At 40.8% G+C, this 144,179-nt stretch overlaps 1 protein-coding gene across 1 annotated transcript; it reads left to right on the top strand.

The window, feature by feature from the left end:
* The first annotated feature begins 23,608 nt into the window (after positions 1-23,608).
* Sptlc3 (serine palmitoyltransferase long chain base subunit 3) lies at positions 23,609-134,562 on the top strand. The gene is made up of 12 exons (XM_021642551.2): positions 23,609-23,790; positions 51,258-51,443; positions 62,779-62,933; positions 63,544-63,692; positions 76,636-76,760; positions 78,632-78,725; positions 90,475-90,580; positions 96,496-96,715; positions 101,044-101,170; positions 119,954-120,089; positions 125,286-125,415; positions 130,359-134,562. Exons 1-12 carry the CDS (start codon positions 23,674-23,676, stop codon positions 130,503-130,505), a joined length of 1,692 nt encoding a protein of 563 aa, XP_021498226.1. The 5' UTR covers positions 23,609-23,673; the 3' UTR covers positions 130,506-134,562.
* The last annotated feature ends 9,617 nt before the right edge of the window (positions 134,563-144,179 follow it).

Here is a 144,179-nt window from a genome sequence, read left to right as displayed (position 1 = left end):
ACAGTGAAGTGTCTAGAATAGCCTTATTGCAGTATGATGAGGTCTCATGAAGAGGTGTCAAAGATTTCACGGTTCTTCAGTGGCTTCATTCTCAAGATAAGTTTTACATAAACTTCCAATATGTCTGAGTTACTTTTTGATTCATGTGATACAATACTATGATCGAGGCAACTTACCGAGGAGATACAGTCTCAGAGGGGCCGTCTGTGACTACCATGGTGGGAACCTGCCAGCAGACAGGCAGGCATAGGCTGGAGCAACAGCTGGAGCCTAAATCCTTGTCTATAAGTAGTAGGCAGAGAACCACATGCTGCCAGGTCTGGCTGCTTTCTTGGGAGGAGGCAGACAGAGTGGGGAGTGGGAGAGCTGGGAATGACATGGGCTTTTAAAATCTCAAAGCCTGTTCCTAAAGACATGCCTCTTCCAGCAAGGTCATGCCTCCCAGTCTTTCCAAGTAGTCCTACCTGTTGGTGACCAAGTATTCAAGTGTATTTATTTGTGAACGTTATTCTTATTCCAACCGTCACATTATATCCCTGTCCCACATGGGCCTGTGCTATATCATAATACAAAATACGCTTAGTCCTTCTTCAGTAGTCTCCATAGTCTTTCACAGTCTTAACAGTTTAAAAGTTCAACATCTCTTCTAAGGGTCAAAACAATCTCTTAATTTTAACCCCCTATAAAATAAAAAATCAAATTACATCCTTCCAACATACAACAGCACAGGATATATGTTACCATTCCATAAGGCAGGAATAAGGATATAGTGAGGAAATACTATGCCAAAGTAAGATGAAAACTCTGCAGGTTGACCTGCTTCAAACCCTGTAACCCACTTCACCCTGTAACTGCTGTCAAAGAACTTAGCTGGCTTTGCCCTTCCAGCTTTGCTGACTGTCATGTATTTCTCAGTTTCTGCTGGACTAGCTCCATAGCCTGTGTGCTGTTTGTCAGATTTCCATGGCTCTTTCATCTCCATCACCTTGGGACCTCTAACACAATCCAAGCTTCACCTTCACAACTTTACACAATGGCCTCTCTAGGCTTTTATGCAAGAACTCCCCTACCAAGCTCCTGGCCTTGGGGAATTTCCTTCAACATGAAGAAAGTTTGACCATCTCTTTCCTTATGTGTTCCTCATAACTCAAAACCCAGAACCAAACATCACTGCTGCCAAGTTTGCCTTCTGGCTTGAGAAAGAACCTGTTCCTATCCTTGAATTATATTTGCATAAGCTTAGACTTGTTGAGGCCAGTTTCCTTTCACAAATTGCAAGATTAGCTAGGTGAGGTCTTGTCCTTAGGAGGCCCTTTATTCCATTCCTCCTTAACTATTTCCAAACAAGCCTTTGCACAAACATTAATTTTCTGCTAACCCTTCTCCCCTCAAACTGTACATCTTGTATTTCTTTTGCCCTTCATGCTCTTTTTCACTATAGAGGGACATAATGAAGTAAAAGAGTCAATATTAGTGGTCTTAAAATCTCCTTTGCCATGCCAGTTGATGGCAATGCACACCTTTAATCCCAGCACCCAGACAGAGGTAAGAGGATCTCTGTGCTATTAAGGCCAGCCTGGTCTACAGAGTGAGTTCCAGGAGCCAAGGCTACACAGGGAAATCCTGTCTTGCAAAACAAAACTGTACACACATACACACGAAACAAACAAACAAACAAAACAACAAAAACTTCTTTGCCAAGGAAAGTAGTCCAAAACTTTTTAATTAAGCCCCAGCCATAGTACTAGGATAGGAACAAAGGCAACAAATTCTTTGCCAAAATATCACAAGAATGTTCTTTTGCCAGTTACTAACATAGTTGTCCTCTGAAACCTTTTGGGTTGAGCTTCCATAGTTCATATGACTCTCAGCACTATTATCTTCAAAGTTCCTATTATGATGACTTAATATACCTCACTTATAGCATTCAACTGCTTTCCTAACCCGAAGACTTCCATTTTCCTTCAAGAAATAGCATGGTCAGGCCTAGGACAGCATTAGCCAACTTCCTAGTAGCAACTTTTGTCTTATTTACATTTAAATTTTGGTGATGGGACACAATGATCAAGGTCCCTGGCCCGCAGGGCTTCAATGGGGTTCCTAAGGTGGAGAGATTGGAAGAAATGGGGGGAAAGGAACAAGAGACACAAGAAATGAAAGCCAAGTCTATTCATCTGATCAAGGCTTCCATTTATTAGAAATTTTTACCCAACTTATATAGGCAGAAGGCAGGAAAGGGGGAAGGTTAATCTACTGCTGCAAGAGATAGGAAGAATGCTTCCATGGGTTAAATATTGTACCTGCAAGATACCATAAGGATGGTTTCTAAAGATATCTTATGGATGCTCTAACAAATGGATGTCCTCCAATCTATCATCCAAGATTTAGGGTCTCAGATAACTCTTTCACTAAATAGCTTTAGGTCTCTACTAAATGACCTTTGCTCTCTACTTGGCTTTGGCTTCAGTAACTACCTTTGTCTCCACTAGATAGCTTTGACTTTGGCTTCCGTAGATAGCCTTGGCTCACTAATTGACTTTGGCTTCCGTAGACACCTTTGTCTTCACTAGATAGCTTTGGCTCCCGGCACAAGGCAACTTACAGAATCAAGAGTTTATTGGGGAAAACAGTTACAGAGGGTTAGAGTCCATGACTATCATGATGGCACAGCTAAATAAATATTAATTTGTGTTGTCTTTATAAGAACCATAAGTATTGTTTAACAGTTTCTTTTCACATTCAGTTTTTTTCCAACAGAGCTGGAGAATAATCAACAGTGAATCAATAAAATGAAACAGACTCTAAGCCTATCAAATGAACCCCCACCCAGAGTTCACTAGACTATTGTCTACGATTCACTGAAAGACACTTTATCATTGCATTCACAAATTTTCAAGTATTAGATGATTCTTCTCAGGAAAATGTTAATTATGTATCTCAATGCATGTATATATGCAACTGACTGGAACTATTTGAAATATCTAAAATCACATTCGTCCCATTCAAATGTAGTAGTGAGAGATGATATATTTGTTATCATGTGTTCTCTCTCTCTCTCTCTCTCTCTCTCTCTCTCTCTCTCTCTCTCTCCCTGAGACTCCCACTAGACTAGGAATGAAAGTCATGCCTACAGTGTCCTCTGCCCAGTCATGGGCTCTTCAGCTTCTTTATTAACCAATCAGAGATAAGTGGAGAACAAATTTTACACAACTTTGAATCAGGAGATTCCTCAGTAGCAATGACAATACCAGAAACTGTTAGCATTTCTCACTGCTGGTTCAGCAACCTATGGAACCAATCAAATATTCAGAGACGCATCTTAATACAATGTGAATAAAGGTCACCTCTATAGGAGTCTATAATACGGAAATTGGTTGGTTGCAAATGGATCATGTCAGGTCATTGTGTTCTATCCTTTGTGTTTCTCTGTCAAGTTTTATGTATCTGTTGAAGTAGGTTTATCTTTCAGGTTTTTACTTCCTCTTCCTGTGAGCCTCTTTGGATGTTTCATTTTCTGTGACTTTTCCTGAGGAATATCTTTATAAAGGTCAGTTATGGGGACTGATGAAACTTGGTGTCAAATGGTAATACAGTCAGTGAGATACACTGTGTACTCAATTATGTACCAACAGGACCAAGGGGGAAGTTACACAAGCCCCAAGGAAACCAAAAAGAGTCAAATCCTCAGTCATCTCCTGGCTTCTGTGAATCAGCTGCTAGAAAGATACCAAGCAGCAGTTACACCACTGTCTATATACTATTTGGGTGTTGTGATTAAAGCCAGAGATCAAGAATAACCTCTGAGATCACAGAAATGTAGACTTCCAGTCTTTCATTGAACCCTGGAGCCTCAGAAGTCAGAACTGCACACCCAAAATGATCTGAGAACACAAGAGAAAAGTCCCAGACTTTCAGGTGACCCTGTACACAGCAGAGCTGAAGCTCCGCTCCTGCACTGAGGCCCACTTCCATCTGTTAGTATTTATTTTAAAAATGATGCCATGCATACACAAATATTATACAAAAGAATTTATTGGATGGAAGTGGAGAAAGAGAGAGGGGGAAGGAGAAAGAGAGACATTGTGGGGCCCTAGGAAAGAAAGAAAGAAAGAAAGAAAGAAAGAAAGAAAGAAAGAAAGAAAGAAAGAAAGAAAGAAAGAAAGAAAGAGAGAACAAGAGAAAAGAAAGAGAGAGAGAGGCAGTCCTTTTATCCCAGGTCCCTGGTGGTGGCGGCGACCAATAATGACATCACAGGTGCCTAAGCAACCTGGAAATGGGCCAATCTCCCAGAGGCTCTGAGTTCAGTTCCTAGCACTTATATCAGGGGGCTTACAACCACCTGTAACTCCAGCTTCAAGAAATCCAATACCCTCTTCTCACCTCAATGGGCAGCCACACCTGTAGCATTTCACACCTGTAGCAATCATTCACAAAGACACACATAAGTAACTTTTAAAATCTTTTTTAAAAAAATCAAAAGATTAAAACATCTAGGAAAATTGTTCAATTCAAAATAACACTCCCCCAAATTAACTATAGAAATATATCTGACCAAAAAAGTGAAAGACTTCTATAATGAAATTTCCAAATATTGAAAAAGGATATCACAGAAGATATAATAAGACAAGCAGAAAACATTCCATTTTCATGGATAGACAAAATTAATACTGTTAAAATTTCTACACTACCAAAATCAATTTGAAGAATTAATGCAATATCTGTCAAGTTTTTCCATGTCATACTTCACAGGTTTAGGAAAAAATACAAGATTCATACAGAACCACAAAGACCATGAACAATCAACTCAATCTTAAGGAATGAGAATGTTGGAGGTATCCTAATGTTTGACCTCAAATTACACTATAGAGCTATAAAGATAAAGACAACTTGTCATTGGCATTAGAGAAAGATAGGTAGGCCTGTCGAATAGAATAAAGGACACAGAAATAAAATGATAAGCCTTGTCCACTTAATTTTTAGCAAAGGAAAGGAAAACGTGTTGAGGGGTTCTGATGCTGGCCCTCAAGCTCTGATTACACCTATCCTTGTTTTGTAAACCGGCCTAAAACATTATAGTTGATTGGTTGATTACAGGCCTAAGACCTGGGCAAGGCAGAATGGAGTAGTTGTGGCTAAGTTTCCCAGGCTTTAGAGGACAAGAGAATCACAGGAATAGACAGATGGAAAGAGAGGAGGAGGCTAACAGCACAATGAGTTAGCATGGAGAAGGAGTCTCGTGAGCCTGGAGAAAGGACTCCAATAATAGTGTGGGAAGGTCCAGATAAAGAATAAAAGCAAGTATTTATAAGATTATGGATGGACGATAGCTCAAATGAAGATGGTTAAAGAGGATGACACTGGATGGGGGCTGGGAGGTGGATGGTGCGGTTATTAAGACAGTGTAGGTGAAATATCTGCCTGGCCCAAGGTAAATAAGGCAATTATAAAATCTAACGAGTGTCTGTGTGGTTATTATTTGCGATAACAGGTTAAATAACACTGCCACAATAATTATGCGGCTAACAATAAGTAATATATAGCCCAGTACTCATTTTTTTTTATTTACCACAATAAACATGCTTTGTGATAAAGATAGCATATTCAACAGACAGTGCAGGTAAAACTGAATTTCTACTTGCAGAATAATAGAATTCAATACATATTCTTCAGCTTGAACAAAAATCAAAATGGATCAAAAAACATTAATTTAAACCCTGAATCACTGACACATTTAGAAGAAACACAGGAGGCACTGATCAAGGAACTGGGAGAGGCAAGAACCTTAAAGACAACAGCCTTACAGGAGGAAGCCCACAGTGAGACCACAAGAAAACAAAAAGTTTCAACCCAGACAAGGACAGTTCAGCGTCATTAGTAGCCCACAAGACAGTAGAAGATCTTCACCAGCTACACTTCAGACAGGGATTCGAGAACTATACAATGGGGGAAAGTCGGCATCTTTAACAAACGGTGCTGGTTTAACTGGATGTCCACATGTGGAAAAATTTATGGAGAATTTAACAAAGAACCACCAAATTCAAATGACCAGGGAATAAACCTGCCAGTCAAGACATGGGTAGATGAACTGAACAGACAGTTTTTCAAAAATACAACTGGCCAGTAGTTATTTTAAAAAGTGTTCATTATCCCTTGCCATCAGGAAAATGGAAATTAAAATTCTACTTTAAATAAAGAGACTGGGAAAAGCTAAATAAAAGGGAGGTGAGGAAGGACCGAGGAGCTCTGTCCCCTGCTGACCCAGTCTCTCAGTTTCACTCCAAGCACTGCAGCAGAACAGCTGCAGCTCCCTTCTCCCGGGCCCACTTCTTCTGCGGATCCCATGGACCATTTTTTCCCTGGTCATCCTAGTCACCCTATCCTAGCCTCCAACACCAGCAAGTATTTCACAACAGCTGAGCAGGCCAGGAAAATAGGCAACACATGGCCATTGGGCTCTCTGAAAATGAAACAACATTTTTAGGTTAGAAAACATGATAGGCCAGCACCCAGAGCTGTCATATTCCAAACACAGATATCTGTATGCCAGCATAAGAACCCAATCACAGCCAGGGATGGGTGTCCTCAGTGGAACCTAGCTATTTCACCACTGCAGTCACTAAATACTCCAAGATACCTGAAACACACAAAAAAAAGACCTTAAAACCAACTATATGAAGATGATAAAGGCCGTTATGAAAGAAGTGAATAAATCTCTTAAAGAAATCCAGGAAAACACAAAGAAACAATTGGAGGACATGAATAAACCCTTGAAAGAAAGCCAAGAAAACAAACAATTGAAGGAAACCAATATAACTGCTCAAGACCTTAAAAATGGAAATAGAAAAATAAAATAAAGAAAACCCAAACTGAGGAAATTCTGGAAATAAAAATTTTAGATATTCAAACAGGAACAACAGAGGTGAGCTTCACCAATAGAATGCAAGATATAGAAGAGAGAATATCAGATATTGAAGAGACGATAGAGGAAATGAACACAGTCATCAAAGAAAATGCTAAATCAAAAAATTCTTGACACAAAACATCCAGGAAACATGTGACACTAAGAAAAGACCAAACCTAAGAATAACAGTAATAGATAATAGGAATAGAAAAAAAAAAAAAAGAATCCCAGCTCAAAGGCTCAGAAAATATTTTCAACAAAATCATAGAAGAAATTTTCCTAACCTACAGGACATGCTTGTAATAGTGAAAGAAGCATACAGAACACAAAATAAATTGAACTAGAAAACAAAGTCAATAATAAAACACTAAACATAAAGAACAAAAAAAATTATCAAAAGCTGAAAGGTTAAAAACAAAAGACTGAGTAAAATATAAAGACAGACCCAGTAGAATTATACCTGTCTTCTCAATGGAGACACTAAAAGCCTAAGAGCCTGGAGAGACGTGCTGCAGACCCTAAGAGAACACAGATGCCAGCCCGGACTACTATACCCAGCAAAACTTTCAATAAACATAGACAGAAAAAATAAGATATTCCATGTTAAAATTACATTTAAACAAAATTTCCCTGCAAATCCAGCCCTACAAAAAGTGCTAGAAGGTAAATTCCAACATATGGAGGTTAACTATACCCATGAAAACACAGAAAATAAATAATCTCACACCATCAAAAACAAAACCAAAAAAACAGAAGCACACACAAACACACACACACACACACACACACACACAACCACCATCACCATCATAAATATCAACAAAATGACAGCAATCAACAATCATTGGTCTTTGATATCTCTCAATATCAATGGTCTCAAAACCCCAATATACAGACATAGACGAAGAGAATGGATGTGAAAACAGAATCCAGCCTTGTGCTGCATCCAAGAAACATACGTGAACATCAAGGATAAACATTACCTCAGCGTAAAAGGGTTGGAAAAAAGTATTTCAAGCAAATGGACCTAAGAAGTAAACTGGTGCAGTGATTTTAATGTCCAGGAAAATAGATTTCAAACCAAAACTAATAAAAAAAAAAAGTGGGGGTGGGGGAGAAAACTATATACTCATCAAAGGAAAATCCACCAAGATGACATTTCAATCTTAACATCTATGCTCTAAACCACCCTGATTTGTAAAGGAAACACTGCTACAACTTAAATCATGTATTGGCCTCACACACTGATAGTGGGAGACTTCAGTACCCAATACTCATCAATGGACAGATTATCCAGACAAAAGTTAAACAGAGAAATAAATACTAACAGACCATATAAAACAAATGGACCTAACAGATATTTACAAAATATTTCACCCAAACACAAAAGAATATACCTTCTTGTCTGTACCTCATGGAACTTTCATCAAAATTTACCATATTTTCAGACATAAAACAAATCTCAACAGATAAAGGAAAACTGAAATAACTCTCTGCTGTCTATGACAACACCATGGACAAAAGCTAGATATCAACAACATCAGAAATAACAGAAAGCTTACAAACTAATGGAAACTGAACAACTCTCTACAAAACGAAAAATGAGTCAAGACAAATAAAGAAATGAAAGATTTCTAGCAGTGAAAAGAAATACACAGCTTATCCAAACTTGTGGAACACAATGAAAATGGTTCTAAGAGCAAAGTTTATAGCACTAAATGCCTACACACACACAAAAAAAAAAAAACAAACAAACAAACAAAAAAAAAAACTCAAGGACAAAAAGAAGTAATTACACCAAAGAAGAGTAGAAAGCAATAAATAATCATATTGAAATCAATAAAAATAGATACAAAAGAATAATACAAAGAATCAATGAAACAAAGAATTGATTTTTGAGAAAAATCAACAAGATCACAAACCCTTATCCAAACTAACTAAAAGACAGAGAGTGAATATCCAATAACAAAATCAGAAAAGAGTACCATAACAGACACCAAGGAAATTCAGAGAATCCTAAGGATGTACTCCACAAAACAAAATTAGAAAATCTAAAAGAAATAATTTCCTTGATAATTATCACTTACTAAAGTTAAATCAAAACCAGATAAACAAATAAACCAATAACCCCTGGGGAAATAGAAGCAGCCATTAACACCTTCCCAACCAAGAAGGAAGAAAGCTCAGAGCGAGATGGTTTTAGTGTATAATTCTATCAGACTTTCAAAGAAGAGTTAATCCCAATACTCTCCAAATTATTTTACAAGATAGAAAGAGAAAGAACATTGTTCACTTCTTTTTATGAAGCCACAGTTACCCTGATACCCAAACTATGTAAAGAGAAAGAAAGACTTTCAGACAAATTTCCTTTATGAAGATAGATGCAAAAATACTCAATAAAATACTTACAGACTGAATCCAAGACTACATCAAAAAGATAATTGACCATCATAAAGTAGACTTCATCTTAAATATGCAGGAATGGTCCAATACGTGAAAATCAATAAGTGTAATCTACCATATAAACAAACTGAAACACAAAAACAAAGGATCCTCTCATTACATGCAGAAAGGGGCTTTGGCAAAATGAAACACCCCTTCCTAATAAAAAAAATCATGGAAATATTAGGGATACAAAGGAGCTACCTAAACATAATAAAGGCAATTTGTAACAAACCTGAAGCCAATATTAAATTAAATGCAGAGAAACTCAACGCAATAAAATCAGGAGTGAGATGAGGTTTTCCACTCTCTTCATATCTGATCAATATAGCACTTGAAGTTTTATCTGACCAGTAGGTCAACTGAAGGAGATCAACAGGATACAAACTGGAAAGGAAGAAGTAAACTTACTGCTCTTCACAGATGATCTGATACTACACATAAGTGACCCTAAAATTACACTTGTGAATTCCTACAGCTGATAAACACTTTCAGAGAAGTGGCTGATTAGAAGATGAACTCAGAAAAATTAATCACCCTTTTCATTAAAATTGACAAATAGACTGAGAAAGAAATCAGGAAAACAAACCCTTCACAATAACCTCAAATAATATAAAATCTCTTGGGGTAACTCTGAACAAGCAAGGGAAAGACTTACATGGTAAGTTTGAAAAAGATATAAGAAGATAGATCTCCCATGCTCATGGATAGGAGGGATCAACATAATAAAAATAGCCATCTTGCCAAAAGTAATCTACAGATTCAACAAAATCCCCATCAAAATTTCAACATAATACTTTACAGATCTGGAAAGACCAATACTCAACTTCATATGGGAAAAAAAAAAAAAAACAAAAACAAAAAACAGGATAGTTAAAACAATCCTGAACAATAAAAAAAAAAAAGGTGCTAAAAGCCCCACTATTCCTGATTTCAAGTTGTGATACAGAGTGAAAGTTAAAAAACAAAACATAGTATTGGCATAAAAACAGACAAATGATCAATGGTATTAAACTGAAGACCAAGACACAAATCCACACACAGATGGACACCTGATTTTTGGTAAATAAGCCAGAAAACTGGAAATAAAAATATCTTAAACAAATGGTGCTGGTCAAACTGGATGTCTGCATGTAGAAGAATACAAATAGATCCATGAGTATTATGCTGTACAAAACTCAACTCCAAGTGAATCAAAGACTTCAACACAAAACCAGACACACTGAATCTGATAAAAAGAAATCAGGAAATAACCTCAAATTCATTGGTACAGGAGGCAGCTTCTGAACAGAACACTGACAGCACAGGGATTAAGACCAACAATCAATACATGAGAACTCACGACACTAAAAAGTTTCTGCAAGGCAAAGGACACCATCAGTCAGACAAAGAAAGAGCCAAACCAAATGGGAAAAGATTTTTTTTTTTTACCAACTCTGCATCTAATAGAGAACTAATATTCAAAATCTATGAAGAATTCAAAAATCTAGATATCAAAAAAGCAAATAATCTAATTTTAAAATGAGGTAGAGATCTAAACAGAAAATTCTCAATAGAGTAATCTCAAATGTCTGAGAAACATTTAAAGAAACACTCAACATCCTTAGTCATCAGGGACATACGGATCAAAATGACTGAGATTCCATCTTACGTTTGTGAGAATGGCTAAGATCAGTAACACAAATAAGTGACAGCTCATGCTGAAAGAACTGGAGCACAGGGGAACACTCTTCCACGCTGCTGGTTGTGAAAACATCGATAGCCACTTTGGAAATTAATATGACAAAAAATAAATGATCAACCTAAAGATTCAGCCACACTATCCTTAAGCATATATTCAAAGGACACACCATTCTACCACGAGAATACTTGCTCAGACATGTTCATTGTGGCTTTATTCATAATAACTAGAAACTGGAAACAACCTAGATGTCCCTCAACCGAAGAATAGATAAAGGAAATGTGGCACATTTACACAACGGAGTATTACTTGGCTGTTAAAAGAAAAACGACATCGTGAAATTTGCAGGCAAATGTTGACACTAGAAAAAATTTACCCTGAGTCAGGTAACCCAGGCTCAGAAAGACAACTATGGTACGTATTCACTTATGAGTGGATATTAGCCATTAAGAAGTTGATAATCAAGCTACAGTCCATAAACCCAGAAAGGTTAGATAAAGAGGAAGGGGGGGGACATGAATCTCCCTGGAAAGGGGAAATAGAAGCGATATTTCATGTGGACTCGGGCTGATGGAGACAGTAGCGGAAGGGACCAGGTGTGTGGGTAGGAAGGGATGGAGAGAAAAATGGCAGCGATTGATGAGTAAAGCTGGGGGCAAAAGGCATTTGGGGTGGCAGTGTAGAAACGCAGTGCAGTGAAAACTTTCTGGAGTCTATGACAGTGATCCCAGTGAGAATTCCCAGTAATGGGGAGTTTGGACTCTTGACTAGCCTACTCTTATAGTGGGCTGTGGCTTCCAGCAGAGAGACTGGGTTGCATCCAATTGAGTTGTTGCCCAAAAGTTCCCATGGAAATCAACAAACAACCAGGCTTATGCTAAGACAAAGAGTTTCTCTCCGAAAACTGACAGCAGGGCCCACCTGCCAAAGATACTATCCACACAGATCACTGAACATAGAGAAGACAAGCCGCGCCCACATGGTGCCTTCACCCCTATGTTCTAGTCTTGGTGTAGGAAGGTGCTCTGTCAGCTATCAAAGAAAAATGTGGACTCTGACCAAGCCACAGAACCTTTGGCTTGCAATCTGCCTGAAAAATGTGCTAGAGCAATGTTGGCACAGAACTGATATCTGATCTGACTTGAGGCCCATGGAAAGGAGAGCACACTCAACATTGCTTAAGGGAACAAGAACCAAAGAGCAGACAGCTCAGAGGCCCAGGCTAAAACCAAGCACAGTTTGTTTTAAAAAATAGTAACAGCCAATAAAATGATCCCTATTGATACTCTGCTATACTCAGGTCAGTGCTTCATTCAGTCATCGTCAGAAAGGCTTCCCCGCATCCGATGGAGACAGGTGCAGAGACCCAGCCAGACATTGTGCAGAGAGAGTATAAACTGAGGTTTCTCTCAAACCCCTCCTTCCAGAGCTCGGGCAATTCTGCAGAAGAGGAGCAGGAAAACTGTAAGGGTCGCAGGGGGTGGAGAACACCAGAAGAACAACTAAGCAAGGTGTCCGTGTCCATGAGTTCACAGAGGCGGAAGCCCCAAGCACTGGCCTGTGTGGATCTATACCAGGTCCTCTGCACACATGTTATGGATGTTAGTTTGCTATTTTTATGGGATCCCTGACTATAAGAACAAGGGGGTTTTGACTTTTTGCCTGCTCTTGGGACTCCTTCCTTCCTGTGGGGTTGCCATGTCCAACTTCGATATGAAGGCCTTTGCTTCACCTTATTTTATTTTGTTTTGTCATGTTTGGTTGTTATCTCCTAGAAACCTGATCTTTCCTAATGAAAGACAAAGAAGGAATGGATCCTGGGAGTGGGGAGAGTAACTGGGGGGAGGAAAGGAAGGGGAACTATAATCCAGATACATCGTATGAAAAAAGAATTATTCTTCAATTAAAAGAAGAGAGGACAGAATGCAAGTAAAAGACACAGGTTATGAACGAGTATATAATACTAAGCGCTTTCCTAGTTCTAATTCTCCCATGGAATTTTTTGGTTTTGGTGGTGAATAAATGCACAAAATATTTAACAATGAAGTGTAAAATTTAATGTGAAGCTCCAAAGCTTTGAATCTGAACGCCTGTTCTACTATATAGAAGTTAATTGAGTTGTATAGGCTTTGGTTTACTTAATTTTGGTGTATATTTTTTTATTTGCAATGATTTTTATAATGAAGTTTATTTTAAAATGAATTTAAAGAAGTAAAGAAAAAGTATGCATTTTCAAACACCCATAATAAAGATGATAGACCCTTTGTTACTCTCCTCATATCGAAAATTAATCGAAATAATAACGTGCTCAGCAGTGTAACTGTTCCCACAGTTTTCTACACTCCAATAACTGGGTTTTGTGAATATATTACCTTAAATGACAAAGCAGGTTTTAAAGTGTGAAATAAATGACACAAAAATTGTTAGATTGGAACATTTCCTAGATCTAATTCAACATGATGCTTTAGTTAGAAACAATGAACAACACACTTGCCAATGACTAAACAATTAGCTGTTAAGTGTTGTCCAACACACAATGAAGTGTGGTGAGTTCATACATCAATTACCTTGTCTATGCCACTCCACAGTGTATAAGCATGTTACAAGACCCATCATGATACACACTATGAATAGTTGTTAATTTACATTTTATTTTTTTAAAAAGGAACTTGGTTGATAAAACTGTGACCATAATAGATTACTCACACTTTTTCAAAGCACTCAACATTATATGGTAACATCAATCAGAGACTTGTCATTGGGAGAAAATATTTTTTAATGAAGCATTTCTAGTTTGAAGATGAGAGGAAGGCACAATGGCTGAGTGATTTGAATGACCCCTTAAAGGTGGGAAACCCAGAGAAGCAGATTCTTCCAGGAGTCTACAGAAGGAAGTGAAATCTTGGTCGGATGTTGTTCATGGCCAGTAAGCTCCACGTACATTCAGATCAAATACATCTGTTCCTGATCAATGTGGTGAGCATTTCACTTCTATTAACTATGCTTTGCTAACTAGGAATAGAAACAAATTCTTTCCTTCCTTTACTTACACATCCTTCTTGAACAACTGTCAAGAAATGTGCCCAAGTGTTTGTCTCAGACTATGTGCAAGAACCCAAATTGGAACAAATGTACTCCAGAGAATTGATGTTTTGATCTGATATGGGTTTTTTAAGTGATTAATACTTATGAGTGGGAAATTTTATAAATTTTATAAATTTTATAAAAAAATAAAATAAAGTAAAATTTATAAAGAAACAAACAAAAAAATTTCATGAAAAAACCATTTATTTCATTTTTTCTACACACAAAACTTGCTCTCAAAGATGTTTCTGGACCTATGCTGCAGTTGTACATTTCCACATGACGACGCAAAGTTAATGACATTCCCCAACTCAGATTGTAGAAGCTTCGTTCATGCCTAGTTCACAGCTGTGGGAGACAAGAGAATTTTTTGCTTCCAAATTCCCTGAGACTTTATTCAAAGAAGGTATAAAATTTTCCACTCATACCTCTCTGTTAATCTTCAGGATAAGGTAGTATTGATCACTTAAAAAAACCAATTGGACCTCAAATCAACACATCTGATAGACTATCTGGAGTACGTTTGTTCTAAGTTGGGTTCATGCACAAGTCTGAGACAGATTCTGGTGTAAGGATTTTCTTGAGAGCTGTTCAAGAAGAATGGGTAAGTAAAACAAGGAAGGGAACCAAGCTGATAACAGTTTCACAAGTATTGTTATTGCTGAGGGCGAGTGGCAGCAATCCCACTGGCCAGTCCGTGAACATGCGTCAGAACAGAGGAGAGAACAGGGGTGCTTTGCTCATGAACCCTGTGCCCTTCTGTCACAAGTCTGACGCAATGAATGTAAGTCCTCACTACACATGGCACGCACTATGTAGCAGAGGGCATCTGTGGTCACATAACCTGCCCAGATACAGAGACAGACAGACAGATGACGCATGATAAACTGTCCCTCAAGGACCTCCAACTAAGCCATGGAATCCCCGGTAGCTGGAGCAAGGATGTGAGCTGGATATTTATTGCAGATAATCTTCTTAATCGCAGACGCGCACAAAACCTAAAGATATGAAAACTAAATCTGTCTTGATCTTGATTAAAAGATCTAAACCTAAGCTGATTAAAAGCTATAATTTCCAAGTGATAACAGACAGGTTTATATGATTACTTTGTTCTCATGGACAATTCAGGTCTGTCAATTTGGTCACATAGAGTTGGCATTATTATGCCATTGTGCCTATATCTTGATGTTGAGGCAGTTTTGGGAATAAAATTATAGTACTGAGAGTTTTTCCAGACTTCATTTTCAGGAAAATTAAATTCTATGTAGATTTATTAGTCAACCCTGAGATGCTTTTTTGTTTGTTTGTGGTTTTTTGTTGTATGTTTGTTTTGGTTTTTTGGTTTTCTTAGGTTTGGTTAGGTTAGGTTAGGTTTGGTTTGGTTTGGTTTGGTTTGGTTTGGTTTGGTTTGGTTTGGTTTGGTTTGGTTTGGTTTGGTTTTTAAGGCAGAGCTTCTTTGTGTACCCTTGGCTGTCCTGGACTTGCTTTGTAGACCAGGCTGGCCTCAAAACTCACAGACATGAACCTGCCTCTGCCTCCCTGAGTGCTAGGATCAAAGTCATGCACCACCATGCCTGGCTAAGACATCATTAATTCTTCATAACTATTTAATAAATTGCAATAATTTACTGTATCAGAAAGGCAAAATATTTTTTATTGTTTGATAACAAGTAATTTTTTAAAGCCCTAACAGTCTTTACTGTTTTTTTTTCCTAGGTGGCTAATGCTCCACAAGTCTATATCTGAAGGAGATATATCATGGTACACTCACTGGTATCTCTCATCCTGAACCCAGATATTTTTGAGTTCATGACCTACTTTCAATGCATATTATTGCCGTGACTTTGCAAAGTCATATAATCTGTTGAAACATTAGCTTTCAGATCAGCCTTACTCTATCAAATAGATAAAAATTGAGTGACAGATAAGTAATAGATTTCCATTGACTCAATTCTATACAATTCTACCATTTCATTCACTTCCTGACAATTCTCATGTATCTAAGAGCTTTTCCAGAATATACTGAGAAGCCTCTGAGCATTTTTTTTGTCTGTTTGCACTCTGCTATCTTTCCTGTGTCTGCCCATTAACAGAGTTTCTTAGAAGCAGACACCTAGGCAAAACAAAAAAGGATCAGAGAACATAAAATTATCATTGACTAGCTTTGTTTTACTGTTCACTACTCAACAGTAGGTTTACTTTGATCTTCAACAATGAGAACCATCTTAAATAGTGAACATAAAGGAACGCCTAAGTTTTAGCTCTTAAAGAGAAGGAGACTGAGGGTGTATCATTGAGTGCTGTATCTAAAGACACAGCAAAAATGAAATGTGCTGTAGCTATTCAAATAATTATCAAGTTTACTGATCAACCTGAAATGCATTTAATTACTTAAAAACGCTGAAGATTTACTAAATCTCTACTATTACTATTAAATCTAAAGCATCCATTCATGTCAACAAAACTTCACATTTACTTTGATAAAAGACACAAGCATTGAGCCTTCCTTCGGAGTAGAGATTTTAGTACGATTATCCTATATTATATGTCTAGTATCAACTTATATGTGATTATACACCATATGTGTCTCTCTGCTTCTGGGATACCTCACTCAGGATGATCTTTTCTAGATCCCACCATTTGCCTGCAAATTTCATTATTTCTTTGTTTTTAATTGCTCAGTAGTATTCCATTGTGTAAATGTACCACAATTTCTGTATCCATTCCTCAGCTGAGGGACATCTAGGTTGTTTCCAGCTTCTGGCTATTACAAATAAAGCTGCTACGAACACAGTTGAGAAATGCCCTTGTTGTATATTTGAACATCTTTTGGATATATGCCTAGGAGTGGTATAGCTGGGTCTGGAGGTAGCACTACTCCTATTTGTCTGAGAAAGCACCAGATTGATTTCCAAAGTGGTTGTACAAGTTTACATTCCCACCAGCAATGGAGTAAGGTTCTCCTTTCTCTACATCCTCTCCAGCATGTGTTGTCACTTGAGGTTTTGATCTTAGCCATTCTGATGGGTGTAAGGTGAAATCTTAGAGTTGTTTTGATTTGCATATCCCTGATGACTAAGGATGTTGACCATTTCTTTAGGTGTTTCTCTGCCATTTGATGTTCCTCTTTTGAGAATTCTCTGTTTAGCTCTTTACCCCATTTTTTAATTGGGTTACTTGATTTGTTGCTGTTTAACTTCTTCAGTTCTTTATCTATACTGAATATTAGCCCTCTGTCAGATATAGGGTTGGTGAAGATCCTTTCCCAGTCTGTAGCCTGACATTTTGTTCTGATGACAGTGTTCTTTGCTTTACAGAAGCTTTTCAGTTTCATGAGGTCCCATTTATTGATTGTTGCTCTTAGAGCCTGCACTGTTGGTGTTCTGTTCAGGAAGTTGTCTCCTGTGCCAATGGGTTCAAGGCTCTTCCCCACTTTTTCTTCTAACAGGTTGAGTGTGTCTGTTAAGTCAATCAAGAAGGAGGACCGTGGGTAAGAGACTCAGTCTTCACTCAGAAAGGCAAATGAGACAGACATTAGAAGAGGGAGAAAACAGGGAACAGGACAGGAGCTTATCACAGGGGGCCTCTGAAAGGCTCTATCCAGTACGGTATCAAAGCATATGCTGAGATGCATAGCCAGAGTGCAGGGAATCTTATGAAAGAAGGGGGAGAGAGAAAGACCTGGAGGGAACAGAAGCTCCACAAAGGGAGCAACAGAACCAAAATATCTGGGTACAGGGGTCTTTTCTGAGACTGATACCCCATCCAAGGACTATGCATGGAGATAACCTAGAACCCCTGCACAGATGTAGCCCATGGCAGCTCAGTGTCCAAGTGGGTACCATAGTAAGGGGAACAGGGACTATCTCTGACATAAACTCAGTGGCCAGCTCTTTAATCACCTCCCCATAAGGGGAGAGCAGCGTTACCAGGCCACAGAGGAAGACAATGCAGCCAGTCCTGATGAGGCCTGATAGACTAGGATCAGATGGAAGGGAAGGAGGACTAGGGACTGGGGGAGGGGCATAGGAGAAGAAGAGGGAGAGAGGGTGGGATTGGGAGGGGATGGGGAAAGGGGCTACAGATGGGACACGAAGTGAACAAACTGTAACTAATAAAAAAATGAAAAAAAGATTCATATTCCTTGAGATGTAATGAAAAATGGATGTTATTACTGTATTTTTGTCATGAGTTTGTTAGAAACTTATAATAAACATGCACATAAATACTAAAAAAAAAAAAAAGAAAAGCAACGAGCCACCACTGATTGTACTCCTAAAAATAACACAATGCAAAGGACTGGCGAGCTAAGGAGATATTAGGAGATATTGAGCATGCAACAATATGTATGCATTGCAAGGTGAGACTTTTAAAAGGTTCAAAATTAAAATCAATCTGGTGCTTTCTCAGGAAACTGGGAATAGCCATACCTCAAAACCCTATGGTTCCTGGGCATACACCCGAAAGATGCACCATCATACAACAAGGACATTTGCTCAACCATGTTCATAGCAGCTTTATTCATAATAGCCAGAAACTGGAAACAATCTAGTTGGACTGGAAACAAGCAAAGAATGGACAAAGAAACTGTGGCACATTTAAACAATGGAATACTACTCAGTCATTAAAAACAAGGAAATCATGAAATTTGAAGGCAAATTGATGGAACTAGAAAAAATTATCCTGAGTGAGGTTACTCAGACCCAGAAAGAAACACATAGTATATACTCACTTATAAGCAGATCTTAGTCATATAGTACAGGATAGACATACTACAATACACAGACCCCAAGAAGATAAGCCTGATGGGCATCTTGGGCTTCATGTGGGCCCACTAGTTAGGGAGTGAGAGGTATCTCTGACACAGACTGTGTTGCCTGCTTTTTGATCATGTTCCCCTGATGGGACTGCCCTACAAGGCCACAGGGGAAGAAAACTCAATCCTCATGTGAAAAGATGAGCTGGAATGTCTGGGTAGGGGAAGGCTCCCTTATTATGAGGAAAAGGAAAGAGGAGATGTAGGAGGGGGGTGAGACTGGGAGGAGAAGAGGTAGGGGCCTATGACTGAGATGTCAATTGAATTAATTAATTAAAAAAGGTTCAAGGGTGAGGATGGGGGAAGGCTCAGTCACCAAAGCGCTTGCTGTATTCAAATGCTGGTCGGTTACCTAGAACTCAACAGTGGGGAGATACAGAGAGGGCATCATTGACTCAGGTACAGTGAGAAACTCTGTCTCAAAAAAACCTGAGTAACACCAACAACAGACGAAGTAGATGCAGGAAAGCTAACAGGACCCTAACCCTGCACAAAGAACTGTGAACAACGGCCTGTGCAGAAAGCAGGAGAGCTATACTTCCCCAGGGGATTTCCAATACAAATGGTCGGCCCTAAAAACACACATGAGCAACAGTGCATAAACTGAGCATGTTCCGTTTAGAAATATATGTACAGGGAACACACATGTGCATGTGACAACAGTTAGTGAAAAGAGCAAGGGGAGGTATATGAGAAGCTGTGGAAGAGAAAAGGAGAAATGACATAATTAGAATTTCAAAAAAAAAAAAATCCCAAGTTGGGAAAAGATTAAAGACTCCTAATACTAAGGTCGCTCCTCCACGCACACCTACTGACACATTAGCACATATAAACGTATACATGCACACCTCCACATGAAACAGAGAAAAACATGAAGAGGAAGAGAAGTATGACTACAAGTGTAAAGTATAAACATATAAATATATTTCAAGTATAAATATATTTATATGAATATATAAATATATGTATAAAGGATAAAGAAAATAAAATAGAAACATAAAAGGAGAGGAAAGAAGGAAGATATTCTGCTCTTCAATTGTTAGTGTTTCCTTAAAATCCTCATTCAAAGCATAGTTTTAGATGTTGTGAATAAAGCTTCATGATACTCACAGCACAAGCACAGGTCACTTCAAAGCTCACAATAGGCCTCCAACATCAAGATTAAAATATTAGATCATCCTGAGTGAGGTGTTCAGAAGCAGAAAGACACACATAGTATATATTCATTTATAAGTGGATATTAGACATATAATATAGGATAAACATATTAAAATCTGTACACCTAAGGAAGCTAATCAAGAAGGAGGACCCTATCAATCCTCACTCAGAAAGGCAAATGGAACAGACATCGGAAGAGGGAGAAAACAGAGAACAAGACAGGAGCCTACAGCCTACCACAGGGGGCCTCTGAAAGACTCTACCCAGCAGGGTATCAGAACAGATGCTGAGGCTCATAGTCAAACTTTGGGTGGAATTCAGGGAATCTTATGAAAGAAAGGGGAGATAGTAGGACCTGGAGAGGACAGGAGCTCCACAAGGAGAGCAACAGAACCAAAATATCTGGGCACAGGGGTCTTTTCTGAGACTGATACCCCATCCAAGTATCATGCATGGAGATAACCTAGAACCCCTGCACAGATGTAGCCCATGGCAGCTCAGTGTCCAAGTAGGTTCCCTAGTAAGGGGAACAGGGACTATCTCTGACATGAACTCAGTGGCTGGCTCTTTGATCATCTCCCTCTGAGGTGGGAGCAGCCTTACCAGGCCACAGAGGAAGATGATGAAGCCAATCCTGATGAGACCTGATAGGCTAGGGTCAGATGGAAGGGGAGGAGGACCTCCCCTATCAGTGGACTTAGAGAGAGTCATGAGGGAGGGAGGTACTGGGAGGGAATGAGGGAAAGGGCTACAACTGAGATACAAAGTGAATAAACTATAATTAATATAAAAAATAAAAACAATAAAAAATAAATAAATAAGATTAAAATATTATTATCAGTTCTGTACAGAATCATAGAATAAAGTCAAAATAACATATTGTCTTCACATTATCTTTCTAGGTCATGTGAGACCATCAATCAGGCCAAAAATAACCAGTACTTTCTCCTACTTTTTTATCTCTCTGTTGTGCAAAATTTAGTAGGAAATAAGCCAGCAAAGATTTAATACCCAACACCCAATCAAAAGACAGAGACCAACAGAAAGGTCACTCTGCTCTGATGACAGGGTTGGGACAGATGTGATAACAACTTTGATGTGGAAACATACTGGGCCACACACACACTGGAATTTACTCAATAGCAGCTTTTTCCTCCAGACTTTGTCTTACTCATTCTTCCAGGGGAAAGATGAAGTTTGGGATTCTTGCATGAAAATTATGGTCACATTTCATTACAATCACCTCTTCTGGGAGTCACTTTATTTTGGAGAAAAACAAACCTTAAACAAGTTTAAGATCCACTATAAAAGGCTCAGGCAACATATGCCATTTTCTATTATTTTTGTTTAGTTTATTTATTGTTTGTTTGTTCATTCATTTGTACTATTGGCGTAATAAGTGTGCTTCATGTCTAAGTACCTAGTGTCAAAAAGTCTTAATTCTGTGTAAGGTCAGGAAAAGCAACAAGCCTCTCCTTATGCATAAAGATTCATGACTGAATCTCCATTATTTTTCTTTTATTTGTTTGCATGTGGGTTCATTTATTTGTACTTTTTGCCCAATGGGTGGACTTCCTGCTGTTTAAAAGTTTTGATTCTGTGTTAGGACAGGAAAAGAGATGATTCCCTCCTTGTTCATAAAGATTCATGACTGATATCTCTATACAAAAAAGACAGTAGTATAGTAAATTAACAAAAAAGCAACAAAAGTATTGAATTGTAGCTTTCTTTGACATAGTAACATCCAAATGGATCAGTCAAAGACTCAAGGTGGATTGCGCAGGTCTTTGCTATCCATATCATACTCAGTTGAGAAACTACTTCAACCTATGTATTCAGATTCTTCTTAGTCACTCAGTAGACCATCTCTCCTCCCAGGGATGGGACAGGACACCTGAAAAGGAGACAGAAGATAGCAGAGAACTTTATGGTGAGCTCCAGAACAGCAAATATGGGAAGGAGGCTAAATTTCTGAGGCTCATCGTAGGACCAGAAAGTTCAGTTTTATACATTCAGGAGAAAAATCAGATTGGGGTGCTGCGATGGGATGAGGACATAGAAATGTAAAAGAAGTTGAGAAACGGTCTCAACATGTAGTCCAGTCTGGCCTAGAACTCACTATGCAGTCCAACTGCTAACCTGGCCTAGAACTAGCAATCATCATGCCTTCAGCTCCCCAATAATGGGATTGCAGGCGTGTACTGCCATACCCTACAAAGAACATTCCTTTTAAGGCCTTTAGTCTCAGATATGATTTTCTGATATCAATAGAGGAAAACCACAAAGGTAGGCTCAGAAATATCAACAGACTGTAAATAACAAACCACAGTGAAAGAAAGAAAGAAAGAAAGAAAGAAAGAAAGAAAGAAAGAAAGAAAGAAAGAAAGAAAGAAAGAAAGAAAGAAAGAAAGAAGGAGAGAGGGAGATATCTCTGATGGTTGCTGCATTGGAAGAATAAGGGGTAATGAGTAAACCAGAGGTGTTTGTAGACCTTATGGTCAGCATATGCCTCACAAGAGTCGGTGGCAAGCTTAAGTTCAAGAGTCATTTCTTACTGCCCTACAGATATTCCCTCATTTTATAGGCAGAAACTGAAATATAGAAAAGATAAATGGCTCCCTCAAGGTCATATGATAAAAGATGATGCATTCATTGTAAGAAATGGAGTGTTCTGATAAAGAACACTCTATCAGGTAATAGCTCCTCTCAGGTTATATGATAAAACATGATTCATTCCTACTAAGAAAGAGAATGTTCTGTTTCAGGTTTCTGTCTTCCTAAAATTTTGATAGCCTGGGACTCTTCATCATGCCACTGCTTTGTATGTTGTATGATGCATACATTTGTGGGTTATGAATATTGCTGTTGTGATTTTAACATTTACTATGGCAAATGATAGGATATTGACCATTGGAATCGTGTTAATTGTGCAATTCAGTAACCTTACATATATACTCATCCGTGTTCAATGTCCTATGACCACAAATGTCTCTCCCATCCCAACTGAAACTCTATACCCATTAACACAATGCTCGCTAATCCCTTGACCCTTTAGCCCCTAGCAGTCACTGGTGAATGTTTTTTTCTAACACAAAGAAATTTGGTTTCTTTTAAGCTTAGCTTGCAGTTGAAAAAAAAATGTGTAACTATATGCAAAGGGAGAGGAGACAAGAGGGAGAAAACTCTGTAAGCAGCCCTTCTGCACTTTGAACTTGGTCAGTGTTCTGTGTGTCTTTAAGAGTCTCTCCGCCTCTGAGCCTGCCTCCTCAGTATTGGTCCCTGGAAGTTTTTGTTGTCCAAGTTTCTTCAGCCTTAAAAAGCAGCTAGCAGAGCAATTTCCCTGTGTACTTTCAGAAGCAGGTTTGTTGCCACAGAACCCACAAGGCCACGTGAGTAGACCTGTGAGAGGTAACCACTAAAGATCTGGTCAATAGATAGGCTGTGGCTCTTCCTCTGGAAAAGCCTGACTGGTAGGATTCCTTTAAAGACTCTGGCCCCAAGTGCCTTATAGCACCAGCTCAGTCACTTGAAAACTGAAGCTCCAGGAGGTCTCTGAAAGGGAACCAGCCTTGGCTCCAGCACTTCTCACCAATGGCCAGTCCTACAGGTCATGCTGTTACTAATGGAACTCTACACAGTCCCAAGACCCAGCACAGCAAACGGCAAAGCACTGACTGTGTGAAAAACGGAATCCCAAAAGAAGCCCAGGTAAGAAGCTATCGCTGGTTTCCTCTCTTCGACCACTTCTGGTGTCTATCCTGTTTGCCATTCTGAATGAGATTTAAGCATCCTCCCTAGGGTCCTCCTTAGCTTCTTTAGGTCTCTGTATTTTATTATGGCTATCCCATATTATACGGCTAATATCCACTTATAAGTGAGTAAATACCATGTGTGTCTTTCTGCTTCTGGGATACCTCACTCAAGATGATCTTTTCTAGTTCCCACCAGTTGCCTGCAAGTTTCATGATTTCCTTGTTTGTTTGTTTGTTTGTTTTTTTAATAGCTGAGTATTATTTCATTGTGTAGATGTACCACAATTTCTGTATCCTTTCCTCCATTGAGGCACATGTAGGTTGTTTCCAGATTCTGGCTATTGTGAATAAAGGTGCTATGAACATAGTCAAACAAATGTCCTTATTGAATGGTGGGGCACCATTTGAGTATATGCCTATGAGTGGTATAGCTGGATCTTGATGTAGTGCTAGTCCCAATTTGGGGGAAGTGCCAGATTGATTTCCAAAGTGGTTGTACAAGTTTGCTCTCCCACCAGCAATGGAGGAAGGTTCCCCTTTCTCCACATCCTCACCAGCATGTATTGTCACATGAGTTTTTTATCTTAGCCACTCTGATCGGTGCAAGATGGAACCTCACTATAGAGGGTCTTCTGAAAGGCTCCACCCAACAGATAATTGGAGCAGATGTTGAGACTCACAGCTAAACTTAGGGCAGAGAGCCGGGAGTCTTATGGAAGAAGCAGAGATTGGGGATAGAAGACATGGAGGAGACAGGAGCCATACAAGGAGACCAACAAAGCTAAAAATATCTGAGCCCAGGGAGTCCTGCAGAGACTGATGCACCAACCAAGGACCATGCATGGAGAGGACCTAGATCCTCTGCTCATATGTAGCCCATGGGCAGCTCAGTCTCCATGTGGGAATCTAAGTAAGGGATGCAGGGCCTGCCTGTGTCATGAACTCAGTTGCTTGCCCTTTGGTCACTTGCCCCTGGCCATGCGGCCTTACTTGACCACAGAGGAATAGGATCCAGGCAGTCCTGATGAGACCTGGCAAGCTATGGGCAGATGGCAAAGGAAAAAAACTCCCCCTTTCAGTGGACTAGGGGAAACAGATGGGGGGAAGTAGGAGGGAGGGTGGGACTGGGAGGAGCTGAGGCAGGAGGCTTCAATCAGGATATATAATGAATAAATTGTGAAAAAAAGATCTGTACACCTAAAGAAATTAATAAAGAAGGAGGACTCTGGCTAAGATGCTCAATCCCCATTCAGAAAGGCAAAGAGAATGGACATCAGAAGAGAGAGAAAACAGGGAATAAGACAGGAGCCTACCACAGAGGGCCTCTGAAAGGCTCTACCCTGCAGGGTATAGAGGAAATGTTGAGACTCATAGCCGAACTTTGGGCAGAGATCAGGGAATCTTATGAAAGAAGGGAGAGATACTAAGACCTGGAAAGGACAGGAGCCCCACAAGGAGAGCAACAGAACCAAAAAATCTGGGCACAGGGGTCTTTTCTGAGACTGATACTCCAAGCAAGGAACACTCATGGAGATAACTTAGAACCCCTGCATAGATGTAGCCCATGGCAGCTCAGTGTCCAAGTGGGTTCCATAGTAATGGGAACAGGGACTGTCTCTGACAGGAACTGATTGGCCTGTTCTTTGATCACCTCCCCCTGAGGGGAGAGCAGCCTTACCAGGCCACAGAGGAAGACAATGCAGCCAGTCCTGATGAGACCTGATAGATTAGGATCAGAAGGAAGGGGAGGAGGGCCTCCCCCATCAGTGGAGTTTGGGAGGGACATGGGTGGAAAAGGGCGAGGGCAGGTAGGATTGGGAAGGGAGGAGAGAGGGAGCTACAGGGGGGATACAAAGTGAATAAACTGTAATTAATAAAAATAAAAACTTTAATATTAAAAAAAGAAAAAGCTATTGCTTGCATCCTTATTTTGCACAGCCAAATTATTGCCAAATTATTTCCATATTTCTTTGCAATGTAGTTTCAGGCAGTCTTTACTCAAGAAAACAAAAACAAAAAGACAAAACAAAAACTGTTTCTCTCATGAGCTGTTTCATTGTTTTGACTTGCGCTTCAGATAATGTGTGGCAACGTGTATCTGTTATGAAGCTTAGAGACGGATGTAAGAAAACTTCTTCTCTAGAGGGGAGAAGATGCACACTGTTCCAAGGTTCTAGATTCTCTAAAACATGGACTGCGTACACGTTTCATTCACTTTCTAGCAAATGGGGGGACAAGACTGAAAGGTCGAACTCTTCGGCTGAGCATACAACCTGCCACTCTCAGGGTGCTTCGGGAGAGACAGAGATGTGATGGCAAATCTTGCTGAGCTCATGTGGCAGATAATGCGTGTCCCTGGCACACATGAAGCGCCTCTCTGCTTGGAAGGATCTTCTTAGTGCTTTACAGAGCATTGTCCCAGCCCACAGCCCGACTGCAGTCTAGAGTCTCTCTTTGAAATTTGACCCACCTACCCCCATATTCTTGTCTAAAAACCATTTCAGGAAATGTAGCTTGTGGTGTTCTGCACACTGAAAGCAATGTGGCATCTTTAGAACAGACTTTTCAGTTTTTTCCATTTCGCATTTTCCTCCCTCATTTTGGCCCCTTGGCTGTTGTGAAATATCTGAGGTGTTGTGCTAGGTAAGAGAAACTTAAGAAAGTACTCATAATAATGTCGCAGATTTGTGAGGTTCTTAAATAAAAGCAATTGTACATGTCACGTATCATGCCAGGACTCACTGGTCTGAGTCATAAGGTGAGCTTACCTACCTTAAAGACAAGCTTGAGTTGACAGGCAAGCTCATTGTGGTGAATTGGGAAAGCTGTGTGGAGCCCTATGCAATTTTTTCCTGTTTAGTCACCCCAGGGAGCCAGCCTCTGCCTGGGGGAAAGGTCAGGTTGTGCCAAGCACCCAGAACAGACAGGATTAGCTGAAGCCATGTCTCAGCGTACTGGATCAAGGTTTCAGGTCCAGTTGGAGGGGCAAGGTGCATCCACTCAAGAGTCACACATGTGTAGTAAAATGTCATGGTCCTCCAAATGTATCCGTCACTCACCCACACACTGGGAAGCCTTCACCAGAAGTCTCAGGCTGGAGCAGGACTGAGAAAGAGAAAGGACGTAAGAGCTCATGGCACTATCACCACCCATTCAGATCATTGCTAAGATGCCCCTTGTCCCTGAAGTACCTGTTTCACTGGCCACTGTTTATCTTCTGGGCTATTCTGAGTCTTGGGTGTCTTATTTGAGCACAGACACCCTCAAAACATGTTTTCCTTTTCTTTACTTATTGTGGTTTCATAACTGCATTCTAGTGTTTGAAGTTGGAAGAGAAAGCAGACAGGACAGCCACTGCAATGTAAGGGAAGGACTCCAGAGATACAGAAGGGTAACTTCACAGGACCATGACACCCTCAGTCACGGAGCAGCTGAGAGTGCCACTGCTGCTGCCTTTCTTCACAGCTCTTTCTGAGGAGCCATCCAGATCCTGTTAGCTAAGATATCTTTAGATGTTTCTAAGCTGAAATTGGCTTCCCCTGAGAGTTTCAGTTATATCTTAATAAATATTTCCCTGAAATAATAAATTCTGCTGTGACCATAACAGAAGGAAGCAAACAGGGCCATATTTTCTCGCTCCAAAGTATGAAAAATGTTGTCTTCTTCATAATGATGCTTAAGCACAAGTTTGATCCCCTGGTCCTCATAACAAGCTATGTCTTGACCAATGACCTTGCCTATTGGCAAAAGCAATCCATGACAGCTTGTAGGTGTCTGAGGTCATTAACCTTTCAAATTCTTTTCTGGGACTAAGGTTCAATGGGACAGTGCCTAAAACCCTACCAGCTTCAATGGAGCTCCCTGTAGTTTTCCGGCTTCTTTGCACTCACACAGAAATACAGTTACCTCTTTGACACACTGGCTCCTCTCTAAGATTCTGTTGGCAAAAGATTTCCCAGCATGGTGAGCAAAAAGTAAACAGTTAGGCAGTGACTTGGAATGTCCTTCATTTTGCCCCAGCACACACTGGTGTGAACTCTGTGGTTCCAGCGTGTGGACTCAGCAGCCAAAGCTCACTACCAACCAGAGCCAGAACCTTTCCCTTTTGGAAATTATCTAGAGTTTCTTTCTGGAGCTTTTTTGATCCTAATCCTATTGCCTTTCTTTGCTCTGTGAGCCCTGGATGGCCCAGGGATGAACTGAAACAGGCTTTCGTCACTGGTTAAGTCCATTCTTCTTAAGTGTATTGGAGGGATCAGAGGGGTTGCCACCTCTATTGTGTCCACTAGGCTCCGTAGACCACGACTTAAACAGACGGAAGCTGATCATCACAGATGACTGAATTATGCTAGCAAGCAATGTAAAAAACAACAAAGCCTAACCCACTGAATTTAGCAGAGAAGGGAACATATCAAATTCAAAATCATTTCCATGGATTTTCACCTTTGCACTCAGGCAGAGGGAATGGATAAGAACAGAAACAGATTGGCAATTTTTTCAGTATTTTTTCTTTTTATTATTATTATTGTTTACAATTTATTCACTTTGTATCCCAGTTGTAGCCTCCCCCATTCCCTCATAGCCTCACCCTCCTCTCCTCTTCCTCTCTTATCCCTCTTCCCTAGTCTACTGATAGGGGAAGTCCTCCTCCCCTACTGTCTGAAAGGACCCTGAGGGGACAGGAGCTACATAAGGTGACCAACAAAGCCAAACAATGCAGGACCCAGGGGGGACTGCAGAGACAGATGCATCAACCAAAGACCATGCATAGAGAGGACCTAGACCCTCTGCTCAGATGTAGCCCATAGACAGCTCAGTCTCCATGTGGGTTCCCTAGTAAGAGGACCTGATAGGCGGAAAAGATGAGCAATTTTTAATGCATTGAAAACCTTCCTCAGCATCATAAAGGATACTGAAGGATCCCAATGTAAGCTCTGAATGAAGGGAAGGCTGTAGACTTGACTTGGCGTATAACAGCACTTGCTGTTCTTTCAGAGGACCAGGGTTCGAGTCTCAGCACCCACATGGTGGTTCACAATCCCCCATAACTTTGTTTCTGGCAGATTTGGCACCTTCTGCCTCCATAGGCACCATGTACATGTGCTATGCACTTACATACACAGAACGAAACACTCATACACATAAAAAAATAAATCTTTAAAATATGTCCATTGAAGGCGGAAGCCTTTTACAAAAACTTTTACAATAACAACCAAAATTAAAAAAAGAAAATATGAATAGATTTAAAAATTAAAGAAATTATTTAGAGGTAGTGATAAGATACTACTGAGAGGCATGAAATAAAAACTGGAATAAGTAGAAATACATATAATAGTGACAGAAATAAGAAGTTGAAAATTTGCCAGTTCTGCGTATGGTAGTTTATAAATTTCATGGGAGTACAACAGCTCTTAAACCAGAAAAATAACTTTAAAATTATGAAGAAGATTAATATAGGAAAATAAACAAAAATTATTTTAAAATATAATAATGAGGGATAATAACCATTATGTTATACATGAACTAACTAGAGATTTTTTATTTAATAATTTTTATTTTTTATTAATTACAGTTTATTCACTTTGTATCCCCCCTGTACCTCCCTCCTTCCACCCTTCCTAATCCCACCCTTCCTCTTCCCCACCCCTGTCCCTCTCCCAGTCCACTGAAAAGGGAGGTCCTCCTCTCCTTCCCTCTGACCCTAGCCTATCAGGTCTCATCAGGACTGGCTGCATTGTCTTCCTCTGTGGCCTGGTAAGGCTGCCCCCCCATCAGGGGGAGGTGATCAAAGAGCCAGCCACTGAGTTCATGTCAGAAAGAGCCCCTGTCCCCATTACTATGGAGCCCATTGGATACTGAACTGCCATAGGCTACCTCTGTGCAGGGGTTTCAGGCCATCTCTATGCATAGTCCTTGGCTGGAGAATCAGTCTCAGAAAAGACCCCTGTGCCCGGATTTTTAGGATCTGTCGCTGTCCTTGTGGAGCTCCTGTCCTCTCCAGGTCTTACTATCTCCACTTATTTCATAAGATTCGCTGTACTCTGCTCTGAGTCTCAACATATGTCTCGATACCCTGCAGGGTGAAGCCTTTCAGAGGCCCTCTGTGGCAGGCTCCTGTCCTTTTCCCTGTTTTCTCCTTCTGATGTCCACCCTCTTTGCCTTTCTGAATGGAGACTGAGCATTTTAGCCAGAATCCTCCTTCTTGATTAGTTTCTTTGGGTGTACAGGTTTTAGTAGGTTTATCCTATATTATGTGTCTAATAGCCACTTATGAGTGAGTGTATACCCTGTGTGTCTTTCTGCTTCTGGGTTACCTCACTCAGGATGATCTTTTCCAGTTCCCACCATTTACCTGCAAATTTCATGATTTCCTTGTTTTTTATCACTGAGTAATATTTCATTCTGTAGATATACCACAATTTTTGTATCCATTCCTCAACTGAGAGGCATCTGGGCTCCTTTTTATATTAACAAGTTAATATACAGTAAATATTAGAGGTGATTATAAATCCATATGTAAAAATAATGGAAAATATAGTTTTAAAATAATATTTACATAAAGTCATTAGCAATATAGCATAAACAAAAGAAGAGGTTAAAAGCTTATCTTTATAAAAATCGAATATTTCTTTCTGAATGACAAAACAAAAATTAAAAAAACAATCCCATAAAGTTGTCAAAAGTTATATTATGGGCCAGGAAAATATTTACAGTTCACAACATGAAATGAGAAAAAATTAATCTATAATGATATTTTAAAACCCAACATTCAAAAAGTCTAAATCCAGAGACAACAATGGGAAAAATGTATTAGAATAAAGTGGTAAGGGGCCGAAGGAGGGACTATCATAGAACCACAAAGAAGTACAGACCCTACACAAAGGTAGCTGAGGGGCAGCAGGGTACTTGTATCGGTTCCCCAGTAAGGAAAACGGGGCTGACTCTGACATGGACTCTGTTGCCTGCTTTTCAATCACTTTACCTGGCAGAAGTTCCTCTCCTAGCCACAGGAGACGAGGATGTGCTCCATTCTGATGCCAGCTTGTAGGGTCGGGGCCCTGCTTCTCTGAGGAGATGGGGAGGGAGAATAGGGAAAACAGGGCAGGAGGGTAGGACGAGGAGAGAAGGGAGGGGTCTGTGACCGGGATGTAAAAATGAATAAATAAACATTTTAAAGATAAGAAAGGAAGAAAGAAAGACGCACTTTCTCAGTTGTGTTTATGAAGTGCAAAATCAGGATGGAATGTAGTTTGAAGAATCTAGTTACTGAGATCCGTGCAGCACCAGCGGTAAGGGTGATAAATGCTCAGTCACTGCTTAGTGTCGTAATCTAACATAATTTGCCTCACTTGATTCTTATAACAATGCTGCTAAATGATATGTATTTTCATTTTTATGTAGATAAGGAAACTGAGGTGCTAAGAACATAGGTCCCTTCTCAAGGCCACAGCGAGGAAGGAACTGTTTCTTGAGTCCATTCACCTGGAAAGACCTGCATCTTGTTGTGAGCACAGACTCCTGCTGCAGGTTATTCTGTAGCTGAAAGTGTTGAAATGCAGGTAACAAGTAATAAAATTACAACACTCTCCACACGCACTGAGCTCCTTCAAAGCACTTGGCCACTGGAATTTTCTGACATCCACTACTCCACTATATTTCTACTTGACTCGCTTCAGCAGCAAGGAAACAGAAAGCTTAATCAAGGTTACCAGCTTATGACAACCAAAACAAAGTTTGGACATTAGGTATGCCCAGCCCCTAATCACAAGGCTTTGCTCCCTCATTCACACTGCCTGTCTAAACATAAAACAGTATTAGGAATGAGATTTATTACTACCATTATGGCAAGGCCCACAGCACTCAACATTAAAAGATAGTGTTAGCTTGGATTATGGGTATTACGGGTTGCTTTTTTCTTGCTGTTTGGTTCTTACTAAAAATGTGAGGTCATTTTCACGAATAACTTCAAACTCACATACTAGAGCTTTGTACACACAGCACTGCTCCGCCACAAACATACACGGCAGAGAACTAATCACCTGTACGCCTCACTCTAAACAATTTTGAGTTAAAGAACATGTACACCTGTGAACCTCCAGTCAAATGAACTCTGAGGTTAGCGCGTAGGGAGCCCTCTTGTTTTCTGCTCCTGTCTTTGACCTATAAACAATGGCGACCCAAGCTCAACCCTTGCATTTTTTTTTTCCAATTGAGAATTGAGAGCATTGGCTCCCATACTGCTATCATTCAAGATGGTCTCACCTGCACAGGTAGTTACAAACAGCTATTACACACACACACACACACACACACACACACACACACGATTCCCTATGCAGTCTCTGGCTTTGTATATTCAAAAAGTTCTTAAACATAACTTATAAACAATTGAGTTTCTGATATTCCTCTTTCCATTCCTCAAACAATTCTACCCTTCTTGTGTCTCAGACTAAAAACCTAGGCATCATTTATGATTTTTCTTCTTTCATTCTATCCTTTTTACTTTCAATTGTTCTGTGTGTGTGTTTATGTGTGTACAAATGTATGGGTGCATGTGGAGTACAAAAGAGAACACCAGATCCCCTGGAACATGTAAGCTACCTGACAGGCTGGAAATCAAATTCTAATGCTCTGCAAGAGCACTAAGCATTCTGGCTTCTTCAGAACTGAATTAAAACAAAATCTCTGCTGAGTCACTCACAGGACACACTATACCATCAAAGTTTACACCCTAATATTAATCGTGCTACAGTCCTCATAACTTTTGGAGAATGATTAACAACTATCTTCTCCAGCTGGGAGCAGTAGCCCACACCCACAACCAAGCTCAGGCGACATTCAAGGTCATCCAGACCCTGAAGAGTAAGAATCTGTCAGAGAAAGAAAGAAAAAGAGCAGAGGGAGGTGAGAAAGTGAGGGAGGAAAAATGGGAGGGATGAAAGGAGAGAGGGAAAGGGGGAGGGAAGGAGGATGGGAGGAAAGAAAAGAAGGGAAAGGAGATTCAATCTTTGTAAAAATCACTAGGCACTAGATAGTTTTGGATGGCCAAGAAGCAGACACTTTTGTGGGGATACAGACACTACTTGTTCTGTATTCCAGACCTGGAGACAGGATCAAACTTTTAAAAGTAGGTCATTTTGAAGAAAATGAAAATAGAAATTAAATGTAATTCATTCATGTCAATATAATTCTTACTGCCTCTTGGAAGAAAACAAAATATGCCTGGATTAAAAAGAAGCTGGCTAATCCCTCAGACACGTGGGCTTGTCAACAGGTGCTAATAAATTCTGCATTCCTCAGAATCTGACTTATAAGAAAAGTCAGTTAAATCTATTTTTCCATCAATAATTCAATGCACAAAATAATTTTCTATAATGTCAACTAATAAACTTTTACATTGTCCTACAGTTAAGAACTTTACAAATACAATTTATTCAGGCCTCAAATAACTACATGGGATTAAAGTGTGCCCATTTTATAGATGAATAAATAGTCTTACCAAAGTTATCTGACTAAACATTTAGTTACATGCACAGGCTGGTCCTTTTGTCTAATGTTTTGTCTCTAGACAAAAGGCATTTTACTATAGCAATTTGTTATAATTATTTGTAAACGTACAGATTTTTTTAAAATTTTATAAGGAATGCTCAGATATCTATCATTTGCATTCTACAACTGATATTTTTCTATATTCTCTTGTATATCTATCTACCCCTTTATCTCTTCCTCTACTCATCCATCAAGTCACATATTACATGTGTATTACAGAAGTTCTAGAGTCATGACATTTTGTCCCTAACCCACTCAGCATGCATATCACACCCATAGTTTGTTTTTTTATTCGAGGTAAAATTTACAATAAAATATACAAATATAAAGTGTATCTTTCAGTGAGTTTTGACCTAGACTATCTTCTGATTGATTTCACGATAGATTTTCCTAAGCCCATTTGACTTTGGAGACTTTTCTTAGCACAGAAGTACTTACTTTCTAATAGAACCAATTTATAGATCAGCATCTGGCCAGGTAAAGGAAGGCCTCACCTACTGACTCTCAACCAGAGAAACGACCCTGTTGCAAATTCTCAGTCCCAATGGGAGCAAGAGCTACTTTTAATTTTGTCTTTAGAACAACCCAGCTATTGGGAGGCCTTCTGAGGTGAGAAATCCTCCCAATCCCACCCCTCCTTTATCTTGCTAAAAATGAGGAACAGTCCTTTAGTCAGGCTGCCTCTTTTTTCAAGCTATCGCCAGTATATTGATATTCAGTTCAAGGCCCTTCCTGGGAAGTTCCGGGACGTTCCTTTTTAAAAAACAAACAAACAAGCAACACAGTTTCACAACTGATATCATAAAAACTAGAAGGGCGATCATGAAACAATGGAAAGAGAGGCTAAGATAGGGAAACACATGAGAAACTCCAGCAGAATGGGAAGGCAGGAAGGGGCAGGGTAGAGCAGAAGATGGGAGCAAAGGACAGTAAACGAATGTGAAGTATATATGAAAATGTTATAATAAAACTCTTCACTCTGTATGCTAATTTTTAAGAACCACTAAAAATCAGTATTGTAAAATTGCATCTGATAAAAATAAATACATTTCTTTTCCCTTTTCAAAATAAAAACTGCACATAAAACCTTATATTTCTGCAATTAATGAAATAAAATAATTGTAATTGGAGTTACGGGTTGTAAAGAAAAGAGAAATTGAGGGTGGGCGCATCTCTGTGACAAGCTGCAGACCTAACTCAAGGTTGGCTTCTGGGAGGATATGAGGGGATTCAAGCAGTGACTCCTAGTACAGAGGCCATAGAGACTGAAGAGGACACCCACTGACTAGCCCAGTCTCCTAGCAGAGGGAGAGGAATACCAACCCACCCCCAAAAAACTTCTACCCAAAAGTTACCCTGCCTACAAGATGTACAGGAATAAAGATAGAGCAGAGATTGAGGGAATTCCCAACCAATGCCTGGCCCAACCAATTACCTATGGGAGAGTGCCAACCCCTGGGTGATATGTGGGTACAGGAAAAGCTTGTTAAAGTAAAACATGTTCTGATTTTTTTTCCGATATTATGTGATACATGGGCAGGAAAACATTATGTTATAATTATAGCTTGGAAAAAATAAAGTAAAATATGCTGTGAATTTGTTGTTTGAACACACTATACATACTTTCTGTAGAAGGGGAAGTTTTACACACACACACACACACACACACACACAAAATAAGATAGTTTGTTGCCTAACACAAAAGCTTTAATTATAGGAAAACTGTTAAAAAAGGATACCAAGGTTTGTGGGGTGCCAGTAGTGAAGAGGAAAAAAAGGAAATAGATGTCTGAAACAAAGAACCAGATATAATAAACACAGGACAAGAGAACAGCAATCAAGTCCAAAGAAAAATAGAAGGTTCTCTTTCAGGCTCAGATTGGTGGGTGCTTCCGCCTAACAGCACCTCTCCGTTTGGTCTAGCCACAAGGGATAAGACATTTGGGGGATAAGACATTTGGGGCATGCCCCAAGTGCACTATCTTAGCATCAAAGAGAGGAGAATCATTTGAATTCAGAGCAAAATGTTAGCTGCAAACCAAACACAGATCACTTATCTTAAGCAAATGATTGCCCAAGCCTCCAAGAGCCCCACTCATTTTAAAACACATCCATAACTCATTAGCTGCCAGCAATATGAAGAAATATTTCTAATGTATACCATATATTGTTGTTCAAAACTTGTCTCTGCTGTTGCTTCATGTCTGTGCAGATTAAGAAACTAGCCTTTTGCCATGGAGACAGGGTGTCTGCATGTCAGAATCAACAGAATAAGTTGGCCTCATTGAGTTTTCTTACAATATGGTTATAGAAGAGATATGAAATTATCAGAAACACTGTGAATCTTTGAATGTATGGACTCTGTGATAATTCTTTCTCCGTACAATGTTCCAAGGGAACCTTTGAATATATATATATATATATCTGGGTAGGCCATTGATTGCTTAAACCTCTCCAGGAGCTTCCTATTTTGGAATCAAAGCAGAAACTCCTCTTATTCCCCTGCCCTGAATAACCTGGGCAAGCCACTCTTTGAAGTATCCACCCATAAATAGTCCCTGATACCAGGTACATGTTGGGGGCTTCTCCGGACCTTGGTACACTAGCCACAGAGGAGTGGAGCGGTCTTTCTTGCTGCATCCCCTAAGGCCTGCCTTTTCTGTCTTGCAAGCCAACAACAGTCAATGCTGGCTAGGTCGCGTACGGAAACGGAACTTTGCTTTTCTACCTACGTCATACTAACTAGAACTCAGCCATACTTGTCTGCAAGGGGTGTGAAAATGTAAAATCACTGTGATGAGCTAGGAAATAAAGAGGGTTTCACAAATAGTCTTTACCACACAGACAATAGTAGTAAAATACTTCTAAATCTTTCATTAGAGAAAACAAACGTTAATTCCTTATTTTAAATAAATGCAGGTTTTTAGGTAAATTTTACTTTAAAAATGTAACGTGAATATAAAATAAACATCACATAACAAAATTAACCAGACCCAAAGTCTATACATCTCAATGAACTTTTATCTAGTTAAAATAAGCATTCTTAGGCTGTGAAGCCTCGGAGAATCTAAGCAACAACATATTTATATGTGTAAACAAATACATAAATTTGGGTACAGTAGAAGCTGCATCAAGAGAAGAAGGAAGGCTAAAGTATAAGGGGAGGTGGGAAGACAGGATGAGGTGAAGTACGTGAGTTGAGAAAGACGACATAAAGCTTTCTGGTTTTCTAGTTCAAATGCTGCCAAAATTCTTTTTAGTAGATAAGTGCATAAAATATATTTGATAGTGAAAGTGTAAAATCCAATGTTAAATTTCATAGTTTCAGAAGAAGGTATTGTCTTCACAAGCAATATGTTTGCTGTATGTTTATTAACAAATAGAAATTTTACTAAATTACCTGTCCTTGATACATTTGCTTTTTTGTATGGTGTCTGAGGTATTTTGGAGTGTTTTTCGAACAGTACTGTAGTGCAGTATGTTGAGACTAGGAAAGTTCTATGTAGCAAGAACGTTTCAGGACATGAAGCGAAACTAGTCTGAAGGTTGTCAGGGGCATCTGTACATAGAGTGGAGATGGAGAAGAGAGGGCAAGAAGAACAGTCAGGTCAAGGGGCATCTGTACATAGAGTGGAGATGGAGAAGAGATGGCAAGAAGAACAGTCAGAGTGGAGTGGAGATGGAGAAGAGATGGCAAGAACAGTCAGAGTGGAGTGGAGATGGAGAAGAGATGGCAAGAACAGTCAGAGTGGAGCGGGGTACGTAAAAATCAAATAAACTAAAAGAAACTCACAGCATTAAAGTATAACAGGACAGGAGCCTGCCACAGAAGGCACCTGAAAGACTCTGCCCAGCGGTGTATCAAAGCAGATGCTGAGACCGATAACCAAGCCTTCAACAGAGTGTAGGGAATCATATGAAGGAAGGAGGAATTAGTATATCCTAGGGGGGACAGGGAGCCCCACAAGGTCCAAATATATCTCAGCACAGGGGTCTTCTATGAGACTGTTTATCCAACCAAGGACCATGCATGGATATAACCTACAACCCCTGCTCAGACATAGCCCATGGTAGCTCAGTATCCAAGTGGGTTCCCTGGTAAGGGGGACAGGAACTGTTTCTGACATGAACTCATGAGCTTCCCCTCCCCCCTGAGAGAGGAGCAGCCTTGCTAGGCCACAGATAAGGACACTGTAACCATCCTGAGGATACCTGATAAGCTAGGACCAGATGGAAGAAGAGGAGGACACCCCCCACACCTCAGTGGGCTTGGAAGAGGGCAGGGAGATGAGGGAGGGAGGGGAGGATTGGGAGGGAAAGAGGGAGAGGGCTACAGCTGGGATACAAGTGAATGTATAAAATTATTTAAAAATAAAAAATAATATATATAAAAAATATTTGGGAACGGATGCACAATATGACATAAGCATAGTTTGATGTTGCTTAATGGTTAGAATGCTGAGAGGGAGACTCTGGCTGGGTGTTAGCCTCTTGCCAAACACTTCAGTTTCATGGTGAAGAATGATTCCCCAAGACAGCTTCAGGCATCACCCAGGGAATGTGGAAATCTACTGGAAGTTAAACTGCTTTTAGCTTTGATATAATTACAGCAATTAAAAAGCTGATTCAGTAGGTTAAAAATTACAGCGATACAGTGATAAATGGGAAAGATGCCACCCCTGGCTTTCGTGTCACGGCTTTAAACCTGGGAATGCCCAGGAGTTGAAAAAAGCAGAGAACTCCTTTAAATAACCCATACGTTCTTGATCATTTCTATGGGAGCACTTTCGAAATTATGAATAAATACTACATCAGTGTTAGGACTGAGAAGTTCTCCAGCAATTACAGAATACAGATTTTGAAAATTCAGGGTGTAAGAAAGGGTCCACCAAGAGGCTGAAAACCTCCCTAAAGCTCTCATTTCTCTCTCGGTTCTTTCTCTATACACATTGCTCCATGCCCTTCTCATCTTGGTCCATCATTCAAACTCTTGGTTCACTATTACCTGTTTGATGAAGCATTCCCTCCTTCTTCTGAACAATATGACATTTTTCTCCAAATTCCCACAGTAATTTCAACATTTCTCTGATATTTCTGACGCTTCCTATCCACCTTCTGACAGAGCATTAAACAACAAATACCTGTTGAGGCTTCATTGAGTTTAAAATACAAATAAAAGAATAAAAACAAAACAGGACAGAGAAAATTGATGGTATAGCTTTGATACAGTATAAAAAGTAAGTTTTATTCTACACTATTTTATGAATTAAAGTATGCTAATGGTCTAAGCTCCAGGTTGCTGAGCACCAATCCTTTAGGGTCCTATGGGGGTCTACTAAATGAGAGGCTTCTCTTGGATTTTTATCAACTGCAATTTCTCTATAATTCGGCATCTTCAAAACACTTCCAACAGTAGTGACTAATTATACCAGGCATCTTAAAGCTCAGAAATAATATTACCAGGAAAGTATTGAGCCCACAAAACTTTATCAAATATGACTATTTGCATGAGGAATCAGATGACATATTTGAAACAGAAGCAACTCTCTTATTTATATAATTTTATATAATTTATAACATATAATTTTATACATTGAAATTATATATATAACTTCTAGGTATTTTTTATTTTTGAAATAATTTAGATTTATAAAAGAGATACAAAGACAAGACAGAAAATTCATGTAACCCTTTTGACCTTGGTTGTTCTAGTATCTTAAATCATGATACCTCTGTAATCATTATGAAATTAATATTTATAAACTATGACAAACTTAGAGTTTATTTGGATTTCATTTTTTTCCAATATTATTTTTGTCCCCATTATACAAGCCAGAATACTGTGCTGTGTTTTGTTTGCTTTTACTTAAAATAGTGTTTGTCAAAAGTTTTATTTTTTACTTGCTTATTTCTAACACATAGAGGGGGAGCTGAGAGGAGCTGGGAGAAGGAACATGCTAATTAGAATATATTACATAAAATATATTTCAATTAAAATTAATGTATAAAACAATTGAATTTCTGTGTACTAGTATTAGGCAAGAAGAAAATAAAGGGTTTAACAACTCTTTTAGTTCTGAATAACTAGTTAATTTGAGACATGAGGATGAATAAAGTGTATCTAACTCTTTATCTGTAAAGTACATGACACAATGCTATTGTCTAAATACATTCATCACTTAGTAGCCATGTTGGATTGTTTTCAGGACCAATCAAAGATAGCAAACCTGGCTGGTATTCAAGTCTCTTTCCTGATAATACGTAAAGTGCTGTTATTTTATGTACACTATACATGTGCTCCAATTATTTACTATCACTTTAGATTAAGTATTATACCTAATCAATAGAGAGGTATGTAAATAGCCTTTTGTGGTGTCTTGTTTATAGAACAGTGAGAAAGAATGTCTGGGCACCCTCAGTTCAGGTGCCCAGTTAAAAACTATGTTTCATCTAAGGTTGGTTGGAATAGGATGGACATAAGATCTGGCAAGATGTAGAGGCAACTACTTATCTCTAAAAATTCCCAAAACTCTTAAGGGAATTTAAGTCTTAAACAATGCAATTTAAAAGGCACGCAAGACCCTCCCAAGTAAGGTAGAACTCTATCATTCAGCAGTTTACACCAGCCCCTGCCGCCGTCCTCAGCACCGTCATTCGTATGCCTTCAGCAATAGCAGCTTCGCATGCCGCAGTACTTGCTTGAGAACAGTAACAGCCTCCGCTCGGATATTCAGCTGTTTGCAGTGGAGGGTTCTGAGGCGGAAAGGACTAGTTTGAAAGTGTCTGCCGCTGGCCACGGTTGACGTTAGTCGTGGGCGGCTTACTTTCGGCGATTGGGACAGCACTCAGCGAAGGTTTAAGCCGCCGGGATGAGTACCTCCGTGTCCAGCAGCACCCTAAGTCTGGCCCCGCTCACGAAGGGCCGGCCGCTGATTAAAGAATACTCCCAGCTGTAAAGTAATGAAAAACTCAAATACGGATATTAAATGATATCAAATGTCATTCTCACATGTTGAGCGGTGCGTGGCATCGTAGATTCAGCGTCTCAACAAGTTCATCAAAAATCGTTTCACACCCCTTCACTCTCCCACCCTTTTCTGCATGTCCAGTTTCTGGCTGCCTCAGTCTGACACACGCCAGTTCTAACCATAGCCAAGTGACCCAAGACAGCCAGGAAAGCTTGACCGTGTGGAGAAGGGATAAACATGTGTAAACTTCTACCTGCCACATGATTTTAAAATTAACTTTCATCAAAACATTTGAGATACCAAAGTTTTCTTTTACCACTACAGTATTTGATCCAAGGATAATATTGTTTTTCTGTAACAGCTTGAGTGGTGTTTTCTTTTCTTTAATATTTTAAAACTATTTAAGAACAGGAGCTCCAAAAGAAGACCAACAGAGCCAACTAACCAGAGCCCAGAGGGGTTTGCTGAGACTGAAGCATCAACTAAGGACCATGCATGAACTGGACCTAGGCCCCCTACAAAGATGTAGCAGATGGGCAGCTTAGGCCTCATGTGGGTCCTCTAGTAAGGGAAGGGGAGTTGCAATGGACACAGACTCACTTGCCAGCTTTGATCACTGTCCCTTGGCAGGATTGCCTGTTCCAGTCCTGATGCAACTTGATGAGCTGGAACAGACAGGAAAGGGAGCTCCCCTTTCCTGACAAAGAGGCAAGGGAAAAATGGGAGGAAAGGAGGGTGGGGCTGGGAAAAGAGGAGGGATGCAGCTACAACCAGGTTGTAATTAAATACAAAATAAATAAATTTAAAAAAGAGTTGCTATAAATACTTGGTTGACCAGTGACATCTTCTGGGTTTGGCCTTTCTAGAAGTTTTAAATCAGTAGTTTAATGTTTTTATTTGTTATGGGTCTGCTCAGGTTTTCCTTATGAATCAGATTTCAGATCAAAATCTTCCTTGGATTATTCATCTCCTAAGTGCTCTGATGTGCTAGCTTATAGTTCGTTATGATCTCACCTCAGAATAGTCAGCAGCAATGTCTCCTGTTCCTTCCTGACTTTGAGCATTCTTGCTTTTGTTCCATCTAGCAAGATAAGTTTGTCTTTTTGCTTTGCTCTGCTCTGCTCTGCTCTTCTCTGCTCTGCTCTGCTTGTTGACACAGGGTTTCTCTGCGCAGCATTGGCTCTCCTGAAACTCTGTAAACCAGGGAACTCACAGAAACTCACCTGCTTCTGCCCTTTTGCCCCCAAGTGCTGGGATTAAAGGCATGAGCTATTTGAAGAACAAAATTCTCTATTGTCTGTTTAGGTTCATTGTAATTTTTGCTGCTTTCTGTGTTTCCGCTTGCTTTAGCTGTAGTTTATTCTACTTTTCCCGTGTCATGAGGTAAAGCGACAGAGTATTAATTTGAGGTCTTTCTTTTCTGACATAGGCGCCAGGGCTGTCCATTTCACACGAAGCACTGTTTTGTAATATCCAATAAGTATGGGTGTGTGCTCACTTTTACTGAGCTCAAAATATTTTCTAACTTTCTTTGATTTCTTTTCTGACCCATTCCAATTGTGGAATGTGCTGTTTCATTTCCACATAATTGTAAATTTCTCATTTTCTCTGTTATTTATTTTTACTTTCACTGTAGTTGGAGAAAATGTACACTGCATGATTCCAACTATTTTAAATTTATTGGAGCTTGTTTTATAGCTAGCTTATACACACTCTTGAGAAAGTGTGTAGTTTTCTATTTGAGGGAGAAGAGTTCTATAGATGTCTGCTGTTTTATCTATTACTAAGAGCAGAATACTGGAGTAGAATTTGTTTTTCCTCCGTTTCTGTCAGGTTTTGTTTTATGTATTTGTGGATTTTATTAGCAGTACATATGTTTGTCATTGTTGCATTTGGTAGTGGATTGCAATTTTACTGCTACAAAATGATTCTTTATAACAAAACAAAATGCCTCTTTGTTTCTGAGCACACTTTGGTCTGAAGCCAATGAGAAAGCATCACAGCTTTCTCATGGAGGCTGTTCTCACAATACAACCTTTTCCGCTCTCAGTGTATTTGCAGCTATGAATCTGTGCTTCCATAGCGGCTGGGTTTCGCTTTGCCTTTATCCAGCTTGACACTGTCGCCCCATGGGATTGCTTCCTCCAATCCCTTTTTATTGTGGGTTTACGTTTCCTGGGTTTTTTTTTTTAATTATTGATTTATTATTCATTACAATTTATTCAAATTGTAATAAAATTTATTCAAATTGTGGCTTTCTCCCTCGTCTCTTCCCAGCCCCACCCTCCTTCCCCCCATGCCCATCCCCTAGTCCACTAATAGGGGAGGTCATCCTCCCCTACTATTTGACCCTAGCCTATCAGTTCTCATCAGGACTGGTTGCATCCTCACTCTCTGTGGCCTGGCAAAGTGCCCTCCCTCCCAAGGGAGAAGTGATCAAAGAGCCAGCCACTGAGTCCACTGATAGGGGAAGTCCTCCTCTCCTTCTTTCTGATCTTAGTCCATCAGTTCTCATCAGAAGTGGCTGCATTGTCAGGGGTCTAGGTTATCTCCATGAATAGTCCTTGGTTGGAGTATGAGTCTATCGAAAGTTCCCTGTGTTCAAATTTCCTTATTCTGTTGCTCTCCTTGTGGAGTTCCTGTCCTCTCCAGCTCTTACTATTTCCCACTTCTTACATAAAATTCCATTCACTCTGCCTGTCAGTTGGCCATCAGGCTCAGCATCTGCTTTCACAGTCTGTATGGCAGAGGCTTTCAGAGGCCCTCTGTAGCAGGTTCCTAGGTTGTTTCCTATTTTCTTCTTCTTCGGATGGACATCCTCTTTGCCTTTCAGGGTGGGTATTGAACATTTTAGTTAGGGTCCTCTCTTTTGCTTAGTATGTTTAGATGTACAGATTTTAGTGGGTTTATTCTATGTTGTATGTTTATATGAGTGAGTATATACCGTGTGTGTCTTTTTGCTTCTGGGACAACTCACTCAGAATGATCCTTTCCAGGTCCCACGATTTACCTGCAAATTTCATGATTTCCTTATTTTTCATTGCAGTTTCTGCATCCATTCTTCAGTTGAGGGGCATCTGGGCTGTTTCCAGCTTCTGGCTATTACAAATAAAGCTGCTACAAACATGGTTGAGCAAATGTCCTTTTTGTGTACTTGAGCCTCTTTTGGGTATATGCCTAGGAGTGGTATGGCTGGATCTTGAGGAAGCGCTATTCCTAGTTGTCTGAGAAAGTGCCAGATTGATTTCCAGAGTGGTTGTACAAGTTTACACTCCCACCAGCAGTGGAGAAGGGTTCCCCTTTCTCCACAACCTCTCCAGCATGTGTTGTCACTTGAGTCTTTGATCTTGGCCATTCTGATGGGTGTAAGGTGAAATCTCAGGGTTGTTTTGATTTGCATTTCCTTAATGGCTAATGAGGTTGAGCATTTCTTTAAGTGCTTCTCTGCCATTCGGTATTCCTCTACAGAGAATTCTCTGTTTAGCTCTGTTCTCCATTTTTTAAGTGGATTACTTGGTTTGCTGCTTTTCAGCTTCTTTAGTTCTTTATATATACTGGATATGAGTCCTCTGTCAGATAAAGGGTTGGTGATGATTCTTTCCCAATCTGTAGGCTGTCACTTTGTTTTGATGACTGTGTCCTTTGCTTTACAGAAGCTTTTCAATTTCATAAGGTCTCATTTATTGATTGTTGCTCTTAGAGCCTGTGCTGTTAGTGTTCTGTTCAGGAAGTTTTCTCCTATACCAATGAGTTCTAGGTTATTCCCCAATTTTTTTTCTAGCAGATTTAACGTGTCTGGTTTTATGTTGAGGTCTTTGATCCACTTGGACTTCGGTTTTGTGCAGGGTGATAAGTATGGATCTATTTGCATTTTTCTACATGAAGACATCCAGTTAGACCAGCACTATTTGTTGAAAATGCTGTCTTTTTTCCATTGTATGGTTGTGGCATCTTTGTCAAAGATCAGGTGTCCATAAGTGTGTGGGTTTATTTCTGGGTCCTCTGTTCGGTTCCATTGATCCACCATTCTGTTTCTATGCCAGTACCATGCAGTTTTTATAACTGTTGCTCTATAGTACAGCTTGAGATCAGGGATGGAGATACCTCCAGAAGATCTTTTATTGTAGAGGATTGTTTTAGCAATTCTCGGTTTCTTGTTATTCCATACAAAGTTGAGAATTTTTCTTTCCAGGTCTGTAAAGAATTGTGTTGGCAATTTGATGGGAATTGCATTGAATCTGTAGATTGCTTTTGGTAAGATGGCCATTTTTACTATGTTAATCCTGCCAAGCCATGAGCATGGGATATCTTTCCATCTTCTCATATCTAGTTCTAATTCTTTCTTCAGAGACTTGAAATTTTTTTCATACAAGTCTTTCACTTGCTTGGTTAGGGTTACACCAAGGTACTTTATGTCATTTGTGGCTATTGTGAAGGGTGTTGTTTCTCTAATTTCTTTCTCAGCCCTTTTGTCTTTTGTATACAGGAGTGCTACTGATTTTTTTAAGTTAATTTTGTATCGGACCACTTTGCTGAAGGTGTTTATCAGCTGTAGGAGTTTCCTGGTAGAGTTTTTGGGGTCACTCATGTATACTATCATATCATCTGCAAATAGTGATATTTTGACTTCTTCCTTTCCCATCTGTATCCCCTTGATCTCCTTCAACTGTCTTATTGCTCTAGCAAGGATTCTTGAGTTTTCTTAGTGGTTTCTCTGTCACTTAACATAAACTTACTGGACTGGCAATGTAGCTCAGTGGTAAAGCACTTTCCCGCTTATGTGTAAGCTCCTGGGTTTAAGACACAGTACTCCAAAAATAAACATTTATGCATATACATGTGTATAGTACATGTCTATAAATATAGATACACATGTTGTCAAAATGTACTTCATTTTATGCATATGCAAACCTGGTGAGATGCAGAACTGTTCCTTTAATACACTGTTCCTTCTTCCTGTGCTCTTATTATTCTAATATTACATCAGTCTATTTTATAAATTTTAAAATATCATAATTGTTACATTAAATAACTATGTTCTTTTGAAGATGCTAGAGGAAAGTCTAGAAGCTAAGTAATGCATATATATCATTAATATATGCATAATATATGCATGTATGTGTATGTCCAGACACATGGACCAATCCAAAAAGCAACAGAGAAATGTTGATTTCATTGATATCTATTTACCATTTCTTGTTATATTCATCAGTTTCTGTGAGCTCTCACTGCCCCATGCATAATTTCCTTACTGTAATATAGGGTAATTCATATTTAAGTTATTTATGCCATTATTATTTAGTATGTGTCTGTCAACAAGTTCAATAATAAACTTGCATATATTATATTGCATAATGTCTATAAAATAATTCACTATAAAAAGAGGATTATGTACAGATTACATTTTCATGATTGTATAATAAAATCTTCCTTTGTTCTTGGGAGTGGAGGTAACTGTATTTGAATTGCTGTTTGAAACTTTTAGACTGAAGAATTTTCTGGATTATTTTCCTAATAGCTTTCTGCCATACATTGAAACCACAGGTTTAAAAATGCCAGGGTTTTCTGTAACCTGGCTTGCTTCCAGATAACTGAGACAAAGACTATTTGATTTATTCACCAAGCTTCAATGCACAATAGCTGAGCAGTTATTAATCAATTCTAATTCTCTAAAATAATCTGGCTACTTCCCTGCCAAAATCCCTGAGATACTTGTATTTAGTGCTGACCTTACTCTCTCTGCTCCACACATCTTCTTGTGATGGCTCCTGGACCCTCACCTCATGGCCAAAATTTCTATTGTCTGTTTCTCTCTCTTTCCATTACTACAATCATAAGTCCAACCCTATTCTCCCTCTTCTCAGTCACTGGCTGATCAGATTTTATCGAAAATCAGAAAAAAAATGAGGAGCAATATTTACACAAATTGAAGCAGAAGAATCTTCGAATAAGCATTACAAGGCCGTGTCCAGATTGGAACCAAATATAGGGAGGAGACAGAGAAATCAGCATTTGAGTAATCCAGGGATAATCTTTAAACTACACAGTGCGAAAGAACATCATGCCAACAATTCATGAATTCTCCCAGTTATTACTTCTCTTGCAATACCCTTATTTTATATTCATTTTTATTCATAAATTCTTCCAGTTGTTAATTCTCTTGTAATATCACTATTTTATGTTCGCTTTTCAATCATTTTTCCAATCCACAATTCCCCATCTTACTAGACTTGGAATGTGTTGCGTTGACATATGTCGCCATCACGCCTGCTGAGGGAAGGCTATCCACCTCCCTGTAGTGACTAGGATGTGATGAGTTACTTTTTCTTACTCTTCATTTTTATCACCCAAATTTTTACTATCACTTTTGTGTTAATGGATCAGTTTGCTTTACTTCTTATTTAGATAGAAATGAGCATCTAAATACGTAATCAATGTACATCAAAATTGGGGGATTCTCTGTCAATATTCTTTTTTTATTTTCATTAAAAACATGAACACACATCAAACACACACACAGGGCGAGAGATGGGGCACAGCCAGGAGACACGCATATATGATGAAGGTAGCAAAGTTGCTGACCACTTGCCAAGGGTGTGGGTTGCTTCCAGTAGGTGCTCAGCATTAAATATAATTTTAGAAGTCCATTCCTAACTCAATTATCACAAAGCAAGGAAAAAAGCACATAAAATTTCAACAGTATGAGGATGCATGCTAAACTCCAGAAGCCAGTTACTTTTTTATCACAGGTTATACAAAGAGGGATTCAACCCCCTAGGTTTAAAAAAAAATTATAAGTATTTTTCATATAATATATAAAACAAGAAAAAATATCTCAAGCACAGATATTTGTTTCATTTTAAATTTTGGGGGGTCTTTTTTAAATTTTTATTATTAGTTATATTTTATTAACTCTGTATCCCAGCTGTATCCCGCTTCCTCATCCCTCCCTCCCTCAACTCCTTCCTGCCCCTTTCCAAGTCCACTGATAGGGGAGGACCTCCTCCCCTTTCATCTGACTTTGTTTTATCAGGTATCTCCAGGACTGGCTGCAAAGTCAATAGTCTTATAACATTTTACTATTATTTTTCTTCCTCCTTTTTTTCCTTTCTCTCAGAGTAAGTAAATGTTTCTGTTTTAAGTGGTATCTCATTTCTACAGGTCCTGATCATTTCCCTTTATTTTGCTTTTTCTCTGGATTTAAGGCTTTGGTTTCTTAAATCTTAATATTTCCTGACTTTTTGACTTTCAGTTGAAATACTCCACTTGATTCTCCATGCCAACTTTCTACCTATCTCAGTTATCATACTCCTTACTGAAAGAGTCTCCACCGTTACCAGCCGTAGCATTGAAGTCACGGCCCTTCTGCCTCAGTCTCCCAGTAGCTGAGTTTCAGGAATATGTCAGCATGCCCCACTGCTCCACCATCTTAGTCCCCATTTCTCTCATGAGTCTTTTATTTGGTCAAACACTGCTATCATGTTTTTTTTTTTTTTAATTTCTTCCAGCAGGTCTTCTTTTGACATATTTGTAATATGTATATATGTTCATAATTTTATAGTGACATTTGCCTTTGCTTTCTGGGTTGTTGTTTGGTTGTTGTTGTTTTTTTTAAGTTGGTTTTAAACTACTGTCTAAAGTCACTTGCTTTCATCCTAAAGAGCTTTATTTTTCTCCTAAGATGCATTAAGTCTTTGCTAAGTTCAACATCTGGGTCATTCCCATGGGCTGTTTTTTTGTTTTGTTTTGGTTTGTTTTGTTTTGTTTTTTTGTCAACTCTTTTTTACTGTTTGCATAGATTATGTTTTCCTAAATGTCTTTATGTAGCTCAAGTTCTTTTTACTAATTAAACATTGAGAGGAGGACCTCCCCTATCAGTGGACTTGGGGAGAGTCATGCATGCAGAAAGGGGGGGAGGGTGGGACCTGGAGGGGAGGAGGGAGGGGCTTATAGAGGGATACAAAAGGAATAAAGTGTAATTAATAAAAATTAAATAAAAAATTAAAGAAAAATAATAATAATAACAAATTGACGCTCCTCTGCATAAAAAGTATACCCTGACCCAGAGTTTGTGCATGTTTATCTGTGTGTGTCGGTGTGTGCATCTTTATGTGTATATGTCTGTTTTTGTGTGTATGTCTGCGTGTGTGTGTGTGTGTCTATCTGTGTGTGCCTGTGTGTCTGTGTGTCTGGTTGCTTTATTGGCTTCCCTGAGCTACTTCCATAAGACTTCTGGCCACAGAACACAAAGCTCTATCACTGTTCATATCTACCTTTATAGCTGCATTGAAATGACAAGTTACAGAAGGGCTCTCCTGTTTGTCATCTTTCCCAGTCACTCTGCGGAGCTACTGGCCTCAGTATGCATCACTCTCAGTTGCTAGTCTCCGTACTTACCAGGCAGGGATTTTATTGAGATATCCCCACAAGGCACAAGCTGCCTGGTAACCTGACTCAATAAAAATCACGACTTTTGGGGGTATAGTTTTGAAGCCAGCCTTTGAGGTTTGCCCCCAAGAGGGCTCTTCTTAGCTGTGCACGTGCCTAGTTCTCTGTGTAAAATGACTCCTGCCTCCAGTTTAGCCTGCAATTTTGTGGAACCTCTGCTGCCTTCCACCCTATCATTGAAGCTTCCATTTTTTAAAAGGGGTATATCATCATCCTGGATTCCCCTGCTCTCTATTTCACATAAACTCAAGCATTTGAAGTATTAATGCTTTGAAACTTTATTTTTTCATTGTCAAACTCTCCACCTCAGTGAAGTCAATAAGCCATTGTCTCACAGTGAGCCAGGGGACAGCTGCCATGTCTCTGGGTTTATGAACAGGACTTTGGGGCGCAATAACCTTCGGAGATCTTGGTTTCCCTCTTTTGACATGGAAGTCGTATCTGTCTAGAGGGGGAGGGGGGAGAGTTGGGGGTGTAGCCCTCCCTACCAAGCCCAGTGCAGTCTCTATCCTGGGAATGGCCGTCAGTGAGGACGGAAGACTCCCAATCTCTTAGCCACATTTTCGTGTTGTTTAACCTTTATGAAGCAGCCTGGGAGCCTGATAAGAAGGCTGACAGAATGGCATATCCTCCAGCCAGATTGGAACTGGAGAAGGGAAGGAGAAGCCCATCTTTGCAGACACACCCACTCAGAGAAAGCGTTTCCCATGCTTAGAGGCAAAGTGAAAATGTTGAAGGAGGCAGTAAGTTATGGCTTACTATTAGAGACTTTCACTGGCCTTTGAGGATAGTCCATAAATTATCTTGAATAAGTATTACATCATTTTAATGTCCTTACAATTCTCAAACACTTTGTAAACTTGTACTTTGTATATTTTTACCTATTATGTTAGATATTCAAAGAACCTATTGGGTTCCTATGATACTATTAGGAAAATGGACACACACACAGCAGCCTCTATACTGAATGCAGAATAATATTAGACAGTTTGTAGCATGTCACTCACAGTGCTTTGTTTCTCTGTTGACTTCACTGCTGCAGTAGACACAGAGGGTATCCCTGTGCCAGTGCTGAAGAAAAGGTTCAGTGTGTAAAACTCTGCCTGCATTCCACTCTGAGGAGGACAGTGAGCTTCCCCTCTGGATTCTACTGTCATTTCACCATCCCAGAGTGGACTACAGAGCTAAGAGTCCTGCCTAGCAGAGTGAATAAGGCCTGGGCTTTCCTTTGCTCCTCATTGTCAAATGCGTTCTCCTGCTTAACCCTGATGTTGAGCAGCAGGAAGTATGCCACGGCCACGGCTGCCTCACCTAGAGAGCAACCTGCCTCGGTAACGGTAGGAGAATCTATAGAATTCATCGATTTCAGATCCCTCTCCTCCCTCCCCTCTCCTGTGTTTGTGTATGTATGGGCTTCTGTGTGTGTTTTGAGTGGATGTGTGTTTGTGAGTGAGTGTGTGTGTTTTTGTATGTATGTGTGTCTATTGGTATGTATATGTGCATCTGTGTATGTGTCTGTGTGTATGTGTGTGCTTGTGTGTGTGTATTTTGTGTATGTATGTTTGTGTATGTGTGTATATGTGTATGTTTGTCACATTTGTGTTTCTGTATATGTGTGTATGTATGTCTGTGTGTGTCTGTGTGTGTATATGTGTGTGTGTGTGTGTGTGTGTGTGTGTATGTGTATACATGCCCACTGAGGGTCAGTCCCAGGGCCTTGTGCACGCTAAGCACAGAGGAGGTATGCCCCTCCCTTCTCATCTTAAAAGAAAAAAGAAAAGTCCTTCCTAAGAGTTTTACTGACTTCAGTTTAACAAAGGAATATTACATCTGTTAAGAAAGCATTTGTATATTTCCAGTGAAATAATACAATAAGGAAACTATCTGAGCTATCTTACTCATTAATCCAGTATTGATGAAGCTAGTGTGAGCAAGTCAGTGTAACAAGAATGGAACAATTTGATGCTGAAAGTCTCTCCACTGAGACATTAATTCCTGAAAGAGGAAGATGCTTGCTTGTTGGCTTCACAGACACAGTTAAACTTAGTTTGATCTACAGATCATACCAAGTACAAAGCATTTTTCTCTTTCAACCTGAAACAGCAGTACAGAGAGCTGGTTGCTCCTGCCACGTACATAGATGATGGAGGGGATGAGCCCAAGTTCAGAATTAAGAAGTTCATGGAGGCCCATTTGGAACTTAAGAGCATCCGTTCCTCACTAACTTTTCACCAAATAGCCTGTGTGTTAGGATTTTTGTATCAATTTTTTCACTATAGGTTATAAGGTAAATTTATATGTTTTACTTCTCAATGATCAAATTTCAATATATTTCAAGAAGCTTTAATACTTTCAAATGTGCTCTTCAAGTTTTAAAAGTCAAATGTTTAAAAATATAGGTATCATACTATATTTTTAATGAGAAATTGCTAAACTTGTATTTTCTTTGTGTTTGCAGCAAAATAAGAAGCCACCTTACTGGGATAAGCCTATCTTTGAGTCCTACCCGCGACCTCCAGCCCACATCCCCGTTCTCACTCACGTGGGATATGTGATTGGAACCCTGTTCGGGTACATCAGGGACCTTATGAGGCACTGGGGAATAGAAAAATGCAACGCTGCTGTAGAGAGAGAAGAACAAAAAGTACGTATGTTCGCCTTTCTCGATCTGGTCAATGTCTACCCTTCTCAAAAATAAAGAATAAGGCACAGAACCTAGAAAGAAGGATATGTCTAGGAACTACTCATCTTAAATTCCATTAATCTCTCCTCACTAAGTCCTGTCTCTGATGTAATTGTGGCCTTGTTTTTTCTCAAGCATTTATTGGAATACTATTAATTGCCAGATGCCAGATACAGAATTTAAGCTTTCTTGCTCATTATCACAATTTATTTAGACAGTATTTCTTTTTTCTTTTTTAATTAATTTATTTTTTTATTAATCACAGATTATTCCCTTTGTATCCCAGCTGAAGTCCCTCCCTTGTCCCCTCCCAATCCCATCCTTTCTTCTCCATCTCCTCCCTTGTCCCTCCCCTAGTCCACTGATAGGGGAGGTCCCCCTCCCCTTCCATCTGACCCTAGCCTATCAGGTATCATCAGGACTGACTGCATTGTTTTCCTCTGTGGCCTGGTAAGGCTGTTCTCCCCTTAGGGGTTGGTGATCAAACTGCCAGCTACTGAGTTCCTGCCAAAGACAGTCCCTGTTCCTATTACTAGGGAACCCACTTTGAGATTGACCTGTCATGGACTACATCTGTGCAGGGATTCTATGTTATCTCCATGCATGGTCCTTGGTTGAAGTATCAGTCTTAGAAATGACCCCTGGGCCCAGATTTCTTGATTCTGTTGCTTTCGCTGTGGATCTCCTGTCCCCTCCAGGTCTTTCTCTCTCCCCTTTCTTTCATAAGATTCCCTGTACTCTGCCCAAAGTTTGGCTATGAGTCTCAGCATCTGCTTTGATACCCTGCTAGGTGGAGTCTTTCAGAGGCCCTGTGTGGTCCTGTCCTGTTCCCTCTTTTCTCCCTCTTCCAATGTCCATCCTGTTTGCCTTTCTGAGTGAGGACTGATCTTACTCAGGGTCTTCCTTCTTGCTTGGCTTCATTAGTTGTGTAGATTTTAGTATGTTTATCCTATATTATATGTCTAATATCCACTTATAAGTGAGTATATACCATAAGCAAGTATATACCTGCTTCTGGGATACCTCACTCAGGATGATCTTTTCTAGTTCCCACCATTTGCCTGCAGACTTCATACATGCTAGAGAGGATGTGGAGAAAGGGGAACCCTCCTCCATTGCTGGTGGAGATGTAAACTTGTACAACCACTTTGGAAATCAATCTGGCACTTTCTCAGACAATTAGGAATAGTGTTACCTCAAGATCCAGCTATACCACTCCAAGGCATATATCCAAAATATGCTCAAATACATAACAAGGACATTTGCTCAACCATGTTCATAGCAGCTTTATTCATAATAGCCAGAATCTGGAAACAGCTCAGATGTCCATCAATGGAGGAATGGATACAGAAATTGTGATGCATTTACACAGTGGAATACTACTCAGCAATTAAAAACAAAGACAATATTTCTATAAAATATATGATAAAAGATCATTGTAATGATGAATAAACCAATGTGAAAGACAGCAAGAAATGCAAGAACACTGAGAGGTACTTTTCTCTGCTCTTCTAGATTCAGTATCATGCGTGCTCTATTCCAAAATAAGAACATGTGTCTGAGTGAAATGTGACATTTTTGTTTCATCCGGGTCAGGATTTCTCAGCAGTTGCACTACTGGCGTGTCTCACTGGATGGTTGCTCCGTTTGAGGAGACCTGTGCATTGAGGAAATCCAAACAGCACCCCTGGCCTTCACACGCTGAGGGAATTCAGACAGCATCCCTGGCCTTCACACACTAGATTTGCCATTAATACTGACTGACACACATAGTGATGATTAAGAAACGTTTACCTAGCTATTTTGAAAAATGTCTATCTTGCTTTATTTCGACTCTGAGCTAGAGAATAAATGGAAAGATAGAGATCTATCATGTATGTGTATTAATTAGTTCTTTGAAAAAGTCAGACTCATTTTGATCATATTCATACCATCCAACTCTTTCCATTTCATTCCTCTTTACATATCCAACTTTGTGTCCCCGACTCCCACCCACCCCCCCTTTTTTTTTTTTGCTTTAACCCTTTAAGTGTTATCTGTGATGTACAAATATTCTTCTTGGATGTGCGGCCTTGAACTGGTGCGTGGTCAACTTAACCAGAAGCTTACTCTAAAAGAAAACTGACCTCTTCTCCCGGAGCTACAATTACCAAGTCTCCCAGCTGCCAGTGGGATTTCATAGCCACTTCTCTCTATGCTGGAATTTGGCCTGTCTTGAGCTTGTACAGGTCTGTTCTTTTTTGAGTTTTGTTTTTTTTCAGGGCAGCTTTTCTCTGTGTAGCCTTGGCAGTCCTGGACTTTGTACATCAGGCTGGCTTTGAACTCACAGAGATCCACCTGCCTATGCCTTCCAGAGTGCTGGGATTACTGGCATGTGCCACTTGCAAAAGTCTTATGCATGATGTGATACCATATGTGTCACTGCCCTGCTGTGTGTAGAAGACAGTTTTTTTGTATTTACCAACTTCTGGTTGTTTTTTGTTTATTTGCTTGTTTTATTTGTTTGCTTTGGGCCCTTTTTCACCAATGATCCCTAAGCCTTGAGAGAAGAGCTTATATAGATGCTCCATTTACTATGGAGCATTCTTCTGTCTTTTATCCTCTGCATCTTGGATAGTTGAAGGTCTGTTAATCATCATGTACAACAATAAGAGGGTTTTCTGATGAAAGTTAAGAGATGTATTATTCTTTGGGTACAATCTAAGAATAGGGGGACATTAGGCAAGACATACTTCCTACCTTCAAAGAACTAACCATAAAAAGATGCTGGCAAGAAGCATCAGAGAAATAAGTAGAGGGCACTAGAGAAGCTTTAAACACTGCCTAACCTGGACAGGTTGTTGAAAAAAAGGATCCTGGGATGAGCAAAACTAAACTATAAATGTGGACGAACAGACGGCAGACAGGACTAGGAGACTAAGTCACACCCAAAGAATATAGTTATTAACTAGTTATTAATAATTATAACTCTAAAAAGCTCTAAATTTCTAAAGGAGCTCAAATTAACAAATGTAAAAAGCATACTTACTAAGGAGAATATATTTCATCAATCTGCTTCACAGGAAACAGACTGAAAACTACTTTATCAAGAAATGTAAATTATTGTAGTACTTATTTCCATGCCTTTTTCCTGTGGTCAAGCCACTGTAACACTGGTGACAAACGTTGAATTTCAGACTACTGTGTACTGCTCATAATATACCATTCAAGACTGAATAAATTACCCATTCCTCTCATGCCAGGCACAGTGGGGCTTTACGGCTTTCTGAGTATTTCCTGTGCCTGAAGGGAATTTTTCTCCGCTAAGGTCTCTGACAGCACCCTGCATCAATGCAAAAGCCTGAAGGTCCATTGCCCTTACATCAGTTCAGAATCTTTCCAAAGGGCCTTCCCATTCCCTGAGCAAGAGGACAGACTTGGGCTTTCGCTGGGTCTGGACCACATGTGTGTTCAGATAGGACTGTTTCATTGTGATGACTGCAACATTGCGATCAGCATCTCTGAGCATCCCTGGCCAAGTGGAAAACTTGAGATTTATTCCTTCTATTATCTTTTTCTCCATGCACTCAGCCACCAAGACTTGATTTCTGTGTAAATCTCCTCAAAAGCAATTCCGTTTCCATGTCATTTCATGAAGAAGCGAACTGTAAGCCTTCTTCAGTGTCACTTTGCTTCTGGTCTTGAATTAGAATTCCATCTCTCACATCTATCCAATTCTCTGAAGCTCAGTTCATCTTTCCTTTCTCTGTTTGCCCATTTTGGACCTGCCTTGGTGATCCCATTTACTTGTTTGGGTACACATTGGTAGGCTGAAGATACATGGGAGATGCCACAGATTCATCTTGAGAGTTTTCTCCTGAGGTCCATCTTCATATATTCAGCTGCCAACTCTTTAAAATAAACTTGGCAAAGAGGAATCAGCCATTTTGCACTTCTAACAATCTTTCTTCTCTATTTCACATATGTGAATGATACGCACAGCTGCTCACACCAAAAACCCAGGTGAAATCTTTATCTCCATGTTTCTCCAAGTCAACCATCTGTTGCGGCACGCGTTGAACATCTCTTGGCTTTATCTCTTTCCGCTGCCCTGATGTGGCTACTTGGTCCCAGCTGTATTGACTCATCTAGATGTTTTTGTGTCTGTGTCATCTTTCTGTAATTCATTTTTCATAGTATGGACAGAATAATCCTTCTAAATCTATGATCTACATTCCTCTGCCAGAAAGCCACCAACATTGTTCTCATTGTTCTCATAACAACCATTCATGGATTGTAAAACAATTATAGTCTGACCCCACTTGCCTTTCACACAGCCCTTGACCTCATACACAAGCACTGGAATTCTTGGTTCTTTGAATATCTTCTTATCCCTGACCATCCTCATCAACTTCCTTAAAGGATTCCTAGCCTTTGCCTTACTACTCCCTTGTCAACATTCCTGATTTAATTTTGTTCATCCCAGGATCCTTTTCTCAGCAACATGTCCAGGTTAGGGAGTTTTGAAAGCTCTCCTAGTGTCCTCTACTTGCTTCTTGAATGCTTCTCATCAGCACCTTTTTTTAAACACCCAGAAGTGGATAACTACAAGAAAACAGTCCCTTCCACACACACAGGGCCATGACACATATGATATCACAGTATACTTAAAAGCATACTTAGGGAGTGTGCTTTTTGTATTTGTTGCTTGTTGCGTTTGAGCTCCTTTATAAATTTAGAGCCTTTTAGAGTAAAGAATTATAATTATCAATAACTCTGTTCTTGGGATCTGACTGAGTCCTTCTACCCTGTCTGCAGTCTGACCCTGTTTAATGCCTCGTACTTCTGTCAATATTCTTTTCTTGTGTTAACAAACTTTCTTGAAGACTACTTTCAAAGCATGTAATAGGCTATCTTCCAGTGACCTACTGTTCGTCTTAGTGATAATGATCATTTTTGTATTCTGAATACCACCACTGGTGATACCCACCACATGGCCCTAGAAGAAAGCAGCTATGGGCAATAACTTCAGAAAAGAGGGCACATGTATGAATCGGCAATTGAAGGCAATGGAATATTTTGCTCAAAAAACATAAATGAATCATTTCCCTCCTTTCCCTTTTTCATAACCAAACATAGGAGTCCATTAACTCAACTCTCTCACTATTTTATTCAAGCAGAAATATTACCTTAATATTTTTAATATTATTATTAAATTTTTAAATATTTATTTTATATTTTATTGAATGTTTATTATATATTTATTTAATATTTTAGTTAAATATTTATTTAAATATATAATATATCATATAATAGATATTATATATTAAATGTAATATTTAATATATGAAATATTTATTCAATACTTATTTAATGTTTTTAATATTATTTGATATTTTTTTCTTTTAGGTATTTTTAATTTCTTATGCAAACACCCTCAAATTGATTCCAAAGACTCTTCTATTTCTGGAATAAGAATGTCTTCCTGCCATAATTTCAGATTTGAACACTTAGTCCTAAGTTGGTGGCGTTGTTTCTAGAGGTTTACAAGGTATAGCCTTACCGAAAGAAGTGTGTCACTTGGGGGCAGACTTGAGAGCTTAAAGCCTCATGGCTTCCATTGGCTCTCTCTGCTGTTTATGGGGTCCATGTGTGAGTGTGCACTTCCTGGTCTTGCTGCAAGTGCAGTACCTGCCACTAAGCCTCTCTGTCATGATAGAAGTCTATCCCACTGAGCCCAAAAGCCAAATTAAACTCCCTGATTCTGTAAACAGCCTGATAGTGACACTTTATCACAGCAACAGAAGAGGAACTAACTCAGCTTTGATAATCTCTTTTCCCTGTACTAAGAAGGAGAAAGAGCACAAAGTTCCATGATTACAAAACAAGCCTAGAGCTCTGGGTAAAATTATCAGTAGACTCTACAGGGAAAAGGACAACACAGACAGGCAGAGATTCAAATTTTTTGCTTAACTTCTCCATTTTCTTGTTCATTTTAAAGTACTTTCTTCAAGTTCTCTTGCTAAAGTCTGCTTGTCTTGAAACATAATGACCTCTGGAAACGATCGTGAGATATCTAATGATCCAACTTGGTAAAATCTAGGACCTATCAGCAGGCATAATTATTGGAGACCTTTAAGACATGAAGCACAAATCCTGCCACTTCACATTTCTCGAGTCCTGATATCCAAGAGCCTCTATAAGATTTAATATACAATACGATACCAGATTGATATAAAACTCTGTAGTTGAAACAGTCTCTACTGTACATCTAAGTAGTGCTGATTCCTGATCAAGTACATCCCAGACATCTCTGGAATGCATCCACCTGAAACAAAGATGACCCAATAAAGTCAACCATGTGAAAACATAGATGAATGTTCACATTTGCATGAATTATAATTTGTCCTGTGTAGTCTACACTATAGATACTGAAATATTATCAAGAAGGTCTCAAAGAGGCTTTTTCCTGAGCAATCTGAAGGACGGGGTCCATTACAGTAACCAGGTAAAATGGCAGAAGGCTCAGGCACTGATCTTTCTGTGTGGGCAGATGACAGTCTGGAGAGCTTCTTGGTGTACCCCTAGTAATCAATTGGCCTTCGGTTTTTGAGACAGTAATATTAGACTAGTGCTTTGTAACTTTGGGTAATCATTGAAATCAATGGGTTTTAATATAAAAAGAATGCCTGGGCCTTCCACAAGAGCCCCCTGATGTAACTGCTTGGGGTAAACCCTAATAAAGGGGCATGCAAGCTTGCTGGGATACAGGCGCACTCAGCAACCAAGGCGGTGAGCCACCGCTCCAGAATGCTGCCTCTCGCGTTGATGCCGCGCATAGACAGAGAACATGTGTCACAGTCTAATGCAGATCCCAGAGGCCCGAGATCCCTCATTTCTAAACATGGGAGAAGCCAATGCCTGTTGCTCTCGAAGCCCTGCCTGAGAGGTTCAGTCTCCACCTGTACTCAGGTGGTGGCAGCACTCTCCCTACTGTCCCTAGGCGCACATCTCCTTTCTCATGCCCAGCTAGGTGCCATCAGGTCACTTCAGTGAGGTGGTTGTTTTTTAAAGTTCACTATCAATGACTAGCAACTGGTGATAGGGATGAGTCAAAACTGAACACACATCCTAGTGAGCTAGTCTGTCCAAAGGGTTTGTCTTTACCAGCCTTGCCCTCCAGCACTGCCACTAGCAACTGTTCCCCAGCCCATCTCTCAAGGCCTCATTCACAAGATTTTAAGCTCTTTCCATTCTCTGTGTTCACTTTTTTCTTCCTCTGTTCAGTTTAAATTCCATGATCTGTGATTAAACACTCTACTTTATATGCACTGATGCCTAGGGGGCTGATTTTTCTTAAATTGAGGATTACAAAGTCCCAGGTGATTGAGTGTTGTCTGCCAATCACAGTCGGTGTACGTAGCCACTGATTCTTGTCTACATTCTCTTCCCTCTTCAAGCCCTCAGTACCTCTCAACTCTCTTGATGTTCAACAATAGTCTATTCCTTCCAATTTTATTGAGAAAACAGAAGAAAGTGAGAACTTACCTTCTTACCTCCTCCTCCACTATTCCCAGTTGTACCTGGGCTTGCACTCCAGGCTTCTTCTTCCACAGTCTTTCCCAGATCAGTAAGTGGTGACTCTGACAGTCCAGGGCCTCTGTACAAAAACTTCCAACCCATCCTTTATGCTGCCCTTTCTCTTGTACCCCAACTCAAATCTGTCCCTAATTATTGACTGCCCTGTGTTCAAAATATGTTTATCCTCAGATAGCTGGTACCCATGCTGCTACAGCTCTGTGTAAACCACTATTTTCTCTTCCCAGTGGCCTTGATGCCACTCCAGCCCTGTGAGCTCTCCTTAACAGGCAACCAATGGGAGTCTTTTAAAACCCAAGTTAGGCTGCATGCCATCTTTGTCCAAGTCACTAGCTAAAAAACAGACTTGGGGGTGCTGTGCAAAACATGGTCCCTCTTTTGTCTCTAATTGACCTCTTCTCCCACTCTCCCCTGGCTCACTGTACTTCCAACACTAAGATCTCCTGCCTCTTCCTCAAACTCCTCCTGCTCATCCCACCTACCTCAGGGAACTTTTATTGTTATTTCCCTCTTCTTAGAATGGTCTTCCCTTGGGCATCTATAGAGCTTATTCTGTCTCAACTGTTACTATAAATCCAATAGCCAGTTGGCAAGACAGCTCAGCCGGTAAAGATCCTGAACACACATTGATCAATGTGTCTGTCTTGATGTCATTACTCCTGTAGGATAACTTAAAGTCATGAACATTAATACCAGCAGTGTTTTCATTATTCAGAATTGTTTTAATTATTCTGGAATTTTTCTGTTTCCATATGAAATTTAAGATTTTTATCAACTCCCCCTAAATGGGGGAACAGTCTTACCAGGCCACAGAGGAAAACAATGCAGCCAGTCCTGATGAGACCTGATAGGCTAGGGTCAGAGGGAAGGGAAGGAGGATCTTCCCTATCACTGGACTCGAGGAGGGGCATGGGAGGAGATGAGGGAGGGAGGATAGGATTGGAAGGGGATGAAGGAGGGGGCTACAGCTGGGATACAAAGTGAATAAACTGTAATTTGTAAAAATATAAATAATTTTTTAAGTGAAAGAAAAGATCTATTTCTATTCATGGGAATCTATGCATTGGAATCTTGATGGGAATTGTGTTCAGAATGTAAATTGCTTTTGGTATAACAGCCATTTTTATAATAATAATCCTAATTCACGGGCATCGGTAGTCTTTCCCTCTTCTTACATCTTCTTGAATTTTTTTCTTCAGTGTCTTAAAGTTTTCATTAATCTAGTTTTTCACTTCCTTAATTAGATTTACTTAAAGATTTCTTCTCGGTTAAGATCAATGGAATTTTTTCCTAATTCCTCTTGCAGTTGTATGAAAGCACTGACTTGTCTGCATTAATTGCATGTCCTGTTACTTTTATGAATGCATTTAGCAGTTGTAGAAATGATCCAGTAGAGTGTTTAGGGTCTGTTATGTATAGAATCATATCTTCTGCAAATAAGTATAATTTTACCTTTTGTTTTCTATTATATCTACTTTATCTCTTTTTCTTTTGTAGTGAGAACATTTAAGATTTTTTGTTTCATCAAACTTAAAATGCAGGGTTTATTACTATAAATATGACCACCATCCTGCCCATTCATTCTCTATAACTTACTCATCCTGCAAAATTCAAACTCCGGGCCAGTTACAATGTCTAACTGATGCAGTGATGCTTTCTGGCATTCTGGAATTTTTTTTCCTACTGAGGCTGCATCTTTGACACTTAGGAATTATTATTTTTAACTTATTGTATAAGTTTAAAGAAAATAAAAAAAATTGCCATACTGCAGAAGATTCAATACTATTTTATATCTATGGTTTTAGGTGGAATTCTCTCTTTCTTGTACCATATCCCCAAATCACTGGGTCCTCATTGTCTCTATTACAGTGAGCTCTTTGTTTCAGAAATACAAAAATAAGTAAGTCGAGTAACAAATCAAATCTACAGATAGACAACAATAAGTCCTAGCATAATACTTCTATCTTTGGAATACTCAACCTTCATGGGCAGGAAACAGTCTGAAATGTTATGAGATCATAGATCATGAAATAAACTCATAGATTTTAATAACAAAACCTATATCACAGCTAGTAGAAAAATTGAGTGATCTGAAGTTGTCAAACACAACCCGTAGAGTGGGAAATTCACATGCAACAACAAGTTCCTTCCACATGTATTTATAAGCATTCTTTCTTACCCGAAATCATTATTTCCTACTGAGAGACCCTCTTATTGTCATTAAGCACCAAAGTGTGAAATAACAGAAAGGGGTGTGGCTAGGGCATAGCCACTTCCCATCAAAAGTGGCATATTTTCTGAATTTTCCTCTAGAGTCAACCAACTCAAGGACTGAGTAGGCAAATCAGTAGCACAAAGAGATCTTCCACAATGGCCTTCCCATGATCCTTTCTCAGAAAACCAGCTCCATACTATGAGGAAGAGCAAAGACACTGACAATGAGAAAGCTAATTTTCTATTCTTCAGCACGTCCCCACTGACTGTAGGACAAAGTTTAATCTCAGGCGGCTGTATAAGTCTCCTTCACTCTATGCCTAGGAGGTGCAGTGTATCCACACTGTAGGAGAGGTTACAGGGTAGGATAAGAAAGGTAATCAGAGGCCACATGAATCATGATATTGGCTTTGACTTTGAATGAAGTGGATTCTGAACAAAGTACAAAATGATATACAAGATGGTTTATTCTCACTCATTCTTCTCAAATGTTCTCTGTATTTCTAGCAAACAAGCCTACTCACATAACCTTCAGAATTATTCTTGCCCGTCATAACCTCCTTCTACCTTAACGCTACCTACAAGGTTCTTTTCCCATAAAGCCCAATTCCTCCAGCAAGGTGCCATTCTCTCTCCTGCTCCAATTCTGCAAGTGCGCAGAGCACTTGACTCAGGCCGCAGTTATAGCTCTTGTGTTTTCTGCCTAAGGTCAACTATTACAACTCAAATGATAAAAATCATAGACTCTCTCCTGTGATCCTCAAATCACTGCTGATCTTCACATTCACAGTGACCTTTCACACAGGAACAGAAGCTGTTACCACTGCAACAAGAGAGACCGAGTCTCTCCACAGACTTATCAGCTCAGTTCGTGGCCCTCAGCACAGCTAGCCACCTGCCAACAGCAGTGTTCCAATTATTTCCTTAAATCACTACCAAGTTTCTCATGATTAGTGAGGACTCCTACCACAGTTCGCATCACCCACCCATGCTCCTGAAACCACAATGCATTAGTATATTTAGATTCAAAAAATCAATACTAATAACTCAACTATTTTTTCCTACTGAATTGCTTGAGCATCAATACATTCTAATCCTATAGCTGAATTAACTCCTTATGTATAGAAAAAAAAAAAGACCTCCTTGTCTCTGCCACTTCTTCTTGAATTGAGCTAGCACCTTTGTTATCCTTTTTGACTTGACTGGCTGGGGATTGAACCTAGGACCTCCTATATGAAGTCTACCACAGAGATACTTTGCCCGCCATTTCATTCTGTCTTTTCTTTCGGCCAAGTCTCATTAAATTGTCAAGTTTAGTCTTGAAATTACTCTGTTTTGTGAGCTCCATGAGGTTTCACCACCCATCTGTCCTTGTTCAGAAAAGACCTCTTTGTTGATTAACCAGGCTCTTCCGCTTCTCTCAAATTTGAATAGCAAATAAGATCTTAAAAAAAAAACAGTAAAGACCAAAACTAACCTTCTGCCTCTACTTCTATCAAAACAGGATTTTGTGCCACTGTATCGGGACTTTGAGAGCTTTTATAAGAGGAACCTTTACATGAGAATCAGAGACAGCTGGAATCATACCACCTGCAGCTCCCCAGAGGCCTACATTGATATAATGGAGAAAGTGTCTGATGACTATAACTGGACATTCAGGTGAAGCAGCCAGCTGGAAGGGCTTGATGGGTAAAGACTCTTTCAGGGAAATTCTAGCATGGACACAGGTTACAGATCTGAAAAAAGGTGTAGATGAGGCTGATCTTCTGCTACCCAGCCCTCTGCAATTTCTCATTCTATGGTAGAAGAAAGGTAATTACGCTGTCAACCTGGTGTCTTCACATTTTACCGTTATAATTAAGCTGGACCTCTGTACTCAGTAGACGTACAACACACAGAGCCACCCTGAAAAGCCTTTATCAAATTCTTAGTCAAACCATTCCACCCTGCTTTCTCAGTGTTGGAATCAGTGGCGACTGTGGCTTTTTTTTTTTTCTTCATAGATTTTATAGGACTTTCAGCCAGAACTTGAGTGCCATGAAGTCAATCATCCAGGAAAAATCAGTGCCTAGTAACACCCTGGGGACAAAAGCCTTTTACTAATGTTGGGCTTCTCTATCAGCTTGCATCCCTCTAATGAAAAAGAACCCTTTAAACCAAGAACAAAAGTGGAAAGGACAGTGTGAGGCTTGGCCCAGACGGAAGCCTTTGAGGCAGTAGAGTACTGAAGGAGACAGACACGCGCATTCACTTCCACATCTCCCTGCAGGCATACAGGAAGAGTTATCAAAGATGTCCTCAACATAGCCTCCTACAACTACCTGGGGTTTGCAGTCAAATATGATGAGTCCATGAGGTTCGTTAAGGATACTCTAGAAAAGTATGGCGTGGGTGTGGCCAGCACCAGAAATGAAATGGGTAAGCACACTGATTAATTTGGAATTTTGTCCTTTTGAGTCTCAGATTCACAGTAATACATATCAAATCAGGATTGTGTCGTACCTCAAATAAATGTGATAAAATTGGAGAAGAAGGGGCAGGAAGAGGTGGAGCAGGAAGAGAAAAGAAGGGGGAGAAAAAGAAAAAAAAACAAGAAAATAGATATAAGCACATTTTTTTAATGTCAGCCATCCTGTTTTGCCATAGTTTTTTTAAGTATGTGCTTAATTATTCTGAACAGTTAAAATGGATCTTTCATGACCAGACTTCTAAAATACCAATTATCATGCCTCCTTCAGGACAACCTTTACTTTTCTTTCCCTCTTTGTTTTAATGGCATTCATCACTGATTAAACAATCTTGCTGTTGTATGAGGATATGCATGTCTCTGCTGCTCAAATATGGAAAGCCTGAGCAGAGGGATCTGCCTTGTGGACCGCTGTGGTGGGTGGATGGATGGATGGATGGATGGATGGATGGATGGATGGATGGTAGATGAAATTCTGAATGTGCAAAATGGAGCAGATTATTTTCTTCTCTTCCAGAAAATAAAACAACTTTTTGTCATAAAAGGGGTAGAATTGATGGGAAAGAAATTGCACTTCACACAAAAACATAGTGCATACTTGCTCTTGCAAAATGTTTTCCAACTCTTCCTCATGTTGGTTTTTGATGCAGCATCTCATTTACTCTTTAAGAGCTCCTGTGCTCTGGGAAGCCTGTGTGGCACTATTTCCACAGTCTGGAGGAGAAAACTCAGGATCATAGTGAGTAGGTGATATCCTCTGCAGGACTTATAGCCTACCTTACAGTTTGGGTAAGGTCTGCTGTCTCTCCAGGTAGCAAATGAAGAGTTCACCAGCTTGGTTCAGGCCTGCTTTAGATCACAGGAGAATTTCATCAGTGGGACTTGAACAATTAATGAGTAACAAATGACAAGCCTCTCAGATGATCGTTTGTTGGATGGACTTGAAAAGCAATCTATCTGGCTGGAGGTGTACCCTTAGGGTTATCACATTATGCCAATAAACATTTTAGAGCATAATTAGTCAGATATGTGCAGCAAATCACTCAAATTAAATAAAAGCCTTTTTAATAATAAATTCAAATCATTATTACATTTTAACTATTTTATTAATCCTTTGAGAATTTTATAAAGTTTATAAAATTTTCATTATATGCACCTCGATTTTTCTCCTTAGCTCCTTCCAGATATATGCCTCCCCCTTACACTCCAACTTCCTGGCCTCTTTTATCTTTATTTAATAACTATTGACAGAATTTGTACAGTCCACATACCCTTTGGTGTTGAGCCATCCATAGGAATGTAGTCAGAGTACCTTAAAGAGAACTGACTTTTCTTTCCCCAGAAGCCATTAGCTGTTCACAGCTCCTCAGTTAGGGATTAGAACTCATGAACCCCTCTCCACTGCATGCTAGAATGCTCCCTGGCTTGATCTTGTGAGGGTCTCATGTGGGCAACCGCAGCTGCTGTGGGTTTAAGAAAGAGCAGTCCACTCAAGCAGAAGACACTGCTTTGTCCTTGTCCTCCATGACCTCTGGCATTTACAACATTTCAGACCTCTTCTACGATGGTCCCTGAGCCTCCAGGAGGGATATGACATAGATATACCATTTGTGGTTGAGTATGCTACTTATTCTCTGAACTTTCAGCTGCTTGTAAGGGTCTACATTGATCTCCATCCAGTAATGGTTTCTGACAAGATCGGAGAGTGTCACTAATCTGTTGGTAGAAAGGTATGAATGTAGAATACAGTTTGATCCTATATTTATTTAGCAAAATAATAGTAGATTCATGCCAGGGCCTGTAACCTCTTCAGCCATGGTTATAGCCATGTTTCATTGTGAGGAATATATTTCCTCCTATAAAGAAGGTCTTAAGTCCAAGCAGAAAGCATTCACTACTAAACCCAAGGGCGTATCTTACCATCCCAGTCAATATTTCTGTTCACAGGGTTTGTAGTTGGGTATGATGGTCAATGATCTTTCCCCCAGCAGCCTTCAGAGTACCTTCCAGTATTCTGAGAGCTAACCAGGAGAGAGGCAGCTGTCTAGTCATTACCAACTGAATTTCTCTATTTTCTTTGATGAGTATGTGTGTTATCATTAGCAACAGGACCTTACCATCAAATTCTGATGAGCAACCAAGAGCAATGGCAACAGCTCGCATTGTTTTAGGGTCCCTGGGATACCTTTGACCAGCAACTAGAATTACATATCTGGCATTTGGGATTTTTATTTGGCATTCTGTGGCTTCTATGATGAACATAATTCTCTAAGTAAGATAACTCCAACTAAATTTTTTTATATAAATATATAGGATGCTTATAAAATAGTAGGCTTTTATATGGCCTTTTTAAACATCTTCATTGCATATATCTTTCCAACTTCTAATATCTTCTTCAATTTTTTTCTTCAGAGACCTGAAGTTCTTGTCATACAGGTCCTACACTTGCTTGGTTAGACTTTCACCAAGATACTTTATATTATCTGTGGCCATTATGAAGGATGTAGTTTCTGTAATTCTTTTCTCAGTCCTTCTGTCATTTGTATACAGGAGGAGGACTACTAATTTTTTTAATTAAGCCTGTATCCAACCATGTTACTGAAGGTGTTTATCAGCTATAGGAGTTCTCTGGTGGAATTTTTGGGATCACTTATGTATACTATGATATCATTTGCAAATAGCAATACTTTGATTTCTTCCTTCCTGATTTGTATGCCTTTGATCTATTTTAGTTGTCTTGCTGCTCTAGCTAGAACTTCAAGTACTAGACTGAAGAAATATGGACAGAGTGGGCAGCGGTGTCTTAGCCCTGATTTCAGTGGAATTGCTTTGAGTTTCTTGACATTTAATTTAACATTGGTCATCAGTTTGCTGTATATTGCCTTTATTATGCTTAAGTATGTGCCTTGTATGCCTGATCTCTCCAATACCTCATGAAGAGGTATTGGATTTTGTCAGAGGCTTTTTCTGTATCAATTGAGATTATCATGTGATTTTTCTCTTTGAGTTTGTTTATATGGTAGAGTACATTGATGGATTTTTGTTGTTGTTGTTGAACAATTTCTGCATCCCTCAGATGAAGCCTACTTGTTCATGGTAGATGATGTAATTGATGTGTTCTTGGATTTTGTTTGCAGGTATAAAATATTTTTGTATCAACATTCATGAGTGAAATCAGTCTGAAATTCTCTTTGTTGAGTCTTTGTGTGGTTTAGGTATCTGGTGACTATAGCTTCATAGAATGAGTTTGGCAATGTTTCTTCTGTTTTTATTTTGTGAAATGGTTTAAGTGGTATTAGCTCTTATTTGAATGTCTGCTAAAACCAGTGGCCCTGGATTTTTTTTTTTTTTTTTTTTTTTTTTGGATGGAAGACTTTTGATGACTGCTTCTATTTCCTTTAGATTTTCTGCTTTTGTGGAATACAGGCTTTTGAAGTAAGACAATGATTTTTTTTTTTTTATTTCTTGTTTTTATGTCTCCCTTTTCAATTCTGACTTTGTTAATTTGGATGTTCTCCCTCTGCCCTTTAGTTAGTTTGGCTAAGGATTTGTCTGTCTTGTTTATTTTCTCAAAGAAGCAGCTCTTAGTTTCATTGATTCTTTTCATTGTTATTATTTTTTTATTGTTCTTTTTGTTTCCAATTTATTGATTTCAGCCCTGAGTTTGATTATTCCTGTCATCTATTTCCTCTTTGCTGTGTTTGCTTCTTTCTGTTCTGAAGTTTTCAGATAAGCTCTTAAGTTACTAGTATGGGATCTCTCCCATTTCTTTATGAAGGTGCTTAGTGCTATGAACTTTCCTCTCAGCACTGCTTTCATTGTGTCCCATAAGTTTGGGTATGTTATGCCTTCATTTTCATTGAATACTAAAAAGCCCTTAAACTCTCTCTGTATGTCATCCCTGATCCCAGTAGTCACTGAGTAGGGAGTTGTTCCGTTCCCATGAGTTTGTAAGCCTTCGGTCGTTTCTGCTGTTGTTGAGTTCCAGCTTTAATCCATAGTGGTCTGACAAGATACAAAGGGTTATTTCAATCATCCTGTATCTGTTGAGACTTCCTTTGTGACTGAGCATATGGTCAGTTTTGGAGAAGGTTCCGTGAGGTGCTGAGAAGAAAGTATATTCTTTTGTGTTTGGGTGCAATGTTCTGTAGAAATTTGTTAGGTCCATTTGATTCATGACATCTGTTAGTTTCACTGTCTGAATAACCTGTCCATTGGAGAGAGTAGGGTGTTGAAGGCTCCCACTGTTAATGTGTATGGTTCAATGTGTGATTTAAGCTTTAATAATGTTTCTTTTCTGAATGTGGCTAACCTTGTATTTGGGGCATAGGTGTTCAGAATTGAGACATCATCTTCGTGCATTTTTCCTTTGATGAGTATGAAGTGTCCTTGCTCACTTCTTTTGATTAATTTTGGTTGAAAGTCTATTCTAATGGATATTAGAATAGCTACTTCATCTTGCTTCTTGGGTACATTTGCTTGGAAAACCTTTTTCAGCCTTTAGTCTGAGGTAATGTATATCTTTATTGCTTAAGTGTATTTCTTGTATGCAACAGAATGATAGGTCAGTTTTCATATCCATTTTGTTAAACTGGTGTCTTTTTATTTGGGGAATTGAGATCTTTGATGTTGAGAAATATTAATGACCAATGGTTGTTACTTTTTTTTTTTTTTTTTTTTTTGGTTTTGCTGATGTGGGGTTATTCAGTAGTTGGCCTCCTCGGGTTGGAGTTTTTCTTCTAGTATCTTCTGTGGGGCTGGATTTGTTGATAGCTACTGTTTAAGTTCGTTTTTGTCATGAGATATCTTGTTTTCTCCCTCTATGGTGATTTAAAGTTTTGCTGGGCATAGCAGTCTGTGCTGACATCTGTGATGTCTTAATGTCTGTCTGTAAGATATCTATGCAGGCCCTCTGACTTTTAGAGTTTCTGAGGAGAAATCAGGTATAATTCTAATAGATTTGCCTTTATATGTGACCTGGCCTTTTTTCCTTTGCAGCTTTTAATATTCTCACTTTGTTCTGTACATTTAGTGTTTTGATTATTATGTGGCAGGATGATTTTCTTTTCTAGTCCAATCTATTTGGTGTTCTGTAAGCCTCTTAAATGTTTATAGATATCTCTTTCTTAGGCTGGGGATGTTTTCTTCTATGATTTTGTTGAAAATATTTTCTGAACCTTGGCTCTGGGAGTCTTTTTCTTCTTCTTTTGCTAATATTCTTAGGTTTGGTCTTTTCATAATGTCCCAGATTTTTTGGATGTTTTATGTCAGGAGCTTTTTAGATTTACCATTTTCTTTGACTCATGTATCAATTTCTTCAATAGTATCTTCTACACTTGAGATTCTGTTCTCTTCCCTAGGTTTCCCATCTCCAAAATAGCCTCAGGTTGTATTTTCTTTATTGCTACCAGTTCCGTTTTTCTAGATCTTGAACAGTTTTATTCATTTCTTTTGTTTGACTCTACTTTCCTGTACTTTTTATAGGATTTATTCAATTCTTTTACCTGTTTGATTGTATTTTCCTGTATTTCTTTGAAAATTTTATTTTCCTCCTTTAAGGCCTCTATCATTTTCATAACCTTAGATTTAAAATCCTTTTCTTGCGCTCTGGGTGTGGTATGTCCAGGGCTTGCTTGATAGGATCACTGGTTTCTGGTGGTGCCATAAAGCCCTAAGTTTTGTTGCTTGTGTTCTTATGCTGGCCTCTAGCCCTCTGATTGTCTCTGGTGTCAGCAGGCCTGCTGGTCCCTTTTCTAGGTTTGGTCTCTGTGTCCCAGGTGGGCCAGACAGATAGGGAGGAGGTGGAAAGATCTCCAAGCCGAACAATTCTCTGGCACCTCACAGACTCCTCCAGATGGGAAACAATGGGGTTTGGGATCCTGGCCCAGCTCACTTCCACTGGGTTTACTGTCTGTGTCCCAGGTAGGCCAGGCAGATCTGGAGCAGAAAGGCCTTCTCAGGGTGGAGGACAAAATCTTACATCTTGATTGTAGAACACAGGTGATACAAAAGAACAGTGGGAAATACTCCAGGGTTAAAGATTTAAGTGCGCATGCGGGTTGAGAGCTAGGAGAGCAAAAGGAATAGCAGGTGAGCTAACCAAAACTATGAAGAAGAGTAACATAAGCCACAGATTAATGAGCTAATTTTTTAAATATGGTATGCTCTAAGGGGAATTTAGATAGATCTATACTGCAAGGATGGACAATGCTGCTCCCAGGAGACATGAACTATTAAATGAAAATCTCAGGGCCAGGCAGAGGGGTTCTCCCTGTGAGTTATTAGTCAGGGAGGCCTCAGAGGTATTCAGATCAACACAGGATATTGTCATTGATTTTAGTTTCCCATCTAGCTAATTGGTAAGACCCCATTGTTGAAGACACCACTTAGTTTAGGATTCAGACCATAGACTTGACTTTCAAGAAAACCCTCTCCCTACTTGCCAGCTTTCATCCGGCACACTACTGGGAGAGAAAGACATCAGTGGTCTCACCAAGCACAAGACCCTGGGTGCTACAGTTTTGTTCTCATTTTTACCAGCACTAAAGACTGAACCCACAGTCCTTAATATGCAACACAAGTATTTTACCAACTGAGCTATATCTATAACCCCATAATCAGAATTTGTTGCTTTAGAAATGTATTCTAGAGGCCTTCACACAGAAAGAGAAAGAGAGTTATGATATGAGTCAAAAGGCATGTTAACTTGCTTGATATTTTGCTGTCTAAATGCAGAGCAAAACACCACGATTATATGTAAAATCACAAAAAGTAATATGCTACAAGATAGTGTTTCTATATACGACAGGCAACTGAACCCATGAAATTGCAACAATGTGGTTGCCTAAATGAAAGCTGAAAAGATAAAACAACAACAACTGGCATGCCAACGTGGATGAGGAAAACTCTCTCAAGGCTCCATTCTAAGACAAAGATCTGAGGACAAGTAATTGTTTCTAATAAGGGGAGATCAGTCATCCCCATGTTATCCAGCCTCAAAGTACATACAGTTATAGCCAACATTTAATGAACACGGTAAATTTTATATATAAATTTGTGCATATGTACAATAGTAATTAAAGAATAAGAAGCCATGAACTTGAGAAGTAAGAGGGAAACTTGAAAGAGTTTAAGGAGAGAAAGAAAGGAGAGAAAATTATGCCAATACAGTACTCATGTATGAAGTTCTCAAAAAAGTAAAAAGTAAAGAAGAAAAAAACAGAAATAAAAGAAAGAACATGAGCTACATCTAAGATGGGGTTTTAGGTCCTCTCCATGCATTGTCTTTAGTTGGGGTATCATTCTCTTCAGGGCCCCCAGGGCTCAGTTTTGTTTGTTTGTTTGTTTGTTTTGGCTCTGTTGGTATCATTTTGGAGCTCCTGTCCCCTCCAGGTCTTTCTATCTCTCCCTTCCTCCATAAGATTCCTGTACTCTGCCCAAAGTTTGGTTGTAAATCTCAGCCTCTGCTTCGATACTTTGATCAGGAGAGTCTTTCAGAAAACCCTGTGGAAGGCTCCTGTCCTGTTCCCCGTCTTCTCCCACTTCTGATGTCTGTCCCATTTGCCCTTCTGAATGAGTATTGAACATCTTCCACAGGGTCTTCCTTGTTGTTTAGCTTTAGGAGTATAGATTTTAGTATGCTTATCCTATACTATATGTCTAATATCCACTTATGAGTGAGCATATACCATGTGTGTCTTTCTGCTTATGGGATACCTCACTCAGAATGATCTTTTCTAGTTCCCATCATTTGCCTGCAAATTTCATGATTTTCTTGTTTTTAATACCTGAGTAGTATTCCACTGTGAAAATGTACCACAATTTCTGTATGCATTCTTCCACTAAGGAATATCTAGGTTGTTCCCAGCTTCTGGCTATTACAAATAGAGCTGATATGAACATGGTTGAGCAAATGTTCTTGTTGCACATAGACTCGGTCTCCAATTGGGTTCCCTAGTAAGGGGATCAGGGGCTGTCTCTGGCATGAACTCAGTGTCAGGCTCTCTGATTACTTCCCCCTGGGGGGTGCAGCCTTGCCTGGCCACAGAGGAAGATGATGCAACCAGTTCTGATGAGACCTTATAGGCTAGGGTCAGATAGAAGGGGGGGAGGACCTCCTCTATCAGTGGACTAGGGGAGGGGCATAGAGGAAGAAGAGGGAGGGGTAGAGGGAGGGATTGGGAGGAGATGAAGGAGAGGACCACAGCCAGGATACAAATTGAATAAATTGTAATAAATGATAATAATAAACACAAAAAAGAATGAGAATGAGAATATAAAGTGAAGAACAAATCATTTTGTCAGTTAATGGTTCTTATCATCAGTATCATTTACCATAAAAATATGTCACAACTGCACAACCATGTCTCCCTTAGACACCTGGCTTGCTTCTGATTCTAATTTCCTACTAATATTTAATTTAGCAAGAGGTGGTGAGTGTTTTGCTTAAAATTAAGTTCTAAGTAGGTAGGCAGACACAAGCACATTCTGCTGTTGGTCTTTGAACACAGCAGCCAGACTAGGCATCTGGTTTCATGTCTTCTGAATGCTTAACAAAAAGTGAATTCTATCAAGAGGCAATATAATCCCATTAACTGCAAATAAGAGCATCAGGCACCCAAAGACTTCTGTCTGGTGCCTGAGGCTATAGTCCTCTAGGCACAAGGACTGATGCTGCCTAGAATGCAGGAATCCTCATGCAAGCAGAGCGGCACAGATGTGAACAGATAGCTCAGCACCATTGGAATGGACAGATGGGGAGGACTGGCTGATTTTCATGTCAACTGACAGCCTGTGCTAAGGCCAAGTCTGGAAACGCAAACAGCCTATTATAAGCCAATGTGACTACTCACAGTTAGGAAAATAGCTTCATACAGGACACAGAGGAATAATTGGTGACTATGAAGTGGATTTCTCACTTACACGCTGACTCATTTGTTACCATTCAGTGTTAGTTGTCAGTATGAAGGCCAGAGATGTGTACATTTTGACTGAGGGTAAGCCAGTCAGTATCGCTAAAAATCCAACAGAATAATGTGGTCCATGCCCAGAAAGTTGGTAATTTATCCTGAATCTACTTTTTATTCACTTGACTTATGGCAATCAACTCAGTGTTTGGCTTCTGAAAGTATCACTTAGTGAGCTGGCAAGAGGAGAGATCCAGTTCATATTTATTCTTTTATTCACATAGCAGATTAGCAGATTTTAGTAGCCTGCTGGATGAGGAAAACCTCAAAGAAATAGCAGGAGACAATATATACATATCACAGCAATTTATAGAGCAACTGATACTAGCCAAATAAAAACTATTGAACATTTGTCTGTTCCTTCAACTAGGACTATAGTTATGCTTTATTAGGATTTACAAAAGGCATCATTTCTATACCAAAGATAAGCTATTGATGTTACTTCTAAAGCTACCCAAATATTTGGACCACTAACTGCCACTAAACGTCTTTCCTGGATCAAGGCACAGCCTGATGTCTGTAGACAGGAAGCTTATCAACTTTCTAATGGCTATTTGCTCTCTTGAATTGTCCTTAGTATACAATGTAGTGTACTAAGAAAGCAGCACTTACTTAATTAAAAAGTCATCTTTTTATTAATCTGTAAAGAAGTTCTTGTATTGGAAAAGCTCCCAAGAGATTCTTTGGCAGATGCACATCTGCTAGTTGCTTAGCTGTCTATTTGCCTAACAGCACATCCCACGCCATCCCAAGGACTTTCGGTGATTCAGCTGTTGTGGCTAAACATGTTGAACGTGAGGTTTAGAACGATAAAGGTGGAGTTTACCTTAAGTATCTGTTCACATATATCTGGGTGATTTGGTTGTGACATATTTACTCATTTGATTCTCTGGGCAGGAAAGATTTATGAGAAAAGTTACTGAGTTAACTAATTTGGCCACTTTCTATCTTAAAACAACTTCTCCAAATAGTGGTATTTCGCTACCAAGTTATTTTGTTGCTTTGGCTCTGTCTGGATTTTTTAATTTAAATTTTATTTTTTATACTTTGTTCACTTTACACTGCGATTGTAGCCCCCTCTACAGTCTCCTCCCGGTCCCATCTTCCCTTCCTCTTCCCCTTAGTCCTCTCCCCTTTCCTCAGAAAGAAAGAGCCTCCTCCCCTACTGTCTGACCCCAGCCTATCAAGTCTCATTAGGACTGCCTTCTGCCTGGATCTTTCATATTCCTAATTTCATTTTCTACTCTGAGTTCATGTGTGTCTTAATTCTCCACAAAAAGACTCCATATAACTCTTTAGGTACATAATGAATGTCAGCACTAGGCAAGGCATTGTTTTTATCATGACAGAACATCTACTACAGTGTCACAATTTTTACTCCCACGAACATTCTGATGTTGTAAGTACCTGGAAAGTCAGGGATCGCCTGTACCTGTCTGCTATGAGAAAGTGAGTGAGAGCTTCCGCTATGACAGAAGAGTGTTCTATCAGGAAGAAAGGGCATGTGCAATGACAGGAGAGCTTACCTGTACTTTCCAGTCTCTTTACCAGCTTCAGAGACTGCTCAGCTGCTAATGGCAGATCTGGGGCCAGAACCTCATCTCCTACCTTTGGGTTGCCTACTCCTGTGACTATCCCCTTTGGAAGGCAATGTCTTCTAAACAAAAACCAATCCAGCAAACACTCATGAGCTCACATGTTCATCTTCAACATTCATTCACTTTCTGTTGTATAACACATTTGATGATACAAAATTTTATGTCAAAATTTCAACCTTTTTTACACTTTGTTATTGTTTTGTGTGAATGTATGAGGTATGTGTAGAAGTCATGGAGTAACTATGACTTCTCCTTCCACTGAGTTCTGGGATATGAACTCAGAAAATTAGGTTTGCATGAAAGTTCTTTTTCATCCAAGCCATGTCTTCAGTGTATTTAACCTTTAACCGCACCACTGAAACTTCAGTAAGAATGACTGTATTGTGTATTGTTTCCCACAACTCTTGCATAAATGAATTCAGGTTTGAGAAGGCCAGCAACAGCTTGTGTATTATACTGTGATTTCTCATAAAGGAAAAGGTCGTTGTTCAAAACTCCTCCTTAATATTGAATGCAAAAATATTTTAAAAATAAATCTTTGAACTGACCAATTAATACTTTCTAAAAATTAATCTTTAACCATTTTGGCATAATAAAGGAGCTGACTTGCCAATGAGAATAGAATCTTGATATTTCAGCTGAATAGTAATACATATCAATTGTTACACTGGAAAAGCATGTGTATAATGGCCCTATACATGGCAACAGTACTGCTCTCTTTCAAATCTCAGCAACAGCTCCTATGTCCTGTAGATGCAAGTTACAGCTCACCACTTGCATGTCTTTCTGTTCTCAAACGTGAATTCCTTTATCCCTGGCGTGTCAGAAGAAACACGCAGTGCAGTCATCCCCACTCAAGGCTTGCCAGGGTAGTTAAAAGTCTATGTTGTCACACTGGGGAGGGCTCAGTGGATAAAGCCATTTACCATGCAAACCTAATCAAATCTATCTTCTAGGGAAAATGTCAAGTAAAAAATAAAGCAGGATCTGTCACTTTTAATTTACTGTTTAAACATAGAACCAAAACAAAGTCTCTTGGTGCTGTTTTTTTATATTCATATTACATCTCAATGTGCACATTACATTTTACATGTCTGGAGTCAAATGAAATCCTGTTAAAATATTAACTATGTGTTGAGCAGGAAATATATTGAAGTACTTTAATTTTAAAATTGAAAGCAAGTAAATAAAATTCATGTATAATTAGGAACTCAGTTCTTCAACTTCACTAACTACATAGCTAGCAGCTATGACACTGGCTACTGTAGATCTAGAAAGTGAAACGATTACAAAAAAATTAAAAGGCATTAGTCTTTGCTACCATCAAGAAGTAATAGGATTACAATATTTAAGAAGAGATGAGCAAAGAAAGATATAAAAGGTTCTGGCCTGAGCATGGTGAGGTGAGCCTGTAATCCTAGCACTCAGGGAGTTGAAAGAGGACACTCACTAAGTTGAGGGCATCCAGGGCTACATAACAAGACAATGTCAAAGAAAAGAAAGAGAAAAGGGGGAGAAGGTGGTAGGAAAATGAGAAAGAAGAGGATGAGGAAGATGAGGAAGAAGAGGAAGAAAGGACATAAGAAGTAAAACATTTAGAGTTAGGTTAAATTATCTCTGTTGGGTTATATTGGAAACATCTTTAAACTTTGGTTTTTCTTCTCTGTAAAGTATTATTACCTGAACTAATGGAGGCCAAAGATTAAAAGAAATCATTTAGATGGCAAATTTGTCAGAGTATCTACTACATTCCAAAGATTTGATAAACTGAACTATTGCCCTTAGTAGATATATTAGTTGTGGTATCTGTGTGCATTCAGGTAAATGAAATCTCAAAGAGGGTTGTAACAATTACTTGTGGGATACAGGAATGTTTGTGGTGTGTTTTATAAGTTCTATGGCATTTTAGATCATAAGGAGGTTAAGTATATAGCTCAATGGATTTTTACAAAGCAAATACCTATGTGTATCCAACAACATACAAATACACAGCAGTCAGAAAATCCTAGAACCCTTGTCATGTTGAAAACTAAAACAAATAATCACTGCCCTGACATATATGCCCCAACACGACCTACGCTCAAGAGTCTATCTTCCTTCCCAAAATGTGTCCGCACCACCCAGTGGGGCGATAGTTTTTGTCTCTCCTTACGTTACATTCAACTGGGATTCCAAAATTAATACATCCATTTTATAGCAATGGACTCTGATTTGTTTCTAGATTGGAAGCATGCTACAGGTATGTGCTAATGTGTGTGTGGTGGAATCTGAGTTTTTAAACTTGGGCTTGCTCAAAAGCATGAGTCACTGTTTACATCACTTCTGCCCAGGTACCTTGGATATACACAAGGAGCTGGAGGACCTCATGGCAAAGTTCATGAACGTAGAAGCAGTGATGGTCTTTGGGATGGGATTCGCAACCAACTCAATGAATATCCCCATATTTGTTGGAAAGGTAAGAACGTGTTGCCATGTGTCTGCTGCTATATTATTCCTAAGAATTACCCCTTCAGACAAGTCCTTTATCAGAAGTGTTGCCAAAAGGGCTCTTTTCTCAACATCAAAATCTTTCAATAAATAGATCAACGTAGTCTAGGCAATCTCTTCACTGTGATGCTACCAGTTGTTGAATTGCTAGACTAAATGTGGATCAAATGCCATCCTTAATAGTAGCTTAGAAAAGCCCGTTTTAATGAAGTTCGTCTACATTTGTCACATAGCAAGTACTTACTAAGCACTGCTTTAGCCCAATTTTTTTCCTTTTTTCATCCACCCGTTCACTTAGTTGACTAATTATTGAGATTCTACACACCATGGCAGAAGTCCAGCGAAAGAAAAAACATACTAAATGCAATTGGACGGGTAGAACAGGACAAGGATGGCTATACATGAGGAATGCAGGAGCTGCTAGCTCTTCCTCACATGGCTGCAGTGCACATGAGCGCAGAACGCTGCAGTGCCTGTGCTAGGGTCGTGAGCGCAGAACGCTGCAGTGCCTGTGCTAGGGTCGTGAGAGCAGAACGCTGCAAGTGCTCACCCTGCTTCTTGGAACGATGAAAAGGCACTGCGTGAGCAAAGCATGAAGGAACCAGCACACAGGCTCATGATCCAAGAAGAGACCAACAATGAAGGCCCATGCCAAATTACAAAGAAGCTCTTATTGCAAACCAGGCCAGAGGGGTTCAGGATGTGCCAAGGAAAAAAAGGGATGTGAGCTACCACACTTTAAGTAAGCAAGTGTAATCATCAGATTTATGTTTTCAAAAATGTAATGATAACTAACTGTAACATATGACTGTAAATTGGATTCTTTGAAAGTTCATTGAAAAAATGAAAATAACATCATTAAAATATCAGAATACTTGGAAAAATATTAATTTTAATGAATATTCACTGCTGATCGATAACAGATATAACACTTAATAGAAAATATAGAATTTCTTGTTAGTAACAACTGCCTTATTTATAATGATTACACAGCTAAAGAACACAGAGGTAAGTTATCATGAGGTTTATAATAATTCTTACATGTTTCAAAAGAAAAATTACAAATATATATATATATATATATATATATATATATATATATGCTTCACTGAGGAGATATGACAATTTTTCTAGCTAAATCTATTGTATGTGAAATTACCAAAAAATATAAGGTGAAACTCAATTCCAGGTTACCACAGAAAACAAAAGAGTCATCATTTCTGTAAATTTTTGGGGTATGCCTGAACAGCTCTCTAATGTATGAATTTTAAAAGAAAAAAATTCTATAGGTATAATGTATGCAGAGCAGTATTTTCCACTCACCTCACTCTGAATTCTGTACACACTTCCCCAAATTCAAAGTTTTTGACTTAAAACACAGATGCTTCTGTCTTTATGAGAAGTTACCACAGGAAGCGTGAGAACACACGGGACGACTTTGAAATGCCTTGCAATAAAAGCCCTGGCATTCCAGGGGAACTGATCAGAGCAAGCAAGTAATCTAGCACAACATCAAGTGCCAAACAAGTGTAAAGGCCTCTGCAAAATACCATTCTTCTAGCCCAAGCTCAATCCTTTAGACTCTAGCTGGTGTTTAAATGTTATCTTTCTGTTGAAAACTCTTTGCAAATGTTTCAGTAAACAGGCAATGTCTTACAAACTTCTGCTGTCACCGTGAGCTAGCTGAAAGATTAGATTCTGTCCATGTAAATACCAGCTGAAATTTAATCTTTTCAAATTAACTAGATCTCTGATTTAGCATAGGTTTTGGTGTCTTCTAGCTCCCGCATGTTGTCTTTCCTTTCCTTATCTTGTGGTCTGTGTTTGTTTTCTGCACAGGGATGCCTCATTTTAAGTGATGAGTTTAACCACTCATCTCTCGTCCTGGGGGCTAGACTCACTGGTGCAACCATAAGACCCTTCAAACACAACAGTGAGTATCTGTGAATTTACTCAAAACACACTGCCTTGGTCCCCAACAATGGTCAAGATTATTCACGAGACTTTGCCCTTGCTGGCCAAACTGGCCAGTTAGCCTAATGAAGGACAAGTGTGCTTATATTCTCTGCTGGCTTGTTACCTCTGGTGACTGGAACAAATGGCTGAAGTATATTAAACGTCCAGATTGCTCAGCGTTACCAAAACACGTTAATGTCACTGTTAGTGGTCTTGTGATATGGCCTCTAAAGATGGGCTTGATAGCTTAGGATACCATTTAATTTTCAGATGTGTTGTAATTCTCCCTTCTTGTAACCTTGTCTTGGAAAAGTTCAAAGACTTTAAATTTTGAGCTACACTTAAGCAAAAAGTTAGCTCTTGTTGTTGGTCCAATGCCTGTTTTCCTTATCCCTGCACTAAAAAGCCCTTGTATCTCTATCCTCCAAATATTCTTAGACTGCCTTAAAATGTCCTTTCAGGGCCAAGAGAGATGGCCCAACAGTTTAGAGCTTTTGTTTTTCTTGTGGAGAACCCAGGTTCAAAACCCAGCCCCCACATGGTAGCTTACAACCATCTAATAACTCCAGTAACAGGGGATCTATACTCTCTTCTCACTGCTGTGGGCATGGGCACACACGTCCTGCACATACATGCATACATACATACATACATATGTACATACATACATATATACATATGTATAGACTTACATACGTGTAGGCAAAACATTCACAGACATAAAACAGAATTTACAGAAGTGTCCTTCCAGGCTCTGGGCCAACTGGTGGAGTGGTGTGGATGATGCGGAAGGCTATTCCTTTACAGATCAGCTCAGACACTACCAGGAGTCTTAGCAAAACACTTTAAAAGAAGCAGGTCACGATTAGTGACACCTGTGTCCTCTGGTTTGTGCCACTGTCTGTAAACCCTTTCATCTTTCTTGCCTTCAATGATCTCATCAGTAAAGCTAAGGAAGGCACTGACATACACGCTCTTTAAAGTGCTGTTCCTGTCACACTGGCATCAGAAGCTCTTCTTCATTTGTGCGCATGCTCATTCAAGTGTGCGCGCGCGCGCGCGCACACACACACACAAACACGCAACACGCACACACACAACACGCACACAACACGCACACACACACACACACAACACGCACACACACACACACACAACACGCACACACACACCACACACGCACACAACACGCACACACACAACACACACGCAACACGCACACACAACACGCACACACACACAAACACACACACACACAACACGCACACACGCACACACACACAAACACACACACAACACGCACACACAACACGCACACACACACACACAAACACACACACAACACGCACACACACACACAAACACACACACAACACGCACACACAACACGCACACACAACACGCACACACACACACACACACACACAACACGCACACGCACACACACACCTTTTTAAGCTTTTTAGCACCTTTCTCTCTTTCTTTCCATTCCCCTCAACTTTCTTTGTTTCTGTTCCTTCTTATACCCCTTCCTTGTAAAAGTTCACAAAGAGTAAATAAAAAGGAAGACTGATTACAAGCAGGAAGGATTACCTTGGTTCTTTTTATGCATACCTCAGAGCAAGCTCAAGCCATAGAACAATCATCTCATGAAAGAGGAAAGAAAATGCGTATGAGTAGTTGTAGTGAGAATTTAAGAATTTTTGTTTCTTTAAAAAAAAACACACAGAAATATTATAAGAGTATGCTTTCATTTGAATCCCAGGTGTGCGATGTGGGGCTGCTTCAGATTGTCCACAGCAGCTGACTATGATCTGCCTTATGCTCCAGCAGAGGCATGGTATTGCTAGCTGTAGACAGCTTCTGAGAGTGTGTGAAATTTGAAATTCTGGGAACTTTTCAGAGGGTATATAAATGCTAGGCCCCAAGAGATGCAGTTCATCACTGTTGGTTGTTTGGGAGGGTTGGTTGCTGTTTGATAGCAGTTGTGGTCAAAAAAGAAGAAAGAAAGAAAGAAAGAGAGAGAGAGAGAGAGAGAGAGAGAGAGAGAGAGAGAGAAAGAAAGAAAGAAAGAAAGAAAGAAAGAAAGAAAGAAAGAAAGAAAGAAAGAAAGAAAGAAAGAAGATAGAAATGAGGGGAAAGAAATTAGATGATTCAGGAATTTATCCCCCCATCCTTCTTTCTCTCCTACTTAGCGTTAGGGGGTTAAAAGGTGGAATAAGGATGGAGAAGGGCAGAAGAAAAGGAACCCACAAAGTAGCAAAAAGAACAGCTACAACTGTTCTCAAGGAAACCCAGCGAGCTCCTTTTCTGACTAGTGGAGTGTCAACGTGAACCTGCTCTCCCTGAAGAAGGGCGTAGGAGTGAGGGGTGAGGGGATTGCCGCGCAGTGGAGAACTACCTTCAGCATCTGTGAGGAGGTGGATACGATGGGGTGGGGACCAGGTTCGAGCACTCCAGAGGAGTGAGGTTGCAGACATGTGGCTCAGTGCTGGTATACAGTTCTGGGTAATTAAAACTATGTTGGCCTTGTTTCTTGTAAATTTTTCAATTCATTGTTATGTTGATTTGCCATCCATTATCACATCCAGTTTCAAATTACTTTGGTAGTACCAAGAACTCATGTTTAAAGTACACATCTTTTAGGAATTTAAAACGTATGCTTGTGGTGTCTTCCAGTAACCCTAGCACTCCAGAGGCTCAGTTAAGAGTCATGAGCTCAGGGTAAACCTGGTGTTCATAGTGAACCTTTGCCAAGATGAAGATGGAGTCAAAGAAGAAACGGCAATTTTTTTATTAGTGGGGAGAGCCAAATGCCGTTGGTTTTAGCACAAATGTGCTAAAGCCTTTGAATCTCTTGCATGACAGATGACTAGTGATAAAAGTATATATCTGGAAATGGATAGACCATGGCTATGCTTAGCACAATACTTCACATTCAGAATAGACATGCTTGTTGGTGATTTATTTGGAACACATGAGCTGGGTCATCGTCAATACTGAGTTCTTATTTCTTCATTCCATCCTACTAAACAGTAGCGTGTGACCCTCATGGCACACCATAGACATCTGCAGGACATCTGTGGCAGATTAGTGATTGCTGCCACCTTAGACCAACTTATACAATGAGAGGCAGAAGACCTCGATCTTATTTTAGTTTTTTGTATTAATTACCTTTTTTTTACAGTTTCATATCTGTATAATATGCTCTGGTGACAATCACACCCAACCCTTTACCTCTCTCTGATTCCTGTCCCCTCCCTGCTCCTTAAGAGTACCTTTACAACATTCATGGTTTTTGTTTTGCAACCCAGGTAGTGTGGGAAATTTCTAAGAAAAACTATATTAAACAACCTTATGTTAAATACTAAAATAGACTGTGTCTTACTGCCAATCTCAACTGCTCAGGGATTGGTGAGGGACCCACAGTAGCATAACCTAAAACAAGCAACACAAACCACACCACATATGCGACCATTTAGTATCTTCCTTCAGATTCTACACCCAGGATAACAATCCCAGTGAAACTACACTGAAGGCAGAGAGTAGCCACTACGTCAAGAAGAACTCACACAATGCTTGAACAGCTGAAAAAAACAGCAACACTGTGGGTGATGGGCCCGTGAACATTGTATATTCAAATAGATGTCTGCGGCTTCTCCCTCATTTGCACAGGATGAAGAGCAGAAAACCCAATATTAAATTTTGATAAAAGCCAAGGACTAGTCTTGGCAATGTTATAAAGGACAAAAACAAGCACAGAAAGTAGTTCATTAAAAAGGATATTGAAGATTGTGCAACCTCACCTGGTTTTAGATTCAGTATGACATGAAATAATGTTATTCCTGGGCTAATTTGCAGATTCAAAGGATAAATGAATAGACTTACTATACTAAGTAAGTGGAATGTATCAAGGTGGGTAGTAGCCTATCTATCATCTGTGAGCTCACATTTGTAAACGTTTGTATAGAAAACAAAGAGGAGTGCATAGGAAAGACCATCTGTAGCTTATAAAGTGTAAGCTGCATTTCTTAATACATAAGTAGAAAGAATTAGATGGTGGATGAATGGATAGAGATAGACAGACAGGTAACATGGATGGATGGAAGATAGATAGATAGATAGATAGATAGATAGATAGATAGATAGATAGATAGATAGATAGATAGACAGATAGGCAGGCAGATAGGTGATACAACATCATACATACATACAAACATACATACATATAAACATACAAACATACATACATACATACATGGAGCAAGTAAGATCATGCACAGAAAGATGAATCTGGGTCAGTTGAGTGAGAGTATTTTGGAATGTTCCTATTCTTACAAATTTCCAAAGCTTAAAAATATGTTCAAATATATTTCTATTTTCAAGTCTAATTGGTATTATTTTTTTAATCATCTATGTCTACATTTTTCAAATATTCAACCTGTTCAACAACTTGTTCTTAATTCTGACTTCTTTTCCCAGAAAATAGATGACACTATTTATATTTATAATAAATGCTAGCTGTAGTGATTTTATACCAGAAACTAGCACTTACTAATAATTTACAGTATGCCAGATGTCTAGCTATTGACATTGTCTTTGTATTTATTTGCTCATTTAATTAGTCCTGCAGAAAACATGATGAGATAGGAACTAATTAATAGATGAAGAGATTTAAGTTTGGAGGCATTTAGGAAACTCTCCAAAATAATCTGGGGAAGAGAATCCGCTCAAAAGAACTATATGTAAAGTGACAGAGGGAGACCTGTTGCTTTGTATGCTAATTTGTTTTTTTTGTTTTTTGTTTTTTTTTTAACAATCCTACAAATACAACAGTGCAACCTGGAAGTCTCTGAAAAAAAAATCTGTCCTTCCCAGTTCATTAGGACCAGGCAGTTGGGTCATTGTTTATGACCTCTTAGTCCACAGACATACATTATGGATGAGCTGCTATTGTTTCATTTTCTGTGGAAGGCTAAATAAATAAGTAAATAAAAAAATAAATAAATCCCCTGAAAAATGGCAACGCCCTGATCCCCAGAACCTGTTATCTGGAAGTGGAGTTAAAGTTACAGAGAGAATTCTTTGTGCCAGTCAAATAACTTTAAAATAAAGCCTCTGCATGGGTCCAGTGTAATACTCTGGTCCTTACATGTGGGAAATGAAATAAAACGAAGGTTGTCACATTAATGTCATATGAGAAGGACTGAAACTGTCGTTTTCAGTTTTGAAGATGGAAGAGGACCACATTCTAAGGGAGCAGGGGCCCAGAAGCAGGAAAACGTGCGAAAGCACGGTCCGCTTAAGCCTTTCAGGAAGGCGCCAGTACAGCCAAAGCTGTGAATTAGCCCAAGCAGATCCATTGCGCATTTCTGATCTTTAGATTTGCAATACCTTAAGTTTGTGTTGTTTTAGTCAATAATTTGAGCTATTTTCGTGCAGCATCAGTAATAAACAAATGCAAGGCCTTTATTCCCTGTCACCAGCATGCAGCGTGCAGCTTTGTGTCAATTCATATTGTGGAAGCAGGGCTGTGTCCTCTGAATAGCTACTTGCTTGAGAGGTGAAGGAAGCGAAAATGTATATATGGAAAAGGAAAAACTTAGATGGGGCAACAATACATATGATACTCATTTCTACTGGCCCTATTTGCAGCTTCGTGATTCTCCTGAACACTCACTCATTCATAGATTCAAAGATCAGAGTGATATAGTAGGGGAGCTGTTCAAGGGTCTGTAGAAAATGCCAGGTTGCATGTATGACAACACATGAAACTAGGCCAGATAAAAAAGCTAATACAGTGAAAGACAGCTTCTTCTCCTCCTCCTCCTTCTTTTCTTTCTCCTCCTTCCCCTTCTTCTTTTACTTTGAAGACTTTCTCTTCTTTTTTAAATTTATTTATTTATTTATTTACTTACTTACTTTGCATACCAATAGCAGCTTCCCCTCCCCCCTCCTCTCAGTCCCTCCCTCTTCCCCCACCACACAATTCTCCAGTTACCCCTTTCTCCTCAGAAAAGGGTACCCGCACCTTCCTCCCCACCCCCGTGGATATCAACCAACCTTGGCATATTAAGTTGGAGTAGGACTAGGTGTATCTTCTCCCAGCCCAATTAGGGGAAAGAGATCAAAGGAGGCAACAGAGTCAGAGACAGGGCCTCTGACAGAGACAGTCCTGCTGTTAGGGGTCCCACATGAAGACCAAGCTGCACAACTGTCATATGTACAGATACAGAGGACTTAGGTCTGTCCTATGCATGCTCTCTGTTTGGTAGTTAATTTCTGTGGGCTCCTATGGGCCCAGGTTAGTTGATCTCGTAGTTTTTCTTGTGAGGTCCTTGTCTCTCTGGCTCCTTCAATCCTTCCTCCCCCTGTTCCACATGATTCCGCAAGTGGGGCCTAATGTTTGGCTGTGGGTCTCTGCAGATGCCAGTTTCTGGGTGAAGCCTTTCAAGTGACAGTTATGCTAGGTGCCTATCTGCAAGTATAGCAGAATAACATTAATGTGTCAGGAATGAGATCTCTCATGGCATGAGTCTAAAACTGGGCTAGTCATTGACTGGCCAATCTCTTAATTTCTTCTCCATCTTTACCTTTGCATATCTTGTAGGCAGGACAAATTCTGAGCCAAAGGTTTTTTGGCTAGGTTGGTGTGTGAATCCCTCCATTGGAAGTCTTTTCTGGCATGGTCTCAAACTCCTTGTGGTATCATCTTTTGGGTATATGCCCAGGAGTGGTATAGCTGAGTCTTGCGGTAGAACTATTTCTGATTTTCTAAGAAACCACCAAACTTATTTCCAAAGTGGTTGTACAACACTCTTAACACCAATGGAGGAGTATTCTCCTTTCTCCTCAGCCTCACCAGCATGTACTATCACTTGAGTTTGTTTTTTTTTATGATGACTACAGTATTTATTTTATTTTTTTATTCTTATTTATTTTTTAATATTAGTTACAGTTTAATAACTTTGTATCCCAGCTGTATCCCGCTCTCTCATTCCCTCCCAATCCCACCCTCCCTCCTTCATCTCCTCCCTGCCCCTTTCCAAGTCCACTGATTGGGGAGGACCTCCTCCCCTTTCATCTGACCCTGGTTTATCAGGTATCTTCAGGACTGGCTGCAAAGTCCTCGTCTGTGGCTTAGTAGGATTGCTCCTTCCTCGGGAGGGGGGGGAGGTGCCATTGAGTCCATGTCAGAAATAGGGTTCCCCTTACTAGGGTTCCCACTTGGATACTGAGCTACCATGGGCTACACAGCTACTCTGGCAGGTTCAAGATGGACTCTCCTAGATGTTGACCATTTCTCAGCCATTCGAGATTCCTCTATTGAGAATTCTCTGTTTATATCTGCACCCCATTTTTCAATTGGGTTATTTGGTTTTGTTGATATGTAGTTTTTTGAGTTCTTTACATACTTTGGCTATTAGCCCCTTTTGGATATAGGGTTGGTGAAGCTCTTTCCCCATTTCTCTAGGCTGCTATTTTTGTCTTTTGATGGTGTCCTTTGCCTTACAGAAGCTTTTCAGTTTCATGAGGTCCCATTTATTAATTGTTGATCTTAGTGCCTGAGCTGTTTGTGTTCTGTTCAAAATTTTTGTCTTCTGTGCTGACGTAGTCAAGGCTATTCACCACTTTATTATCTAACAGGTTCAATAAATCTGGTTTTATGTTGAGGTCTTTGATCCACTTTGACTTGAGTTTTGTGCAGGGTGATAAATACGAGTTTATTTGCATTTTGCTACTTGTAGACATCCAGTTAAACCAGCAACATTTATTGAAGATGATTTCTTTTTTCTATTGTATGGTTTTGGCTTCTTTGTCAAAAATCAAGTGTCCATAAATGTGTGAGTTTATTTCTTGGTCTTCAATTTGATTCCGTTGATCAACTTGTCATTTTTATGCCAATACCATACATTTTTATTACTGTTGTTCTGTAGAACAAATTGAAATTAGGGATAGTGATATCTCTAGAAGATTTTTTGTTTTTTTGTTTTTGTTTTTATTGTATAGGGTTATTTAAGATATTCTGTTTTTGTTTATTTTCTGTATGAAGTTGAATTTTTCTTTCTTTCAAGGTCTGTAAAGAATTATGTTGGAATTTTTATGGGAATTATATTGAGCTTGTAGATTGCTTTTGGTAAGATGACCATTTTTACTATGTTATTCTTTCCTATCCGTGAGCATAGGTGATCTTTCCATCTTCTGATATCTTCTTTAATCCTTTCTTCAGTAACTTGAAGTTCTTGTCATACAGGACTTTCACTTACTTGGTTAGAATTACAATATGATATTTTATATTATTTGTGGCTATTGTAAAAGGCGTTATTTCCCTAATTTCTTTCTCAGCCCTTTTGTCTTTTGTATACAGAGGGCTACTGATTTTTTTTTTTGAGCTAATTTTGCATCCAGCCACTTTGCTAAAGGTGTTCATCAGCTGTAGGAGTTTCCTGGTAGAATTTTGGGGTTCACTCAGGTATACTATCATATCATCTGCAAACAGTGATACTTGAACTCCTTCCTTTCCAATTTGTATCCCCTTGGTCTTCTCTAGTTTTCTTATTGCTGTAGCCATAACTTCAAGTACTGTGTTGAAGAGATACGGAAAGTAGAGAGCCTCGTCTTGTCCCAGATTTTAGTGGAATTGCTTTAAGTTTCCATTGAACTTGACATTGACTATCAGCTGTATTATTGCCTTTATTATGTTTAGTATGCACCTTGTCTCCCTGATCTCTCCAAGACTTTTATCATGAAAGGGTTTTGGATTTTGTCAAAGGCTTTTTCAGCATCCGATGAGATGATCATGTGAGGGTTTTTTTAGGTTTATTTATATGGTGGATTACAATCTCCTCACTTCCCTCCCTGTCTTCAACAGTCACATGAAGAGCTAAGAACACCAAGCAGAACAGAAGTTCTGAAGGGAAAAAAAACAAAGGAAAAGGAAAAGGAAAGGAACAGCAAAGGACTAAGAAGTAAAACTTTAGCAATGTTCAGTTCAAAGCTGAGACCCAGAAGTTTTATAACTACAGGCTAGAAGTTCCTGGATAGAAAAAAAAAAAAACAAAAACGTACAAATAAGTCACTGCTAAAGTTCAGAATCACTGGTTCCAGACCTGTCCCACCCTTGAAATAATTAGTTCACTCAATTTTGCCACAGCCATAATACACAGTTCTCTGTATCACCCTTATATTACTGAAAACTGACCCCAGAGTTATTGAATTATATACTAGGTGATGCTTTGTCTTCGTTCTTTTCTTTTCCCAGTAGACCCTGAGATAAGGATTTAAACCTCTCTTTTTTATAAAGTAAGCCAGAGAAGCACAGAGGATGAGAGGGGAGCAGAGAGGAGGAGAAAAGGTAGCCCAGGAAGGGGCGCCGTGTCCAAGACCTCACTCCTACAGAAAAACTGTGGCTATCAGTATTAACTGAGGGAGGAGGGACCCAGAAAATGATACATAAACACCAATTCCTTTTGTGATTACTTTAAAGCTACTCTCCAGACCAAGTATGGTTCTGCAAACAAACAAACAAGAAAGTTCTTTGTGAGGGGCAAAGAATGCCCTGTGTTGGTAAAAGGAAGCTGAACTGAAAGGATAGAAGCTGGGGTCAAATGATAAGGGAGGAGGGCTCCCCCTTTCTGAGGACTAGGGAGAAGGGGGAAGGAGGGAGCTGGGACCCAGAGAAGATCAGGGAGCGGGCTACAATCAGTGTGTAAAGGGAATGAATTATAAAAAATAAATTTAAATTTAAAAAGAAAAAAAGAAAAGAAAACAAGCTAGCAATACAGATATTTATGAGCTCTGAGATTTTGAAACAGGAAAGTTGTGTTTTTTTGTCTCCTTGGCTGCCATCTAGTGGTGCAGGATGTAGCATCAGCTGAAAACATTCAGAGCAGAAGAGACTGAAAACAGCAAAAAGGAGTTTGCTAAGACAAAATGCAATTGTCCTCTCTAGTAGCTCTTACCTAGATCCTCCTCTCCTCATGGTCCATGTTCTTTATTCATAAAAGTAAGAGTCAATCATCCAAAATGGATGCAGAACCAAAAACTGTGTGCTTGGACTGAGACACGGGGGCTTGGGTGGTGAGTGGATGCCCTTCAGAGGCAAAAACTCTGCAGGAGAGCAGGAGGCTGGGGGGTGGGGACACAGAGAAGCTGTCTCAGGGAAGTGTTCAGAGACTCGGTCAGGAAGGGCTTTCTGTGACTTTATTAGTTTATTATTATAACAAGAAGGTTTAAAAGCTCGGGAGCACACACAGCCAGCACATAGCTGTCATTCAGCGCCGTGGTTGAGCTCAGATAACTTCCTGACTTGTCTCTCTTCTTCCCTTGAGCCTACCCAAGGGCCAGTGAATTTTCTTGAGCAAAAATGCATAGTACAAATATATGAATCTAAATAAGCGTGCACATTAGTCTCTGTAATCTTTCGCTCACTCTGTCTTAAAAAGGTAAATTTTAAGTCACCCATAAAAACACCGAATGGCTGAGTTGATTCCTCAAGCCTTCCAAATGGCCTCTAAGCTCAAGCCCAGCCATCTTCCTCCTACTGAAGATGAGGGACTTATCTCTACTTTAACTATTTTTGATTTTGCATTAAAAGTGAACAAGGATGTTCTATCAGACTGTAACCTCTCTTCCTGCTCTGCATCATTTTGGAGTTGGAGAAAATGGAGCAAGGTCTCTCACAAAAATGGAGCAAGGTCTCTCACAAAAGCAGTGAAAGGTTGTGGGTACAAACATGGTGCATAGTACGGACTCGAAGTCCGACTTTTTACAATCACAGGCCTTAGGCCGGCTGTTCCCACCCTGTGGCTTGCGACCCCTTTGGAGTCAAACGATCATTTTTCACCGAGGTCACATATCCAATATCCTGCATATCAGATATTTATGTTAGAATTCATAACAGTAACAAAATTACGGCTATGAAATCCCAACAAAAATGCTTTTATGGTTGGGGAAGAGTCTCTGCAACATGATGAGCCGTGTTAAAGGGTCACAGATTGGAAAGGTGGAGAACCACTGTCTTTCCAAATCCTCTGCGCCTCAGGTGCTTGGCCCACTAAACGGAGAACTGTGCACTGCCTTCTCCACAGGAGTCTCGTGAGAGTTAAACGACCTCCGACAAAGAATGGGGTGGAAGGGTGTCAGGCACAAAATCTGGGCTTGCTAATTGTCAACTACTAGTATGCCCAAAGCTCCCAAAAAGTTCACACAGGACTGCCAATTATTTCACAACCTGAACCGTGCTGAAACATCTGACAATTCAAAATCCAAGCCCCCAAGGATAACGAGGTCTCCAGCACCGTGAAGGCTCTCCACACAAACCCGAGATACTCGGCTCTAAACAACTGGTGAGCGGCTGTCAATTACATCTCTCAGAGTTCATTTTTTGCCTAGCAACAAAGCTTCAGCTTCATTAGGGGCCTTGCAGTACAGACTTCCAGGTTCTCTCAGGCAGGCAAAGCGAAGCTTGCCAGAGCTTTAAAGTGACTCCACCTGCTTGTAAAAGCACAACTATTCATCCTACCAGAGTGAAGTTTCAATCGAAAATGAACCTCTATATCTCATAGGTGTTCTGATTCCAACTTTGCCTTCTCAAAGCCCAGGTCTGAGTGTGAGTCTAAAAATGAATGAGCAAGTGATTCTGACACCCTCCCAAGAAACAAAAGGAGGAAGGCAGACAAAAAGCCCTCTTGTAACTCAGTTTTTCTTTTTCACATTCCTTAAAGATGTACAGAGCTTAGAGAATCACCTGAGAGAAGCTCTCATCAAAGGCCAGCCTCGCACAGGCAGAGCTTGGAAAAAGATTCTCATCTTGGTGGAGGGCATCTACAGGTATGTAAGCAGACGAAGGTATTTGACGCTCCATGGCTCACGCTGCCCGATAAGAACAGATGACATTTCTGCCTAAAGAAAGGAGTTGCTTGTGAATGTCATGGAGGAACATCAGCTAGAGCTACTGATAGGAGTGGCTAGGTCTAGGGTCCTCTGTCTTCTACACCTCCGTGCTCTTGCTTGAACACTTTGGGGCTGACATGCTGGTGAAGCCTTCTTTGGAAATGTCCTCATTGCTGATCTGTGCTGCTTCTTTCCAGTGCCCAGAATGTCAAAGATTTGTGCCAGGGCTTTTTAACATGAGGATGTCTCAAGACATGTCTGTCACAGGTGTTTCCGTGGGTGGCCCCAACCCCACTCTGTGACAGTGAACACACACGCCAACTTCAATCCTTAACCAGCTAGGTTAATGACTGGCGTCAGAACACGGGACTCTCCTCAAGGGTGATCCTTGCTCCAGAGCTGGGACGGGGATGTGCTGTCTTAACATTTGACGATATTCTCAGGGCCCTTTTCCTGCCCTCTTCACACTGAGCAGGCAAAATACCCACTGAGTCACCCAGAGCAGCGCTTCTATAATGCTGGCTGTGATTGAATTTGCTTCATTCTCCATCTAAACCAATTACGTGGCGCAAATGGAAATTGCATCCAAGCACTTTTGTCTACACGCTTTTCTGTAAGCCAAGGAAATGTTATCTCAGAAAGCCCTTAACTCAGTTCCAACACAGTCTTTACAGCAAGGGAACCTGGGACTATTTTCCCTATGAGCTGCTTATAGAGGCGAAACAGAAAGGAGAAAGTGAGGGCTGGGGATCCCTTAATGGAGAGACAGGAGACAGCAAGAGCATTGAGAGCCCTCCCTCTAGAGCAAACAACTTTGCTATATTGACAGTTGATTGTTTTCCAACCTGAAGCCTCTTCAACTAAAAACAGATAAGTTTATGAAGACACTGTCTTTATCAATCATAAGTAAACACTGTCCTGAGTAACAAAAGAAAAACATTCCTCTGCTTCTGGGTCACAGGAGAGTGAATTCCCCCAGGCTGAAGGTAATAGAAAGACTGGAGCCATCTTTGACTTGAAATGCCCCGAGTTCTGTACTTCCTGAGTAGTGCTATGCGGTTGCAGTTTACCCTGGACTGCCTTCCACACCCACATAGTTACCTCTGAAGCTCAGCAGGAGTGTCTAGTGCTGACAAAGTCTCTAAAAGAGTGGTCTCTCTAAAGCTGGGGTGATTTTTCCTCCCAGCCCCAACCAGGGAGCATCTGGAAGGTTTTATGGACACATGTGAAGTAGAATACTATTGACATCTAGTGGGCAGAAGCTGGGAATGAGCCTGAACATCCACAAACCATGAGGTATTCAGAAGAATTCTGTAGTTCAAAACAGCAACAGTGGTGCAGCCGAGAAAGCCCTGTTCTGGGGTAGCTAGCCAGCCACTGGCCCAACACTTGGTACTTTTAGGAAGTAATCTCATCCTGAGCCTGTGCGTCACAGCCTTCTGAGGAAAGAGGAAAGCTTTCTCCCTGTGTGGTTTATAGCAGGTGCCAGCCTGAGGTTCAAGCAGCCCTTATCTAAAAAACTGTTATTCAGGTTTGGACCCAGGATATGAGGAATTGGCTGTGGGAAGGCAGACTGGTCTCCTTTAACCAGAGTCAAAGGAGCACATCTTCAAACAGACAACTTAGCTCCACTGAAGGAGAGTTGCGTTTTTTAAGTACTTAGATCATGGCTGGAATCAGAAGTGCGTCGGTGTTTTCCTGACAAACATTCCCATCAGAAACAGCTCCAGCAGCAGGACTTGGTGGGGGCTAGGCTAGGCTCCATCCCATCCCATCAGGTCAGAGAAGGAACGTGTGCAGGTGTGAAGTTCTAGCGCCAAGCCAATGAGGCACTAAACCACAATTTAGCGACAGCGACCCCTCAGTCAACTAATGCTGTGTAACCAACCCCTGTAAAGAATAAAGATTCGTGGGGTCATTTCTTATCTTCTCTGGTCCTGTGAGTCAGGTCTGCTGTACTCCATTATCCACTGAGCTCACTCACATGGCTGCAGTAAGGCAAGAATTCAAGCAGGGACGGAATATCCAAAACTAGCTCATTCACACATTTAGCACTGCCTTTTGGAGTGACTGGGGTGCCTTTTACTCATTCACATGAGTCTGCTTTTATTCAATGATTCCTTACAACATAGCCTCTGGCTTCCAGGACATAAAACCCAGAAGTTGCCAGTTTTAAGAGACTGGCCCAAAACTAATGTTGTGCCCTAGTGGCCAAACACATGAGAGAGCCAGGAAAGGTGGATTACAGTTTAAACCCTTGATGGAAAGATCAGATTGTGTATGCAAAAATGGGAAGCTTGCAGGCACCTATCTTTGCATCGGTTTATTGTAGATAAATCTAGGATGTACAGAGAGCAAAGATTTCATGTCTGTGAACTGATGCCACAGAGAGCAACCTTTTGTCTTCTATGTATAATAACTCTGCCACCTAGCAACCCTCATCCCTCAAGGTTCTTCCTTTGTAAACTAAGACTAGCCTAACTTGAATTTGAGAGCAAAATTATGGTGGGTAAGCCTTCATATGAGCATGCTCATTAAGAACTATCACTAGAAAATGAAATTGCTTTCCATAAAGAGTCAGGGTTGGGAATGTGACATCAATAGTTCCCAAGTCCACCTCGATTCGTGAGAAGTGTGTACTGTCCGTGTGGCTAAACATTTCATGTGTATGATATTGCACAAGCCTGCTGAGAGTACTATAAAGATGAAGAAACAGTGGCTTGGAGGCTTAGATAAATTGCCCTAGGGATGGATTAATAACTCAAGCAGAGTTGGGGTTACAAACCAGACGGCCCTGGTAGAAGAAAGGTTGGATGTCACCAGGGCAGGCAACCTATGAGCAATCCGTAAGCACCGAACGCCCAAAGTCACCCTGACTAGGCCCCAAATTCTCCATCTGTAAATTAAGGGGGGTTGAAAATTTAAGTCTAAAGCTCCATAAATCCTTGATTTAGCATCTAAAAGTCAAATATTATTTAAGTGTTCTGATCTGATTCCCCAATATTGTGTTAAACATGTATTGCTGTGGGTTGGAGAATATCCCTCTAATCCTAACAGAAGAACCAGTCTGGGATCTTCCCAAAGGAGATGAATTCTCACCAGATACAGATAGTGCAAGCAAATAAGCAAGGTTTACGTCAGCCAGTGAGAAAGCAAAAGGAAGGGGCATCCTCTTGTCTCAAGGCACAGCTGAACTAGAAGGTAACAACAAAAGGCTGTCTCTAGTACCTGGGCTCACAAGGCTTAGTGTACCACCCAGGAGGCAGTCTGGGATGGTCTCCTCCCAAGAATAATGGAGACTTTCTTTGAAACCATCCTTACCCATAATTCATTCTATTACAGTTAAATACACTAGAGGCAAGAGCATGTTTAGAAGCCTGAGTGGCCATACAGCTGAGGTTAATAGGACAATACAGGAACCTCCTGTTATTGGAGCTGACTGGCAAAGGCCTGCCAAGACTGACCTCCATGTTTTTCTCAGAGCCCTGTCCTTCCTCTTATTTCATCAAAGTGGCTGTCTCAAACTCAGATAAAGTCCTTTTGCCTCCCCAACTTCGTTTCTTCAGCCCTCAGACTTCCATCTTGTCTTTAAAATGCTGTAAGCTGGCAGGACAAATATGCTAGAAACCTGACATGACAGAAACAGCCATTCATTTTTTTCTAGAACTGAATTTGGCAAGAGGCAACGTTGTTAAATCACTTTAATTCAAACATTTGGGTTTGACTATATTATTTTTGTAGTATCTCAGGAGAATAGATTCCTTTTCAATTCATAATGGGTGAAAAAAATCCCGAAATGATTCAAAAGCATGTTGCTGGTAAAGGTGTCCCAGATAACTTGGAACAACAACTGGCATAGTTGGAGCCCAAACTTTCAAAATCAAAAAAATTCGCCAGCCCTTCCCAGATCACACATACAGGCACATGATGAATTACCAGACGGCCTTGAGTCTAAGAAGAGATGACAAGCCTTTCTCCCACAAACGGAAAACTTAAGAATAGAGTCGGTGGTAAACTTCTTCCTTTCTCTATGGTTTCAACATGTAAAGACAAAGAATAAGATAAATTTATCTGAACTCCTTTCTCTTCCTCCCTGTTATCTCTCTATCTCCATCTCTCCCTTCTCTTCCTTTTCCTCTCCTTTGCATCACCCTTTCTTTTTCCCTTTTCCTCTCAACAACTCTGTGTCCATTCCTCTCCCCTCTTTTCTTCTTTCTCTTGGCTTTAAACCTTGGGCCTGACATGAAGAGTTTTCCACCATACAAGTTGTCTGAGCTGTGCTTTAATTTTTGGTTTTCATGTGGAGGGCAGGGTGATGAGAGGAAGATTTTAAAAGATATAAAAAAGTAATTCACTGACTTATGTGTTAAAGAATAATTCAGGTCCCTAGACAGAGCCTCAAAGTAACTGATGATGTTATCTTAATTTATAACTGTATTTTCTTTCTTTTTCTGGTATTAAAGTCAAAAGAAAAGCAAAACCTTTCATCCAGGAAAAAAAACAGCATGCTGTGTATTTTTCGTTATTGCTTTTGCTTTTGATTGGCAGAAACTAGTGGTGATAACACAAATAGCCATTTTGTACTTGTGTCCAGACTCATTACCCAGGTTCAAGGTAAATTCAATAATACTGGGGGGGAAAGAAAACAGTGTGGATGAACACGACTATGCAGAAGCTGAGTTCTCTTTAGGACTCTATGTGTGCCTGGCATGAACTCCAAAACATCAACAGTACTGTAGAAGCATTAATCTTAGAAGAAGAAATACAAACTAGGTGGGCAGTTCCCATCAAAAGGTGGGTAACTGACTGTGGAGACTGTCTGTCTATACATACTGTTCAGCCTTAACTTTGCCTCCTGCCAAATCCAGTTCCAGGAAAAAAAAAAAAAAAGAATGGCTATATCATGTCAGAGCCCTCTGGACCTTTTGCTCGGTTATTCTACAAATCTAAAGCTCTTATTACAAGAAATTTTGTCAATTCAAAAGTTTTCTTTCTAACTTTAATCTAAAACTTGGAAAACTAAAATAAATAATAAAATAGGACTAAAGCAAAAGATTATGTTAATAGTGATAAATGTTGTTGTTTATCACTACAAAACAAAGTGTTGCTCCCAGGTACTGGTATGAGCTCAAGCTAGAAGTTCGTATAAAGCATCATCCTCCCCTCTCGCCCCTGGGAACCTCTGGAGCCTCTGTGGGAGAACCCAGAAACCTGTGCCTTTAGCCTATCAGGTGATTTTAAGACTTAACCAACTTCTGTTCCATCACTCTGAAGAAACATGAAGAAAGGGTGCCACCAGGAACCTCCCAGAAGGCTGATTTGTAATGCGTGCTGAACAGGGTTGCTAAATGATATTCTATCGTGATGGAATTAATACTATGCTGTCTGAAGTTCTGTCCTTAATTCTCCAGTCTAATCATTAGCAGTTCAAATGCTAAATTTAGGTCTGGCAGACATGGCCAAACAAACAACAACAGATAGATCAAAGTGGCTGAGTGGAGCACTTTTATTAAAGCTAGGCCAAAACCATTGATATAATTGTAATAATCAACTTTACAAACAAATTAGAGTGGCAATGTGGTAAGTTTATCTTTGAGCTGAGCATGAAGGTTAACAACACAATCCATCAAACATAAAGTATTTTGTTCAAGTAGCATCCATTTGCAGAGAAGCTTCACAAGATTGAAACGTCTCTCCTGAATAAGCTCTGCGTTAGAAGTAAGTGACAGACCCTTGTGAGCAGCCTGACCCTGGCAGGGCAGGCTTTCTAGGAAGCACTGGAAGGAGGTGAGCAGAGCCTGAAGCCAGGAGGATATTCACTACTCACCAGCTGTTTTTTCTTTCTGTGCCAGCATGGAAGGTAGCATTTTGAACCTGCCCCAGATAGTGGCTCTCAAGAAGAAATACAAGGCTTACCTCTACGTTGATGAAGCTCACAGTATTGGTGCTATAGGCTCCAAGGGCCAAGGTGTCAGAGACTTCTTTGGACTGGCTTCCGAAGATATCGACATACACATGGGGACATTCACCAAAACCTTTGCATCTGCAGGAGGCTACATAGCTGGGAAAAAGGTAAGAAAATAACTCCCTGTGTTAGCGTAGATCCTGAACACTCAAGACCCACGGCACAAGGGCGCCTTTTCCAAATCATAGCAGTTGTCTCTACAAGCCTACATTTATCGCCAAGAGACTGTAGTGCAGCTCCAACTGGTAGGAGATTGTTGGCCCCAAATGAGTGCATGGAGGTGCTGTTAACAGGTTGTCTGAGGCTTGCAGTCCCTACCCAACGAGAACAAAAGTTGGGTCTAACTGCTCAGCCAGTTAGACTTATTGGAGTATGTTAGCAGAAAGCAGCCCTGTCACTAAAAGTCAGTGGTTTAAAACAATAGATCGCCTAGCCACTTACCATGAGACATCGATGTCTAAAAGTCTGTTTTCAATGGCCTTTGCCCTGCCATAGCTGCTGCTTTCATCCATACTCAGAGCATTGCGTTTCGACCTCCTGCTTCCTTCCTCTGGGGATGACCTGGGTAATGTTAGAAGCACAGGGAACACCAGGCCCTCAAAGACTTCAGCAAAGTCTAGTGGAGGGCTAACTATTTCCTTCCGAACTGTCATATCAGCAGGATCAGAGGGTCTCAAATTCAGGAAGTGTCTGTTCTGGGTTACCTTGCTTTGTGAGGCTGTGGGCTTCGATTACGTTAGCAGCAGTTCTGAGCCACAAAACTTTTAACCAAGCGTAACTCTTGTTTCCTGAGCCAAAATCACCTGAATAAACTCAAGCAAGCAGATCGTTGAAACGGTGTCAAATTTGTTGGATGTCACATTTTCCTCCTAGGTGCCTTCATTTGATATGTACTTTAAACAATGGCCCAGGACTGGCAGCAGGAAGGACAGTTTCCCGGTATCCAGCCAGTGCTCTCTGTTCTATAGGCAGGGGCAGGGTTTCAAAAGTGTAATACTTTTAAGATTGAGCAATTGTGAAAATTATCATTATTACAGTAAACAGGATGTCAAGCCTACTCTCTTCCTCCTCCTAACCCATGTTATGCTGCAGTATCTCAGGTAACCACCAGGTGGCATCATAAATTAGCGCGTGTTCAGCGGGGACTCATTAGCCACACTGAGACAGATTTCAACATGTGGAGATTAAACAAGAGGATGAAGGCCACAGATCTTGAAAACAATCAAGTGGTTCCAAAACTCTAGAAAAATATTGGGAAAAAAAAAAACACACCTGGCTCTGAAGTCTCTTGTTAATCTTGGTGTGCAGTGACAGGATTCCTAAGAAGTGCACATTGAATGTTCCAGGAGTCTTCACGGAGCAGAGCCTTACACATTAGCAACCAGATAAACATGCAAGTAAACACTGCTTGGAAACAAGCGAGGGGAGAAAAACAGCTTGGACTGAGGTCTCACGGAGAGCAGGGGTATTGTGGGGGTCTCAGTTTTCCCCCTTGTTAAAATAGCGTTCTACAAATTCGTCTTGGCTGATCAGGGACTAACTCCAAGCTAAAGCAGTTTCTCATAAGCCTATGAGCTTGTCTCTTTTGCTCTGTGGGTTTGGAGCTCTGCGGACAGACAGTAAACCATCCTCCCCTCCCCGGACGCTCCAGGTGAAAATTCAGGTAATCACGTCACTCCTCGCCTCAGGCCTGTAGTGTCTACGGAGAAAGCTGATGGGGAGCTGATAGGGTTGGGTTCTTTTTCAGCTGTCAATGTTTAGTGCGCTGACTGCGGGAGGACCTGTGCTCAGTGCTGCCCATGCTCTCCTCCGAGCACTGGTCCTGCCTCCTCTTGCGTCCCTGTGTCACCCACCGCTACTCCCAGCCCCCACGGGACGACCGGTTCCCAGGTGAAGCAGAGATAGCCCTTGTGACCTGTGACCGATAGGCTGCAGGGTGGGAATTCTAGAGGAGGGAAGTGGAAAACAGAGGCTAGCTTTGGAAGGTGACAGTTAGCTCCAGCAGCCTGAAAAGCAAGCAAAGGAAGGTCCCGTACAGAAGCAGTTCTGTTGTGGTATGCTCAGCCCTGCCTGCACTTAACAGCCCTTTGAAATAAATAGGGGTCATGGAATGAGTACCAAGATGTTTATTCTAAAAGCCTCCTGTCTGATTCCCTCCCCAAAACCCACCCTTGCCCTTGAACTCCAGGCCTATGGGTAAAGAAAATAATCAAGGTTTTGAACTGAAAAAAAAAAAAAAAAAAAGACTTAGAAACCTGCCCCTGAAAGAACCTCTACCCCGTACCCATTTCCAAAGAAAGACACAATGCAGACACTTTCTTAGCAAAGGACCAGAGCCAGCTCTTCACTCGCGGCTTGCGGTACCATCAGAGGATGAGTGGAAGGAAATGGTGGGCTTTCCTTGACACTCTCCAGAAGCTACTGCAGAACCCCACTTCCTCAACCAAACAATCAAAATAGCCTTCACCCACACTGAGGCAAAACGGACTCAGTCCAGTGTAATTGTATTTCAAGACACACTGTCACTCTTGTGATGAAGGAAGAAACAAGCTAAGGATCACTGGTTTGGTGGGTTGCAGCTACCCATATTCAGGTAATTTAACCTTAGATCATTCCCTTTGCAAATAAGAAACTGAAATAATGAGATTCCAAGAAGTTTCATGCTTTAGTCCCTGCTTCCATCACACAATGTTCTACATATCTTTCAGTTGACAACCCAACAACAGTCACCATCTGTATTAGGTTCCATAATGTACCTTTTCTCATATATATATATGCTGACATTCAATATAGATATTGAATATATATTTATAATAACTCTCAGGTAGGTCTCACTGTTATTTGTGCATGATCACAAAGCTGTCAGGAACAAAGCCAGGAATTTGATTGAGCAGTTGAGTTCCAGAACCTATGCTTCAGTTCTGGGACATACTACCTCTCAAGGGAACAACTCCTCAGCACCTTGTCCCCAGATCACTAGCTTCTCTCTCTGGTACCAATTGACTCCTCCATTCTGTGCTCACACATTCCATTCTTAATTCTCATTTTAGGAAGCCTATATGTGTGCTTTTACCTCCTCCACATTCCTCCAAAGCCACCCAGCAACTGTGGCCAGATCACGTTTTGAAATGTTCCTCCATAGACACAGGAACCTAGAAGCCTCCATTGTCCAAGACATTTGGCTCACTACCTGCCCCTCGTTGGCTCCCTAGCAGCCTGCAGGAAAGGATGTCATCTCAACAGAGGATGAAATCCCGTTGCCTTTTACTAGAGGGCAGAACAGAAACTCAGAAAGGCACTGTATATGTGATTCTTAAAAATCACCAAAGATCTAACTCTCTTTGAGGGGCTCCAGACCCTCCAGAGTGAACTTCCTTAAACACCACATAGCTGATTAATCAAGGCCTGCCACAGTCATCTATACTTTTCAAAAGTAGGGAAAGCGTTCCCAATGCTTTTATATGATTCAAAAAAAAAGAAGTCAAAGATATCAGACTAGAATATAGACTCACACATGAATCTAGGACATAGCCCATCACAAGGTCTTTAATACATTTTCTGGAAGGAAAAATAAAAGGGAGAGAAGAAAAAAGAGAAGAAGAATTAAAAAAAAAAACAGAAGGCAAGAAGTAAACACTTATTATTAATGAAAAATAATTAAAATAAGTAATTTTAAATCTTTTTAAAGGAGAATGAAATAAAAGGAAAATAAGAACCTAGAATTAGAAAGGAAAGAAACCTTTTGAAGGGTTGAACAAAAGTGCCCGGTGACTTTCGAGGCAGCCTGAGAACCAGCACCGTATCACTGTTCTGAAAGCAGGACTCAGGGCCACACCAGCTTCCTGGCCTGCTTGAAGGGACGATCATAAGAATAAGAGTGCAAGGCTGGTGGGAACCAGGAATGGAGGCAGGCATTTTCTGGGATCTTCTCTCCTTCCAAGGTTTCACTTCTTCTCCCTCAGCCTTCATGTTTCAAAGCTTCATAGGTCCTGTCTCTCACCAGAGCATCCCGACTGCTTCTCCTACAAGTACTCTCTTTCCTCTGCATCCTGCCTTCTATTCCATGCATTTCTGCAGGTGCTGTTCATTTTCATAGCACAGAAGAACCACATCTTGTATCATTGGCCATTCCTGAGCATTTGCTCTTGTGCAAGGCAGATATTTCAGAAAGTGTTTTTCCTTCCCATGCTTTGTTTTCAACTTATAGTCCAACTCAAAATCTGCAGTTTCCTTACACTTTTGTATGCTTTCTAGGTTTTAATAGGAAAGACTAAGAAAAAGAGGGAAGCAAAATAAGTAGTTGAAAGTTACCCATTGAAGGCTGGACAACCCACTTCTGCCTTCTGAGGACCTGAGCAAGTGTCTTGCTGTAATGCACAGAAGACAAGTTCTGAAAGTTATTTGCTGCCATTTTTTGCTTCTGCCTTTATTTTAGGAACTTGTGGATTATGTACGGACTCACTCACAAAATGCTTTTTATGCTACATCCATGAGTCCCGTTCTAGCAGCACAGGTTATCAGATCATTGAAGATCCTTATGGGAGAAGACGGGACCAATGAAGGTAAGGAGTCTACAGAGAACGCAGAAGCCTGAGAACTTTCAGGCTTCTGCCCATCAATTGCCCACCTTCTCAAGTGTGCGCTTCCGTCTTATGAAGCCCAATTTCTTAATCAAGTCAAGTGATGAGCACATGAGAACTGCTATCATCACACACACATGCTCACACCACAGACCCTTTGTTAAAACAAATACATACAGTCTTCAGCAACATGTTAATATGATCATCAAATTAGGATCATTTTTGTATTATCAGTTGCTAAAATGAAATAAGCAATGTCTGTGTGTATGTGTGTTTGTGTGCACATGTATGTGAGTGTGCATTTGTATGTATGCTTGTGTCTGTTTGCCTGTGCTTGATCACTGTCCCCATGCTCCCTGAGGTGGATATCATCAGTTTAATATTTTGTATGTTTTATTGTCAGAGGTTGGGCAAGGGAAAGCCACCACTGTGGCCCTCTCATTGAGCCTTCCCACTAGCCAGAATATCGAGGAAGAAAATGTAAAATGAAGGTTTTTTTTATCACCAAAGCAGGAAAATGACCCACAAGATGGTTCCTTTTCTATCATACAAAGTCACTGGTGGATAGCTGAGAACATTTTAGGATTTTTAAAGCTTTTCTTTATTTTTGTGGAGTTTTTGGGAGGTGGGGAGAGACAGGTTTCTCTGTGTATCTTTGGCCATCCTGGTCTCGACTTGCCTTGTAGACCAGGCTGGCCTCAAACTCACAGCAATCTGCTTGTCTCTGCCTCCCTGAGTGCTGGGATTAAAGGCCCAGCTTCTTTTGTGTTTTTGATGTACGTATTGAAAGGCTGAGAAAGCAGTCTAGGGAGCCCTGTTGATGCAAACAGAAGGTAGCTGCTAGGATTTGATTCCTGCAGCACTATTTATCATCATGTGCCATTCTGCAAGCAAATGGCTCACCCAGCCCTGGGCAGGAGACTTAACTTCTCTTTGATTCAGTTCTCCCAGCTGTGAAACGAGAGTAATAACATTTATTCATTGAGACTTTATGATAGTTAGGTAAGTTAATCCATTTAAAATACTCAGGAGTATCTGGAAACAATCATAAATTTTATATAACTGCTGTTATTGCTATTGCTCATTCCTGAGGCGATCAAAAAGTATGTGAGAACTCACTCATTCTGTGGAAAATGTCTTAGGAAAGAAATGAAGTAGGACTGAATGTCCTACCACGTCTCGAATTAGTCAGGATAAGCAAGGTTTAGCTACTATAACAAACCCTGAAGATACTGTTAACTTAACAGAGGTAAGGCTTATTTCTTTCATTCCAGTAGTGATATTATTTTGTGTGCTTGTTTTGTAATGTACTCTTCCGGAACCGATAAGGGCATTCATCACTGTGAGATGCTAACTTCCTGCTTCCAACAGTCATTAGTTGTCTGCAGTTCCTTGTGTAGGGATGGGACATCATGAAATTCCCCTTCTTCCACTTTAGCAGGTCCTTGTGTTCTTAACATCACAAAAAGAATACTTTACCTCATGTCTCTTGCCATCCTGTGAATTAAAAGAAAGCAGAATGCTGTGTGTGGAAATAGACGTTGGAGGACATAGAAGACAGTCTTTTGGGTTTTCCTTTCTTTTTTATTCAAATAACTGAAAGAGAAGAGTGGTTCCCTTGAAAGAATCATCAACCACGTTTCAGGTAACTCTGCCTGGCACATCTTTTAAAAGATTCAAAGGCGGGAATGAGCACATTGACCTCATTTGTAACAATGCCTGCTCAAATGAATGAGACAGGTGAGAATCCTGCCTTAGGCTGTCCTTCTCTACAAAGATGCGCTCGGAATAAAGTTACCCGAATCTCCAACAGACGCATCACACAAGGTCTGCCTCACAGGGTCCGGGAAAGAGGAGCCTGGCTCCAAGCCTGCTTCAGCCTACTGCAACTGTGAGTGGAGCCTTTCAAGGCTTTGTTACAGGCACGTTTGGGGAGCGGTTGGCCAGATCCGTTCTGTGATGAATGTCTTCACTTTAATCTGCAATGCAAAGCCATGTGCTTCAAAGAGAAGCAAGCTACAGCAATAAGGTCAGTGTTCCTTTGATGCCAAGGTTCAAAGATGAAATAGCAGTCCCAGTGAAATGACAATGTTTATGCACAAACAGCCACCTTCACTCTGCAGCCAGGCTGCTGGCGGAGTTAATGCACAGAGGCTGAGGGTCTGCAGGCCGGGTGCATTCCACATGCACCAAGGCCCGTTTAATCTCCTAGCCTGTCATTCTGTGCAACACACTGAGCCCAGCGTGGAGATTCCATTTTTCCATCCCAATGGTTGTTGGGTGGTCTCCCAGCTAAACCAATGTTGTAAGCCCCTTAAGGGCAAGAAATGTGTCTTGAATTAATTTTGTGTTCCTCTGAGTGTCAAACTCAGTGCTTGGCTTAATAAATACGTCATGACTCGGCTTCCATCTCACCAGCCTTCTGGATTTCAGCTCAGTGTTTATGCTAAATAAGATCGTGGGGATGTTTACCTCAGAGCACTGGGAGGCAGAGTCCAGTATACACCAGTGTGGCACCTGAAGGGACCTCTCAGTGAAAGGGAACACTTTTGGAGAGGGCGTGAAAGATTACCATTCTGTTGCTGGCTTAATCTAGATGTCAAGCAAGTGGCCACAAGGGATGAGGCCCCAGACCCCACCAACAGCTTCCCTACAAAAAGCAATGTCATCTCTTGTCTTATTTTATTTAGATCTTTGAGTGTACTTTTTTTTTTTCCGGTTAAGCAGTCAGTCTCTTTCAACTCCCAATCTCAAATGCTCATCCCTAAAACCCTTTGTCCCCAACTGTGGACAATCTTCGACTTCTCATAGAGGAAAATGGAGGTTGAATTGTACAAATAATTAAGAAACATCCTCTGAAGCCAGATCACTTGTGGTGTAGTGCCTGCTGTGCTCCATCTCTGAAGTCAGCTCCTCCACTAAAAGCTGAGGTAGTGGAAGGACTAAGCGGTGTGGTATTGGCGGTGGGTGCTGCATGCTGCTGACACACAGTAGGAACTTAAGAAAGGCACTATTATTTGTAGCTTTCCTGCTTTCTTCCCTTCCTCCTCCAAATACTGTCAGTAGTTTTTGCCCACCTTGGAATTCTCCCTTTTTCTAAAACGTGATGGCTACTCTTCCACAAATCCTGCAACACTTGCTTAAAACGATTTCTATAATCTGGCCATCTCTCAAACTCCACATCTGAGGAATAGCATCCTCAATAATTCTGCCCACTTCTGTGTTGGCATTTTGGGTTTTTTTTTTTTTTTGCTTTGTCCTCTGTACAAATCATCCCTTTTAGCATTTATTTTAACTGTACAAATTCACAGGGTACAGTATAATGATTTAACACAGGCATACACTGTGAGTGATCGTCAAATCAGGGCTATTAGTAGTTCCATTTCTTTGTACATCTTAAACGCTTTGAGCAACATTTCAATACGTGTGTGCACTATGAGAAAACTGAGACAGTTAACATTTCTACCTCTAACTTTTTACTGCACTTGGAGCCTCTGAACTTCTGTTTTCTAGTTACTCATAAATAACAGGGCGTTATGGATTGTAATCCCACTGAGCTTCAGAACATTAACATTTATTTTATCTATGATTTGGTATCCATTATTCATCCTCTCTCCATCCCTTCTTCCTCAACCCTTCCCAACCTCTAACAGATCTATTCTATGTTCTTACTGACATTTTACAGTACCATCTCTGTGAGGGAAACACTAATTAAAAAGGAGGGAATATAACTCATGCCACGCCACTCCCCGACTCCATCAGCTTCCTGTTCACTTGCCATGAGGTCCAGAGGCCCACAGGCTTTCCACACTTCTCCCTCACAATCCTCGGGCTCTTTCTGCTGGATCAGTACAGCCCTGGGATTCAGGAGCACTCAATCAACTTCCACAGAAAGGCCTTTGCACTTTATGCTACCTCTGAACTAGATCTGCTTTGTCTGCAGTGTTTGCCACCCATCTCTGATCAGAACTGGTCTTCTGAAGCTGTCTCATACTATGTACCTCTGCCTTCATCTCTCCCTTTCATTTTCATAGTATTCGTGAGTATTCTTTCCTTTTTCTCACTGGACTACAAACTCCAAGAGACGGGACTCCTCCTGTCATCATGCTAAGACCAGTGCCCTGCCAGCATGGTTCTCGGTCTCTCAACAAAGATTATCGAATGACAGCAATGCTCCCCCTTGTCCCTCTGTCTCAGCAAACCAATGCCTGTGATCTCCTTTGCATAGCCGTGCTCCATTCCTCTCTTTGAAAAGCACTGATCCCTTTCCGCAGCACGGTCTTGCTGGGATCCATCCAAAACAAACTTCCCTTCCCTCTTCTTCCTTTCCCACCGTTGCTGTTGCCCTCAGCAGCATACCTCTGAGGAGTGCCCCACCCAGCCTGCTTGCTCCTGGGTCCTCAGCCCTGTCCCTCTTGCCTTAGCTCCTCCCCTCCCTTCTGGGGGATTTTACTCTCCTGATGCTCTCCTCATCCTCCTCCTGCACAAATGGCTTTGACCTCTTGACATCCTTCTTCCTTGAGTAACAGCCTTCAGATACTACTGTCCTCTGGTTTTCCTTGTGATTTTATTTTTCCCCATCCCCTTTGCTTCTGCCTCTTCCTCTGTCTTGTCTGTCAGAATCCCCACCTCTGTTTACTGTACAATTCCTTAGCACAAGTGTCCTCTTGAGACTCCTTCCCTTTACATAATAATGTGATTCCACATCAGACTCACCTAACTGCTCCTTAGCCCCTGAGTCACAATAGAAATTAGCTCATCACTCCTGAAAATCCCCAGTGCCCTTTAAAAGGCCTGCATGACTCTGTCTGGGTGTCACCATTCATGTATACACTGATAAAATAATTTATGCAATAATAGTAATAACTAGTCAACTGTTACTATTATTATTATAGTTACAGATTTATATCCTAATGAAAGAACAGCTGTATTTCCCGTCAGGCTCTTAATTAGCCTCTTTGATAGTGTGAAAGAGCTGCAGATCCACTTATTTGAAGATGCACTTCTTTGCGTAGTTTAGAATTTTGTCTAACATCAGTTATTTCACATAAAATGTTTAACTGGAGACAGGAGTGTGACACAGTTCTAGCAATAACTAAAGATCTAATTTGATCTGTTGATTAGCTGGTTCCTTGAGTAATGAAAATGGCTACAGAGGAGCCTCATCTATGACCTTACCAGTGACCTCTGAGCTGTTACTTCAGTGTCATGCTGCTAGGACAATCACCAAATCTCTGAACCACAAAATTTGTCATTTGTCATCACATGCCTAGAAATATTTTTGTTTACAGTTACATCACTAGTAACACCTACTGACAGAAAAAGAACAGTGGAAATTTACTCAAAATATATATACAAAGCTCCAATTCTTAACGTGTGATATTTTATTTCATTAGGTTACATCTGAGTCATTCTCAAGCAAATCTCCTGTCCTTCAGGGACAGACTTACGAAAGGCAGAGCTCCCTCCCTGCTATCTTCAAAGTCACACGTCAGCTGGCTGACTCCTTTCAGTCTGAGCTTTAGCCAGTCTAGTTGGCTAGTCTTGGACATTTTGCCTCCTGAGGCATCTTTAGTTTTAGCTCCACCTACACCTAGAAAGTGCAATCCATAGTAAAGAACAGATTGTAGAGGTGAATCTTAAAAAAACAAAAAACAAACAAACAAAAAAAAAACCTCCCAAAGCTGCCATCAGGACAAGGAACTTGGAAAATTCATGATGCTTTCTGTGACTAGAGAGGCACATTATTACCTTTCTCCCCAGACTCCACTGGCCGTAACTCGGCCACATGATGTTGCCTAACCACAGAGAAGCCTGGAAGGTGGACTGTACCCAGGAAGAAAACTCTCCTGAGGTGGGGGCCAGGCCTCACCACCCTCAGACCCCCGGCGAACTTTTAGATCTTACACCTTTTAGGCAGTTGCCAATCTTTCTGCAGTGGCTTAGCAGATAAACCATTGAGCTGGACTATAGTAAGAGTAGCTAAGATTAAGAGGGAACTAGTGCCCAAAGGACTAGAATGACCTCTTTCTCTCATGTAGGCTCTCCAGGCTGCTAGTCCTGCTTGGCTACACCTCTGCTCTCTCTTTTTTTATAGAACCGTGTTTTCCCGTAATGCATAGTGATGTCGTTTCCTTTATGCTCTAAACTCCCCAGCACCATATACTTCACGGTGGCAGAGAGCACACCCTGAGGAAAATGCCTCTCCAGAAAAACGTTAAAATTGACACTAAATTAGAAAAGCTCTGGAATTTAGGCAGAAACCGAGAAAAAAAATCTTTTTCTTTTTTTTTAGAAAAAAAAATAAGGGCTATAATGAAACAGAAAATGGTACTATTATTAGAAATTTAAAATTATAATTTAAAACATGACCACTTGGGCTCCTGATCTGAGCTTGGATGGATTTAATTTTTAGTTGGTCCCTATTCTCCCGCTTAGTGCTCCTTGAATTGTTTTGAGACCAGAGACTAATGGAAGTTAATATCTAAGGAGCCTCCATGTTCATATTGTGCTCATAGCCAACTCTTGGCTAACTGAGTGACTAAACACAGAAATCTAAATTTTGGGCCTAGAGGTAGGAAACTGGATATCCCATACCAAGACTGAGTTTATGTGGAAAGGCCCTGATCAGTGTCCCTCCGAGCGGCTCGCCTTCTTTGAGAAGCCCTGAGGACCATTTGTTACCGTTGTTATGGGTAAGTGGGCAAGCTTCTGCCAAATAGTTCATTCTGAGACTTTTGTCAAAGTTCTAAAGCTTGAATATCTGGACTTCGCTCAATTACTGAAAGAAGTGTTAAATAAAATGCCAAAGTCTTTCAAGTAGCCTCATTATTTTTGAAGCTCATTTTTTAAAATGTACCTTGTTCAGAGAAACAAAAGAAAAAAAATGAGTGAGTGATACTTAGAATGTATGGGGGGGCGGGGATCAACCCTGTTTCACTTCAGAATCCTTTTGTCTGGATTATTTCACTCATTCTGATTATTTGTGAAAGTTTATCAAGAGACTGACATGCGAGGCACTGACCCTGCTCCCAGCCCAACGTGGACTTGGAGAAAGTGGCACCAGCCCTTTCCAGCTGTAACCTCCACCTTTGCTCTGATCTCAGGAACAGGGCACACATATTTTTACACTTGAGTTTGAGAGGTTTAAAAACAACAGTGTCCAAGTGCAAAGGTTTAGGGCATCCTCGAGACAGAAAAAGAGGGGAGTGCAGTGAGTAACAGCCATTAGCTGTCGAGGGGAACTTGGTCTCTTCCCACAGTTTGTTTTTGTCAGACAGTGCTTTTCTGCAGTGCCAGCTGCTTGCTGGCTTTGAAGCAGGTTTATGCATTGGTATCATCAAGCTTATCTCGCATGCGTTATGTCTTCACTCTGTCCCTTCTGTTAGGAAGAGACAGCAAGAAGCAAACTACCAATCTCTAAACACATGGTTTAAAAAGGTTTTCCCACGTTTCTTACTGTCTTTCTCAGCAAAGAACTCAGATAGAAACTCAATAGAACTCAAAAGAAAACTGGCCACCTACCAGTTTTTGTTTTTTTTCTTCCTAGTCAAACTCAGCAGCATGTTTGTTCTGTCGCTCTGCTATCCCTCGATGAATGTAAGTGGCACCAAAAGAATTCCATCCAAAGCGCACAGTCTGAGGGTCCTGGCATTGAAGGCCTTGGCATTGTTGAGGGAGGATTTAGCTGCTGCTTCCTAACTGTATTTGCCACTTGGTTACCAGCTGGAGACACAGAGAGAAGCCGAGAAGGACCAGAGGGCACGGAGAGCTGCGTTTTCTAAATGGTTTCAGGCCACTGGCATCTCAGCAACAGCTAATACAAACCAGATGTCAGTCGCTGCGCTCCGCTGGCTTTCAGCTGAGGGCCTGCCTCCGGCCATGATTAATCACCTGTGCTGGTGGCTAGAGCGGGTTACCTGGTCTTTTTGTGTGAGCAGACCTAAGGTCAGGGTCAGCAATCATGGGGGCAGGCATTTGCCTCCCTGCATTATTGCTGCTCATATACACATAGGACAAGTTGAGTTTGTCGAGTGAACTCAAAATTAGCCAACACACTGAACTCTTGGATAAGAAGGATGTTTGCCTGATTACACAGAGATGCCTGGCAAACTTTTCCCAGACCTGTGCCTCTCCGTTTGCTCCATCTTCAGGGTTAGCTAACGATAGAATGTTACGTCAGTCTAGGAAATCAGCACTTATCTGGGAGTCCTTACAGAGCTTCCCAGCAAAAGCATAACGGGAACTGCGAGTCTTTCAGATGATCTGGAGCCAAGATCGCACGGCTCCTTCCTTTCAGCCATCAGCAACCCTGCTGAAATGTCTTCCTCCTCTGAGGCGCTGAGGCAGGGAGGGGAGTTAGGACGCAGCCCACATGGACTGCAGTGTGTACCACACTGCTTCAGTACAACTAGAGAAGGAGAGAAGCGAATTCTCCTTGTCTCGTCTTCCAGAAGGAAAAAGAGCTGGTTTCCCACACCAGGCTTTGTTTCTCTCATCACGGGCTCATTTTTCAACCGTGCACTGAAACTTACTCAGCCTTGCTCTGGTTTGGAGAATTTTGTAGAGAAAACCAGCTACCTCACCAGCCACAGCTGGGGAGGATTAAGCAGGTGGATTCATGCCTAATGAAGCCCAGCATGTGTGAGTTTGAGCTACAAGGAATGTATTGGCTTTCTGTTTCTGCATAACAAATTGCCTTAAGTGGCCGCTTAAAACAATGCCTTTTATTATCAGCTACCTTGCAGAGAATCTGAGCAAGGCCGCCCCAGGAGGCTGAAGTAAGACGTTGCCCTTTCATCAACTCAGGCTCCTCTCCAGGGGTAGCCTGTATGTGGCAGAGTTCATTTCTTTGGTGCTGTAAGACTGAGGTCCCCATTTTCTTGTTGGCTGGTTGCCAGAGCCATTCTCAGCATGTGGAGGTCAGTAGTTCTTGATCCTTAAAGACAGTAGAGGGCTCTCCTTCCCAGCCAGGCCTCTTTCCACAAATCTCTTTCTTCCAGAAGGTCCTAGTCTAAGGGTTCACTGGATCAGTGTGTCACTGCTTGTTCATCTCTCTAGAGCGTTCAGATGTTTTATTTGATTATATATATATATGAAATATACTTGTTATATATAACAGATATTTATACATAAAACAAATTTAGTGTGATACATACATACATATATATATGTATGTATGTATTGCAAGTTTTACATTTCCAGCAATGATCTGCTTCGATCCCTGGCACCAAAAAGATCTAGATCTCATTCACCCCATCAAAAAAAAAAAAAAAAAAGTCATTTTCTACTTAAGACACTGCTGTCATTCTCATCCCCAATTCCCCAAATCAGACTTGGTGGCATTTGAATATTACATTGATCTAGTTCACTAATCCCTCCATAATGTAATTCAAGCATTATGAACAATGGAGCCACCAATTCTGGTAACTCAAACCAAACTTCTATGCACAAGTCATGAGCTTACCACTTCCAAATCTCTTCTCCAGACTCCCAGAGCATCTGTCTGCTGGGACACTGGATTTTCTACATTCTATTATGATAATATTACCCTTCTAGTTTATAGGCCCCTGGAAAAGAGTGGTATCTAAGTTACTTTTCTATTGTCATAACAAAAGAGCATGACCAAGGCAAATCTAAGATAAAACACCTAATTTGTAGCTCATGGTTGAAAAGTCTCTGTCCATCATGGTGAGAAATGTGGCAGCATGACTGTAACTGAGATGTAACTGAGAGCTTACATCCTTATCCATAAGTGTGAGGCAGAGAGAGCTAACCGGGAATGCCGCAGGCCTTTGAAACTTCAAAGCCTTCCCACAGTGACATACCTACTCCAACAGGGGACATCTCCTATTCCTTCCCAAACAGTTCCACTAATTGAGGAACAAGCATTCAAACATGAGCCACAGGGACCATGCTCATTCAAACAGCATAGGGGGCTCACTCATCTTCCAGTCCTCTACTGACTTCAGCTGTCATCTGCATATGAGAAGCCATGCACCAGCAAATACTGAGGCATCGCCCTCCTGCAACCCTGGAGTACGCTGAGCGGCCGCTGCCAACCCCAGTCATTAGTTACACTGGTGATGGCACACAGCAGCGAGTGACCATTTTGTCTTCGTAGAAAAGGAGCATGTGGGGCCTCCCAGCAGCTGTCCTGACTGCTCCCAGAAACTCCTTTAGCTGTTCTCTGCTGACTTCAGGTACAACTTACTGTCATTATTGTCATTATCATTGCTATCGGTGTTGTTGAATCAACAACCTCGATGTAACATGTCGCTTTTGAGCCATGGTACTGAACTGGAGGAAGCCTCATAGCTGTCCAGCGAGTTTTAAGGGCTAACCCCAGGCCTTTAGGACACAATCTTGAAGTGGAAGGTTGATGGTTCTGCAAGGTTTTTTCCTTGTATAAAATAGTGCACTTCACTGTGACGCTCTCATGCATTTTGCTTATATTCATTTCTATTACCTGCTGCTCTTCATCTTCCCTCAATACACTGTCTTCTTTACACTTTCATATGAACATGTACTCCCACACACACATACATACTTACACACATGCATATACATACATGTATATACATACATGTACATATATGTTTATATATCCATAGAGAGAGGGAGGAGGAATTGATTCTGCATATAAGAGAAAATTTGTCTTATTTTCCTATTACCCTCAATTTTTAAAAAATTCCAGAAACCTTTGGTGTGCCCCTTTGTTAAAAATCACTAATTCATAAGGGGTCTGGGAGTCCATCTCTTCTTTGATATATAAAATTCTGTTAGAGACTTGCTAAGATACTACCGTCAAGGTAAGTGCAAATAACTCAATCACGAATATTCCTTAGCAGTATTATGGTGATGCACACAAACCTCGATGCACAGTATTATGGTGATACACAACAAACCTACAGTGTGTTGCCCTCTGCATGCCATGTTCTATCCGCCCTTAATGAGATCGTTTCTCTTCAAAGAGCTCCAGAACTCCTGCTTCTGCCTTAGGCCCAGCCTCTGTACGTAATAACAGCTTTCTATGTGTCAAATGTGCACATCCTTGCATTATCGGTGAGCTAACTCTTCAAAGAGGACACTTTGATAATCGTATCAGCAGAGCCAGTTCCCGTGTTATCTTGGCAATGCTTTCATAATCCTCAAGCCTCAGTTTCCACATCTGTAAAGGATTCCACAACTCCACTCTCTGGCTCCTCGTTAATGTGCAGATGACCTTTCTCATTCTGCATGATGAGTAAAATCCCTAACAGTGTGTTTGAGTAGCTTTGTAGTAGTAGCCCCTCCAAGCCCTTGAAATCAGGCCATGAAGATAGCTGCTCAGCCTGGTGTCCAATCTGCCCCTCTGTGTACATTCCCCAGGGCCATGGCCGAGCAGACTAAAGAGCCCCTGGCACATGTGTAGAGCTATAAAACATGCCGTAACCTTGGAATCCTGACATCAAAAGGGAGAGCTCCGCTGCCTTATAAAAATGTGTGCTTCTCTCAGCAAACCACTCCAAACGCTGCAGTCTCCACCCCACGGGAAGCCTGTCACTGCTAATGCGGTTCTTACGATTCTTACCACTCATAGCCTCTGATCTTCACTGAGATCTCTCTGCCCCTGAGTGTCTTGGAAACAAAATGTCCTGTCTGGTGTCCAGTACTTAAGAATAACAGACTCTGGGCTCTGCTGCCAGGTCTGCTCAGCGCCCCACACCCTGGGTCATGCCAGGGAAGCAGTGAGGGGACAGCGAGACTAAGGAAGAGGCTTACACTACTGTGGGCATTCTCTAATGTCAATCTAATTTTCCATGGGCTAATTTTTCTGAAATACCAACTGCTTAAATGGTGAGAAATGTTTTACAGAGAGATACTTTCCATCTATGCAGACAGGGACCTCATTTTTCAAGTAACACTGCCCAGGCTGGAATGTTAGATTGCCCAGTCGGTATTCTGACAGTGGTGGTGTGCTAAATCATTTAAGCGGGGTAAGCAGTGTGCATTCCCACGTGCTCAACTTCAAAGCGTGAAAAGTGATAAAATAAGTCACCCATTGGCATCTGGGTATCTGTATGTTCCTCTGCTAGAAACTGACAGTGACACTGTGTTGGCACAGGAGCTCACCATCACTGAAAGGGAAATGCCTGCCCACCCACCCCACCCCACCCCCGTGCGTGCCAATGCTTTGGTGGGGAAGAAATTTTCCTCCTTCAAGACAGGTCACTCTGGCGGCTTCCATTATTCACAGTTCCTTCTGGTCCTCCCGGAGACTGAGTTGTCCTAAACATACTTCTGGAAACGCCACAAACCATTGTTTTTATTAGGGGACTGCAAAGCTTTGTAGTAAGAGGTTTTTGTTTTAATTGTTTTCCTTCCTCCGCCCCAGCTGTTTTTGTTTTAACAGCATTAGAGGGAAGGTTAAAGTATCCGTGGCCTCTGTTAACCTAGCTCATCTCTCAAGCGGCAATGGCTGAAAATCTGAAAGAAGAGAATGGCAGCACATAGCTCGTTTGCAGGCTCGGGTTCATTCCTAACCCTGTCTGCCCTCAGAAAGGGGAGAGGCAGCTGAGGTGCTGATCTCAAGTTGAGTGAGTGCCTTGGAGCAGGTAACCACCAGGAAAGCAAGTCACCCACACAAAGGGAACCAAGGATTCAGTAGCTTCCTAGATAGAATATCAAGTAAGAGGCTGCTGTCTAGCCTCCATTCTTGTTTTCAAATCTAACTACAGAGGATAGCTCAGTCAGGAGATAGCCAGGCACCCACCACAACCATCGCAGTGGCTGAACCAGCGATAGGGCCAGTTTCTGAGCTATCCACATCTCCTCATGACTCCCCAGAGTCCACGATTCAATGGGGCTTGAGTGCCATTGGCATGTGATTGGCAACCGCTCCAGGTGATGCCAAGGTGATGCTGAAGCTGCTGAAAACTATAGAAAATGAGAATTAACTCCAAGCAATCCTAGATGCTAGGTCCATATCCATCAGGGCTCCTGCTTCACAATCTTGCTTTCTCCCCACCTTCCTGAGACAATCTTATCTTTATCTGGCAGAAAACAGTGAGTTGTTGTTTTTTTGGTTTTTTTGTTTTGTTTTGTTTTTGTTTGTTTTTCAAGGGACTAAAGTTGTCCAGGTCCAGCTTTATGGTCGTTCACCTAGCTCCAAAGCCTGATCCTTCCCTCACAACACTCAGCCCATAGTTCAGCAAAATAAACTTGTAAATTCTCCAGAAGCCTGTGTCAGAATCATCTCATTCCTGAGCGGACGGCGACCTTCTTGTCTTCTATGAATACGTAGCCGAGGAGGCTGAACCTCTGTAATTACTGGCTTTATGCCTTTCAAACAGGATCTGGCTGCAGTGCCCAGCCTCCAGAGAGCCTGGGTGCTGTCTCAACAGCAATCATTCCAGTGCACAAGGGCCCTGCCAAATATTTCTTCTGCTTTTACCAAGCTCTCTTCAAGCACAGATCTCAAAGCACACCATAATTAGTACAATCACCCACATCCTGTCTAGATGAGCAGCATTTTATATGAACAAATTCCCCTCTGCCCTCAGGCCCTTCAGGAAAATGCAAATGTTTCCAACTTTAAAGAGTGAGGAATAGAGTAATTGAAAGGAGCTGTATCTTGGCCAATACCAAAGACCTCAAAGGCATTTATGGTTGACCTGTATGAGAAAACATGGTGACTGCAAAGTGTATCACAGTGGCTTATCAGCCGTCCTGTGCTAATACTGCTTCAAAGGTAGGAAAGATGGGTTAAGAAAGAAGCTTCCAGTTCTTACAAATCAGATCACCTCAGAACCAGAATTCTGAGCTGTTTTATAACATTTTCAAAGGTTGTGGAAGCAGTGAGGTGGTGGCACTAGCTTATGGTCCCGTTACTGGAGTTACGGAGGGAGAGAAGACAGACGGGGCCAGTTAAGTAGCTGGGCCGCACAGGGATGGAAAAGTTACTATAGGTAACCGCAAAGATAACGCCACTGGGAAAAGCAATTTACATCATTGTGCACGTCCAGACCAGGAGCTGCTCCTAGGCTCTGAGGGGAACGTTCAGGCTGGGCCTGATGAAGTCATCTGCACCTCATGTAGCTAACAATCAACATAAGAGCTGAGCACATAAGGGGACAGGCCACATGGAACGCATTTGGGTGGCAGGGATGTGTCTCCACGTCTGCTGCTCAGTCACCTTCATAACACGTCCTACACAGTCCTCCCTGGTCCTCTGGCTCGTTCTCTTCACTCTCTGCTCTTATCTCCCTAAACATGGAGTTTCAAAGTTTAGGTGAATGTTTAAGGCAAATATCATCCTTCCTAATTTTTAGTTTTATACTTCAAATAGGCTCCCAAGAGACATTTCAGCATATCATAAAACAATTATTTTTTTAAAGACTTAAGAAGCTGTGTCTACACAGTAGACTTTATAACGATGTCCCTGCATATTTTTAGATCCCATGCAATTGACAAATATAGAAATGGAGAGCAGAGAAATTGTTTTTCCGGTTTTAAATAAAATTATATTAATGAGGCATTATAGATCAATATGGACACCTCAAATAAATACACTAATACGCTTAATAAAACTATTGAGATTCTACACTGCTGAACAAAAGTCACCCTCATCATTCATTCAGTATTATCTTTATCCAAGATGGCAATATGGGCCATGAACTTAATTTTATTTCATTAACTTTTTTAGGTACAATTTTTGTATATTTTATTAAGAGAAATTATTTTTTATTGTTGTTCCTTTTGGTTTTTGAAGGATGAATGAGTGTGGGGGCAGAAAGTGTGTGTGTGTGTGTGTGTGTGTGTGTGTGTGTGTGTGTGTGTGTGTGTGTGTGTGAAAGTAAACCATTCTTGCAACCCCCTGTTTCTCTCAATCCAATGGCTCTCCAAGAACCCCAGAGCAAAGGCAGTTATCAGTGATCACATGTTGACTGACTGGCATGTTGAAAAAGCTCAGGATTATTTTGTCATCTCTCTCTCTCTCTCTCTCTCTCTCTCTCTCTCTCTCTCTCTCTCCTGCCTTTTAGGTTCATATTCAACACATGACATCTAAATGTTGGATTCCTCAGCCCCTGCACACTCACCCCTCCTCTTTATCTTTATCTTCCCTCACTGTGGCCCACACTCAGTCACAACTCACGCGGTTCCCTACCGCCTCCATCATTACGCTGCTGCACTGTTGTCTCCAAGTGGCCTTTCGCTGGCGGTTTTCTACCTAGTAACTAACTCATCCTTTAGATCCCAGCTGATCATCATCAGAGCCAGGCTTTCTTGTACTTGCTCTGATCTCCCTGATCACCATGTAACTTTCCTTTATAGTAGTCATTACAGGTGTGGATGTATTTATATATATATGAATATATATCATATGTAAATTATTATATATAAATTATATATAATTTATAGTATATATTATATAATATAAATATATGTATATTTAAAATAATATATTTATAATATAAAATTATATAAATATATAATTATATATATTATATATAAATATACATTGGATATATATGGACTCTGCTAGATTCTCATGTATTCTGCTAACAATTTTTCCTGCCTTTTTTTTCTAATTTTGTTTTCTCAAGTATTAGTTTTCAGTTTTTCATATTTAAACTCTACTAGCAAAAATATCTGGTTGGCTTAATTAGTATCTATGCCTCTTTGTAAAAGTCTCTGTGACAATATCCAAATGAACTTCCTTTAGGCCAAGGCAATCTCTACCTACTGTCTGTGGCCAGGATTAGGGAACTAAAATACAACAGACGTTTTTCTCCATCATACTCTGCTTACCAGGAACTAGAGAAGTTGGGGAAAACTGGAGTTAGATGAGGAGCAGTAACAGAAAAGAAGCTTGGACAAGTGAGGCATTTAACATTCTGCTTCTTGATGCTCGGCTCAACAAAGTCTTTATTCTTCTGCAGGCGTACTTGGCACAATTAGGCAATTAATGTCAAGTCCCTTTAGAACTAGCAAGCAAAGAAAATCTGTGAGGGCAGACCTGATGTATTTGGGGAATGGCTGTTCTATCACTCGGCTCACCAGAAGGCGAGACAAACAAATAGACGGAGGAAGACAGTCTCGGGTTCACTTTCCTCCTGTGTACACGCCCTCAGGCCCCACAGCCCAAGCGGAAGGGCTCTGCAAGGCCTCCCCTTGATAAGGCTTTGGACTCTAATCCAAACCCTTACAGCAGGAAGCCTTCAACTTCTCCACTTTCTCTATTATAAAATATGGGCATAATTATGATCAAGGATAACTATAGAGATTAGAATTTTATTATTAAAGATTAGAAAAGATAGACACCCTCCATTCATTACCTAGACAAAACACCATAGTGTGGAGGTTCACAGACCAAATTCTAGAACCCAACTGCTCAGACTGAATTCTTGCTTGAATAGCTACACACTATCCAAATATTTATATATTTAATTCTCCTCCTCTCTCTCTCTCATGTGTGCACAAGTACACGTGACTGTGTGTATAGATCAAAGGACAACCCTCAGGAGTTATTTTCTTCCTGCCACATTGTGGGATCCAGGGATCAAACTAAGGTCATCACACTTGTGCCTATAACCACTGAGCAATCCCACCAGCACTTTCTTCATATTACTTATTGAGACTGTTGTATCCTGCCTGATCAAGTTGTGGCCACCTGTCACTCAGGAAACATTTGCTCATCGGTAGCAGAAAAGAGCATTTACTGGGTCACATACCAGAAAGTCCAGATGATGTCCTAGCTTAGCCGTGGCTAGATGCAAGAGTTTCACCCAAGACCCTCACCATCTTGTGCCTGGGGTTTATCCGAGTCAATAACGTTCTTGACAGTTTCCTCCATGTGTTGACAAAGACCTATCTGCCCTTCCTTTCACTTCTTCAGTTGTATCTGAGACAAAGAAAAAATTCCCAAATTTTATTCCGTCATTGAACCCACAATCAGAAATATAGATGATTCCATTTGGCCAAGTCATTGCAACAAACGGAAAGTGCACTGTGTTCATTCAAACATCATTATCTACTGGAAGAAAGATGCCGGACACAAGATTCCACAGCTCAGTCATCTTCCAGGGATCAAGATGACAATTAAAATGTTCTCTAGAGAGTTACAAACACGCATGTGTGATGTTCAAAATGTTGGATAACTTAGAATGTACAACATCAGTCTAATAAGCTTATGGAAGACTGCTAGAGACTAGCACATGTGTGTTGAATAGCAATCCTTTGTCAAAAGCCAATACTCAGTTAACTTTTAGGGCACTTAAATATTGAATCTGATTCATTCTCGTTGAGTAACACCTGCTAACTCTGGCTTGCTTGTTCACCTACATCCATTAAAAGGAAGGGCTGATGTAAGCAGATTTCCTCAGAACCTTTTCTTTATGAGACTGGCATGCTACCTACAGGGCTAAGGAGGTACCTTTAGTTGTTGTGGTGGTTTTGAATTCCCTTTGTCAGTGCATGTGTGTGACAACAGGACAGAGGCATGCACGTCAGATGTAGGATTTTTGAACTGAACTAAAGCATCAGTATCTTTGATGTGGACACGTGTTTGCCTGCCTTGTTTTGGACCAATGTTGTCTTTACTCTCTGCTAAGAAAAGCAGAAAATCTCTTTTCCTTTCTCTACTGCTATCAAATGCTTATCAAACACCCCTGGTCTCAGCTGGTCCCATCCTTGTTCAATGGCATGCCACTTTTTAAAATTGAGTTTAGAGCAGTGGTAGGCACAGGCCTTTAATCCCAGCACTTGGGAGGCAGAGGCAGGCAGATCTCTGTGAGTTCAAGGCCATCTGGTCTACAGAGTGAACTCCAGGGAAACCAAGGTTACACAGAGAAACCTTGTCTCAAAATTAAATTACATAAAAAATAAAATAAATGAAATTAAAATTAAATGAAATTAAAAATCAAAATAAAATTAAATTAAATTTTAATAATTTTTTATTAAATACAGTTTATTCACTTTAAATCCCAGCTATAGCCCTTTCCCCCATCCTCTCGAAATCTCACCATTCCTCCCTCTTCTTCTCCTATGCCCCTCCCCCAATCCAATGATAGGGTAGGTCCTCCTCCCCTTCCATCTGACCCTAGTCTATCAGGTCTCATCAGGACCAGCTTCTTTGTCTTCCTCTGTGGCTTGGTAAGGCTGCTTCCCTGCTCAGGTGGAGGTGATCAAAGAGGAGGCCAATCAGTTCATGTCAGAGACAGTCCCTGTTCCTATTATTGGAGAAGCCTCTTGGACACTGAGATGCCATGGGCTACTTCTGTTCAGGGGTTCTAGTCCTGGTCCTTGTTTGGAGCATCAGTCTCAGAAATTTATTTTTAAAAATAAAAATAAAAAAATTGAGTTTAGATGAAGTTCCCTCTGATTAGAGACTTTAGTCTAGGAATTTAATGAGCTGGTTCAATTTGGATAAAGAATGTTATCAACAACTGATTGAATGTGTGTGTGTGTGTGTGTGTGTGTGTGTGTGTGTACATACAGTTCTTATTACACTCCCTTCAGAATTAGTGATGAAAGCACTTGGCATAAAATCTGTACACAAGAAGCACCGGCTCCCACTGGTCCTGCAGCTTGCTTGCATCACTTAGCACACTATCCTCCATCTTGTCTCCCAGGCACAACTCAGTACTTGTGTCTGTTCACCCTATTTCCAAATCCTCCTGGCTGATACGCAAGCCTGCAGAAAGAAACCTTTGCCAGCTTCATCTAACCTTCACTTCCCTCTTCCAGTGGGAACTGAAGGGCATCATGCCTGTCTCCTTTCAGGTGTGCAGAGAATACAGCAACTGGAAGCAAACATAAAGTACTTCCGGAAGCGGCTGACAGAGATGGGATTCATCATCTACGGCAATGACTGCTCTCCCATCGTCCCCATGCTCCTCTACATGCCTGCGAAAATAGCGTGAGTATCCGGAGACCCTCAGGGTCATCTCCATACCAACCGTGTCATGACTGACATGGTATGTTTGATACCCGGGGTTTTTCTGTGCACAAATTAGATTATTGTGCTTGGCAAGGTCCTTGATTTCTGACGTCAGACACTCAGCTTCTCATTTGCCACCTGCCAGCAGCGTCTTCAGACCTTCTTCCAGTATCTTCCAAAAATGAAGACAGGTGCCAAGGCTCACCTCTCTATACCATTTTCAAGCTCTGGAAATTTGAAGAAATGATTTATCTCAACTGTAAGAGATGATCTTGAGCCTCCTTCTGACCCAAAACTATCCCTCCAACATACAACCCTGATATTGGGGCTTTCTGTTTGACCATCACCCATCTTTCTGAACAGGTAGATAATTTATAATAAAAAAATTATACTTCTAAAAGAATTTGGATCCTAGACCGTTGAGAACTCATACAAAGGAGATGTGAGTTATAAGTTCTCAGAAGGGTGATTCTTCTAAACATATCCTTGTGTAATTTTGCCACAGCAGAACACTGAGCAGTTGAAACACTCACGTGACTGGGTTGTTTAGTAGGCTACACCATCAGTACCAGTGACCCCTTTGAGCAAATGTAAGTAAAAAAAAAAATAATGTACTGCATGTCCAGGGAGACATCCTGTTCAGTGTCATGGCAGAAGAAGGACAACGGAGAGTCTGCCTAGCCGTGAGTCTAAGCCAGACTCAACTCACAAAAGAACACATCCACTTGTTCAAAAGGATTGGGCACATAGCACGTTCTAGAAGGAAGGTTTCAAGCTTGGAGCTTGTCTACCTAATATTTTATTATTATCTTAAAAGAAGGCACCCAATATAAGCTTGTTGAGGTTCGCAGTGTACCAGAGTGAGAGCACTGATGAGTGTGCAGGAAGATGGAGACCAGATATAGAATCTCAACAAGTGGGAGCAGCGAGTAATCCAACGAGGAGGCCATTAGCAGTAAAATCAGCATGCTTTTAATTTGTTTTTACACTGATACATAAAATATAAAAATTATGCAAATTAGTAGGGTGTCATGTTTATATAGCTACACAACATAAATATATACATGTATATTCATATAGTGTTTAATTTGGGGAAAACGTCTATTTCTACAAACATTTATTGTTTCTTTATGGTAAAACTATTCAAAAACTTTCTTTGAGCTTTTAGAAATACAGAATATGTGATCATGATGCACAGCTGCCCAAAAGGGTACTAATTTCAATGCACTGAATTTCAAATGCATTTCAAATTTACTAATACACTATACAGCACAAAACCTTTCTTAATGTTGTAGTGGCAGGTTCAGAATCAGAATTTTGGCTCATTCTTGGAGAATCTTGGACAAGTGAGCCAACCTTCTGAAGACCAGTTTTCTCCTGAATGAAATAAGCTGGATTTGTGCCCACTTCCTGAGATTAAATACAATAAGAGGCTGGGCTATAATTCAGTAATAGAACGCTCACCTGACACACACAGAATCCCAGCTCCGGTCTGCAGTGCTGAAGAAAAAGAAAGGAAAGGTGTCCGTAGCATCTGCAATGACCCTTGCCATGGAAGAGTTACTCAAGGCATGCTTTTACTAATAGCTTTAATTACAGGTATAGTGATTAATATAGTTTTTAATGCAGGGATTTAGGGGCCTGCCTTTAAAGATTGTTCTTCAGGGGAAGCTAATATTGCTGATGTTGATTATATCCTAACTAGGGCTTTTTGACTTCTCGGAACACTCACTATGGCTGCGGCGTTTCCTCCTGGTTTATACGTGGGATTATGAAACTAACAAAAGTCAGATTACTTTCTTAGATTCACCCAAGTTGGAATCAAAGAAGCTAAGAATAATGCCGTTTTCCTTTGCCCATGGGCTGAGGCTCTGAAACCTGCAGCCATCTTTCAAGCTTTAGTGTACATCTCATTAAAACAACAGAGTGTGGGATTAACAGTCCTGAATGTTGTCTTTGACAACTCAAAATGCCAGTCAGTCACTATGACAGAAAAAACTGCCTACTTTGGTTCCCTAGGGAAACCCAGAACAGGTGACATAGAGAAGGCAACAGCCTCTATTTGATGCAACAGTTATTCTCAGAATTTGCTCACCTGCCTGGCTTTGTTTTCTTCTATGATGTTGCTTTGGTTGAAAGGTTATATGTGAAGAAGGTTTCAAAATAGGGAGTAAATTGTATCAGCCAGTGTGAACACACTTGTTTTCATTTTCACGTTTAAAACGTTTGATGTGAGGGGCTGAGGAGACACAGAACAGCTGCTAAAGATGACGCCCAGAGCCTCAGCATAGGCAAAAGCAGCCGCAACTCTGGGCAGAGCAGGACAGGCAGGTCCTTGGGGCTCCTGGGCCAGTCAGTGGAGCCAAACTGAGAAGCTCCGGGTGCAGTGAGAGACTACTGCAAAATAATGACTTAAAAAAAGAGGTCATGAAACTAGAGAGACTGGGCAGGACTGGCGAGAAACTAGAGGAGGGGGTGCAGACAGCAGTAATGAAAATTCCATACTATGAAATTGTCAAAATTCATAATAAAATAAATATTGAAAATAAAAGTGGAACAAGATTGTGGAGGACAGCCAAATCCACCTGTGCTTCACAGGCCTGTACACCCACCCACACACACACACACGTACTTGCATATATACACACAATAAATAAATTTTGAAAAAATTTAGACCTTTAATATTCTTTTTTTTTCTTTTTATTTTATTTTTTAAATATTAGTTATGGTTTATTAACTTTGTATCACAGCTGTATCCCCCTCCCTCATTCCCTCCCATCCCCACCCTCCCTCCCTTATCTCCTCCCTGCCCCTTTCCAAGTCCACAGAGAGGGAAGGTCTCCTTCCCTTCCATCTGACCCTAGCTTATCAGGTCTCATCAGGAATGGCTGCAATGCCCTCTTCTGTGGCCTACTAAGGCTGCTTCTGCCTCGGGGAGAGGGGAGGTAGGGAGGTCAAAGAGGCAGCCATTGAGTTTATGTCAGAAACTGAGATTTCTTCATAGTTCTACCTATGTGAGATGAAAAACAATCTCAAGTGAGATGTAGTTCTGAACTATATTGCAACAGTACAATCATCTGTGGTGCTCAGTACAGTGTAACTTCAGCCATGAAATGTGCAAATCAGGCAGGCAAGATGGCTCAGCAGGTAGAGAAGTGTGCTTTCAAACCTGATAACCTCAGCTCAACTCCTGAATTCCACACTGGGGAAGGAGAAAAACAACTCTAAAAAGATACCCTCTGCCCTCACACACGTGCCGTGGCACACATGCCTGCACATGTACACACAAAATAAATAATAAATAGGTGTAGAAATTCAAGCACACATATGAAGAGTACATTACATTCAGCCTGAGGGACAGGTTTATGCTTCCCTTGCATTGTCCTTGTCATGCACATGGGGGATTTTGGTATAGAAGATATCGTCATGCTTCAGCCACTGAAGTGAGAATGTGCTTATCATCATTATTATTATTGCTTCTGGCCTACAGCAGCCCTACTCTGCTTTGGGGTTATGTGCCCAGAGGCTCATTATATAAAATGTAATCACCTATTTTCTCTGCAATAGTCTAAGTTTTAAATTCAGATATGTCCCAGGGGCGCCCCAGACCATCCTAGTGAACCAACAGTTGTATATTTCATTCAACATTCTTTGGCAAAACTCCCTTTGGTCCAGAGGGAGCCCTGCAGTCAGGGAGATGGTCTTCTGGGAGTGGCGAAACCTAGCCTGAGGTCATGGGTCAGGTGGTTTGTCTCTGGCAATACAACACTTGGCTTGTTTCTCAGGCTACTCTGTGCTCTCATCCTGTGCAGTGCTGTGGGCAGCCTTCCATGGGGTGATCAAGAAGGCAGAGAATACAGCCCCTGTTTTCAAACTTTCTCAGCTAGAAAGCTTTGCTGCCTGTAACCTTCTTAGTAGAAATCAAAGGGAGAAATCTCGCCTTGCCCAAGCTAGGGGGGCTGAAGGACTGTTTGTTCAGTCGGTTATGCAGTCTCCGCTGTTTTATTTGATAACATGAATTCTGCACGAGGCAACCAAAATGCAGACAGCTAAATAGGAGGATGGAGGATTGGGTGGGTAGTCTGGTTCAGTCTTTTTTTTTTTTTTTTTTTTTTTTTTTTTTTTTTTTGAAATATGGCTAGAAGGTTTCTATGCTGCTGTCAGCTTCCAGCCTAAAATAATACACCAGCAAGTCCTCAATGCTAAGAACAGACCTGAGACCTTGACATCACTTGTCAATAGAGCCAACCAATTTCCCATGGAGAGCAACTGAGCCCAAAGGAAAAAAGATTCGGTGTATGCCTTTTAAATCTGACTTTGGCTCTTAGAAAAGGTGATTTATAGACTTCAAGGTTAATATTCTGGGATCATTCTAAGATTAACTTGGAAATAAACAAAAAGCATAAGCATGAAGGGAAGGAAGAACTTATGAAGGTTTCTCTACCTGGAGGAGCTTTGCAGTTAGTCCTATGACTGACATCCTCTAGGCTGCAAGTGCCATGAGGGTCTTTTTCCTCCCTGCTCACCTCAAGCCTAGACACTTGGTTGTTCCTTTTGTATGCACCTCCATATGTTCACTCACAAACACAGAAGTAAAAAAGCAGACCCTCGCCACCACTTACTTCTCATTTGATGTAACATGTAGTCTTCATCCTAGAGCAAGAATATCGATTTGAGGTTGGACTCTACCAATCCTCAAATCCTGATCCTCGAATTGTAGTCACTAAGTACCCCTTTTTAAAGTGTCAACAATCAATACTGCAATTCAATTTTTAAATCATGTAGTTTACATTTAATAATTATAATTTCTCATGTCATTGTCTCGTATTAGCTGTTTGATTACTAGTCCAGGAACTCTGCAGATCAAGGAGTTCATATCAGTGCAGGCTTCTTAAATCAGCATCACAGACATCAGCATTTCCCGCTCAAAGTCAAAAATTCCATATGACAACAATCAAACTGACCAGTGTGTTGGGTTCCATAAAGCACACACTCTGCTAAGAGGGACAGCGAGTAATTGTCCATTTCTTGGTCTACTGTGTGGGAGAAAGTTTAATCATTCTTTTATTGGCATCATTAAAAAAAAAAACATGACAACTAACTGTATTCTTTTTTTTTTTCAGCATGTTGATTCTATCTTCTTTCAGTTGACCTCTTTTTTTTTCTTTCCCTAAGAATTTTTGAAAGGCTTATGCGTAAGAAAAATATTGCGGTGGTGGTTGTTGGATTTCCAGCTACTTCCCTGACAGAAGGTCGGGCTAGATTCAGCATTTCCTCAGCACACACTCGGGAGATGCTGGACAAAGTGAGTATCCGTCTGCCAACAGAATCACCACTTCTGATACCCTGGGTACTGAGCATGTACTTTTGTTGAGCCACCTTAGGGTTCTCTAGAGTGGCTTAGGAAAAGAAAACTAATGACAAAAACAACCAACAATATGCCCAAATCAAGAGGCAGAAAAAGGCTTGATTAAAATCAGAATTTTGGTTTCATAGACAAGACTGAGTAGCCAAATGTTCTATTTGTCTGCTCTGAAAACTAAAAGCTGGTGACACACACTTTAAGCATTACTGCCTGGTATTTTTTGAAGGTACAAAAGCTTCTATAATAAAATATGACCTACATTAAATAATACTGATATGAAAATGATAAGGATGCTACATAATAACAGTAACATTTGAGCTAGGAAGAAGTAATTTTAAAATGTATTTTATTGTCACTTAATTTTAAATTTTATATGAATAATATCAAGAAACTAAGCCATCTCAGTCAGTCCATATATCAATGCATTTTTATAAACATTGATGCATGTCTATCATATACAAAACCTGGAACAAAAAGATCAGACAAAACTGACAAATTAGATAAATAACAAACCAATAATAATTCCAGACAACTGATGAGATCTGATAGGCTAGGGTCAGAAGGAAGGGGAGGAGGACCTCCCCTATTAGTGGACTTGGGGAGGGGCATGAGAAGAGATGAGGGAGAGTGGGATTGGGAGGGGAAGAGGGAGGTGGCTACAGCGGGGATACAAAGTAAAGAAGATGTAATTTATAAAAATAAAAATAAATTTAAAAAAATAATTCTAGTCAAAATAAATTAACCATGAAAAAAAAACATAGGAAATACTATGGGAGCATAAAAGTGAGGTTAATTATTAGGGTAGTGACTATTCACAAGGAAAGTGACTTGTCAGATGGGCCTTATTAAATGACAATTATGAAGCATCATTTAGTCCCTTTAACTAGGAAAGCAATGTGATCAGTCACTGTGAACTAAGAGTGACAAGTGGGTTAGAAAGAAAAGAGCTCAGAGCAAAGGACATGAAATAATAAGTGTTGACAAGGCCAATGGTCAAGCAACAACTAAAGATGAAAATATGAACACACACCGTGAATACATGAATTGCCAAGATTGAACAAATAACTAAATGGAGGGGGTGCCTGAGCAGAGACGATCAATGCTCTAGCTCTCCAGCCTTGGTGAGCAGTACATGGGAGGAGGCATCAGATCAAACATCTTTAATGAGGGAGGAGGAGGAAGGTGAACTCAGTCCTGGACATTAGGAATATGTGCCTCTAGACCAGTGATGAATGTGAAAACTGCTCTAGAGCTCAGGAATGACGTAAGCCTGGAGCTATTGTAGTTTACAGAGCTGTAGGGATGTGAAAGCCAAAGATAAAAGATCTAATTGTTGAGACACAAACAACAGTGGTCAGAACAAAGGCAGGCTGCAGGAGAACACCTACACCCTGAGACATGGAGTCAAAGGGGGGACACAGGCAGGATTTAGGGAGAGCTAAAACTGCCAGGAAGGGTGTGTACTGCTATAGTGTCAAGAAAACTAAACACCAAACAATTTCCAGAAAAAAACGACAAGAAAATTACCTAAATATTAAAAAGTTCAAGTAGGGTAAGAGATGAGAAGAAACTTTCAGACTAGCAATTACTGGGAGCTCTGTGTTCCTTAGAGTGGGTGGTTTTATGAGGATGCAAAGAACAAAAATGAGAGCATAACAAATAAAGAGTGAAGAGTATCATTTGAGCTTGAATTACACACGTCCACACTACAGAGATAGACGAGTGGAGAGAAGTGGGGAGAGAGAAGGAGATGGGGAAGGTGAGAGATTGAGACAGAGAAATACAGAGACAGAGAGACAGAGGAGGGAAGAGAGGTGAAAGAGAGATAGAGAGATAGCAACAGAGAGACAGAAGAGACAGAAGAAAGGAGAGGCATGGACAGAGACAGAAAGACAAATATAGAGACAGAGATAGCAATAGAGAAACAGAGACAATGAACAGTGACAGAGAGATAGAGACAGAAATAGAAAGACAGGGAATCAGAGGGGGAGGAAAGGAGAGGAAGAAAGTGATGGGAGAGCAGGAAAGAGACAAAATAGGGGAAGAGGAGAGAGCTAGAGAGACAGGGGGCACGGGAGAAAAGAGAGACAGGTAGAGACAGAAAGAGACAAATAGAAATAGCAATAGTCAGAGAGACAAAGTGTGGAGAGAAATGGAGAGGAGACAAGAGACAGAGACAGAGAAGGAGGTGAAGAGAGATAATATCAGAAAGACAGAGGGGCTGTGTGAGGAGAGAGAGATGCAGAGACAGAGGGAAAGAAGAGAGAGAAAGACAGAGACAGAGAGAAGGGGGAGAAGGGAGGGAGAGAAATAGAGGGAGGAATTGAGGGAAGAAAGAGAAAAGAGGGGAGAGAAAAAGGGGAAGAGGAAGGAAGGAAGCTGGAGGGAGGCTTGTGTGTTTTTGTTTACACAAGAAAATAAAATAGCAATAATGAGGAAACCCTTCAACAGCGGGAAAGAGGACATCAACACTGAGTAAGTGCCAAAAGGTGATGGCAATGAAGTAAATAGCAGAGGTGACACTTTATTCCTTGTCATCCAAACAGCGCTAAGACCTCAAATACAGCCAACTCTATGGTTACCAGGCCGTGGGCTCCCTTCTATAAAGTCTTTATTGCCATGAAATACCCAGCATGCTGGGAGCAGTCACTTCTGAGAGCACACATGCATTTCGATGTAAACTTGTGAGCAGTCATTTGATAATAGAGTGAAACCTGACCCTTTGAATAGTCAGGGGACCAAGGAAGTGACTGGACATGACCTCTCATAGAATAGAAACAATGTTAGACATAAGCAGAGGGTAGGGGAGACGGTGAAATTGGTAAAGTGCTAGCTGTCTGCCTGCAAGTGTGAGGACCTGAGTGTGAACTCAAGGAACCCCCATAAAAAGCTGGGTCGCACGTGTGCCTGTAATCCTGGCACTGGAGAGGAGAGCTTGGCAGAGCCTGGGAACCTGTTGAATTGGTGAACTTCAGGTTCAATGAGAGACCCTGACTCAAAAATTAAGGTGGAGAGAAATACAGAAGGTATCAGCCTGGCCAGTGCCTGGCCTAGCCCTACTCTAACCATAACCTTCAGGCACATGCACACGTGTGCATGCCTTGAATGTGAGTGCATACACATGCATGTGCAAACATGCATGTGCAAACCACCCATAAAGGTAAAGAAGGGGGGAGCATTATTCTGAGACCAGGTTGGGAACAGAAAAGACATAGGCTAGCACAACACCTTTCTCTTCCGGCTCCTCTGTGACACCTCTAGCTCTCCTTAATCTTTTTACTTCTGAGATAAAGATAATAACACATACCCAGCCAGGGGTTCCTGGTAGCACCCAAGGAGAATCTTTGTCTGCCTCCAGTGTAAACGCATGCAGTGAGAATGTCCTGCCTTCTAACTCCTGTCCCAGAGGCACCCACAGCTGTGCAGTGAGTGCTATTCCTTACTTCAACAAGCACTTTAATATAAAACTGAAATATGTGTGCCCTTGATTCTTTGTGAAGCTACATTGTGTTATTCCATGGAGTGTAGCATGTTTTTGTTTTTGTTTTTTAAAATTAATCTATTTCTTTATTACAATTTATTCACTTTGTATCCCAGCGATAGCCCCCTCCCTTATCTCCTCCAGGTCCCACCCTCCCTTCATCTTCCTTTCTATTCCTTCCCCTATTTCTCAGAAAGGGGGAGCCCTCCTCCCTACCATCTGACCTGAGCCTATCAAGTCTCATCAGGACTGCCTGCATCTTCTTCCTCTATCGCCTGGCAATGGCACCCCCACTAGGAGGCAGTGATCAAAAAGCAGGCAACAGAGTCCATGTCAGAGACAGCCCCTGCTCCCATTACTCGGGAACCCACATGAAGACTGAGCTGCCTATAGGCTACATCCCAGCAGAGGTCTAGGTCCTCTCCATGCACGGTCCTTGGTTGGAGCATCAGGGGGTCAGCGATTTTAGCTCTCCTCCTGGAGCTCCTGCCCCCTCCAGGTCTTTCTATCTCCCCCTTCTTCCATAAGACTCCCTGCAGTCTGCCCAAAGTTTGGCTGTGAGTCTCAGCCTCTGCTTCGATCCCCTGCTGGGTAGAGTCTTTCAGAGGCCCTCTGTGGAAGGCACCTGTCCTGTTCCCTTTCTTCTCCCACTTTGGATGACGTGTTTACCCTACTGAATGAGGATTAAGCATCTTCCCTAGGGTCCTCCTTGTTGTTTAGATTCTTTAGACTGTAGATTTTAGTATGTTTATCCTATATTATATGGCTAATAACCACTCATTTTCTTATGTAAGGTTATGTGCAAGTCTTAAGATAAAAAGAAAGTTTTTTATCTTAAAAAATATTTTTTTTCTTAAAAGATGTCTAAGTTCCTCTTCTCACATTCCTAAAATAGTACACTCACAATATTCAGTTAGAGCATTAAATAAAATAATTGCCATCCTATACTTCTCTAGCATGCTTAGGGAGATTAGCTCAATCGGTAAAGTGCTTATATACAAGCATGAGGACCTGAGTTCAGTTCCTAGAACCCACTTTTAAAAAAACTAGAGGAATGTCATGTGCTTGTTACACCAACAATGTGGAGGGGAAAAAAAAAAGGAAGAATTCCTACAACTCACTGGCCAGCAAGCTCCAGCGAGAGACCCTGCCTCAATAAACAAGATCAGCGGCTCTTGACTCACGGTTGTCCTCTAGCCAAGACATACGTGTGTACACCTGTACACACACATACCCACACAAACAAGTAACCAAGTTCTTCTGGAACTTACAAACCACAACCTAACAACATGGGTCTTTGCTGGGAAACATTCCTCTGAGCCTTTGGGAAGCTGGCCATTCGCCTGGGCTCTGCCAGGCTAACCTGTGGAAAGATAGCTCACGGAAGGGCGTCTCATTGCAGGTTTTGAAAGAGATTGATGAACTCGGTGATCTGCTGAATGTGAAATATTCTTCATTCAAGGAGTCAGGACGTGCTGCACTTGACAACAAGAAGTGTTCTGACCATGAATCGAGCTTTGACCAGATGAGCTCTGAGCCTCGAGCATAAGCTTCCTGGCTTGGAACAGAATGTAAAGCCTGCCAGAAAGACCTCCCTCCCTCTCTGTCTCACAAGTAATATAATTGTATTTTACCTCTTCCTAAGGACAACTTTATTTTTCAAACCAGCTTAACTGAATGAGGGAAATAGTCATTTCTCTACTATCTCTAATCCACTGCTGTTATATATATATATAGTTTAAGTTTTTCCTCTCTTTTGATGGAAACACACACACATACACTTTTCTTAGAGTATATTCTTTTAATGGCAGTGAACCTGTGTTTTAGCTGCTACTCTCCAGATTTTGGATCAGACCTTTTCAAGAGCTCCAACTAAATGAAAAGATTTTGATTTTTAACTTGAAAAAATCACTGTGCATTTGAGTGTGGCATCTGCACACATGAAAAAGAGTGTCAGGGAAGAGCTGAGTCCCTTGTTCTACCCACAGCAGTTCATATGTATCTTGGGAAGTTCCAGGAAAGTCAGAGGGCAGCATGACTTTTGTTTGCCACATTTGGACTGTATCCAAGGACAGGTGTCAAAGACACAGTTAATGCTTGGCAGAGAAGGCAGAACTGGCCGGTGGCAACCAGTGATGTCTTTGAAATGAACCTTCTTTTTCCTCTGGGTGTTCCACAACTTTATTGTTAACCTTTAAGGATTGGCAAGTTCATGGCTCTCATTTTCTAAAGAAGAGGAAGAAAAGCAATCACAAGCAATCCAGTTTTGGACCTAGACTAAAACTGCAAAATTAAAACAACCCAAATGATGCTGGTGCTCCGCAAAGTGGGCTTAGCATGTTTGGCCTTTATTGCTTTAAGGAACGGCTTCCCATTTCTCTATTGAATTCTGAATACAGAGCGAAACTCAATTTCCTTTAAAACACATTCCCAACTTACATTTGAAAAATGGACTGGTTTACTCTTTGAGGTATTTAAAGGCTATAGAGATATAGGTCCAGTAAATTGTGTCTTCTCTGGCACCTCTACTCAGCTCTGGTGAGAAGTGGCATCGCACACTGTTGTACAACTATGATTCACCCCCCTCCCCCGCCCTGTACACACAAAACGACAGAAACGTCTCTGAAAAAATTAGTCCCCTGCTAATTGGTTCTAGTTGGTATGGAAAAAACCAGTGGAAAACCTTATCTTTAACAAGCTCCCAGATGGTGCCCAGACTTGGAAACTCCAAAGAGCAGTGGTGACCTTTTAGCCAAGCTTCTGTAACAGTTCGAATGAGTTACAGAACATTCCACTCCATCAAATGACACTGTAAACAAATCACTTCAAAAGAGGTTTGGCTCTGTGTGACACAGATGGGCCCAAGCTTTCATGCTGTGCACGGAGACAGAAATTCAACCTGCAGCACTAGCGCTGGACAGGGCAAGGCTGATGTTCAAAGCTCACTCAAGAAGAAAGTGATCACTGTATGGCGCTGTTTAAGGACCATAGCTCGCTGGTGGATTATAATTATTCTAGTGAATCGCTTGGGGCTGGAGAGGTGGCTTGGCAGCTGAGGGCACTTACCTCTCTTCCAGAGAGGACCTGAGTTCAGGTCTCAACGCTGAGGTTGGATTGTTCACACCCACCTGTAACTCTAACTCGGGGCTGTCTTGATGCCTCTGTGGGCACCGGAAGTCACATGAACATACCCACACCCAGACCCACACACATACATCTAATTAAAATATAACAAAATCACCATTAAAAGTGATTTCCGGCTATAAAGTGCCTCACAAATGCTGAAAGCTAAAGGAATGCTGTGGTGATGGAGGAAAAGGAGCGACCTGATGACTAAATTCCAGAGTGAGATGGCGCAGCACTGCTTCTGCAGAGAAAAAGCACCGTGTTGATGCACAAAGAGGGGAAGATGGGCAGGTCTCTCCTTTGTAATTTGTGTATTTAATGGAGTTGTCCTTAGCATATCATCTAAACAAAATGCAGAATACTTGCAGTTCAAAACAGGAAATGGAAGGATCAAGAGGGCTGAGAGAGTGCTGCGCTTGCTGCCAAGGCCTGCAAAGTAATAACTACCCCCTTCTTCTCTAGTCCTGTCTGTGATGTTCACCTACTGCCACACCTGCCCTAAGACTTCCAGCCGCCAGATGAACAGGTGTCCTCCTGAACAAGAGTGTTGGCGCTTATTACTTGCATGGAGGGACCTGAGTTCAGTTTATCGTGGAGGAGGTATTTTCCTGCCCAGCGTCCGGAGCAAGGAGGGAGGTTCTCTCCTTTCCATTAAGATCTGAGGGTCCTGAAACAGCTTGTTACCTTCCCATATACATATGGAAAGACTTACCTTTGTCAGAGTCTACAATGAATACACCTCAGGAGAAGAATTGCAATTTCAATGGAATGCTTCCTGAGTGAGGAGAGGCCCTGACTTTATCTGGTAGCGACCTGAGTACATATCATATAGAAATTTGTAAATTATAAGAAATACTGATTTTAATAAGAAGAAATCCTCTACCACGAAGGTTAGTTAAGGCTGATGTCAATTCAGGGGAAACTGCTGAGTTTACTAACCAGAGGTCGGCTCTGCGGAGATTAAGGATTCAGTGAGTTACAGTGTTTGACACCCCAACCACCCTATGTGCATGGACTCACAGGCACGCAGACACACGCATGAAGACTTTTACTGTATGTTTTAGAAAGGAAGCAAGGGAAATGATGATACCAACTGAAGGTATCTGAATGATTGAGAGATAGGTGTTCTAGAAATCAGCTTTGGGAAAAACAGAAGCTGAAGGTTTCAGACATATTTGTAAGGAAGAAAATTTTGTATGATGAAGAAATGACAAACACTCGTTTTTAATCTTATCATGGTAGGATAGTATCATGGACACTTACAGCCCTGCTGCCTTTCAACATGTTTCAGTTTGACAGAGACCACAGGCTTCAGAATTTATTAGGAGGCCTGTTAACATGACAGCCATGTGGCTCACAGCAGACCACCACTGACTCTGATTGCAGCGGTGCCCAGGGGACTGCATTTTAACAAGCCTCCCCAGGTAATGCCAATGGATGCCAGAATTTGTAAGCCATTATTAGAGTGTTCAGTAGACCAGTGGGCTCCTATAACATAGCAGGGAACTTTTCTGATTCTTTGTTAATGTTTAAGGGTATTTATATTAGTAAGCTGAAATGAATTTAGTTCGTGCTTTTCCTTTTCTCCTCAACGGGCCATATTCTAAGGAATGTCTGTCTTTACAAAAAATAGGCCCAACATTGAAAAGGTCTTCACAAGATGCCTCTTGGCCTCTTTTTCCTTTGTGTTGGTTTCCTTTTTCCAGATATCTCCGCCATTAAAAGGAAAAGTTCAGCCTTTGACTGTTACAACTTCGCAGTGGTGTGTTATTCTTGCCAGCTCTCACAACACCCTCTACATCTTCTTTCAGAGGTGGCAAACATGAAATCCTAGCTCTTGTTTTAAAACCCAAGTTCTGGTGAATACTTAAACTGTCTTAAATACAGGCTTTGATTCACAACAATCATAATTTTGAAAATTGTAAAAATGTATTTGTATTCTGTTCTCTTAGAACACCACACCCTGCCGTGTGTGAACTATTTTATAAATCAGGAAGAGAGTATCTCCCCGGTGCTGGGAGAGACCTCATTGATAATGTATCTCGCATGCAAGCACCAGGATCTATCTGAGCTTACTTACAGAAAAAGTATGGAGGTATTATACAGGATTATACAAGTATAATCCTGGTGCTGGGAAGGCTAACCCAGGTAGATTTCTGGGGCTTGACAGCCAATCTACCTAGCCTTATTGGGGAGCTCCAGGTCCTAATGAGAGACCCTCTCGCTAAAAATAAGTGTATAGCTCCTGAGGAACAGCACTCAAGGTTGACCTCTGGCCTTGACACACACACACGCACACTCACACACACAAAGAGAAGACCTTTTCCAGGCAAATACTGTGTATCACGTTGTGGTGTTGTGAAATGTGATGTATGCGGCGTGAGTATAATGTTTGTGCTCCACTGAAACATTTGAGATGAGCAGCTTCGCTTCACTCTGCTGTAAAAGGTTACTTCAATAAATAAATCATTCAAATTGACAGCACGAAAATCATAAATGGTTTTGTGTTGATGTCATTTAAGTCAGTCTTGGGAGGGAAAGGCCAGAGTAAAGCTTTGCATCTTTACTCTTTACTAGAGACAACTGGTAGAAGCAGCTATTGCTGGAGAGACGTGTGCGTTCACAGGAACTGACTGTGCACAGCTCCTCCACATCACCCAGTGACATCACAATGGACGCTTGGAATTGGCCCAGTGGGAGAGCTGACAACACACAAATTAGCAAGCACTCCAAACCATGGGTCAGGATGTCTGGCTCTTAAACGTTTAGCAGCAGACCACTGGAACCACACACTATGGGACAATTAATGAACAGTAGTACAATGGTTATATGTTCATTCCTAGCACAGACTTTGGCCAAAGCAATGAGGAACTGTACAGTTAGACTGTCCCTTAGCACTGAGTCAAACTGAAGGAACAAAACTAGCCTCACAGTGACCAAACAAAGCTCCCAGGAAGAGGCACAGGGCGGACCATTAGTACAAGCGGACAATTCTGTGGCATTGAAGATGATTCCTGTGAGCTTCCGTTTAAAATTCATTTCTGAGATAGCCACTTAAGATTTATAACGGGAAAGTAGAGCAAGCTAGAGTAGCATGAGGAACCCAACACTGTCATCACGCTCTAAGCATTGCCACTCCGTGACTAGGCTTTTCATCTTCCCCTTCACTCTCCCTCTCATTAGATTACTTTAAAGCGAACCCAGGAAATAATTTCATTTCATGACTAAGTATTTCCTGGAGTCTTTTGAAAAGGCAGTGATGTCTTAATCTGTTCCTCCTTTCAACCTCATTAAAACACAAGTCTTTGGAATAACATCAGCATCAAAATGAATCAAACGTGAACCCTTGCTGTCTCTAGCTCCTCAGCAAGTTGTGGATTCCATACTTCAAAACTAAGAATTCATTCTGAAGTAGGTCTATGCTGTCGTGGGAGCTAATCAGCAGATCGTCTTCATGCCTCACGCTCCCGTACGCACCGTCTCCTGGGCAATGCTGTCTAAGTTAAGAGACTTCTTGGAAGGCAGCAGAATTAAGTCTTCATTCGCAGAGCATAAACCGGAGTTCCGCAGCTCTGGCGGTGTGTTGCTTTCTTAGGCACGCGCCCTCTTCCTTACAAAAGCAACTTTCTTTAGGGGTTATTTCAGTTAATCTTTGCATATTAGCAAAGGTAACTCAATCAAAAACAAAAGAACAAGTCAAACCAGCTTACTTCTTGGAGAAGGCTGATGCCTGTGCCAGTCTGGGATTAAGGCAGGAGCTGTGATTCTAATTCTCCTTGCAGCCTTTGGTCCAAATGAGGAGCTGGAAGCCAAAACGTGCAAGTCAACAGCACCAAAACCCTATCACAGAAATAAATCAGTAAAATACCTAACAGAAGGTCAGAATAGATGGGAAAGAGGATTTTTTTTGTTCCTGCAGCATGAAACAGTACAGCCTTTTATTCAGGCCAGATGCTAATTTTTATATCAAAAATATTGATTGAAGGGACTAGTGATTTTGGCTCTCCCCCAAGTTTATTCAGGATCTCTCTTAATTGGGTTTGAGTCGGCTGCAATGCCCATGGCCAGGGTAAGTCTGGCTCCAATCACCACGTGTGCTCTCTACTTCATCACGGGCCAAGGACTAAGGCAAGGAAATTGCAGCTTCTTTGTTTCTCCAGCCCCAAAGTTTGTTTTTTTCCAGATCTGAAGCATGCATGGAGAAAATTTGTAAGGAAGACCAAAAGGAGCAGAGTGGTGATGGCTCAGCCTGTGGTGAGATCAGTCTGCCCTGCACCTCGCCTGTGACCCCACACAGGAATAAAGGTCCGTGCGTGAAGACAAACGGGCCACAGCGTGAGGTCACAGGAAAAGAGCTTAGCGTCCAGTAAACAGGAGTTTCTCAATAAGCTTAAGGAGTCCATCAGTCGATGGGGTTTCATTTTTAAGGATAAAATCATTGTTTGTGCAACAATATATGACTTTCCTATAACATGTCTATTTTGTAAATAATTACAGTTGTCATGCTACTGTTTTTATAGTGTCAATACTGATTTCTCAAAATTTATGCAAGTCTTTTTAAAAATGTCACACACAAAAAACATCGGTAAATCACAGCCACAAATTATAGACACCTCTAACAAAATGAGTTTTTCACTATGTGTGAAGTAGTTGATGTTTTCATAGATAGATAGATAGATAGATAGATAGATAGATCAATTCTACTAAAAAAATTTTGACAAAATATCTATGAAGACTTGACTCTAAAAATATTCTTAAGTAAATCTAAAAACTAAATCTTATAAGATATTTTATTAATAAGAAAACCCAAAGTAGTACCAGTTAACTATTAGAGATTTCCTATATAAAAGATTATTTAAGTCCTACATATATCAGTAATATTTTATTAAAGTGAATCTATATGTAGTAAGATGAAAAGTTTTATTATACGTGTTTTAATTATAAGTTCCAAGCAGAAAGGAAACATGACTGATTAATTTGCATTAATCAATACTGCCTTTCATTATAAGGATAGAAGGCCAGGATGTTCAGATTATCTAAAGAAAAGTAGCAACAGCCAAATGAGTAGCCAAAGTGAACAGGAAAAGCTTTCATGGGCAGACACAGACAATCTACAGGAAGGAGCACTTTTGGGATGCTCTGAATGTGAAGGATGTATGTCAATCTCACCAAGATACATCCATAAAAATAAAGACGAAAAAGGAAACAGAGCTCACAAAAATTAAAAATTACCTAGCATTTAAATATTTGATGAATACAAATTAATAGAAAACCAAGAAGATGTGTGTTTAAATATCTCTTAGACTATAGAGCAAAGGACAAACAAATAAAAACATGAGTGAAGATGTAAAAGAAGCAGGCTATTGACAAGGAAGGCCAACATTCATCCATCTGATACTTAAAATGGATGACTAGGAAGCATGGAACACAGGGGAACCATGTAAATAATAAAAGAACCATCTCCCTGGTTCTGGAACAAAACAAAAAGAAACAGGCTAGTAAGTGCTAAGATGAAGACTAAAAGGTTTTCACTATTATAAATATGTCTTCAGGAATTGTATGCCACCCAGAGTAAACAGGAGGATTTCAATATTTACAGCTAGAGAAACAACAAAACAGTCACACGTAGGAAGAAGTGATTTTACTATTGATGTTGCAAGCATGTCCTTCACACAGCTCCTATCAGCATTCTCTCCCCGTTCCCTACTGTAGACCAGCCATTCTTTCAATACGTACCAATGCTATCAGCGTGTTATAGTCATCCCCCATCTGCTTTAGAAAAAGTGGCTCTCAGTCCTGCCTGGTGGCCATTTAGGATGGATAACCCCCTTCCATATGTACATTGCCTGCTTTTCCTTTGCACTTTTCTTGTTTGTAGTCCCTGACAGTTTGTACACAAAACCTGATGCTAGAAGACAGGGAAGCAAGGTCTGCTGAATTCAGGGGGAAACAGGTTCCAACCTGAAATCCTTCATGAAGAAATATCTATCTAATAAAAGGAAAGCAAATATAAGCATGCATGCACTGTGTGTGTATGTGTGTGTGTGTGTGTGTGTCAAAAAAATGCTCTGACTAGACCACAACTGCAGCCAGACTTTCACTTAATTGTGTACGAACTAAGTTGCCCAAGCTAGCCTAAAATTCAGGGTGGTCCTGAACTTGTATTCTTCCTGCCTCAACTTCCTACATAGCTGAAATACTGGCTTGTGGCATTATGCTTAGATAAAACAAGGAGTTTTAAACATGAATCATTTAAAGCTTATGTCCTTCTTTTAAAAATATCACTTACAAACATTCCAGCAAACACTTCAAAGACAAAAGTAGACATAGTCACCAATACAAAGTGGAATTCACTGACAGATGGTAAAAAAAATCCCTCAGAATAATCAGTCAGAGTAAAATTGATGAAACTGTAATCTCTCACTCTCTTTCGCTTTCTCTCTCTCTTTACACACACACACACACACACACACACAAAGATTGGACTGTATTTTGTTCCAAATGGCATTCTAATTCGGTATCCCTAGTTGTCAATCCTCACAATGTTTCCGGTTCATGCTATTTAAGCCTGTGGCCCATCAGCCCTGATGACTTTGTCCCATTGTGCATGATTGAGGTTCCCAGTTCAGTCTATGGAAAGGGAAAAGTGAACACGGAAGAGAGAGCTGATTAGCCCTGCCTCATGACTGACTTAACTCTGACCCCAGACACACTTAGAGAGGGTAGAGCCAATTGTGATATCTGGGCAAAAGGATGTCGGAAGATCTGCAATAAAAGGAAGTGCTCTAATACCCCAATGCCTGCAGGTCCAGCGTCTTCTCCAGTGCTACTCCTGTACCTACCGCATTCACTTACATGAACCATGAAGGCCTGGAAGCTCCCTCCATCCGCCATTCACAGAGACCACAGAGACTGTTATCCATAGCTGCCCACCCAAAAATTCATCTCGTCTTTCTTACTACTCTTGGAGATATCCCCTGAGTTCCTCAAAATGCTATACTTAGTACAGGTCACAGTGTCCGAGGTGGTTGTCACAGTGCATGCTCACTTGGAAGGCACTTCGGAAAAGCTTGCCTGGGGAAGAGGAGGAGGAACTCTCCAGAGGTGTCCATCCGCTGTCCTCGCAGCCAGAGCCCTGAGCAGGGTAGGTCTGGCCCATACGCTCCTTGGGATATGAGCAGAGAGGTGATAGGCTTCTCACCTCTGTGATCTCCCTGTTTCTCAGATTGTCACACCTCACTTCAGGCCACTCCTGGGTTTCATTAGTTATGGGGAAAGCAAGCCAGAGGTTTGTTTAGGATTGGCTCTTTTCCATTTCACTTTCACAGGGCAATAGACTGGGGTCAGCTCTCCAGTAAAGTGCTGGAAAAGAGAAACCATAGCCTACTTTACAGCCTGTTTACCCATCTGCATCTTCCATGAACACATGAACACCTTCCTAGAGTCCCCTGCTCCTGGGTTATGACCTTCAGAGTTTTGCAGCTGGTTCAAAGCTACATTTCAGTGACAGTTTAAGAGCTAGGAGAAGTAGACACTAAAAAATTACAGCACTGGCAAAAATGTGTTCCTGCCCCTTCCCTGTGAAGTGCCTTCCTGGGTTAACCAGCCAGCCTTCAGCCTGAATCTAGGCGGTTGATGTGATAACAGGATTCATGTACGGTGGGTCTTCACCTTGAAGAAGTAAGAACATAGAGTTGGATGCTCTCACGAAGTTTCTGCTCATCATAATGCTACAGGCATGTTCAGGCACTTGGGATGATGTTTCTAAAGTTTATGATAAAACAGATGTTTTATAAAGAAGTAAAGCTTAAAATAAGAAAGAAAGAAGTTAAATCCAATTAAGAAATTATTTAGAAGGTATTACATGTCCATTATTTTTCCTGAATTACAAGATACTGCAGAGAAGACAAACTTTCAGTATTATTCTGGTGTACAAGATACATTAAGAGTGTACCTCTCAAATGCACAATCCCACTTCTAAACGTTTGTTTTAAAGAAATATTTGAGGAGGAGGGGTGTATATTTGTTTAGAAGGGGTCATTATGGAAAAAGGAGTTGAAAGATTCTAGGGGCCAGAGGATCAGAAAGTTTTTGGCAATATTGTGTCTCCTGGGAATGTCGGAAGCTATACCCAGGAAGACTCACCAACATGACTGCCTGAACATGCCCTGGGAAAAAAGGACACCAATGTGTATGCTAATGTGAATGGGGGAAAGCCAGAAGCCTTAGACAAAGAGCTACAGGTAACTAAGGAATGCTGGACATGGGAGAAACAGTCTTCCCCAGAGAAGAGCACATCAGTTGGCTACCCAGTTCTAAATGATCAGCCCTGAAAACAGACATGCAAGTAACAACATATGTACAATATTTAAAAAGAGGAGCAAGGAGGAATGCACGGGAGGAACTGAAGGGAAGAAAGGAAGGGGAAATGGTTTCCGCTAGTATGCTCTAAATACCAGAAACACTCAGTACAAAAGAGAAACTTTAGATCCGTGTAACATCCTTTTAAACATGGGGACCGGTAGTAAAGTTAGAAATCAGTGGTGATGAGAAATGAAGAAACTGAAAACATCCACTGTAATAGAGGACCTGAGCCCCACCCTCCGGTCTCCAGATCATGGAGTTTTGATGCCAATGTAATGAAACACAGTGAGGATTTGGACCAGTAACAAATGAGAAGTCAGACTCCAATAACTAATTAATTAAACATAATTAATATCACAATAAAATGAAGTTTTTTTTCTGTTTAGATTTTAAATGGAGGGAAAAAATGTAGCTTGAGAAACCATAACCTCATGGGTTTGATTTACATATATTTATCAAAATTTTGGTAAAATTAAATTAATATATGATATGCCCTAAGCTCTAATGGCATTAGAAAAGGCCAGAACTCAGTGGGGAAATAACCCACAGTGAGCAAGAGGAGTAGAAATAGACTTGAGAGCTTATATAGGTATCTTCCATAGACAGGCCAGGTACATTCTGCTTAATTGACTGAAGATGGCAAAGAAGAAACAGAGCAGGTGTGCAAAATAAAATGTAGTAATGTAGAGAGATGCTTGGAAGCACCATCTTGAGAAGGTGGCTAAGACAGAAGGTTAGGCATAGCTTAACTGTGAGTGCAAGAAACACATCCACCAGGATTTAACTCAGTGGGCTAGAGAGAAAAATACGGACCTTAAAGAGAAAAGGTCCCAGAGAAGAGCATGTCTGATTGCATGCGGGTTGATGCCCCAGGTCCCGCCTCTGAGAAAAAGGTATCAGACGGGTCTGATGCTCTTTGGGTGGATGACACCTAAATGAACATCTGTACAAAGTCCCAATTTATTTCTAATATCAGAGATCAGACCTCTACTCTTGCCTGATGCGTCTAAAACAAAAAGGGGGAACTGTAGAGAGCTGCGGAATGCTATGCCTTAAAGATGGAGCTGGTTTCCGCCTTCCACCTTTCCGATGGTGAGTGCTCTCTGTCACGAACAACTCCACATTTGGCTAAGGCCGCGGATCTGGCTTGCTTCCATGTATGTGGACCTATCTGCATTGCCCCCGTGGCACGCCTGGGTAGGCTACCCAGAGGCTATTTAAGCTGTGGGCTGGCTTTCCCCGGGGTCCGAGGATTGTTCAATGTTCCTGAATAAACTGCATTGAAAAAATAAATAAATAAATAAATAAATAAATAAATAAATAAAAGAGAAAAGGTAATATAGTACAAAGATTTAGCAAAAGAAACCACAGTATTTTTGGTAAAAGCTAAATGTTTGAAATAAATGTAAGTTTCTACAAATAGGAGGCTTATTTTAGTTTTAATATTTTTATTTGAGGTTTATTTGGATTTATCTATTATTTGATAGTTGTGAAAATACACTTACTACTGTTGAGAGCATAAACAGTTTTGCAAACTAATAAGATTTAAAATGAACAGATAGGTCTTCCCAGTGTTCAGTGTGCAAGCATGAGGGGATTGGATTCCAGAACCCCTGCCCTAGAACACCGGACACGGTCCCGGCACTGAGCACGTAAGGACACAGAGTCACTGCCATCCAGCCTACCTAATGATGACCTCAGGCTAATGGCAGACTACAGCAAAGGAGGCATGTGTTGTTCCTGAAGATGACATCTGAGGTTGTCCTCTGCACACACACGCGCGCACACACACACATTTATACATGCCTGCTAAACATAAAAGGGCCTAAGGGATCATAGTATCCTTGTATGTATCATACTATTCAAGTTCAGTTCTGCGCATCCACTCACAACGGCTCGTAACACCAGCTCTTGAAGATCTGACAGCCTCTTCTGGCCTCCACGGGCACCTCAACCCATGTGCACATTTCCACACACATACACACGTATAGACATACACATACAACTAAAAAAAGTAAAAGAAATCCTTAAAAAAGTTAAATGTGTTGACTCCAATGCATAGAGAAAGGTCTAAAATTTTTGTTTATATTTTCTCTGCATAAATAGGAAGTGTGTCCGTGTGTGTGTTCACATGCACACACACATGTGTGTATGCAAGTGTGTATGTAATTATCTACAATTAGAAAATAAAGTAAATTCATCTTCTGGGAAACAACTCCGGTTTGCAGTTCCTTCTTGATGTGATGAGGAGCCGCTGACACTGAGGAGAGCAACTTTGTGCCGCTGACAGTTCTGTGGCCTTGCACTCAGGGCCAGGGGCGTGAAAGCCCTAGAGAGGGTCTGGAGGCGCGCAGGGAGAAACGCAGTGAGACACAGTGTCTCTCAAAGACCTGCTATCGGAGTTCACGGGACCGGTTCGCCCTGCTTCTTAGAACCGTGCACTCCTGCGAGTTCTCGGGACAGCTAGCCTCCGCGAGGACAATCACAGCTGTACCCCGCGCCGATCTGTAGACTGAATTTGATTTCCACAGTGCACCAAGCTCCCCACGTGCTGGAGTCTGTGCGGTGGAGGACACTGGCGGCCCTTCTCAGGGTCCAGAGCAGGAAGTCTTCGGGGAGTCTCCGCTCAGCTCTGCTTTGGTGGATTCCCATGCTCGCTCTGAAGTCTCACTCCGGCAGAGGAGCAGACAGTCACTCAAAAGAAAGAAGTCTGCGGGAAAACACAGGTGTTAGGTACAAATTCCGCCTGCAGTCAGACACTCCCAGCCTGCCGGTTGGCAGGAGTTTCCTTGCTGTGCCCACTAGCTCTTCTCCAGTTGTTTGTTTCCAATCTTCAGCCAAGCAAAACCCAGTCCCTGCTTTTTCTTCAAGCTAGGCCTGCAGTCGTCTCTAAATTTTCCCAGTATTTACTTTCTGAAGCTGCCCGTGAATACTTGTGAACTCGTTTGTTTGACTGACGTTTGTACCGTTTTCTTTATCCGTCTTTAATGCCCACTATGACATTGACGTCATCACGAGGCCAGCTTGCTTCATGCACGCATGAAGGCACCTAAAAGACCATGCAGCTAAATATTTTCTGGTGGATGTGTAAAACTTAAAATAGAAATAATAAGACACCTTGCTTGCTCTCATCTGTTTCGCTTTGATGCAATTCACTGGCCATGTTCATTTTAACACACAATGATTTCATGGGTGACAACCAACCATTCCTAACAACAGGAGCCATTCCACAGCTGTGCAGGGGAGAGGGTGGGGCTGCGGTGAAGGCAGCCAGCATTCCCTACAGCCGACCCGCATTGCTTCACCATCTGTGAGCACAGTAGGATTCCTCTTTTATAACAGATGACTCCTAAGCCCCACTCAGCCACCCCTCAAGGGCCTCACAAGGATAAAATAAGACAGTTTAAACAGCAGCACTTGATAAACTGTAAAGCATTCAGCAGTGAAGCGCGCTTCTGGGTGAATTTCCAGGGTGAGCATTACGGAGCTGCTGGAGTTGTGCTACGCACTGGGTCCCTATTCCGGCACGCAGCTGCCAAGGGCAGGCACCCACATCCTTGTGCCTGGCGGTTTTCTCTGGATGGCTGGGCGAGATTCTGCTCATGCGCACTAAAGGATGACAGTACCTTTTCCCTACCCCAGGAGCAGCAAGGCCATGACAGAGATAGCACAGAAAGCAAGCATTTCTCCAGAGCTGAGAAAACTCTGAGAAGTGAAATGTGCCTTCACTGAC

This window comes from Meriones unguiculatus, chromosome 4 (genome assembly GCF_030254825.1).
Source record: "Meriones unguiculatus strain TT.TT164.6M chromosome 4, Bangor_MerUng_6.1, whole genome shotgun sequence".
In the NCBI taxonomy this organism is placed as follows: Eukaryota; Metazoa; Chordata; class Mammalia; order Rodentia; family Muridae; genus Meriones; species Meriones unguiculatus.
This window is presented reverse-complemented; position numbering and strand designations above follow the sequence as displayed.

Excerpts from the sequence above, each read along its gene's own strand:
- Sptlc3 (XM_021642551.2), top strand. The coding sequence starts at position 23,674 with ATGGCCAGTCCTACAGGTCATGCTGTTACTAATGGAACTCTACACAGT. Across the intron at positions 51,444-62,778 it reads TAGAGAGAGAAGAACAAAAA|GATTTTGTGCCACTGTATCG; the intron begins GTACGTATGTTC and ends CTATCAAAACAG. Across the intron at positions 78,726-90,474 it reads AAGACCCTTCAAACACAACA|ATGTACAGAGCTTAGAGAAT; the intron begins GTGAGTATCTGT and ends CATTCCTTAAAG.